Here is a 144,179-nt window from a genome sequence, read left to right as displayed (position 1 = left end):
CTCACAATGATAGTTTTCTTCTTCTCTATTTTCAGAACACTATGGAATATCATTTCTCCTTCGTGATGCATTTCCTCTTCATATACCATTTCTAGTACCTGATTTCTAGACATTCCTCTTATCACAAGATCTTCCCTTTATCATTTTCAGCTTTCTTAACGTCATTTTTAACTCTACTTTGCCTTATATAATTCAAAGATGCAACTTTTCTCAGATGTCAGCTAAGTTGACTAATTTAAATGTTATGCCTTTGACTGTTGAAGAACTGGGTTTCCTCTTTCAGAATGGTACTATAAAAAAACTTTAATCCTAACCCCTTTTTCCTCTATCACTGAGCCACTTCAAGGGTGAGGACTACTGAGAGTATCTGTGGACCGAATCAGAACAATTTCGTAGAAGGCAAGTGTCCTGCATAAAATACAGAAAATGATGCCAGTCACCAATAATTAGCATTCTTAAGAGGAAGTTCAGGAATGTCCACCATCTTTAGAAAATCAAGATTGATGTGTATTTCGGGAAGAGCGCAGTAAAACTTTAACTGGCATTTTTGTGAGGTATTTGTTATGTGACCTCTACGTACTTGATTCACATGTTCAGTAGAGATTCACCTATTGTGAAAAAATAACCGTTAATGTATTTTACTCCAAAAGAATCTATTCATTGTATTTCTCTTATATATTTATCCTCAGAAAATATTTTATATATATATATATATATATATATATAACACATATATTTGTGGGGAATGGTTGTAAAATCTATGGGTAACCACAAATTCTAGGTGAGCATATTTGACTTAGTGTTGGAACCTACAACTTTTTGACTAAAGCAAACTGCACCTGCTCAGCCTAGACAAGATTGAGAGGTGGTCTGACCCACATGTACAAATACCTGAGGGGTGAATGTAAGGAGGATGAGGCCAAACTCTTCTTGGCGGTGGCCAGTGACAGGACAAGGGGTAATGGGTAAGAGTTGAAACCCAGGAAGCTCCATCTCCATGTGAGGAAGAACTTCTTTCCTTTGAGGATGACAGAGCCCTGGAACAGGCTGCCCAGAGAGGTTGTGGAGTCTCCTTCTCTGGAGATCTTCAAAACCCGCCTGGATGCCACCCTGTGCCACGTGCTCTGGGTGTCCCTGCTGGAGCAGGGGGGTTGGATTGGATGATCTCCGGAGGTCCCTTTCAACCTCAACCATTCTGTGATTCTGTGTGATTAATTACAATGTTCTACATATATCTTACTTTATTGACACCTCCATTTAAGATAATTCATTCAAATAATACAGACATATTTTATTTCAGAATCTTGTGAGCTGCTCTTGCTGAAGTTAAGATCTTCCAGCAATGCATGTTTTCTGATTGAGTTAAAAAAACAAATCCTATCAAAGGCACCTTGGATTTCTTTTTTCAGTTACCAGAAAAATTTTACAATTCCAGTTCACAAGTTCAAATGCCCAAAAAACCACTGAAATAATTGCACAATACAGAGTTGTATAGTTAACTGTCATACTCAAATGGAATACTAATGGAGGCAAAATTTTCCTCCACCTCATAAAATCTTGGAAGGGATGTAGTAATAACAAAGTGCAGTTACTGTAGTGCAATAACAAATGAAATAGGGCAGTAATAATTAATCTAATTCAACTTCAATTCAGTGGGAATAAAATTCAATTATGCCTAGTTATTAAAAAAGAGAGCGACAGAGAGGGAGAAGCCCTTGAGCCCCCTAAGCACCAAGTATAGTGCTAAAAATGAGGTTATATCACTAAAATATGACACACAGTCTTGTTCATTTCAAGGTATATCATCATCCTTATCATCCTTATCATCATCCTATCATCCTGTCATCAACTGAAATAGACTACATGAAAGCACATACAAAAATACTTTATAAAAATTACACCAGTAATTATAGTCTCCCATTTTGTATCATTTACGTTCTTAAAGGTTGAGACTAGCAGTTACTGGTCACCTTGTAACATGCAGAGAGCTAGAAATTCCTGTGTATTTCTCTTAAAAGCCTTTTTAAGGAAGTCTTGACTATTCAGAAGTAACTCTATTATGAACTTCAACATTTTTAACTAGTTACAACTAGTTAAAAATCAAGTTGACATGTCATTTTAGATCACATATGGCTAACCCTAATTCTGTGATTTTACATCTGATGCAAACTTTCTAGTGTACTTGAGCTGAACATAAATATTTGTTCAGAAACTCAGAAAGTTGGTAAATATGTTTCAAGATTTTTTTTTTGCTTAAAGATATTCAGCTAACATTTTATAGGTAGCATCTAAGTGTTTCTGAAAGTAACAGTTAGAAATGAGTATTCATCTAAACATAAATGAAAATATTTTCTAATATTATAAAGAGAGAAACAGAAAAGGAAGACTGCATATGTTCATAGAAAATGGTAACAGAAGTTTTATCAAAAACTTTCTATACAATTTTGAAAATAGATGAACTTTGAGACATTTCATATTTCCTCTGACACCGCTTAACATTTATAATCAAACCTAACTCTTTCTTATGGTAGATTAATCAGATCACTAAATTGCTTGAACAACTCGATGTGTTTTGCTAGACTGGGTATTATCATGATAGTCTTCTAAAAGCAATTAAAGTCACTGAATATCTTATGAGTAAGCAATGAGTAATAATAAAAATCTTTATTAGTTGAGGTGTAATCCATACGATCTGAAACTGCAAGGAAGCTGTTTTAAGGAAATAATTGTGAGCGACTGTCAGCTTGAAACATTTTAAAATTATTTAGATGACAATTAGAAGTGTCAAATGGCAATTCGTACAGCAGGGATTATAGTATTTCGTGTCTTAGTTTTAAAGCAGGACAGTTAAGATTCTGTATGCCTCCTATAAGCAGATGTACAAAATACCATAAAGATACACAGACCAAATGAAGGGAAAAAAGTAAAATCCAAACTACTTTCAGTTAGGCAACACCAAAAAAAAAAAAAAAAACAACTTCTATAAAGTACTATTCTCTTGAAAGAAAGGAAGCCAACTAAAAACCAGTTACCTTTTCAAACTTACTCCAAAAGAATAGCAAAGCACAGACTCCCAGCAGCAGAAGACATGAGACACTGAAGGTCAGCAGCAAGAACATACAGTATTTCCAGAGACAGAAAAAAGTGAACACCATTAGATTAATGTGGCTATTAGAGTTTCAAAGCATTACTCTAGTCTTTCTTAATTAATTTGACAAACTGCATAAGAGTACACAGCCAAGACTTACAAACAAGGATTAATTTTAATTTTAATGATTGTTCAGTTTGTTTTTGTTTGTTTGGATTTTTTTAAGGTTACCTTGAAGATGAATCCAACTAGCAAAACTCTCTAGAGAGTTACATGCCGCTTTCATAACATCTGAATGCCTCACAACTCCATGCATTTGTCTTCCAGCAGCCTGTAAGAGATAAGTTAGTATGTGTATTTTATAGATGGGAGACAAAATTACAGAGATGAGCTCAAAGCAAAAAACAACCAATAAGAAACAATTACCTAAATAAATTAAGAAAGTCTAAATAGGAAAAAGAATGATTAAAACATATGCAGCATTGGGAAGATCCACGCAGTCAAAGCAATTGCTGCTCTCACCTGCCACCTTTGTAGCTACTCAGCCCCGTTATTGAGACGGAAGAATGGGTGAAAACCCCAAATTCAGAGCCCTCAGATGACATGGAAACTATGATACACATCAAGGAAGTGAGCCCTGCCAAATCCTAGCCTAATGCCTGAGTCATTGAATCTAGCAGAGACACTGTGGAAGACAGAAGGATACTTCCAAGGACTTCACATACAACCACTGCACCATACCATGGACAAGGCCATAACACCTTGCACCATGCTAAAGATCCATGGGATAGCCTGGGTGTCTACCACAAATAAAATCCTGCCTATCAAATTTTTCCAGGCTACTTGTTTATACATTTGTTAGACCCAAAATAAGTATTTTTGCACATTTTCCCCGCTTACAGAAAATGTGTGGCAAGACCCTGATCATAAACCAGCTTACTGACATGTGTAGTTTATGACATAAATCAGAATTAGGCAGACATTCAAGACTTTTCAATCTCTGAGGCAAAGAGTCATGGAGAAAGGAGAAAGAAAGAAGCATTTATGACTCTTGGCAAAACTTCTAGCCAGTGAAGTAAGGTGGAAACAGAAAACAGCTTTGAAAACAAATGAAGTGATTATCAAACTGTCAAAAAAAAATAAAAATACATTGAAGTCCTGAATAAATTCAGCTATGTATCTTGGAAAACGTAAACAACCTAAATATTAAGCTAAATGCTTAATTTGAAGGCCAAAGAAAAGAACAAGGATATGTAACACATAAATACCAAAATTTTATAATTATAACATGCTGCTGAAGATCTTAGAATTTGAGTTCTGAAAGGGAAAATTGTAAGAATTATGAAATCCACAAATATTGTTACAAAACAATAGTTTTCTAAATTGCCTTCTACAATCAGAACAACAAGGATTTCATCCTCTATGACTAAAAATTAAATGACTTAGTCAAATAGCAAATTTTAAGTTATGCTTTTGAACATCCATTTTGTTACAAAAGGGAGTATTTGAAAGAGTATTTTAAAAGGAATTCATTATCTTTCCAAACTGTCATTTATAAACCCTGGGTTATATAAAATACAAGTGATCATGCCTGAAACCAACTAGTTGAAGACTCAAGTTTATTTTCCACTGTCAACAGATCCTTCATGACTGCCCCACCTAAAACACTCCATAACTAAAGGTGGAAGTGGAAAGGTCTTAATGACATGAAATGGATCCACTTCATAGGAAACTGAGTTTTGTTACCAACTGTTTTGTTCACTAACTTTGCTTTTACAATGGAAGAGTTTGTGCTTTCTATTTTGTGAAGAAATGAGCTAAAAAGTGTTTGTTTCCTCAGTGTGTACAATAGCACCAAAATTTAAATGATGTTACTTATTTTCATGAAGGCATCTAGCAGACTGCCCAACTGTAAGTGAGGTATGGGATGGCCTTCCTATCCCAGCAGAGCTTCCCACTTCCATCAGATAAGAACTTCACTGTGATTGCATTTAATTAGCCCTTAGAATAGTTCCATGAGAGTGTCGTACAAATAGATAAAATGACTAGGTGATTGGTTTAGAAAATTAAATCAATATTGTGCACTGAATCTGGTAGAATAGATAGCTTTAATTTTAGTGTTTCTGCCTAAAGTAGCCCTATTTACAGCTGCAGTTTTGGTATTTTCAAGTAAGAATTTCTACAGTATTTCAATTTCCTTTTTATGCAAACTCTAGAATAAGTAAACTATCATCATATACTTTTAAAAAACCTAGATTTTAATCTTTACTACATATATAACTCTACTGTTAGTCCTGTAAACAAGCTCATAGAGGCATGTTGAAACCTCTAACTCATCTAAAATATAAACAATTTACTTACTCTTTTTGCTTATCAGACAGATAAGCTCTTTTCCTTATTCAATTTACAGAAGAAGATTCTAGTTACCAGAAAAAAATGAGCTTTAATGATATCAAAAACAAACAAACAAAACCTGAAAATTTGTAATACAAAAATGGTCTAACTGGTATCACCTAATGAAATGTAAAATCTATCACTATACACTGGATTTGTTATTTGCAATAACTGAAATGGATTGTTTGATGATTTTATAAAATAAATGGTCTAAAACAGGCCTAAGTAGGTATCAAGTAAATATAGCCTACTCTATTATTTTTATATATTAATCTATGATGTAGGAATAGATCTTCCTTTTGGATGACAGCTTTCAATACAATTTTCATTAAATATCTATTGTCTTTTATAACTATTGTTGTACCTTTAAGCAATTTGTCACATCTCAAAGGTTAGTATGATTGATGGATGAGAAGAAACAAGAGTCAGGTTTATTCCCACATTAATCTAAATTATAAAAAAACAAAATCCCCAAACTCAAAATTCTGCATTACTAAAAAAGAAAAAAAAAAAAGCATTAACATTTCACTCTTCATAACCTATCAAGTTTACTTCCAGTGGTCTAGCACAGAATTTATGTCTAGTCCTTTCTGTTTCTTTTCCTATAACCATTTTGAAACAAGTACTGTGTTTCACATGGTATTTAATCTGGTGCCATAACCGGGTAGTCCTGATCCATTCATTCCCGTAACTCTAGCCACTTATCTTGAATGAAGTGTAATGAACTGGTTTGACAAGATGATCCAATCTAGAACTGTCATATAAGCTCACACAACTGCTTTTCCTAAAGTCATGCAAGCCATTAAATATGACGCAAACAAGAGGGAAGAAACAAAAGCAACAGGTAACAGCAGAGAGGAAAGGAAGGAAAAGGACGGCCCCTTCTAGCAACAACTTGTAGTTCTAGTATGGCAGGCAAAACAGAAGGCCACTACTTCAGCATGCAGTTCTACAGTAGCCTGTGTCCATCTAAGTTGGGATTGCTTTGGTTCTGCCAAACTTGCAGTAATGCCCTTCCCTTCCATTGACCCGGGCACTGATGCAATTGCATGATTTTAGGGAGCTAAACAGGTTAAAGAAAAGCCTCCAAACAGCTACTGGTTTTCAAGTGGTTGCCCATGACGTTGCATGAGGGCTACTACAGGCACAAGAAAGTCTGAAAACACTAGAAACTACAACATAGACTGGTTTAAATTGCCATGGAGCTGAGATCACCTCCTTTAGCTTTTCCTTTAATTCGTAACCAAGAAACTAATCTCATGATTTAGTTCTGCCTTGCATATGAGGCCTACCACCTTGTGCATTAGCTCTTTTTGTGGTCATCTGTAACAGCTAGCTTTGAGTTAAAAACAGTGCTAGGTCCCTGTATTCTAGAATACTGAGATTTCTTTGGATTGAAGCTGAGAGCCATTGCAGTTAACAGAAAAGCACATGCAATCTAACATATTTGCTGGTGAAAGAAGTATTAGTTCTACTATAGTACGGGAAGTACCCAGAAAAATAGAAGGTGAAATACCTTTTAGCTTCACTTGAATCTCTCCACCTTGAAAAGTCTGCAAAAAAAGAAAGAATTAAACAGGAAAAAGAACAGACATTAGGAATAAAAATATAACAAACTTTAAGTTCTGTGTAACAGGGTGAGCTAACACATTACTGCTGAAATACGAAGGCCTCGCTCCTCCCTCTTCCTTTTGCACCTTCATCCCTGCTCCTGTCTGAATCTCCTCAGCCACTTCTCTTGTAGTGACGTTGATGTTCACGGGACAGGTCTGAGAGTAGAAAGAGAAGAAGTAGAAAAGAGTAGAAAGAAGAAACGAGACTCACCCTCTCAGCAGAACTGGGCTTGAGCACACAGAAAAATCTACTGTGCTATGACTTTAGAAGGCTCTATTCTCAAAAAAAAAGTTCAAATTTGTGAACAAATCTAGAAAAATACTTCAGTGTAAGCTGTCTTCCCACCTAGAAGCCACTTTCTATTCACTTTATATTTTCTTGAAGCAATTGAATCAAATCCCGTGGTCATCAAACGGAAAAATGTTCCTTAATGTCCTATACATATCTCAGGAAAATTAGCCATTTTGTAAGGAGGAAAAGAAAATAAAGGATTATTTGGAATAATAAAAAACCTGTCTTGTGTAGTATAAAGAAAACAGTTAAGTGCTACCTATATATAGCTCTTATAATCAGGTACTTCTGATGTAACAGAACTACGCAGGCATATACTTCATGAATACTTAAATGAACATCCAAGACAAATAATCTATATGCTAATTCTAGATATTGGAGGCTAAAGTAATGAAAAAACATCAACAAATTATCATCTGAGGACACTGACTTTATAAGCAAGTTTGCAAACAGCCAGTCCTTAAAAATAATGTAGTCTAATTACAGTAAATACAAATTTGTATTTTATTTTTGTTTTGTATTTGCATTTGATTTTATTAGAAATGTTCAGACACTTTCGCAACTGCAGTCTTGTATTTACTCTAAATCTTCCAAGTTTTCCCTTGCAAACATGAATGACAAGAGCCATGCGTCCAACAGGCTTTGACAGCGCACACAGCAGAGCTCATGGGTCTGCTCAGCTGACAACAGGCAGTCCTGAGATCTCTACTCTGCTAAATTCAAATTATGCTGGTGAGCAGTACAAAGTGGCCATAAATCACCAGCAGAGGAACTACTGCCCAAAGTCGTTCAGTAACTTATGTCTGCACAATTCCTATTTTCTAGAGCAGAACAAAGAAATGAGTCTTCCGTCCTGGCAACACGGAGTGGAGGTCCACTGTAGCCCATCCGCTGGTCTTGTGAATGAAGTACAGATATTTTGTCTTTAAATAATGTTGTAAAAGTTAAGCCTCCGTACTACCAAGTTGCTCACAGATGCAGATGTATAAATGAGCCAGAGGTCAGAAACCTACAGAAAATACGATTTTTCTAAATTGAAAAATGGTTGTATAAAATGTTTGTAATAAAGGAGTCTACAGAAAATAAAAGGATAGTGGACAGAAATACATTCAAAAGCATATAAATATAAATCACTATTCTCAGCTGCCACATTATTTCACATTTCTGGTATCACATTTTAGAACTATTCCTGAAAATAGATGTCTCGACTCTCAGAACACACATTTAACAAAAGCTATTCATGGAAATCCTCTCTCTGTCCTGAAACAAATGAGCATGTTTTAATTGTTTTAGATCCATGTGAAGACGAATGACAGACCAGCTGCTGTAATGGAATTTTTAGTGAAATGCACAGTTCTGGCTTACTGGGCCTGCCACTGCCATCTGTGAAATGAGAGAGATGAAAATTCCTTAAACCTTTCACGTGGAATAACCCTACTCTGTGCGGATATGTAAATGTTTGTTTTCAGAAAAAAATATATTACTAGAGCTGGATGTACTTTTGTTCAGAAACTCACCTTCTGCAAGATGGAGGTGCATTTCTATCTAAATTGATAGAAGATGTAGGAGCAGATAATAAGCCCTTAAAAATACACTTTCAGCTTAGGGTAGACTTTCTGATATCCTCTGGTATTTTATTCTGTATTTTACCCATTTCTATTAATTTAAATATCTTTACTGGCATCATGAATGAAGGCATCCCTAATGCAGTGTCCACATTAGAAAATCAAGGCCAGATCTTCGAAAGAAGTCCAGGTTTGACACCTAAATAAATGCAAGATTTTGAACAGTACTTAGAAATGAACACAGAAAAAGGTGAACTCTTTAAAACTTGGCTGCTGAAAACAGCACAGGAAACTTCTGCAAATTACAAATAACCTTTAGAGCTCATCTTGGCCTATATGTTTTTCAAATATTAAGACAGAAAAAGAAAACCTAAGTATTCAAAAGTGAATTGCTTCCTTTTCTAACATTTGGTTAAGTATTGATAAGAAGAGTACGCTCTTTAGAAGGTGATGGAGGTGGAGCAGGCCTGGAATATATCCTTCTGTCCTGAGTAATACGTATTTACCAAACTTAGTTGTATCAATAACCAGCAGTGTAACCACCGCAAACCACCTGGATCAGATCAAACGGATTCAAATACGAGAGCGCAAACTATTTTCTTGGTCTCCTTTTCTCTTTAAGAAGCAACAGTTTTTAAGAGCACAGTTAAAATCACAGAGTAGCAAAGTTCTTCAAATATTTCTTTTCATCTAAGTTATTTAGGCTTTTAAATCACAAAGCCTTTTAATTAAATGGTTATTTTTCCTTATTATTTAGATTTTTTTTTAACTGAAAAGACTTTGGTTTAGCATCTCAGCTGGTGTTAGTCATATACACCCATTCAGGTCACCAGAACCACCTCTTTTTACATCAGCTAAAAAACCCAATCATGCAAACAAATAATCATACGCCTGATTCCAAAACATGGGAGAGCTCCACTGAAGCCACTCACTCATTCAGCATCATAACTTGGACACATTTTCAATACAAGCACAAAAGAATAGCTGATTTTTCGCTTTGCATATTAATGATATAGCAGCTTGATTCCCAAAACAACAGATGTATATGGGTCTAGTCACATTCGTAATGTTTTTGCTAGTCAGTTCTGTAAAAACAAAGGCAAAATTTGCATTAATCAGACAGGATTTCCTCCACCATCTCATGAGTTCTGAAAGAAGTTGGCAGGTTGGCAACAACTGAATCAAAATGTGCCTGTTCTTTAGCCAACGCCACAGTGGCCTGGAGCTCGTCCACATCTGCTTCTGCACGCAACGCGTTTTGGCACAGACAGGGCACAAGCTGGGACAGCAACATCTGAACACGTGGTCAGTTTTACCTGAACTTTGGAGTCAGACCTCAGTAACACAAAACTACCACCCTTTCAGAATATGTACAACAGCACCTATTTAAATACATTAACTGTAGTGCACAGCTGGGCTAACTTCCACAGTTCCCTTCTAACACCTCTTCTGGAACTTACGCTTACACTGACTCTAGGTCTTATCACTGTCTTCAATAAAAATATTTGGGAAGCAAACAAAAAAATATTGGCTTTCTACAAAACAGTGAAAGGTAAAAGGCAGTTTCACATCCTTAAAATTGATAGTAGGGAAAAAAACTAAAATTCACAAGATTTGGGACCAAGTCTTTGCTTTCCTGATTAATAATTATCATTGGCAGTCTTGGAAAATACATCAGACTTATGAAACCCAGGTACCAAAAGCTAGTAAAAGGCTTAAGCCCCTCTTGAAGCCTATGCCATGTGAATAATCCCATTTTCTCACTTAATTTCTTCCTGCAAGAGACTATTAAGACCAAGTCTTGTGCAAGGCGTTAATGTCATGTCCAAGATACACGTAACAGTAACATTTGGTCCTACTTCTGCACACCTTAATATTATTTACATAAATATATGTGTGTATATACATATATATATATATATATATAAAAGAAATACCATACTGTACAATTTTAAAAAGCTAGAGACATCAGGTAGCCCTTGATAGCCAAAATGCACTTATCCCACTTTCATTTGCTGGCCTTTTAACACAAGCTTGTTTTTCTACACAAATCTCAAATTCATAGCCTGATTATTTGTGCATAAATGTCAAGAGTGCAATTTTCCTGTCACGTATGCCTTGAGCTCAGTCTTTACATTCAAGTGTCTGCTGCCCCAATGAGACATATGCTCATTTATAGCTTTCGTAACATTCCAGAAAAACAAAAATAAAGAGGACCCTGAGAGGGTTTTAGCTTACCTCTCTGCCTCAAGGCAGAATTAACTATATTTAAACCTTGCCTGCCAGATGCTTGTCAAAGCTGTTCTTGAAGATCACCCTTAATGCAGGTCGCAGCTCTTCCCAAGGCACTCTGTTCTAAGGCTTCAGTATTAGAAAGGCTAATACAAAGCCATTAGAAATGCTTTTCTAATGTAAATCTTCTCTGTTGTAATTTAAGCTCATTACTTTTTATACTCTTTATGGGAGATCTACAGAAAAAAAAAAGATTTTCTTCCTCCTTATAGCTATTTTCTTCACTTTTGAAGTTTTATCATAACAGACTTGTTTAGTCTTAATAAATGCAATCATTTCATCTAACAAACAGTGAACAATATTTTAGACAAGAAAACATAGCAAGACTAATAGACTTAGAAAGAAAAAAGAAGTAGATCCCATTTTGGACCTACCATTTTTATCTATGATTATACACAGTAAAACACTTCAACAATGATCATTTATCATGTTCCTCAAGAGAACCAATAAAATGCCATGAATACACATCCTCTGATGTTGCACAGATACAAAACATATAGTTTGTTTACAAACTAATATTACTGAATGTAAAAGAAAGCAACATTTTAAAAAAATATATTCATAAAGGTCCAAAGTTTACATTTCTAAAATATTAAATTCATGTTTTATTTACAGACCAGCTTTCAAACAATTATTGGCATTTTAATATAATTGCTTAACCTGATGAGTACATGAATAAAACAAAGCTGTAAAAAAAAAACAATAATCAGAGTAAAGTTTCATCTAACAGTTTTAGAAATGCTATTTTCAATTTCTATTCAGAAATGCAAGAGGTCACCTACCACATAGTAACTTATCATGAACTGGTCTAACACTTCCATATGCTATAGGTATCTCACGTGACCAACACACGCCAATCGTGTGCACAGGAGTGCGTTTTTGCCCATTCCAACGTTCAGTGAACTGTTGACAACTGTTGTAGTATTTACACATTTAAAATAAAGGTTTGATATCCCTCCGGACCACTTTATCACTCTTACTGCCTTCTCTTGTTGATAATGCATAGCAGAGTGCAATCCAAAGACTATGGATTTTGCTGATGCCGAGAGAACTGAATTAACAGCATCTACCCAAGGTTGTTGAAAAAAAAATTAAAATAGGCAACTCTAAGTAACAGACTGTTAAGAAACACTGATTCTGCATCAATGATGCCTGAAATCACTCCCCAAAATCTTCCTCTCAGTGAGAGGTAGTTTGTCAGAAGGCAGAAATTTTTAGACTTAACCAAGACCTACTGGCTGCTGTGACTACTCAAGATATAAAGTCCAGCCTGAAAATTGCTGGCAGGGATCTGTAGCCTGTGGCTTTACACGGAAACCTGGGAGGTCTGGCAGGGAATTCCACACACGTGATAATACAGCTAATTCTGCTGTGCTGCCAGAAACGCTCCTTTGCCTCTGTTTCTGTGGGGTTAAGTAAAGTGAAAACTTGAAAGCTGCATCATAGAAACGACAACTTCAGGCTGTATTAGCTTTAACTAATTTCAATAGCTTTAACTCATTTCAGCTGGCTCGGAGCAAGGAAATACATCCTTCCTTCCTTTTTTCCTATGTTGCTCTGTCCCATCTTCTGGGGACTGCATTAGATTTCTACAGCAAACATAGAAACAAACGGGGCAGATTTTATCCCCACAGAAGGGATTGGTGAAAGCCACGACCTTCTTGTTTTGCCAGCCTGGAGTCCTGTGAAGGGGAATAATGCAGATTTGCCAGCCTGGAGTCCTGTGAATGGGAATAATGCAGATTTTTTTTCAGGAAAGCAAATGTTTACCACTTCAGTAAACTCACTAGCTTGATTAAAACAAGACGATGTTTGATAAAGTGGAATAAGAAGCAATTTCATTTGATCACCTTCCCCATTAGCCTTCGCTGTATCGACATCTAACACCTACAGTAGGTGAAAAAAAAAAAAAAGGAAGTAAAGGAAATCCTAGGAAATCAATGGTTGAGTTTCGCAAATTGTAGATATGACACCTTCAAAATTATGAAAAATAAGTACGTCGTTCTCACATATGCAATTTTGAGATGTCAGCATTTTGAAACATAAATCACTGATTTTGATGTCTACAATGCATGTAATATTCCATACTGGATGAAATACAACATCAGCCAGTGATGATCCCTCTGTTTTACAGAGAACTTGATCATATTCTTAAATTAAATCATGTGTTAGTGCATTATAGCTCTAATGGCAACAAAACGATTTTATGCTCTAAGAATACACATCTCTGAATTACTTTAAAATATCTAACGAAGCAATGCTGTGTGTTCCTATGCAGCATTCAAATCCTCTAAAAATAAGTTTTCTTGAAAAGATAATTATCAGTCTAAACATATGCCAACAATAAATTCTGATCAGTTTAATTTCTTATATTATTTCTGTTAAAGCTGCTGCTTTTGTTTCTAACTACAAGCTATAGTTTCTAACTGCTGCTCTGCTTCAGCAGCCATAGCTGCTGCCTGTAATTGTTCTGTTTCACTCTGGATGGCATTGGCCGCAGGAACTTGTTTCCTTTCACTGTGCATATTGTTCTCGTGCCTTTTTAGATCCGAGGCCTTAGCAAAGGCTTTTGTGCAGGAAGTGCAGACAAAAGGCTTCTCTCCTCGATGTCTCCTCTCGTGGTCTTTGAGGTGGGACTTGTGCTTGAAAGCTTTGTCACACATATGGCATGCAAAGGGCCTCTCATTACTGTGAACTCTTTCGTGCTTTTTTAGATCCGGTGCACGAATAAAAGACTTTCCACACACCTCACAACTGTAAGGCTTGTAACCTGTGTGTATTTTCAGATGCTCTTTCAAGTGAGCTTGTGTGGTAAAGCCCTTTGTACACATCTCACAAACAAACGGCCTATCAGCAGTGTGTAGCTTTTCATGTTTCCTCAGTCGCGCCTCATCGGAAAACGTCTTGCCACAAGCCTGACAAACAATATGCTCCCTGTGACCATAAAGCAAATACTCAAACTTCATGTCCCCAGCTCCTGTTGTCCAGCCTGGTGTCTGTTCATCTTTCACCTCACTTATGCCATCATTAAATGTCAGTGCTTGAGGGGTTTGAGATCCTAAGTCTTTTGATTCAGTTGTTTCCATAGGCTCTACTTCCTGGCCATAACAGTTGACTTTTCGAACCTCTTCACTCCCCAGCTCTTTCAGAATTGCTTCTTGAACTCTCAGGGTAGTGGTAGGCGATTTTCCATCCTCCTGACTGGGGGGAGTTCCTTCCACTGTCACATCTGATGGGCTATCGTCGTGATCTCCAATTTCTTCCACCTCATCGTCCTGGGCATCGTTAGCTTCCCCGATAGGACGGTTTATTTTTAGACAGTACTTGCTCTTGGACTGTGTGTTTTCTTCAGGACTAGATACATCACGTTTCTGAGAGCAGAGTTTATCTAAAAAACGAATACCAAGAATCTGGCCTGAAGACATCATCAAATTTACATCCTCTTTCTTAACAGAAATCTTTGCAGTATACATGTAATTGAGAACTTCCTCAAAAATATCAGAACGAAGAAAATCTATTTCTATAACTGATGAACTATCAACTTCTAGTTTTTTGAAAAGCTTTTTGAAGTAGGTACTGCAGGCAGCAAGTACACACCGATGTGCTCGGAATTTAACATCCTCAACCACAATAGCTATGTCACAGAATTCTCCTTCCAAACGTTGTTCATTTAATGTTTTCAGAAACACAGTTTTGTGATCATCGTCATTATATTTAATGGTTTCAGACATACTGATGAAAAACTCCTGTAAAATAACAAGAGAAAGTTTTGTATGTTTTATAAAGTGGTCTAAGTAATGAAATCAAAACAGCCGATGCCATTTACAAATTCCAAGAACTCTCAAGTGAAAATTTTGGCTTAATTTGAGCGGAAAGTCCTTTCAGATTATAAAAGCACTATTTTTAAAAGTCTCTTGAAGTTGTAGGTAGAAAAAGGTCTTTCTTTAAATTAAATATCTCACAGGATACTCTGTGATTTAGAGATGAGTTTTTTTTTGTAATATGGCACTAATTTATTCAGATGTTTACTGATTCAGTCATTCTAAATTGAAAACTTTCTCTGTGAAGTTGTAATTTCCAATAAATGTATGATCCTATTGCAAGAGTAGTAATTCTTATAGCTAAAATATATAAAGTAAAAATATAGTAAAATCCTATAGCTAAATACTATACTATAGCAAGTGCTAAAAAACGTGTAAGAACTACATATCACTACAGCTTACTAACAAAAAACTAACATGCAACAACACAGCTCAAACTAAAAGTGAAACAGCAAATGTAAGTCTTACCATGAACAACGCGGGAAATTTTCTGAATAAAACAACTATGAAATAAGCGGCAGATGACTAACACTCACAACGGACCACCTTCAACCTGAAAGACAGAAAATAAAAAGCATTTAATAACAAAATCATTTTTTAAAAAACACAGTATTTTAAATTAATGCGTTAAAACACAGCATGTTGAATTATTTTAACTTATGTGATAAACACTGTTAAAACATCTGGTTAGAATGATTCTACGGATAGTCATCCAAGCCTAGAAGAAGGCCTGGCACATAAACTGATTTGTTGTCAAAATGCATGTATTTTCTTTCCTTTTTCTTTCCTGCTACTTACTATGCACTAGGTTTGGAACTTATAAAAACTTCTGTAGAAATACATACAATTGACCCAATAACCCATAAAAACCTGAGTAGTCTTCTGCTGGATTAGTGAGCTGAAGAAGCCTAGAGGAAGGCCTGACACATGGACAGAGGATGGACGATGGTGCTGGGGACAGATGGACACGTAGGGCCAGGGGAAGAAATGCTGTGGATTTGCAATGTGCTCCTTCATTTTTCAGAGTGGTGCACTGTTATGAATGATGGAGCCCATCTTTTGTATAATAAGGCTAGCATTAAAGCAACTGCTCATGAAAACAAGCAGAGTAGGGCTGGCTCCACTCCTGTTACTTAACTGCTAAACATAAGGATACACAGGCCTAAGTGTCTAGGACGACAGGTGAGAGAACATCCAGCTACAGTTAAACAAGGAAGGACAGCAAGGAACAGTAAATATATATATATATATATGCATATATATATATATATATACATAATTTAAATTATTCAAGCCCAGTCTAAGGCATCTAATTCTGAACTAGGGAGGAAGCATGTGGAAGTGAGGAGCGGATCCTGTTTGCTTCAGACACCTCCCTCCCTCACCTGGCACACAGCCACCTGCAATCCCCTTTCATTCCAGACTGGTTCCATACATTTTCCATACTTGTTCCATACATATTTTTCCTCAGCCATGTAAGACATAGAGGCCACCGACAGGTGTGTCAGCTTCCATGCCTAGAGTGGGATGTCTGACATGGTAGGGGCACACTCAGCACCCTACAGTGCTCTTTGGCAACGCAACATAGAGCGACACAGATTACAAAACAAAACAAACAAAAAAAAATCGAAATTCGTTTCTCATCCTGATATAATTAAACACTAAGGGGGTCAGTTAGCAAAAGAATGGGGAACATCTGGAGTATGTGCAAGAAGACTGAAAGGACGAACATTCTGTGTATTTTTCCGGGTTGCCAACCACCCCGGGAGGGGGTATTGGGCCCACGCTGAAAAGCGACCTGGACTAGGCAGAAATTTGTCGCAAGTCCCCGGGACGGGCTCGGGCACCGCGGCGCCGCCCCGCTCAGCCTCGCTCCCGCCGCCGGCAGGGCCGGCAGGAGGCGGTCACGGCGCGGCGCCATCCCCGGCTCCCGGCGCTCGCACCCGGCGGCGGGGGCGCGGCGCGGGCCGGGCCCTCCCCGGGCACCCGCGTCGCCACCGCGGGCGGGCGCCCGGGGCCCGCGCTCCCGGCCCGTCGTCGGGGGCGCCCGCGAGCGCAGCGGGGCCGCGCCGGGCGGCGGCGCCCTCCTCTTGTCGGCTCTGCTCTGTGTCTGCTCTTCCCCAACGGCTGCTGCGCGGCGGCGCGGGACGAGGCACCTCGCGCCAACGGCCGCAACGGCCGCGCGCCCCTTTGTGCGGCGGCGCGCGGGCCCGCGCGCCCGGACGCGTCCGCGTCCTCCTCCTCCTGCCCGTCTCCCCGCCCGCCGCGCGCGCGGGAGGGCGGGCGGGCGGGAGGAGGCGGCGCGCGGCGGCGCGGAGCGGCGGGCGCGCCCGCGGCGCCTCCGCCTCACCCGAGCGCGGCGCCGGGGCCGCCGCCGCCCGCAGCGGCGGCAACGAGCCGGGCGCGCGCGCGGCGCAGCCGTTGCGGGGGGGGAGGGTGCTCGCGCTTACCTGCCCGCGCGCGCGCGGTACCGCGCTCTCCCCGGGCGCGCGGGGGCCGCCGCTGCCGCCGCTGCCACCGCCGAGCGGGACGGGGGCCGGGGCCGGGGGGGGAGGGGGGGAGGAGGGGGGGGGAAATTGGGGAGGGGGGCGCAAGGGGGGGGGTCCGCGCGCGTCTCTCCGCCGTCACCGCCGCCTCCTGCACGAGCGCCCAGTGCGCGCGCGCGCGCCGGGGGCGGGCGGCGGGTGCGTGCATGCGCGGTGCGAGCAGGGCGCGCCCGCGCCGCCGCGCGGGGTGGGCGGGGGAGCGCGCCGGGCCCCGCTCCCTTTTCGGGGGTGCCCGCGCCGCCGCCGCTGAGGCGGGGGGAGGCGCGCGCGCACGCGCGTGGCAGCGGGGGCGCGCGTGGCGGGCCCGGGCCGCGCTGCGTGGCGCCGCGCCGCGGGCACCCGCCGCGCCTGCGCGTGCGCGCCCGGGCGAGCGAGCGCGGCGGCAGCGAGCGCGGCGCAGGCGCGGGCCCGGGGCGCGCGGAGGAGGGCGCGAGGCCGCCGCCTCCCCGCGGCCGTTGGCGCCGCGCGCTGCGGCGGGAAGCGGCGCTCGCGCCCGGCCGCGGCAACGGCCGCCTCGGCGCGCACATGGCGGCGGGGAAGGAAGGAAGCGGGCGGGAGCGTGTGTGGAGTAGCTGTGTGGGAAGAGGCGCCGCTGGCCTGCCCGGGGAATGTATACAAGTGCATATGAGTGTGTGTGTGTGTGTGTATATATGTGTTTATTTTTTTAATTCGTGAGTCTTTGCCGATAGGAAGTCGGCAATAAAGCTTTTTTAAGCGCTGCAAAATAACGAGCTAATAGTGCAAAACGTAGCAGTGTTCACGTAGCAGCGTTCTTAAGAGAAACTGCACCACAAACTCACACTAAGTGCTTTATGCTGAGAATTGCAGCAGTGGAAAGTACTGGATATAACGTGTTTGTGCTTGGGGAGCAGCAGAGTTACTTCATCCATTGGGTTCACAACTGCTCCCCCTCCTTGAGTTGACCCTGTGATGTTTTTGTGAAATTGCTCTCCAGCAATCTCTAGCACACACTAGAGAGTGAATTGCTCTCTAGCTGCATCACTCGTTTTTTTTTTTTTTTTAATTAAAAACATTTATATTGCTCTCCATTTTTAGGGGAGGAAGTTATTTGCCCTGGTTGGTGAAAGCTGCCCAGGCTTGTTTGGCCATGGCACAAGTGATATGCATTCAGAAAGGAATGCTAACAGCATTAAAACATTTTTTGAAATATTTCTCAACCTTGCGCAAGAATTCTCTCCAAGGTGGAAGGCGCTGGCCTTACCCAGCTCCGTGACATGGTGTTTTTCCCTTCAGCACTACCCCAAATGCTCCTGTTAATCGCTGGCTGTGTGCGGCTTGCACAGAATCACACCATGCCGATCAGCAAACGCCCTTCTGGTTTTGTTTTTGTTTCTGCTGTGTTCACCAGCTTCCTTGTATTTAAAGTGCATGCATTTTATGGCAGAAATTGCGCTTTGTGGGGCCTAGCATAGTGCGTCTAGGGCCACGAGAGCGAGCTAGGCCACAAAGCACCATTACCATAGGAAAGCCGTGAGTAACTGCTTTGGTTTTCGTTCCCTCTGCTTTCCTGTGTGCCGCAGTACTTCTGATTTCGCATCATTTTGGACTGTACCACTAGCAGCTCTCGCTGACTTACTGAAATACAGGAAATGACCCTTGTGGTATCATCATCGGTTTACTGAGTTGCGGGAAATGAAAAATAAAGCATCGCTAATACCCAGCCGTGTCATTTTGTTTGTTACGTGTAACACGCCAGGTATTCTGCGCGCAGTTTGGGCTTGGCGGTGCTGCTTGGTGAGCTTGCAGACAGATAAAGACTTCCTCGTTTTTATGTGGAAGTACTGGAACGCTGCCTCGTTTCAGACACTCTAGCTGATATAAAGCATGTACTGTGAGCTGTGGGACTGGGGGTATTCAAAATTAGCAGTACTGGCTCATTATAACAGCATTCCAGGTGCTAGCAGCTGTTAGTAAATAGCTTATTTAAACTGCTGCACATGAAACAATTATGTCTTGATGGAACTGAAGGAAAATGCACTTCTGCCTGTGCTCAGACTTTAAAGTAATGACTTAACAAATTGCAAATTAGTGACTCTCCGGCTGGGTGGTTGAGATAGACAAAAAGTAGAGACCAATGTCACACGGGAATCAAAGTTTCTGGTGAAACCTGTACGTCTAAAGTACTCCTGTGAGCGCATGTCCTGTACGTCTCAGGAACACGCTATGCTGAACGGTGTCAGAGGAGTCTGGGAATGGGCTCAAATACATGCAGGAAGCATGTGTACAACTGCCGCATGTATGGAATTTAAGCATGACAGCAGGGCCGAGCTGAGGCATATTGCGGCAAGCTTCAGAAACAACAACAGCAACAAACAAGGGTGAAGGTCACGGGAACTCCATTTTCACTGAAAAGGGATAGGATGGAAATTATGTAGTATTAGTAAAGGGGAAACATAGTAAGAAAACACAACTCCACTAACATGTTTGTGGATACAGGCAGTCATGGTGTTTTGACAAATTAGGTATTTTTCCAATATCCTGGAAAATACCCTTCTGTGGAAAAAGTGTAACGAGGAGGAAGAACAATCTATGCCTGAGTTATCCAACTAGTAATCTTCCTGTGAAAATATCATGTACTCAGGTAGCAAATATCAATATTTAGGGTTTGAAGTAGATTTGCTATTTTCCTGTGTGATGAACCAGGCTGCAGAACTAATAGGCTGTTTCCTTTTGATGTTTTGATTGCAGGGATGGCTGTAGGGGAAAAAAAGGAGATTTTTGTAGGATGTGCGTGCTTGTTGAGAAAATCGTGGAGCAGAAGTGAAGAACGACATGTCCCTGTTTACGCTCATATGTGAGGTATCAGAGAAGGCATGCTGTAAACGCTGAAGATTCATATCTGTTGAAAGGGGCAACCAGTTTTAAAATGCATGTTAAATATCAAGGGGCTCTCGTGTGTTGTGGTACTTACATTTATAAAGTATGCTTGAGTTATAAGCACAGATTATTTAATATTTATGGCCTGTTTTCATTTACTAAAATCATATCTCTGTGTTGCAGAAACATCCATCTCATGCCCAGGACCTAGATTTGTCCATATTCATTTTTCAGGGGATAGATTTTTCATGGTGCAGAGTATGCAAAACAAAATGAACGTACAAAATACCCCAAATTTGTCAGTAGCAGAGCCTGTATCTTCTTGGGTTTCAGCAGGGCCTGTGAATTCGAGGCTCTGCAGGCCGCAAGCGAGTGGGCTAGGACAGAGGAGCCCCGTCAGAGAGCAGATGCTCCTCGCAGTGTGTGTTTCCCATAGCAACCTGGCAAATTTCCCAGCAGAAATCTGCATGCGAGTTGGTCATGACTGTGCATCGTCTCCAGAGGTCTGTGGCTGCAGGCCTCCTCACAGAGCAAGACGAGGTAGGAGGAGCAGAGCATGGGCGACGAGGGGCGGCAGCACAGCCCCTGGCTCGGCTGTTGAGCAGAGAGACAGGGATGGTGAGTTTGGGGGACCACCCAAACCCTCAGATCATGCTAGGGTTTGCACTTAGACCAGAAGGGTCACAGTCCGTCTGATTAAAGGCCCTGATCACTAAAATCTTGTTAAGTTAGATTGTATTCAAATAGGAACAATTACATTCTTACCAGTGAATTCCCTGTCTACCTTGTGGCACATTTATCTATGATCGTTTACAGTAATACATGATGGCACGTTTATCAAAGATTGTAGATTTGAGATATGTGGTTGTATAATTAGAGCAGTTTACGCTGTCATGCATACACAAGGCATGTGTTGTTTTTATCCCTGTGCAGAATAGCCAGGTCTAGCCGTAAGCTTGTGTAATTTTGCAAACCTCATTACTTTCTCCCTCTTTTTCTCTCATTTTTCTATTTTTTCTTTTTTTTTTGTTTGCACTCCATTATTTTCCCATTTTCACTATTTCTTTCCTATATCCCCAGCATCCTCCCATTTTTCCTTCCCTTTCATTGTCAATTATCTTCTTCTAGGCCCAATTCTTGACTCTAACGTCCTTGCTGGATTCTGACTAATATGGAGAGCGAGCGTAGAAGAGTGTAGAAGGACTTGGGCTGCTTTTTGTTACCAAACATCGAGTGCCAGATACGCATCATGAAAACCTCACTTTTTCCGTGATTCTGTGGCCTCTCATCCCTCCCCACAGTGTGCCCTTTCTGGGTTTCCCCACTTCCTGTGTCATTATAACCTCTTTCTTCAGTTTTTTCTTCAGTAACCTCTTTCAGTTTTCTCTAGTGCTGAAGCTACGTAATGCTACACATAGAGATTTAAGGGAGCAACAATGTTTACAGGTGTCCACACAAACCCATGGAAAGGGTGCACAGAAGAGAAGTTATAAGTCCCAAAGGAGAAAGAATTGAGAGAAAAACTACATATTTCTGGATTCTTTGACGTAGGTAGAGATTGTATCAAATGAATGAATCCCGACGATTACACATTCAGTCTTAACTTGGATATTTATTCACTTTTGAGTGTATAGCAATGCATTACAGATGGAAGTTTGATGGTTAGTTTATATTTTAAATACTTGAAAATAGAGAACACTAAATGAAAGTTGTTTCTGTGCTTGATTCCTCTTTCTATGGCAGATTATGCTAAAGATGTTATGAGCACACACCTGTGAATCAACTGATACACAAGAGTAAAATATCTTCCTCATAACTGATCTATCAGAAAGAACAGATTTCTCATTCACAGGTCATATGTATTATTGATATAAATAGTGCATATACCATTTGCTCCCATGAGACTAGGATGGTGATTTTAGTTTCACCATCTTGGTCTTATGGGACCAAATGCTATAGGCATTTGGTCTGCTATTTGTGACATTTATCTGATGTCGAGTTTGTTATTTTAGTTAGGACAAATACATTTGTTTTTGGATGGACGATATGCAGGAGTGTGAATATGTGGAGTGGAGCCAATTTAGCTCTTCTTTGAGGTAGAGTGGTGATTGCCATGGATGATCTTGTCATAGCTATGTGAAAATTATGTTTTTATTCAAATATCACAGAATCACAGAAGGACTGAGGTTGGAAGGGACCTCTAGTCCAACCCCCCTGCTCCAGCAGGGTCACCTAGAGCACGTGGCACAGGGTGGCATCCAGATGGATTATGAAGATCTCCAGAGAAGGAGACTCCACAACCTCTCTGGGAAGCCTGTGCCAGGGCTCTGTCACCCTCACAGTAAATATGTATCTTTGGATATGGTATTTTCCCTCGTTTTCCGAAAGGAGCCGAGTTTACCCAAGTAAAAGCAAATATTTTTTCCTCTGACCTATTTTGTCTGAAAAAAACAAGCTTTTATCTTGTGCATGGATATTGCACACTGTTGCTCATAATTATGGATAGGCTGTATTTAAAAAAAAATCACTTCACTTTCACCTACCATCCTCAGTCCCACCTCACTCTCATTATCTGTTAGCATCATGTTTTGTTACACCTAGAAATCAGATGATTAATTAGTGCTTATGGAAAGAATAACGCATTAAGTTCTCCACTGTTGTTTTTTGATTTAGTACTCTATTAATAAATAAAAAGCAATATCTGATTCGATAGTTCCACTTCACTCAGCATTAGCTGCTATACAGTGCTCAACAGCAGCAGCAAATAGATGCTTGTCTATGCTATAGAGAATGCTTAAAATGTATAGTTTAATCAACCAGGATTCTTGCATTCATAAACCTCTCACAAAATTCAACTAGTTTAGAGGAATAAAGACCCCTCCCCAGTAGACAACTTTTGCATGCTTTTAGGTGATAACTGGTGCCAAACATGAGTTTCTTTCCTGAGGGTATGGGCAGGCAAGCACTTCGGTTAACAAAATGCAAAGGCAAACCTCTTAATATCAGCAGTTCCCCATACACAATATATAAGATCCCCATATACAAGAGAAAACAAAACCAAAATATTTTCTGTCCTCTGTCCTCCTGATGTCTTTGTCAGAATATGATTAATGTAAAATCAGCGTTTTACATTACATACATGGCAGAGCAGCGCTTGAATTTCAGAGAGTGCACAAGTTCTTTCTTGGGGATGTTATGTGGATGTTTTACAAGAAGTCAATGATTTTTGGCAATTGCGTGTTAGAGAGAGGTGGAGAGCTTCATACAACTGCCAGGTTTTGTGCAGTTCTGTGTGTAACATTTGATTTAAAGGTAATAAGCTAATCTGTGCATTTGCCAATAACCATGAACTACTACTTTTACAGAGGGGGAATTTTTTGAGTGGAAAGCAGTTCCACTGACTATTCTGTTCTGTATACTTCAGTCCTCACTTTGTAAGCACTTTCCCCCAAAGACATCAAAAAGATTTTAGTCTGTTAATACCCGCATTTATGCTCTCACTAGTGTATTCGAAAAATTGTAAAAAAACACGCAAACAGCTTATGAAAACAAAAGCAGAGTTCAGCATCTCATCTAGTAGCAAAGTTGTTAAACAGCGCTAGAAAAAGTAGCACCACCAGAAAAACATTTGCATTGAGCTGGATTTAAGCTAGAGGCAAAACAGCTCAGTGCGGTGAGAGAAGTGTTAAATATCATTTATTGCAACATGTTCAAAAATAAGGTACTTGTAGAAAATGGAAAGAACGGGAGAACTTCCTGATTCATCTAGTTGGAATAAATAGGCCTAGAAAGTCAAAAGAGTTATCATGACCTTGTACAGCAATAGGCAGTTAATGTGTGGCTTTTCAGCCTTCTCAGTCTCATGGCAAACACGCAACCTTCATAATCTGTCACTGAAAACAGAGAAAAAGAAGGAGCATCTCCTGGATCCACTTCTCTTTCCTGAACTGTCAATCTGCTAGTTGTATTAGAGACAGCAAAACTGTCTTTCTGGAGAAAGGAGAAAAAAAAATCGTTCTAATGGTCTTTAATGTTAGTCATTCAAATATTGTGATTGCTGGCATGTGTAAAAATAAGAGCAAACAGAAATAGGTTTTGAAGTACATACTCTGGCTTGCAGCCTCTCAGACAAGCTCTGAGATAGACAACTCTCTCATTTGGCCTTAAGGCAGCATTGAGAGGCAGCTACTTTGCACCAGCACGGAAGCTGTTCAAGATGCTTCTTTTATCTGACTTTTTGATGACATGGTTGTAGGAAAGCTGTAGAAGATGAAGGCTTTATCTGGCAAAGCCAGATGCTTCTCAAGCAGGAAAGAAACAGAGAAAAAAAGGGAGAAAACTTCAGATGCCAAAAAGAAAATAGCACATAAGCGAGGAGATGAAGGGAGGAGGGCAACTGTAACATGCTGAGCAGTGTAGAGGACTTGTCTGCCTGGTGGAGGCAGTGGGTCCCTCCCTGCCTGAGTCTGGTCAGGGCATTTCTCAGAATCAGCATCCCTGAAGCAGGGCCTAGAAGCAGTAGCAGGGCCTGCAGTGGAACTCCTTCCATACCAGCCTCTTGTGCTTGAGCTGCAGCTGTCAGTAGGCTTTGCTGTTGGATTAATTCAGGTTTCTGCCGTTAACCTTTTGCAGAAGGAAGTTTAACAAACCTCGTAAGACAGAATGGGTCTGCCTGTGTGATAGGACTGTTTCACAAAGAAGCTGGATAATTCACGTGTGCATGTGTGTGTGATTGACAACACTCTATGGCCCTGTTGAAATACAGTGCATGGCCATGTTCTAAAAAGAATGCAGAAAAATAAATAGAAAAGGGCTCCAAAAGTTATTTTGAAGGCTGCAGGAAGTGATTTACAGTGAGAGACTTCATAGCAAAATCTGTTTAGCTTCCCCAACAAGAATTAGGGTGATTTGATTACAGAGACTAAGGTACTTACTTAACTTAATGAGGAGAAAATACCAAGTGAATAAAGAGATCTGTAGTCAGGGACAGGCACCTGAACTGCCCACAGCTGGAAGCTGAAGCCTTGAGACCGTTCATAAGAGCAGTGAAGCACAAGGGTTTTTTAAACAGAGGGAGCGACTAATTGTAGTAAAAAACTGGTAAGAAAACTAATAGATTGCCTAACTTTGGAAAATCCTCAAATGAAAAGCGAATGACGATAATATTTAGCCACACACTGGTAGTTAGCTCAAAGTAAAAGCAGCAAGTGATACAGTGTTGTGTTTTGCAGGGGAGGTCAGATTAAATGGTTGTGACTGTTTTTGGCTTGACAGCCAGTCCATGAAATACTGCAACTGCCAAGGGCCTACATTAAAACAAAAATAATACTTTGGAGTTAAGCAGTCCAGGAGCAAAAAAGGAAGGATTAAGGTTTTTCCAGTGATTTTCACTATGACTTTCTGTGCATTTGCATTATGATGCACTCTCGACTGCACAGTCGCTCAGATCTTCATCTTTCCATGAGCCATTACCAAAGTTAGAGTCCTAAATCTTTATAATCACACTGTGGATTCTGTCATTGATATAAAGGAGCACTTGCTAGCTTTTATCTTTTATGGAGGTCAGTCCTTGGAAGGGGATGCAACAAATAGATAATTATACAGAGAACTGAAAGATGTCATTGCCAAGTTAATGAAATATGGGAACTCTGACCCGATCTTTAAGGATAGAGAATATGTCATTAGGGAATCAGATTTGTCCTGAAAGGCAACATGAGTAGGCAGATGGCACATTCTTGTCATATGAAACACAAATATTCTTTTCATAAACATAGATACAGGATACTGGTCACAGCTTCCTCCCCTCCAACCCCCCAAGATTATAATGCATGTTTGCAGGGAGGAGTTTCTCTTGCATTTATGCACGTTACTTGAGATGCAAGCAAAAATCATGAGGCTATGTAATGCTTGTTAGGAAAAGGTAGGATACTTAGAAATATTTGCCGTACAGCAGTTTGCATGGATGCTTTCTCCCCGCAGTCAGCAGGGAGTGTGGTCACTCATTGTAAGAGAAGCACATGTGAACCCTTTATTTACAACACACTGCAAAGAGAAAACTGGCTTATCCCCTGGCATATGGACCCTCACATCATATTCCAAAATAGATTCTATCAATTGAGAACAAGCATATAGCAATATACAATTATCTTTTGAAACTGTAAAGAACGCCTTTCTATGCTTTCATACACAATGTAAGGTATTTAGGCAACACATTTTAGTTTACTACATTAGAGTAAAATAGTGGCGTAAGCACGTTTTAGGGGAAAAGGAAAAGGGGATTTCAATTTACAGTTTTCTATATCTTCGTTTCTTAGCAATCACAACATTATGTTAAATAGCTATATTTAAGAGCAGGAAAGTGAGAAACCGAGACCTACATTTAGTTTAATATTACTCTGTGTCCCTACTTTTATAGACCCTTCCCAGATGTCGTAGTACTTGGAGAACTCATTCAAGTCACTGAAGTAAATGAGGTGGCTCCCACTGCCATTGATTTCAATGGCAGACAGTGACAAGATGTGTTAAGGATAGGGCTGAATGTTTCCTAGCTATCTTGAGATGTGGTTGACTTTTGTTGTGATAAATCCAAGGCTATTAGTGAAAGTAACACAGTATCATTACTTATAAAATGAAAATAAAGGAAAAAAAAGAATACATCTCAATTTGATTTCACAAGAGTATGGTAAAATTAAATCCCTAATAGCATTACTGCCCAATATAAGGACTAAGTCCCCACTTAGCATTACTGTGCTTTATAAGCATTATTACTGCCTCTTTGGTCTCTGCTTTCTCTGGACTGAATTTTGCAAAAACTGTATTCAATCGCATGAGAACTATTAAATTGAATTGTACTGAAGCTACTTGCATCCTTCTGTATTCTTTAATTTGAACAAAGGTTGTGGAATAATTCGATGACTGCTGAATTTCATTAGATTTACTCAATAAAACTAAGAGATTCCCCTGTTAATTGCTTGGTTCTCCTCAAACATTCATATGAGTACATTCACATGCTTTATCTCTGTATCATGTGGCTAATTGTCTTCCCCAAAGAAACAATGCATTAATCACTTGGTGGTTTTGGCGTCTTCTCTCTGTTTATTCTATTTACATGGCAAGTTTACTGACGGAGTTCCCAAATACTTTTTTCCCCGTTTTTTAGCCACTGTCATATCAGAATTTTATAGCTTATTTTTAAATGTGTAGGGTCATACAGGTGATACAAGTTTATATTTATTTTTTTTATACATAGACATAAAAAAATCCAAAACCTGCTAGCCTCTTTTATTAAAATATTAAAATACCAAGGCACTAAATAGCAACATAAAAAGTAAAACACATTATGGATCCACTGATGGATTGGGAATTTGTCTGGGAAGCATAAAACTAAATTCTATCCTTGATTTTTTCTCAAAAAGGCCTTGACTTTGGTCACTTTGCCTCTGTTTCCTTTTTCTCATAAGCTCTGCCTGTTTTGATGCTTGGGTTTTAAAGATCAGCAAAAGAGACACAGCTTCCAACTACACTGCCTTTTACATAAGAAAACAAAACAGCAGCAACAACAACAGCTGCGATTCATTTTAAGCTGCTTTGTGATCTTTCAGTGTGAGGAGACGTTAGTAGTTGATTGTGGGATTTACGTAGGGTACAGAAGAACCTTTCCTGAAGCACAAGCAGATATCATGCAGATAAGATGGATTTCCATCATCTCAGAAACACTTGAGAAAAAACTTTACTTAAGATCAGAAGTCAGTGTGACACTTAAGTGAAAACTATAATTAGGATAGTTAAGGAAAAATCATCATAGACCATTTATTTTGTATATACCAGCTGTGCCCTGGATACAAATGTTCTGGATAATATCCCAAATACCTTTGAATTGTTAATATTAACGTGTAATTCAAATGCATATTGAGAAGGCAAAGGACCATCTGATGAGGATAGGAAATTTTTACCGTGATCAATACCTCCTTCATGAAATCTTCAAATTGCTTGGCCCCCATTTCTTAAATTGTTACGTGATACAAAGATAATTATTTCAAAGAGATGATGGGCAGAAATTGCTCACTTAAGGTAGTACAACTTTTTTTTTTTTTCCTTTTTTTTTTTTTTGGCTGCTCAGCACTGCCCAGAATCTTCTCTAAGTGTGCTCAATGTTTAATAGAACATAACATAGTTGTAAGCACATCATATATACTGTTCAACGAAATACTTTTCTTCATTGTCTGTATGGAACATAGTGCCAGTGCTATGGGTAGGCACAAGTAATATCAAAGGAGCACATTTAAATTCTCCTCTTTTTGTAGAGAACTCTTTATGTCATCTTTATATGACCACAGTATTTGTGTCTGCTTACTCAAGGAATTACCAGATTCTCTATTCCCATCCCAGAGTAGAATATTCCAAGTAAAATGACCTGTTTTTGTTATATCTTTTCTCACCAGAGCTAGACCAACAGCGTATTCCACAATTTCCATTTTTCTAGCTCATTTCTTGCAAAATCCAATTCAAAGGATCCAATACTGCAACTTTTTGAACCTCAGCTCTGCCTGTGTTTTGCTGCTCACTCTGAGCACAGCACTCTCACCTAGTGCTGTGGTGCACCCCAGTAGCTGTAGGTTGGCTGTGGTAGCCCCTCAGAGAAACTTCAGAATATCCCCACACACTGGAGCTAGTAACGTTTAACCTATGACAAAGTCGCTCTAAAGCAACTTTCAGATGCCTGCCTCTGATTTATAAGAACCCATATTGAGAGAAATAACATAAATCTCAACATAAATCCTTGTGTACGCTCAAGCCAAAATGCAGTTACCTAACATATAAATGCAATGACTACAGCATAAGAAAAAAAAGGTGCAGTCCAACAGAAATACTCTTAGATATGGCAAAAAGGTTCAGTTTTTAATTGGTCTGCTACAGCAAGAAGTTAAAGTCTTGCTAAGTACATCCTGCTGAGGCAGGACAGCTGTGAATTTTGCAAATATGAATATTTACATAAAATGGTGAAACTGGAAAATAAAAAGAAATGGTAGTGGTGGTGTAGCTGCTGCACACTAGAATGGTACTAGACCATGGGCTGCCACTTCTTAGTGAAGGGTTAAATGACTGAACTTGCAAGTGAAACGGTGTTGGTTGTTCAGCTCCAGCATTACTGAACTTTAGGAAGAAATACCAAAACATATCTTTAGTAGCAGTTTTTAGCCCCAGTATATGGGATTACATATGCTCTATAGTTTTCAGACTTACATGTGATGTTTCAGGCATGTGGACTTAACATTCACAGTCAGATGGTGACCGTAAGTACTGCAAAAATGACTTGTAATATAGAAAGTATAACTTGCAATAAATTACAAGGTTATATAAATTATTAGTCCCATGAAAATAACTGAAAGTTACATTTGCTTGGTTTGAACAATTTCTGCTTTATGATCAGAGTTCACTGGAGTCTTTTCCATAAAATATATTTGAGTGTTTCCAGTAGCTGTGTCTGCCAGATTATGTGGAGCAAGTGAACATTGCTCAGTCTCTGTAGGTACAAGGAACCTGATAACGATTGTGCCTTATGGTCATCCCAAGCATTACTCATGTTCTGCTTTATCTAATGCATCCTTTGGCTGAAGAATCGGGGCATTTAAGCCCACAGCTATTTGTGATTTAAGTGTAGCCTGCAATGATAATATAACAAGTTTTTTTGTTGTTTTTGATATTTGCTGCAACTTCAACATAATGTAGGGTTGCATTAATCATTATATATGCATATATGCAGTATATCTGCAGTGTGATTTACAAAGCTACAGTCTGATTAGTTTCAGTATTTGCAACTAAAGAACTGATATGTGTTTTATTGTTGGATCTACTTTCTAGTTTCTGTAGTTTCCTTTCCTGTTTTATTTTGGTATGAATACAGAGAGATAGTCTCATAAATGTTGGAAGAGGGACATATGCTGAAAGAAAAGAACCCCTTTATGGAAAAGCCCTTGCGTTTCATAACCAAGATACCAGCATGTATATAAAAAAATAGCAGCTCCTCAGAGCTTCTGAAAGACCTTGCAAAGGCACAATGTACATGCACATGTCAAGAACCATTTTCACAGCACATCATAACATAAAAAACCTAAGTCAAAATCATAAGCGGCCAAGATAATAAGAGAGAACATCTTTTCATAGCATCAGTGTAATAGCGGTAGCTATTGCCTGTCAAATAGCCCTGTTTACACAAAGTAATGCTTCCCGTTTGAAACATCCTCAAGCAGTCAGTCTTATGTGAGTGAAGTCAATGGCAAGAGCAGCGAGTGCTTTCAGTGAAGCTCTATCTCTTCACAGGCAGAGCTTCTTGAAACAGGCATTTTTGTTTGAAGTATCGTCTCACTCCAAATGCAAAACCACTGCTGATGCTCATAGCGATTAGGTGGAGATCTGTGCAAATAATGCTTGTGTGTGGCGCTCTCCTATTGCATTCTAACTGTCGTGCTCTGAGGCTTATCATCGCCAAAACAGAATTTTCCACATGCTGGGACAGTGCTGCCCAAACTGGTAGCATTCACTGAAATGATAATGAGGGTTATATTTCTACTTACCCTTTTAGCTGGAGACATTTTTCTTTGAACTAACTACAGCAATTTCCATTTTTGCTCCCTTATCAACAAGGTATATGGTTAAGTAATGGAAGTAAACCATTTTTTTCACGTCAGCCTTATATGCATGTAATTATATACTGTCATAGCTGATAAAATGGAGAACAAGAAAATTTACATACATATTTAAGCAAATCAAAGTGCTAGGACAATGCTCATTTCAAATATATTAATCTGAGCAAATGTGGCAGTTATTTCTGCTGGACTATCTTGTTTTAACTTCTCCCAATGATATTTATGGGAATAATCCTGGCATGCTCTGGAAACAGCTTAGGCCACATGATGAGGCATCTTAACAACATAAGCCAAAATTTCAGATAAATTTCAGCAACAGAAATTTGGCAGATAAATTTCAGCAACAGAAATTTGGCAGAAGCAAGGGTGAAATGGTAGCAGCTATGGACAACAGTCAGTTAAGAAGCAGAAGACCCTACAAGTAGGTATTTGATGTCCACAAAGCATTTCAATAACTAATATTATTTCATTTTTTACCTTATGCAGTACCCCACATTCTGTCTTACCCGATTGGCATTTAGTGCTTGTATAGTGATATATTGTATACAACCCACGCTTAGCTGGGTTGCAACTCTCTATAAAGGCCAAGTTAGAGAAAAATGACTTTTTTAAAAATAATGTTCAATATGCATGAGCCAATATTTTCACTTACTAACATAATTAGCCTCATGTTTCAGGACAAAGTGAGAGGACAGTGTTTATCAGACCATTAGGTTTAAGAGTTCAGGTGCACCTAGATATTAAAGAAAAAAAAAACACGCATACAAACATAAAAATCCAAATACATTTATCAAGAACATAGAAGATAAGTCACAGTTTGGCATGGTAATGCTGCTCTTTCTGATTTGTTCTGTAATCAGTGACTTTATATTTACAATATTTAAGTATTTAATGTACCTGCTGGAGCATGCTATTAGTGTACTATGCAAAGTATCAGCATAATTAATATGTTTGCACAGTGCTGTAATAGTTACAAGAGCCTGACATATCACAAGCTACCTTGATTCAGTAGTATTCCCTCGCAGGCCTCTTAACATGCTCTGGGAAATTTTGCTTGCTTGTCTTGCAGGAACAATGCAAACCATGAGTTCTGCTCAGCCAGTTATTTCGCTTATTGGAAAGTATGCAATGTGCTGTGCACAGGAGCACCATTTAAATGAAAATGAAAAATAGTGTTGGATACTTGCCACCATACAACTTTATCTGATATAGACCCATGAAGGTGCATTTTCCCTCTTCTACACTTTCTGCTGCAGATCAGATCTGCCTGAAGATGGGACAGCTTTCCATTCTTGGTCTTGTTATTTTCCAGCATCCTTCGTATCCATAACAGACTTCCTCATCATTTGACCGCACCTGGTTCTTCTCTTATATTCTCCTGGGGACCTGGGCCCAGCTGGCCGCTGTCTCTGACTGTAACTTACAACTCTCTGTTCTTTGATCTTTGGCTCCATTCCACCTCAGTTAGGGTCACAAAGACTTCTGCACTGTTGCTACTGGCAGCATGTCCTGCTAGTCAGAATTTATGTCTTCTCATCATCTCTTAGCTGATCTGATTCTTAAATGGACACGACCCTTGACTTCTCCATTTTTAACTCTTTTTCCCCTTTTTTTTTCCTTTTTTTTTGTTTGCTTTTTTTTTTGTTTGTTTGTTTGTTTTTGCCTCCACTCTGAGACCTGCTTTGCCAAACTCTAGCAATGCTTAATCTTGCCTTCTGCTTCCTCTGCTCTTGCTCTGTCTCCACAGAACATCTTTGTGGAATGTCCTTCCACTCTAACTTCATGTTTGTTTTTCATGCTACCTTTCAGGCTAAACAAATCCCATGTTCTCAATCCCTTTAGTTTCTCCTTGGGTTTTACCATTTAGTCCTTGGGGAGACTATTTTGGGTTTATTCTGGGAATTCTCAATAAAACTGCACAAGGCTTCCTCAAGCTCTCCCCAGAAATTCCCTTTGCAAAAATCTTAGTCGTAGATACACCATGAGTGCCAAGATCCTTCACCAGGGCTATCCCCTTGTATTCACCTGTCTCTCCTTACCCACTTATCTCTTGTATCACAGTTTGACAGTACGCTGTGCGGTGAAAGGCTCCCCAGTTTTTGCTCTATGTTTGTGATATCTGTCTAGAAAGAGTCGACCCATGACTGGTGCTTCAAGACGGTAGGGTGAAATAAACTATGTATTGCAATGACGATGAACCTTCACTTCTTCAGATCTTCTTTCTGAACCATCATCCCTACCTGTTTAAGTTTAGGCCTCATGCATTGCTTTAAGGTGGGCAATAAATTAGAAAAATACTCTGTTGTATATATGCTGTGAACTTTGTAACAGCAACAAATGCTTCATCTAATTCTTCATTATATACTCTTTTTCACTGTGTTTCAATCTCCTATGAAATAACTCAGCAAGCATCATGCCTGATGTACACCATCTGCTTGATATATTTACTTGTATCTAATGTCATGTGATTTATGCAGATGCTGTATTTTCTTCTAGGCCCATCATTACTCTTCCCCTCTCCGACAATATGGAAAGAAGTATGTGTTCTTCTACAGCTGCCTTATAAATTCCCGTGTCTCAGGAGAACATTTCCCTGGCAGGCTCTCCCCTTGCATCTTTGAAGCTGTGCTTCCCGACTCACACTGCCATGTTTAATTCATAAACACTTGCAGTGGTACAAAGGACAGAATATGATACCAAATCAAAGTGACAGTGTTTTCCTACCCAGCTGGTATGTCCTTGTCACAGGATCCTTGTGGCTGCATATGATAAGACTGTGGACATGCTGTATGGTCTGTAAGGCAAATATATCCACACTCCTGTATTTACCCTTGTCAACCTCAGATAACTCTCTGTGACTGAAACATGTCTTTCTAGCGCTGTGTCCCCAGACTTTAGAACTTCCTCTGCCAACAACAAACTGCTGTAGCAGTTGAAGTTTGTGCAGGACAGTGGTACTTTAGTCACTTAAGTACAAATTTCATTAGCTAAGTTTTTGTTCTGTTTTGCTTGCATAAAAGCAAATGTGATGATGGCAATTAATCAATAAAATTGCCATCTAACTTTCACTGCTGAGCTTCTAATAGCATTGTATTATTAGCAGTCTTTCAGGTGCTGAGAAGCAATGAAGGCAGAGTAAGCCACCAAGAATGAGACGTAGAAAGAGGAATTACTTCAGCAGCAGTCTTCTGGAAGAGCTGGGAGCTGACAATTTCTTCTGAGGTTTATTTTAGGCCTAGAACAAGGCCATGGCAAGTCTGATCAGAGAGCAGTCAGGGAGTTCTTTTTAAAACATGACACACAGTAAAGAGATTCTAGGATTTGTAAGGACCTCCAGTTTGGCAAGCTGTGCTGTTGAACAACATAATGCACAACATTAATATGTAGAGGAATCTAATCTTCAGTTATAGCATCTAGCTGTCTTGAACAGGATGGGCAGCTTCTTGCAAGCGAGGCAAAAATATGTTTAGAGGTTCACAGTGTTATAACCAGCCTGTGAAGTTGATGTCTGTCTTACTGCTGAACAGTAAGTGTCATTTCTCATCGGTCCTGATGATAGGTTTTGGCCTTTTTGTAAGGTCCCTCTGGGGAAAGGTAACCATCTTCATTATCATTCATATCTGCAGTGTTTGGGCTGGGACTATTCTTTTTACTGTTAAGACTCCTTGTACATAAATTTAACAGACAGCTGGCTGATTCTGTACAGTGAATGACTGAGCTTAATCTAAAAGAAGTTCCTATTAAATATGTTAAAGGACATACTAAACTTGTTCTCCATCAGCTATGAAATCAATAATTTATAGCTTAATATTTGTAATGAGATATATTGAATTCAGGCTGACTTTCATTTTCCAGGTTACTATTACTGACAGCCAGAATCACACACACAATATTTATGAACTTCTGTCCATCCCCTGTAGCACCAGGGTATAAATAACTACAAATGATAGTAGGCATATGTAGGGAATAGTTGCTGCTAAGTGCAAAATGTTGCACCTATTTTGAAAAATAAAGAAAGAAAATTCTGGAGAAAGAAGGGGTTGCTGCAGAAGGGATTAGATTAGTTAAAGCATAACTGAGCAGGTAGCTGGTGAGGAGAATGCTATAGACGAAATGAAGATACCGACAGATCTAATGCCATGCATTTTGAGGGCAACAGCTTGCTCTGTCAGAGACAAAGCCTGCACAGGACTAGGACTTTTACCCAGCCATATCTTCCCAAAAGAATCAAGAAGGAAATTCTGCTGTTTTTTTTTTTTTTTTTCTCCTGGGAAGTCATGGGGAGGTGGGAGAAGGGGAGGATGCTGTAGGTATATTAGAAAGTCTTAACTGTTCACAAGAGAACACTATTTTTCTCTCTGGCTGCAAAACACTGCTGGATGCAGAAGGGCCATGGGTTAGTTTTAATTGTTGGTACCAAAAGAGCAGAAATAATTTTTGATAAATATGTGCTTTATTTAAAGGTATAGAATAAGTCTAGTTGCCAAGGGAGTTAAGCACATTAAAGTCTGCTTTGACCAAGCACAGATTTTGAGGCAGCCAGTTTACCAGGGATGTACAGCTGGACTCAGATGACTTTGGAGTATCAGCAATATTTGCTTTGCATAATTTCACAAAAGTAATTTAGTGTAAAAATACTTGAGTGAACAGACTACCGCATGGATCTAGACCCTACTCTTGGCTTTTGTTTATGCTTATAACAGAGTCATTAGCAGTAATTTTACACATGTATCAATGGGAGTTGTGCATAGCTACTCTATCCCCAAGTATCTGCCTATTATAATTATAAATTATAATTTCTATTAATATGAAAAAAATTTAAATAATATCTGTCGGTATCAAAATACATGGTTAGAAATATGATTCACTACTATATAGATTGAAAACGTGAATGGAAGTGATCAGCTTTACGAGGATGTCCTTTTTCACATAAGGGTAGAAGGTGCCCATTTCGTATGATAGCTGGATAGTCGGTCACAAATTTTAATCTTTTCGGATACAGTGACACTACTAACGCATAACTACAATGAACAGTGAAAGAACATCAGGCAATTACTCTAGAACAGATATTAGTAACTGCTATGCTGTATTGTGTGTTGTGTGAACATGTTTTATTACTTCTGCAGTGCCACATTCTGGCTAATTTAGTAGCCAGATATTTCTAATCTTGATTCTAATCTCACTTAGTCAAAAAGGTTTGTCTGTTGTCTATCCACAGAAGTCCTGAATTAGCACTACACCCCCTATACCACAGTCCCCCAATACCCAAGAGTTTTACAAATTCTGCCTAGCCAATGATTGTCCTGTACTGCTTTGGAATATCCAATACTGCAGCACAATCATTTTTGTCTTAAAAAAGCATGAAAAATAAGTAAGTACTCTGTAGACATGGTAGCATAGACTGTGACATTATAGTGGAGTTTATTTCTATAGAATCACTCATAAAAAGCAATTTACTTGGTCCCAAACTATTGCCACCTACTTCACCTTCCACTCACATCTTATTTTCCAGGTCCAAAAATAGCTCTTTTCTACAAACAATTCCCCTTACCTACCGAAGGAAGTACTTTTTATTAATTCTCTAAATCCATATGATCCAGAGCATCCTTATATTCTCAGGGCTTGGAGGGTCAGTCATCAATCCTTGCTGCACTTTTAACCTTCCTTTAGCAGCCTCCTCAGCTGAGGGAGGACACCAGCAGCAACTGCTCTTCCCACAACATGTGAATATTATGGCTGCTGCTAGGAGGGGTTTTGTTAATGCAACTGCTCATTTTTTTCCCTATCACCAGCATTTTTGTTTTGCCAAGTTTTGCTTCCTATAATAAAAAGCCCAGTCAAAACTCAATAGATCCATAGATTTTGTCCTGCCACAGTACAAGATTTTACAACGATTTTACTTTTATGACGCTGAAGAGTCACTTGTCAATAGCAGATTAATTTACTTCACACCAGAGAAACTGCTATCAGATCTTTATGACTTGTTTGTATTTCTAGCCAAACAAGGATATATAATTCTATAAAATCTGGGTAGGGAGCCAATGTTTGCAAGTGATGTCCCAACACTCATAAACTTTAATTGCTGGAATGATTGTTGTACTTGAAAACACAGATGGAATAGTCAGGGTGTCAGCCAGGGTTTCCATGGAATAGTCAGGGTGTCAGCCAGGGTTTCCATGCTCCACAAGATTATGGCAGGACTTGTGATCTGCCCGTTTCTTTTCTTCCTGTCTTTTCGCCCTCTGACGTGTTGGGAATGCATGAAGGAAGGAGAGCCTAATGGCATGTCTGCATAAATGATGCAGAAGTACCACTTCAATTAGTGAGTTGTGACCTGACTTGTAACAGCAGTCTGCATCACACCTATAATTCCAGTGCATCCCTAAGGTTTACACAAGGACTCTACAGCCCTGTGTGCAAGAATAGTAATAGGCCGTCCCATTCCTCAGTCCATATTCTAGCTCAAGTAGAAGCCACCTCCAGTTCAGCTGCTGTGTAACACTAGGCTTCAGTGAAGATGTTCTTTCAGTCATGGGGCTTAATGGTTGGGACTTGCTGTTTTAATTCAGAGGTGTCAACTTAATGATGTCTCCTTATTCTCATACACTAATAAATATCACCCATTCTGTGTGTGTTTCATTTGCCTTCACATGAAGGGCATAACATGGTAATGGGAGTGACTGACAGCTCTGTTTTAGCTGAATAGTCTTCCAGATGGTAGGTAAACACAAGTTAGTTAGAGACAGGTGGGAATATGGTTGAATCTATGTCTGTGCATAAGATCACAGCAAGGAAATGTAAAGGAAGACCCGAAGCATACCGTGAGTTCTGCAGACTGTTACATGGAACAAGAGTGGAAGGAAGGCCGTCTTTGGAAGGACATGCCAACAGAGTAGCTAGAAGTCAGAAGGGCTTAAAAGAGGTGCAGAGAGGATAGGACTCAAATAGAGATGTAGTATATGTGTCTAACATACATGACAGGCCACAGAGAATGGTCTGGTTCTGAGTTTGAGCCTGGTAAAAAGTAATCAGAGATGTTGCAAGAGCTGTTTCGGGGAAGCGGGCTGCCTGGAGAGCGGGGAGAGCAGCTCTAAACAGTGCAAACAGCAGGGCTGTAGACATAAAAGGGAGAGAGAAATTGGGTGATGAAAGACCTATTGTTTTTAAATATTTTCTCTGTGGAAGATATGGGCAGGATCTCATGCAGAGAGAAGTAGAGGCAAGAAGGCAGCAGCTGTATCGGCTGCTTGTGGGGCTTCAGTTAAATTGACGAGTGTTGCTTATCACCGTTCGTGGGAAAAGAAACTATTGCAATGGAAGCCAACTCTGTGCAGGATTTCCACCACACATGCTTCTCAGTGACAGGTGAGAAAGAGGGACAGGAAAAAATCTGGGAATGGGTTTGAAAGGTCTAAAAGCAGATGATAAGTCATCAAAGCTAATGGAGCAGAAAGCATGAAAGGGTCAAGCGGCTGTGAGAGAGAATGAGCTGATTCTGAATGAGAGGAGATGATGGTTTGAGAGGAAGTGGCTATTAAAAAGCAAAAATCAAAGAAAGTATTGCTTGATAAAAGCAGTCAGGGGAAAGGCAGTAATGATGAGAAGTATGAGCCAACTCTGAAATTTGAACAGAGGTATGAGAGCAAAGAAATGTGCACTTAAGGGTTGGTTGGATGTATTATTATAGGAGTTGAAATTGCTAAGGAAGAGTGGGGATGGCTGTAGAAGGACACCAAGAATATTGATACTTCAAATTTAAAAACGGTTAATGGGGAGGACAGGATGTAACTGCAGAAGGAAGGGGAAGAGAAGCAGCAGAATAGATGCAGCCTGCTCAAAAGAGAAAGATCACGAGAAGTTGGAGAGTAAAAGCAGAAGAGAGGATTGATCAAATGAAGTTGAGTTGAAATACAGAATATGAAGTAAAGCAAAAAAAATATAAGTAGTCGTGAAGTGGTAGGATGATACAGTGGTACAAGTTGTCTCCTGGGAGTTTGCACAGCTTCCTTTTCAGGTCACAAAACCACCTCATACAGATACTCAAGACAGGCCGCTATTTCTGTGAAGACAGGCGACATGCTGCAGTGTTCTTATGCAACAAATTCACTTTTATAGATCAATATGATGAAAAGTTTCCTTATTGTCATATTGTTATATGTCAAAAAGAAGAAAAAAAAAAAAAGGTCTTGTGACACATCAATCACCAGCTGGCATTTTGAAGAGAAGAACAGAAACAAAATCCATTGTCTGGTGCACATGCAAGGATGATTTCACACAAGTATTGTCAGAACAAGTAATGGTCTGTGTGCATATATTGTGCAGTAGCTTGGGATCTAGGAGCTCTAACGATGAATGGGGAGAATTCCTGGGACTCTATAACAATATTCACATTCATCTGAGTTGTATATGGACTGGAGATTACATCAAAGGAATATACATGGCTTTAGAGGCCATCATACACCAAATACGTCAACTGAATTTGGTCAGAAAACCAATATACCTAAACAACAACCTTTCAAATACATAAAGGGAAGCTACCTGTCTTGTAGCAATCTTGATTTAAGTAAGGAAAGAGTAACGTATTAGCTGCACTCTTCCTTCTAGAAGACAAAGAGGCTTCGAAGATTTTTTAGATTTGCTTTTGTACTTTCAGAAATATAGATTTTTTTATTTTCTCTTTGCTTGGTTGTATGTTTTATGACAGGCTTTTCCTGGGATGTTTAACACGTTTTGCCTAATCTCTATCTTAACCCCTGCAAAACAGGCTTATGCACCAAAGAACACATGCCAAACATGTTTAAAAGCAACATGTGCAGCCACTGATTCCAATGTAAGGCCATATTTATGTGGAAACATAGAGTGCTAGCTTGTAATTCAGGCAGTACCAAAGCCAGGTTCCAGAATTTGAGTTTTGCGATTCAGCTTAGTTGCCATCACTAAACGAGTTTTGGTTGTGTGAAGAAGTTCAGAACTGTGACACAGCTACGATATTTCTGGAAAATACGACAAAAAATCCGAGTAAACTTTGGACAAAAAGTAAAAATTATAGCATTTTTTAAAGCTCTTTGCTGAAACAAACAAGCAAAACCCAGAGCTGGTAGACTGTATCACAGATAAAACTAAGAAACATGTTTAAAAATGACAACTACTTCTAGTGACAGTACTCTTTTTTTCCTCCCTTTGCGTATTTGCTGGGTCATTATAGTCCCTCTTGAAGATAGGCCATTAATCCTACTTACAGTGAGTGATGGTCATTTTAGCTGTAAGATTTATGGAGGTTATAGCTGCATTTGGGAACATGAGATGAAACAAGAGCTGACTGAGGTTTTTGCATAATGTGAGCACATCAGTCTTTCTTTGAATTAGGATTTTTGAAAGGCTGGTGCTAACAGTGGCCATTAGTTCCAGCCGAGAAGGAGGACTGAAGCTGAAGAGGAGACACAAGAAACGGTGGGGGAATAAATGTCATAAAACAGAGTAATTTAGAGAATAAACAAGGGCTAACATTACTTCAAAGATGATACACAATTTTTATCTAACGAATGCAGGAACTTGTGGAAAATAGATAATTAAAGAGCAATATGACTTCATTGTTTATTTCAACTTAAATCTCAGAGCTCTAACAGAACTAAAGGATGTCTAACTAATAATGGTCTTATTAACTGCATGACCATGTGTTTATTGGGAAGACTGGCATTTTGTGTTGCCCTGAGGGAATCCACCCCAAGCACAGACAGCATATTTTCTTATATAGCCTTGTACTGACCTTAAAAGACACAGTTAATCATCATTTGCAGTACAAGCCTGATTTCATATTATAGATTTAACAATTCATTTTCTCTTTCTCAAAAAAATTCCACCAAAATGGCATGATATTTATTCCTGTATCTCAAATAGTCACAATTGCTGTTACTTCTTGTTGTACCGTTATGTCACTCTTGCCTGATACGCTAAGCTCGGTCTAGTCATCAGGATCCTGCTTTTCCAGTGACGCAGAACAGTCAGTTCTCACAGTGCTCCGGTTATGACTCCAGTTGTAACATGCGAGGCTGTCTCCTGTATTGGTGTCTGTGTTAGTAACGGTGCTTTCAAACAGCACATCTTTTGACAGTCTGTTTTGTCACCAAGAAGCTGGACAAAGATCAACAACAAATGAGAAGAGACTGAGACAAAAGATAGTTGGTAGAAACAGGCAGGTGTTCTTTATTTCATGTGGCACAGCATTAGGCAGACAACCCAAGAAACAGTTCGTAACAAACACCAAAGCTATCACTCCTAGGAACCATCCCCAAAACAAGGGTCTACCACCAACAGTGGCACTGAGATGTCGTTGCCTGTCCACTCTAATCTTCTTTTATTTTGCATATGCTCAGGCAATTTCTTAGCTGTGAGCATCCTTTCCAAGGAGACTAACTCCTTAGGAGACAGTATCTTTAGACAGCACACATACTGTGCAGTATCACCAAAGTGCAACCTCCTCAAGCCATGCTAAAATATAATGCTAGCTCTGGAGAGAAGGCAATATAACAGCCTCACATCTCTCTGAGGTAATATAATGCTGTTTCTTAGCTGACAACATATGGGACACCTGAGGGAAGATCATTATGGCTTCAGAGTCTAGTTTTAAACTCCTGACGCAGGAATCTGCAACATGGTCTGCTGAGAAATAGGGTGAGCACCTCTTCCAACTATGACTGCCAGGGGCCCAACTGCAGGAGAACCTGATTCTACCTTCACTGCGAAGGCACAGAATGTAATTCTGTTCTTTTACAAATTGAAGGGCTAGGAAGAGGAGAGGTAAATCAAAGATTACAAAAGACTGTAGTCTTTGCATTATTTATTAGGCAGGAGGTAAGCAGTGACTGTGGTATAGGAAAGTTATAAAGTTAGCATTCTGGAATAAAGGCATGAAGAATGGCTGGCTGAAGGAAGACATTTTAGCGCCTAAGAGCAAAGCTTTAAAAGTCTTGGGATATTACTCTTAATTATTATTATCTACAAGTTATTTTGTCTATATATACTTTTTTTTCTTTCTAAATTAAGAAAATAAACATTTATAACAAGTCACTGGGTCAAATCTTGCTCTCCACTGAAGCCGAATCCATTGACTTCAATGGGAGGGAATCCTGTGTAAACAATGAAGGGCAAATTTGGCCCTTTATGTCCTGAAAAATTTGCTTGTATCCATTTCTTGCAATCCTGCAAGGCAATACCGGTTGACTGGTCATAATTCTTATGAAATTCTCTTGAATTAACAGGGGAGTATCAACAAAATGCAGTATGGGAGAAAAAGAAAAGGAACAGAAACGTAAGAACTGCTTTGAAGAGAGAATTTTATCTATGTTTCAGAGCAAAATCACAAAAAGAGAATGGATAAGGATCAAATGTCACTGGCCCTTTACTTTCTAGGCAACCACCAAACCATAGTCTCAGTGAAACGCAGTAGACGACTACAGAAAATAGAAGTAACCAAATATTCCTTCTCCTTTGCAAACACTGGTGAACATCCCTTTGGGTCCTCAGCTAACTCCAGCTGTCTGCACAGTGTAGTGTCAGCCACTGAAAACACAAAACGTGTCTACGGTGCAGATGAATAAAACCTGTGGCATCTTACAAATGTAGCTTAATGTTTCGAATGCAAAAACACTACGTTCTTTTAGACACAGAACAATACAATTTTGGATGCATTTACCACTTTTATTTCACTATGCAGAAACATACATTCACCATGTGTTGTGATGCAGCTGACAGTGTAATGGACTCTATTCCTTCAGTGTGTATTATAGCTGAACACAAATGAGTTTTCAGTGGATGCTCTGTACAGGTTAAGGCTTGATTCTCAACTAGATAGTAAATGCTGACCAGATTCTCCAACATATTTTTTTCTCCTCTGAGAACAAAAGGGAAATCAATAGAAAACCATCATGGTTATTTCAGATTAATAATTTTCTAATGCTGCAAACTAAGTAAAATACAGATTTTCTCCAAAATAACTACATATAATTTACAAGGTTAGGATCTGTGAAGGGTGACTGGAAGCTGACTCTGAACAATGCTGACAAAAATTGTTAAAGTTAATATACTAAAATCATTACTACCTCATAAGGTATTCAGTCAGGTATACAAAGCACACTTTGTAAGCCTTTAAATATTTTGATAGGAGTAAAGATTCATCATTGTTTATCGGACAGTAATAAAACCAGATGAAACAAATATAGGATTCAAGTTGTTTACTGAATAAACTGTGTTATTGGCACATCTAATGTGTGGTAAAACATTATACACAGTAGCTATACAGCTTCTAGCATTTTGGGGTAATTTTCATTTACAGTATCTGTAAACATAAGGCTTGCCACCTAACAAATTTTAATTTGTTTAGACTTTCATAAACTGTGAAAGGCATGAATTGTTTATGTGTTATATGAAATCACTGTTTATATTGTTTATGAACGTGCAGGTATAGCTGAAAACTTAGACATTTTAAGAAAATTAAAAATGCTGCTTTTTTGTAATTTTATTGTTGCTTCATGCAATATTGTTTAACTGATGCTGATTCAGATTGCTCTCTATGGGAAGATATCTCTGCCAGTTTCTTTATTAACGGTCAAAATCAATTCTTCTGTACTGAAATTTTCCACAGACAGATACAAGTCAGTCAGGTTGGAACTGAGACTCCATACAGGCTCTCGTATTCCTACTGGTGTGCATGTCTGGATTCATATGCAATCTAAATTATTCCTGCAGGAAAGAGAATTGAGTTAATCATTTGACACAACTACTTCCTGGCAAAAGAGATCAAATAGTCCGTGCAACAAAAAGTATTTAGTAACTGCCATATTCCAGTGTAAGTAACTGTTGGCTTAAGCCCAAAGTCCACTGAAGCCAATGGAAAGTATTAGTGACATCAACAGACTTTAAACCAAGCCACATTACATTGTCTCTGAAATAATTAGCAGAATACCAGAAGAATCATAGCTACTCACTCCTCAGTGATTGGTTCCATCTTCCAAAATAAATAAGAGATACTGAAATTCAGTTTTCTTTAGGTCTCTATATCCAAAAGCAGGAGAGTAAAATAGTTTCAAAAGGTGTGGTGCATCATACTCTCTTACTTACACCAAATGCTAGGGAATACATATTATTTTAAGAATAAAATGCTGCTATAGATTCAAACAAATTAGACAAGCAGCTTTTTTTCTTCCTTCTGCATACAGCATTCAAAGCAATCTGTGCAACGGTGCTGGCATTAACAGCTTTTGCATAGCAGGTTAGTATGCATGACATGTTTCTGCACATGGAATACCATAATATTAAGATGTCTGTTTAGCCAACCACAGTTGGAAAGCATGCCTTTACTGGAAAAAAACTCAACACAAGAAAGCTCGACACAAGCTGCATTATCATCTCATCCTGATAAACAATGCTGCTTTACAACATAAAATGTCCTTTCAAACACAAGAAAGCCAAGACACCCAAATACTAACATATCAATTCACTTGCTTTAAAACAAAAGTCAAAAGCAAATTGGACCACATCTCTGCAAGTTGGGAATTAAAGCTTAGCTTGTAACATATCTGCACTGAACAATTAAAAAGCAACTATAGGTATTTCCTTTGGCATTTTAAAACAAAATGCACACCTTTAAGAACAAAGTACTTTTGTTCTTAAATGACATATAAGCAGACAAGAGATTTTTTTTTGACTTTGGGACTAGAAATTAGACTGTAACAAAGCATGGACAATGAGGAATTTCCAGAGAGCCAACAAAAGCGGATGAGCAGTTTCCGTTTCTCCAACTGGCATCATTAAATAACAGGACTCATACCCAGCAGAAATGTAAGCTGGAAATGCCAGTGAGAGAAAGCAAAGAGTTAGAGGTGAGTTATGGTAGGAAAATGACCTTTGCAACATGCCAGCTCAGTAAATGCCTAAGAAAATCATCTAGTCCTCTTACCTGTGGTCAATCCTCCCCATCTTCTGGTGTGATTTCTGTTTCTTTATGTACCACTACTTTGGTCACTGACATGTCAGGGTGCTGCTCTTTGGCTTCTTTAATTGCCTGAGCCAGCGCCTATCCCAAGGAAACCACAAAAGGGCAAAAACAAAAAGGAGGTGGAACATGCATGATCAGTAGCAAGGTGGAAAGATTCATGAGATATTACACAATTTACAAATGAGGAAAATGATTAAAATATAAAATATACCATCACTGACTTAAATACCAATCCAATTTAACTAAAGGCATGCCAGTATGAAGAGTATTGCTTAAGGCAACGTTTAGAAATGTTCTCTTTGGAAAAGTCTTCAGGGTAGCCTTTAGCAGCTTGCAGATTTTACCTGATCATGATCAATATCTGCATCTCCTGTGATGACTATCCGTTTTTCAATTCTTGTCTCTGAGATGCCTCCTTTCACAGTCTAAATGGGAAGGACAAACACATGTCAATAACTTACTTCAAAACGTGCCACTGCCCATGCAGAGAGTGGTCAGCTCAGGAACTCAAACCTATGGAGAAGACAATCTCCATCGCAGCCATCTCAAACGGAGCGCACAGGAGCAGCAACCGCAAGCACCCACCACAGGCAGCTCTGAAGGTGGCTTGTTGTGAACAGGAATTGGACTACAGGTTCTTTCTGACCTAGATTATTTTATGATTCTCATAAACCTGCACATGTATCAGAAGAGATGCTTGTATATGATGGGTAAAAATTGACAGGCATTAATGGTAAATTCATCCTATAAGGAAAAGGATGGACAAACGTCCACACAGATGGCTCCTATTAAGACCCAGTTAAGTCCTACCACAGGCTTCAGAAGGACATGGAGTGCCGTGGGGGCTTTACATAGAACATCTATCAATGGCAAATTTCATTCCAGATGATCCTCAGTGAATACTGGCAGGACAACTGTCACTATACTAAAAGGATTTGTGCTTAGGGAGGAAGGGAAAAACTGTTATTTAGATGCTATCCTGGAATTCGAAAGACCCCAAACCACTTGTCTCTTCTGCCGTAAGCTTTTCATCTGACTGTGGACAAGTTGCCTAGGGTAGAGCAACACAGCAATGCAACAGCAGTATCTGAGCTAACTGAACATCCTGTTATGACTATGTCACACCCATTTAGTTTATAATTTCAACATTCTGCAGAGGTAATACCTGAGGAGCCAAAAGCAGGGTAGTACAGCCACTATGCCTTCACACTCAGGCATATTACTCCTTCCCAAGTGCCACCTGATGACAATGTGATTAACTCAAGTGCAATATTTTGTGCCTGTGTAGATCCTAAGGATTTATGGCTTTCAGCACTATTGTCAAGTCCTTGCATACCATGTTAATGAAGATGGTATACCCAAAGACAGGTGAACGAAGACAGGCAGCCAAAATGGACTGGATGTTGTCCAGAGAATATAAGCATTCTCATGTTTTAAAATAAATAATACAATTAAAGTTCTGAAAGCATACATCCTCGTTAAAGAAATGGTGCCTATTTTCTGAGGACTCACTTTGGTGATATGTGTAGTGGTTGTAGTGCTGGTAGTTTCAGATGTGATAGTTTGTGCACTCATCAATACACCTGGTTCTGAGTCAGCACCACTGTCCACCTAGAGAACCAAAACAGAAAAACATTAACCATAAACAAGCTCCTGAGCACTGGGAGACAATAACTGGATTGGCTGAATTCTATTTGTACAATTTTTCATAAAGGGAATACATAATGATAAGAAAATAATTGCTTTTAGGGTAATCATGTGTAAGCAAGACTCCATTCTGAACAGACAGGAAGTTTAGACTTTTGAAACATGTATTTACAACAATGTTCTCGAAAGGCCCTACACGAGGATGATACCTTCAGATAAGCAATACTTAGATACATCTCCTCTTCATGCTTATATTTAATGCTTGAACCCCGTAGAACAGTTTACACTAAAGTACACACCTAAGCATGGGTTAAGAAATATGGGTTTCTTAACATCATGTTAAATTAGACCTTGAGCTTTACAGAATTTCTTACCTGTGATGACTCATACGTAATGGTTTTTGTTTCTGTATGGACTACTGGCACTTCCTTGGTTGAAATTTCAAGGTTTTCCCCACCACTAGAAACACTGCTAAAACTGATAGTCTCAGTCTTCACAACTGGTGACTGTGTGAATGAAACAAACAAGCAAACAAACAAAACCAAACATTTAGCAAGGCTTTTCAATTTCTTAGAGATTTTTTTTTTTTGCAAGCAGAAGGGGTACAAATAAAGAGTTCACGGCATTTTAGGAAAAAAAAATCTCTTCATTGTAATGGCACATACATGTGTATATACATTGCTGGCAGTATTTTTAAACTATCTTGTATTCCACAAAAACAAACTTTAGAAAATATCTAAACACATTTTCTTAAAATGAGAAGAGAAGGAATTCCCCTTTAGGCTTACTCTCTCTTGCATTCAGTGCTCAAAAAAGGAAGCAAGGACACTCTCAATCTTTTAACCTCTGTGCAAAATAATTCTTGCAGTTCTGCTAGTGGTGCTTAAAAGAAGAACCCTGGATTGTTTAAAACAGTAAAAATATTTCCAATTTTATCAGGTTTCGAAGAAAAAGACATTTTCTGAACTTGACAACCACAAAATTTTGCAAATCTTGATGAACTTTTGGAAAGAAAATGCCAGATGAATTCATGTTATCTGTCACATAAAATGCCTCCAAACAAGGTGTGGCATAAAAAGATCTTTTAATGCAAAATGTACATGGCATATTGCCAATAATGGAAACCAGCAGAAATCCCTGAAGGTGCCATGCAAGAAGGAAGGAAGAGGAGGAACAAATTGCCTCCTGTAAAGACACATTCATGCAACTTTTGCACCCTTTATTTGACTTTCCAAGAGAGGAGCAAATTTAGTCCACTATTGTTTGCGTTTACAGTGCGGTACAGAAATAATTGATATGTTAACAAATTACCTCAAAATGGGACTTTTTTTCCACCGTCTCTGAAACGTGGACTGTTGTACGACGCTCCTCGTCCTGCTCGCGAGAAGCCACGGCAGCGACACCCTCCTGCTTGGCCGGGGCCTTCGCGGCCTCCTCCCTCCGCTCCTCCTTAGCCCCGTCGGGCACAGCCGAGCCCTCCTTTCCCTTCCCGACGGGAGCTGCAGCTGCAGCATCCGGCGCCAGCCCGGCCGCTTTGGCGGGATCCCCGCTCAGCCCGTGCCTCTGCTCCACCACGACAGTCTCCTGAACCACCTTCTTCACCGCCTCCTGCTGTGGCTGAGCTGCTGCTTTCATGTCACTGGAGCTGATCTCCTGAGATGTCTTGGTCTCTGTTCTCTGGGGAGAGATAGAGAAAAAAACCCCTCAATTTCAGGAGTGCACATCCCTGCTGACCCCAGTTCCGCATCTTAACGTACTGCAAATGAAATTAAAAATAGGGTATTAAACTTTGCCAATTTATTTCTCTCATGCTGTATGGATTTCCATTGGAAGAACATTATCGCAATAGTAGAAAGGAAAAATAAAGCAAGCATTATAATTTTTAGATGTAAAGAGAAATGCCACACTGGTTTTCTCATTGGTATTACTGTGCTAGTTTTCTGCGGGCAAAATACAACACCCTGAATAATGACCAAAATAAAATGAAATGAAAAAAACTTGTTTTTTTTCCTCTTAGTGAAGGATCTATTGCAACAAAAGAAAAGGTACACAAAGTATATATGTGTCATGTTAGTTATGCAGGTCCAAAGTTATGCATAAAGACAGGAAACAAAAATAAAAGTTATCAGTGTGCAATGATAACATTCATGGATGGAAGCAAACAGCCACCTGAGCCCAGCTATGTGAAGAAGTAGTAACCCCTCCTATGAACTCAGTTGGTTTCCTGGCGGACTCTATTAAACTGAAGATATCTGACCCATCCAAGGTTTTCTCACCGCTGGACTGCTTAGTCTAAATAGACAAAGAAATGTAGAGTCATACAGAGAGGAAAGGCAGAGCTGCAAGCACAGTTATATTAATTGACAAATCTGGAGGCAGGGACAGAGGAAAGGGAGAGAAGGTTGCAGGGGCACAGAGAAGTTGAAAACAGGAAAAGAATGGGAAAATAAATTAGAAAAAATTCATAACAGCTACAATAAGCAGTAATTACATAGCATAGTTGTTAGCACTGGCATTTTGCTGCTTCAAGCAAACCTTTTTTTTCCCCCTGTTATTATCAAGCCATAGCGCAATACTACATTTCAGTAACATGGGTCTTTAAATAAATCGGAAAGGCTGAAAGCCTCATGTCTGCTTTAGACTGTGGTACGGATTTAAATTATGAAGAACAAAAATAAGCTGGGTTGGCTGCTGTCAGGATAAAGCCAGGCAGCGAGAGAACTGAAAGGCAGGGTGGCGTGAGGGTATTGCCTAAAATAAGTCATGCTTTAATCTTTAAACCGTGGCATGAAGTCAAAGCCACTCGTTACCACTACTTTAGATGCAGACGATTCAGTAATATAGTGAGCAGTAGCAATGGTATATGGCCGTTCTCTGGAATATCTCCACTCAGACAGGCTCTTATCTCTCCGGACAACTGCCCCTGTTTTTAGAGCTTCACTCTCAAGGCGTCCTTCTGCTTTGCCAAACTGCAAACTTCCCAGTGTACCGTGGAGCTGCAGATCCTGCTCCATCTTCAGGGCCTTTTTCCAACTCTCGTCTTCGGGACTTTGCAGCTGCGATACTGCTTCCTTTATAGGCGTTAAGGAGTCGGACGGCTTCCTCTGGGTCATCTGCACGTCCGCTCCCCTCTTGGCTCTCTCATCAGCGACCGGTTCGAGGATCTCATACTCAGCCACTACAGGAATGACTTTCACAGATTCTTGCACTTCCCTTTCCATCTTCTCCAGAGCTTCTGGTGAAGGCTGTACTGGTTTCTCTCCCTCTTTAACTTTACTTGTCATGGTTACAATTTTCCCGGAAACGGTATCATAGGATTTTCCTAGGGTGTACATTTTCTGCTTATTCTCCTCTTTGGATTGAGTATCACTCTCCAAGTCCTCAAAGCTTTGCATCAGAAGGGTACTGGATTGCAATATCTCAGGCAGAAGGCCAGCTTTACTGCTCACAGTCACTACTTTGTATGCCACTTTTTTTTGCGATTCACCATCAACTACCTCAGAGGGTACTTTGTCTATAACAACCCAATCCTCAGTGCCCTATATTTGAGATATAAAAGCTAAATTAGAATAGCTGAAGATTTAGCTACATTTCAGGAACACTAAAATATGAAGTCTTTCAAGAAATCAATGCTGCCTCCTTTGAAAGCATGTAATAACTTTTACCACTCTACCTTTTAGAGCAGCCATCAAGCAAACAGCCTCGCCTCAGGCAAAGTCTTATCTCTCTGTAGATCCCCTTCCCTTTGAGGCCCATATAATGGGGACACAAAACCAAAAAAACTCTTTTGTCATACTATTTCTGTAGCAATTTGTAGCACAGTAGCACTTTTAATGTATATTTAAATAATTGTTGGAATCATCCTGAGGTTTAAAATCTTCTATTGTAGCAGGGTTGATAATTGAAAATGAATTAAAGATTTAAAAAATAGGCCAAATAAACCCATTCAATTGTTTCTCAGATGTCACAAATATGCTTTTATTTTTAGGTTTTAGAACAGTGGGCATTTGCATGTACCAGTCGTCTGTGCTGAATTTCCTTGCAACTCCCTTCAGCGTTATTTAATAGTACAACACAGTAAATGCAGACTATTAAGACATTGTCTGATAATGTGATGTCTTTCTTTCTCCATATGCAAATATGCTACGTGATTTGCTTTGAATATGCAATCACCATCCAGTATATTTGACCATAAGACCATAACTTCTGTATTTAACTAAGCAAATGTGGCAGTATAATATCAAATGAATTAAAAACAACCTCTACGGATGATGGTATAGTTTTCTGGATAATGATTTGATGAGAAGTAACCAAAGTGCCAGCAGATTCTCCTTCCTGCAGCTTCTTCTCTATCACACTTGGCTAATAGAAAGACCAATAAAAACACAAGTTCACCATCATTCAGCAAAACCTGAAATCACTTGACAGTATAAGGGAAACTCATTCTAATAACAGAAGTGCCCCGTTCATCGCAACATTCTCAGTGAGACTTGTGCTAGAAATGCATGCACAACTGCAAACAGCACCCCCAAACAGTCCTGTGCAAGTGGATTTGTAACTTGTAGAGAAATCAGTCAATACTAGGTAGCCATAAGATCTGGTGGGTACTCGGTCCTCAGAGTTCTGCCCCCAGATTACACCTGCCTTTGGAACTTACAAAATAAAATAAATGTGTATTGGAAAGGAACAAAAGCATAAAAAAAATCCTTGGTAGCCTATCTGACTGTGTTTCAAGAAAGTATCATTTGTTTTTACCTGCAATTCAAGGAATGTAGTACCTCCCTTCTGCAAAAATATGAGTTTTTCTGATTTTTCACTTTCTTCTTTGGTCTAATGAATAAGAAAGTATCAGGGGAATAAATGGTTTTAGTACATGAAGGGCATATAGTACGCTATACAAAAGCCTCATCAATATATCTCTTCTCTACAAACTATTAGTAGCATGGTCAATTAGGAAACAGAATTAAACAGAATAATTTTACAGCAAAGAGGTTTCCAAGAAAATCAGTGCATCTCTGTTCAGGCCATTCATATGAATGCAAAGCAATTGTGAGCATAAAATTTGGGCAGTAGGAAAATTAGTGAACTTAATAACATTTGGGTGTGAATGTAACATGCCGATTTCATCTCAGATTATTCATTTAACTATCTCCAGCACCAACTTTTATGTCTTCCATCAATAGCCTAAAGCAGCTCACACAGCCTTACCCAGGATTTAGCTTTCTGAGGCTTTGCAACCTTCTGTGGTGAAGTGGACAGAAGATGCACTCTGAAAAGCCTTCGGGACCCCTTTCTCCTTACGGGTGCAAGGTTTATCATTGAAAACCCAGGTCTCAGAGTCTTTTTCACATGCAACAAGCTAAGTATTGCTGTATTATCCTCTCTAACAAGACACTGAAATCCTACTCATCTTTATCCTGTTTGTACCTCCATTATGTTTTAGGAAAAGCGAGAATATCTCTCTGTGACTTGGCCAAGTGGGAAAGTTAAAATATTGGTAGAGAGGATTTAAGACAATCCCCTCAGATTTGCCTGTTGATAGTGATACTGTAGGTATTTGTCAGGCATAGATATTGTTCGCTGCTCTCCCAGCTTCTGAGCTGGCAATGGCTATTGCTATGTAAGGACTACAGCTAGCACAATAAAGTGCCCTAAATACCCCATTTAAATAGGGTGGTATTTAAAACACATATACTCCATATATTCAAGGAAAAATGTACACATTTGAAGAGCATACAGAACATCTAAAAACTAGACAGCGAAATCCTGAAATGACCTCATCTAACGGACTGCAGTGAGATAAGCATATGTATATATGCTCATTTTTATATATATTTATGTATATATATATATGTATAAATAAAGTGGGTGGTTTAATCAATCCAGATCAGAGTAAACAATATTAATGAGTCTGTTAATATGCTGACTTTTATGTTCTGCACCTATCTGGCCAGCTTTTTAAGAAATTGTCAGATATTTAAAACAATATTTTGCATAAGTAAATAAAAACAAATTATTTCTCCAGGGTTAAGGTCAAGCTGACTAAACACAAACAAATATCAAATGCTGAAAGTAAACAGTTTGAAAAGGTGTTATTTTTCTCCTCTGTTTGAAAAGGTTTATTTTTCTCCTCTGGTCTTGTTTCATTATATTGAAGATCCATGTGTAACAGCACTGAATCCTTTTCCTAAAGGTGGAATTCTAAATTAAGTTTGTATTTTTTTAGTTGATTAAGCTATTGCATAATCTAGTTCTCAGTGGTGCCTATGCTGGCTGCTTCTGAATTTCTCAGCAGATGTTGATTTTGACCTATGCACAGCTTAAGCTTTTCCTGATAAACCTTCTCACTCCAACAGCAACCATCCTGCTCTGCTGAGACAAAAAGGATATTGGATGCCACCTATAGTGAAGGTCCCTTAAGGCCAGAGCTAGGCTCATTAACCTCAGGGTTAGGCAATGATAGTTCATATCTACTCACATTTTTCATTGAAACACCTTTATCTGGGTGAGATTTTGTGCGACAGCCCAAGTTTACTGGGACTCATATAAGATTGAGTAACTGGACATTGCTTTGTACCTGTTCCTTTCTTCCAAAAAGACAAGATACCAGGTAAGGGTCTCTCTTGTCCCTGCCACTGCTCCAGGTTAGAGCCTACATAACTCTATGCAATGCTTTGCTACTACTTGTGCATTTTAATAAAATAACAAATGTTATTACATTTGTACAGTGATAAAGAAAGGAAATGAACTCAGGAGACTTATCAAGGTGCTTCACTTGCACGCCTGGTTCAATCTCAGCCAGTGAGTCCTTTTTAACAGTTATTTCCATCTTTAACCGTTAAATCCATCCTGTTTGTTATGTTTAGAATTTTACTCTTGAGAAAGAAGATTCATAATTTCAGCCAAATTAACATGGTTGTAGGATTCATTGTGATTTGTGAACAAGACACCAGGAGCCACGTTAGTGCTCCTTAGCCCTCTCTCCAAAAAGTAGGCTTGGGGCACTGAGCTTGCTTTTTAGCTATTTTAATACAACCTGATGGCCATTCTAATGAATGCCAGATGCCAGTATCTGCCTGCCACCAGGGATTCTCCTTCCCCAGAGAGCTAAGGGTCTTCAAAGCCTTGGTGGAAAAGCTGACCTCTCATTTTAATTTTCATCCAATTGTTGCTGTATTCTTCACAATATTACATTACCATGAGGATGACAGAACTAACTATTTTGACTACTTATTGGTCTGTAATGCCAAAACCGAGTGGCAACCATAAACATGGTTCCTGCGAGGAAAAAACCACATCAGAACAAAACAATTCAATTTCATGCAGAGCACATGCAGCAGATTTTAACCTACTGGATTTTAACCAAGAGATGTTCCACTTTTTCCAAACATCTATCCATAGTAAGACAACATTAATGTTACAGTCCTAGATCTGTATCTCATTACTTTCTCACAAACTAAGTAAGAAAAAGCATTTTGATTGAGAGATTTTCATTTGCAAGTACATGGGGAGAAAGACTTCTTTTTCAGGCATACACTCTGCATAAAATTGCACACACTTAATATTGACCAGTGCTGGGTCTTCAATGAAAATTTATCTAGCAAACTATAGAAACTGTTATTCCCCTACAGAATTAGCCAAGTAACTCTATCATCATAATTTCTTCACCATCTTCAAAACCCTGCACAATTCTACCCTTTGCTCTGTATTTTCCTGTCAAGCTTGGCACTGTGCCCCCATCTGCCCTGCTGTGCCACTGCTCCCAACCACAGTCACCATCATTTAGATTTCCCCTCAATCACCTTCACGTTTTCCTTCACGTGTGGCCGAATTTCCCCAAGCTCACCGAAGCCCTCTGCGATGGGACCCTTGCACCCTTCAGAGACCCAGTTCTGCCAGGCTGCTGCCAGCGAAGCCTGGGCTACAACTAAAACAACTGCTCTTCCCTGAGCACACTGTTTGCTGTAAACTGCCTGCAGAAGTCTGAGTCCCGAGAAATGGGAATACCTGCTCCCCCTGATGGGAATACAGGAAGGCCTCGAGCACCTACCGAGAGTTACTATAAGTCAAAATGAACACACAAATAAAAACTCTTTGGATCGTACTGACCTCTTCAGGCACTAGCGGTTCGATCATAGGAGCATCCTCTTGCCTTGCTGCAAGCCGAACCGGAGATGTGGAAAGCCTCTTCTCCCACTCATTGGACACAGACGTTTCTGTGGAGGTTTCCAAGAAGGTTCGTTTCAGCTCACTTATATTGGTCTGATGTTTCATCAAATCTTCTTGGGTTTTGTCTAGGTCCTAGATAATTACAAAGGAAAAATACAGCAATTTGTTAAACATTTTAAGCCATGCAAATTTTAGAGGCAGAACACGTAAGTTAGGAAGGAAGGAAGAAAATAACATCTTAAGGAACCAGGGAGCACAACACTAACACAACACTCTGTGAAAATGTGATATTTTGAAAGATAACAGCACAGCATATCTCATACAAGTGAGTATAAAAATACTCTTAAGAGTTTATCCGTATCACTAAAATTTACAGCAGATAAAGAGGCTTCAAACAAACACACATATGCGCGTGGATGCACACACACATACGTGCACGCATATAGCTATATATATTTAAAGAACGAGGTAGAGGAGTCACCGTAGTCTGCGAAAAAATATCTACTTAATTTATTAGCAGGTGGGAATACACAGTTCATGCATCATAGTGCAGATTCACAGGTTTACCACTAAAACTAACACACAGGTACGCACATGCACTGGTATATACCAATACCAACCTCTAACATAAGATTACTATGTTTGACATACACATTTTCACCCTGTATTCGTTTAATCAGACTATTCTGAAAGAAGTGAAAAAGAAAGGGAAAGGTAAGGGACACAATATTTAAAGGATAAAAAAATGCTGTTTCTACACATTTCTTCACAGAGAAATGACAGTAACATGCTGAGAAATATGAACACCTCCAACATAGCCTGTTTAGTAACATCTGGACTCTCTTTTCTGTACCTGTGCCTTTAGGTCTCCATCTTCCTCTTGATCCGACTGCCAGCATAGGAAAGATTTGGGAAAGAAAAACGCCTTACTCATTCATATTACGGAAGGCTTACAAAAATTGGTCAATGAAACACCCTACGTTTAGAACAAACGTTTTCTATATTTAGGGAGTAGGGGAATGAGTTGACACATTAATTGGCTTTGCACAGTTTTCCTAATTCAAAACAAGCCTCCTCTTTGCTGTTTTAAAATTTCAAACCAAGTAGTATTAAACATTTTCCTTCTATATAAACCACTAGTGCATCCAGCTTTCATAGATCCTTCACCTATTTGACAAGCAGCCCTTGTATCCCTTTTGCTCAAATTACTACTGGTTTCAGACCGAACGACAAGAGCAAATTTTTTAGACATCCACGAGCCCAAAGTTCTAACATATGAAATCTGCTGGGCCCACAGGCAGTCATGTATATATGCAGCAAGTATAAACAATGTACAACTCTTGCTACAGAACAACACATATTTTATTTGCTTAAAATGATCTTTCCCTAACCTCTGTCCCTCCCTTTCTGCACTTATATAAATGAACTTCATATTTAGTCTGCCTAGAAGGATCTATCTGCAGGGGTGGCCTTCTGAAATTGGATACAGCACATTCGCTTGAGCTCAGATTTTCAACAGCAATGCTAAGTGGCCCATTTTGTGGCAGTTTAATTTTCAGGTGGCAAGTGTGCCATGCTTTACGAAAATCAGGGCTCCGGAAGAGGAAACAAGGTTCCCACAACCTTCTTTCCTAAAATAAAGATGGCAGATATGCATTTTTGCTTAATAAGCTGACCATTTTAAATGTCACCGTTTTAGGATAACATACTACTTTACCTATACCTCAAAGCCTGAAGTAACGGAGTGCAAGAGGAATCTCAAAGCATTTTGTACTCCAGGCTACTCTCAACTGACATGGTGCTGTTGCTCCCTTTGGCTTCTGTGCATGCTCGTGCTGCTATTTCATTGTTGATTTTTCATATCGTCTTAATTAATCAAATATTCCATGGGCAGTGCTGACTGTTTTACAACTTGGTTCAAGCCCAGTCTGCTTACAGCTTAGCACGAACAGTTCCAGCATAGCACACAGAGGATTCCCCTTTAATAATATTTTTACCTATTTGAAGCATTAATGAGATGATTCTGAAAGACTATGGTAGCGTTTGTAGTAAGACCGTGTCTTCTACCACATGTTGGACCAGATTTGGCTCATGTTTCCAGCTGAAACCATGTTATTTATGAAAACATTATATATTTATCTGCTTCGCTCAAGTCGCACAGGGTTGGATTTGCTCATCTAGCCTACAGACCATGTCGCAGTTTTGGTGCAAAGGAAATCACAGTTCTTTTATGTTCCTCCTCTGAAGACAGTACCCAGCTACTGTTGGACAACACATGCATTTATGAAGGTAACAGGTGAAATTATGTTCAAAGCAAAAACACAGCTGCCTATACTCTGGAAATACTTCTCCACAGAGTATTTGTTTGGGGACCAGAGCTCCCATCCTCCTCCCTACGAGCTTAGCAGACGCCCAGGAAGGACGCAAGCAACGTGGCTCCAAGGTGCCCGTCCGGAACGCAGCTCATCCCGGCGAGCGCCGACGCGCGCCCCCACGCGCGCACATGCACGTGGAGCGGGATCCCCGCCCGCAGGCGGCGGGTTGGACGCATGCAGCTCTAGCACGGAGGCAGAGGGCCACGAGGAGGCAGGGCGGAACGCGCGAGCCGCCGACGAGGCCGGGCGGGCTCCTGTACCAACCTCGGTGGCAGTGGTCTCACCGTCGGCGGCGGTGTCCGTCTGCTCACTGTCAGTCTAGTTTGCGACCCACGCGAGCAGGTCCCGGCGGGCAGGCAGGAATAAAGAATAAACCCGTCTCGTCAGTACACGCGGGCCACGGCGGCGGCTGCTAAGGCTACGGCCCTGCGAGCGGCCTTAGCTCTGCTTTTCAAACCACGCAGGAGTTAAAGCAGCAGAACGAAAATGCCGTGTTAGTAAACAGAACAGACTCAGAGGAAGACTCAAGGCGTACTGCACACAGTACGTGGCTTCACTGCAACAGCTTCAGCAGCCAAACAAAACACTACTGGGAAAGTGTTATTTGACCAGGAGTTTTCCTTTTTTTTTTTTTTTTTTTAAGAAAGACAGGTGGCTTCCAAAACAATGTAGAAAAACCCTGCTTTTTTTTTTCTAATAAACTTTTCTTCCTTTTTTTTTAATAAAGAATTTTATTTATCCTTTTTATTTGTTCTGGCCAATAGAGATTAATGTGGTGTTTGATTTTTTTTTTTCTGGAGAGGGGAAAAGATGATCATTAAAAAAAAAGGCTACTTTAACAGTCACCTGACTTTCAGCCCCTCATTTGTACAAAAGTTGTTTTGTCTCCCCATTTGCACACTATGAGACTGTCTGCATTACCAAGGAGTTCAAACAACCATACATACACCCAGCCACCTAGGTTCTGTCTACAGAGAAATGGCAAGGCTCAGACCCCACTTGGTTCCAAAGAGAGCAGCTGATATTGCTGCTGATATTTAAATGAAGCAAAACTGTCATTGCAAGAATCAAAATACTTCTCATTCCAATCATAAATATGGATAAAAGCAGAAGAAAAACAAGGGAACTCCCTCCCCCTCACAACACTTACTAGGTACAAGTAATAGAAATGAAACAAAGCACAGCATTTCACAGACTAAGCTATCTCTACTTTGCTCTGGTAGATCCATCTACATCATTAAGAATATTTTTAATGCAGAACACAAGAGTTAAGCTTGAATAGAATCAAGCATAGGTTACTATAGGGCTAGAAGACGGCTCAAATTGTTATTTTTGATGTTATGCAAGCTTATTAAAATCTATTAAGTGAAGAAAACACACTGTAGTGCCCCAGATTTGCACATACAGCTTCTTTTAACATCAGTGAAAGCTTTTTTTGGTAAGTGATTTTCTGCAGTCCTTAGATAATCTAGAGTAACACAGGCAGGTAATTTAAAGCTAGGACAATACATCTCATCCTCAAATCACATCAATACAAAGCAAGAGAAAAAGGCAACATACTGCAAGGCATGGATGGAGTATCAGTCTTAACTTTGAATTTCCTATCTTCTGTCATTTTCTGACAACTGCAATGTTTCATAAAAAGGTTTTTTGGTATCTTTTCATTGCTTTCTTCTCTATCATTCTTCCTTTAATAACACACATTACTTGTATGACAGACTTAAGAATAAGCAGGCATTTTGAACTATTGTGTAAGAGCATGAATGCAAGGTATATACAATTTTCCATGCAATAACCACTGACTGGACAGACCACTTTTATTTTTGTATGAAGCTGTACTTCTAAAACAGCCTACAGGCAAGTCAGACTGCTTTCATTACAGTGTCACAAAATCCTTCTCTGAAAATTGTTTATTAGCAAAGAACCTCATATCTTCATGGCATTGTAAGAATAGTAATTTATAGAGGTATGGCAATATTAGGAAAAAAAATGTATTTTCTCTGTCTTACCAAAGAAAAGAGGAATTAATGAATCTAGGTGTTTAAAAAGAATTAAAAAGATAGTTAAGGCACTGTTAACACTTGAGCTTGGAGCAGACCATTCTTTTAAGAAGCGGAAGTTGGGAACTAGTAAAAAGACCATAGAAATGTTAGCTAGTAAAGTACAAACAAAGCAGCTAACGAAATATAAAGGGACACATTCTGGCTTTGCACAGCCTGCCTCCAGACACCCTCTTTAAGGGAGAACGGATCTCACCACGAGGTATGAGACTGGTTGGGGACACCAGCTGCTGCTCTTACATGTGTCCTCTGCGTCACACTGTGTGCCCGCATCTGTGAGCTGGAAGCACACTTGGAGGGGAAGGAAAGAAAAAAAGGAGGCTCTGTTTCTTTCCCCATGCCAGCAATGAGCTCGTAAATGAGGTATAAAACTCAGTTTATCATAATGATGTACATGTCTGCCAGCAAGCTGGCCATCAGCCAGGGAGTACAAGTCGGTGCTACCGAGCTACTCGTCAAATGAAGATCTGCGGTTCCTGCAGAGCAGGCCATGGAGACCTCGGAGGCTCAGCCAGGCGGTGTCCTAAGGAGTGGAGGGCAGGAAAGGCGGCTCGAGTGGGAGACGGGCCCAGCCATGGGCGCTCACGGGCACGCGAGGGTCTCGCCCTCCTCCGAGGGAGCAGCTTTGGCTGCGCGTCCCCTAACTTGAGGTCCTAACTGCTGTGATTTGTTTTGCCAGCGTAATGCAGACATGCCCAAGTCCAAAACATATTAACTTTTTTTTTTTTTTTCATGCAATATTTTGGACAAAAAATACCCCCCGGATTAGGCACAAGTCTGTGTTGTCTGCCAGGAGGCACTTGTCTTAGTAATCACTACTGCGAAAGCTACACTAAAAAAGCCTGTTTTATGTATTTTCATGCTCAATACTTGTTAACTTTACTACAAAAAGCAGCGCTCGCTTCTGAGAGGAGACCAGACAAATGCATTACATAAATACTGTCTCTCTATTGCCTCTGGAGCTGGCACTGTATTAATACTGTTACTGCGGTTAGATTAAGCCAAATGCAGAGCTAATGTAAATTGAGACGTAAATGCTATCTCGAAATGAGGACATGAAAAGGGACAGCAAAATTTTTGATGCCTTTTAGCAGAAATCATCTTAAATATTATTTATTTATTAAGCATTAAAGATCCAAAAGCATCTGAAGGCAATGTTCTTACAAGATTAAAACTGATGCAATCCTGGCATTCCATAAAAACAAAATGAAATCCAGCACCAAATCTCATAAAAACTGCAGGGGCAGATTTCACAGTTTAGGTGCACAAGATATTTACTGAAGACAACTACTGGAACAGCATGGACAAATGGCCAATATAACTTATTACAAATGGCCATCAAGTCTGTAATTACCTGGTATTTTTATATACCAAGCAGTATCTATGCATTTGAAAATGAAGAAAAAAGGAAAAAAACGATGGACTCACTATTTTATTCTGTCAACAAGGTGTAGCCAGACATGAGCAAAACAGAGATACCATTTACTTTGTTACTTAATGTCCTTTCTTCTTCTAGATATTTTATTATATCCATAGTTCTTATAAGCACTATGGACTCTTTCTGCCTCTGCAGTTGGTTTATCTATCCAGATTAACGTTAGTGACTCGAGGCATTAGCTTTGGTAGCGCTAGCGAAACACTGCAAACGGCAGTGAGGCCACACGTGCTCCTGCAACAGCTGCAAAACAGCTGTCCCAATCTACACTCTCACTGCTACGGCAGATTTGAATACGGAAAACCAATTTAATCTGCAGGAGGGCTGGGATCAAGGCATAAAACCCAGATGCAGGCTTGCTGATTCAGAAAGCCTTGTGTGGGCCTGTGCTACAATTATTGACTCCTTGCAAAATGCTGACCCTACCTGAATTTGGGACATCCTGAAGTTGGTAAAAGTGTCCTTTATAATTGCCCAGATATATGTAAAAATATAATCCATATATACATATATATATATACACACACACATATGCATGGATATATAACTGTGAGCGAATTGCACTTAATTCCCTCTACTGAGAGAACTGTTCTAAGAAACCCTGGTATAAATTGACAGAAAAAAGGACAGATTTTGGTGGGGTTAGATGCAACAGTTGCAAACTGCTGTGTGGCCATTTGCTTAGCCAACACAGTTTGAAACCAAGCCACTCATACACAGTGTTGTGCCTAACCCTGGGCCCCGAGCTGCACTCCCAACACGAGAGGGGGAAAAAAAAAAAAAACGGAAAAAAAATAAATAAAGCCCCCCTCCCAAAATCCCATCTAACAAATCAGCACAGACAGAAATGAGGCTCTGAAAGTAGGAGCACTATTGCAGCATTCTAACACTGGTTAGGACTGAAGCACTGAACACGAAAAAGAGTGTGTTCGATGCCGAGGTACACACCTCTTCCTCTGAACTGTCACTCAGGTCATTGGCAAGTGAGGCACTCAAGGAGGCCGCCTTGGGCTCCAGGTAGCAGAGGCACATAGCCAGAGGGAAGGAGAGAGTGAGGGCATATGGCACTGAGAAAGAGGCAGAGAGCAGAAAGAAAAAGATGAAGAGGAAGCAAGGCACGAGGGACGGGGAGCGGATGGGAAGGTAATGCTGCACGCTGGCAGGCAGGAGGTTGGTTTCGGAGAGGTTAGGGAGAGACAGGTAGCCATCGTCATCCAGGAGAGAAGGGAATGACTCTGGAAGTTGCAAGGAGAAGGAAAACAACGTTCCGCCTTTGCCGGCCTTCTGCTTATAGCCAAAGGCCACGTCTTGTTCAGCAGAGCACCCTCTCCCTTTTCGGTCAGAGTCCAGGTCTGGCTCACCGTGCCTTTGAGCACTCTCTTTAGGTGAGTCACGACCTACGGATTTCCGAGCGCTCTCCTTGCATCTCCGGCGCAGCTTGGCTGAAGATGCATGGGGACCACCACACTGAGAGGACGGGGAGGACGGGAATGAGTCAGTGCCAAGCAAAGATGGCTGGTGACAGAGGAAGAGCAGCAAACAAGGCGCGGAAGCAAAAGGACAAAAAGAAAACTGTAATTAGTTAATTTTCTTCCGTGATGATAAAAATATATAAAGTCATAAGCATTATTTTTACACCATAGTTTTTTGCCGAGTTAAACATTGCACGCTCCCATGCTGCACACCGCAGGTACTGGTGAACAACGGCTACAGCTTACAAAAGGCAACTTCTTTGTTCCACATTTGTCTAGTCATCTGCAGTGCATGGACTGAATAAAAGTCTTCATGGTCCTGGATGGAGATTCAGATGCTGCCAAATTGCCACGTTTCGTAAAGCTTGTTGCACATCATGAGGTGCTTTCCAACATGAAGTGCATGGACAACATGAAGGAAACAAGGGGACATAGTCCTCATGCCCACACTTGACACATATCAAGGAGAAGTTTTTTGGAGAGAGAGCAAGTAGCAGATACCACCTAGGCTTTGGAAAGCCTTAGCTGGAACAATGAAAACCCCAAGGATTTTAAACCGGGGGGACCCTAATTCCTCTGTTACATTATTTATCAGAACACACTATGCCGTAAAACTCATCGAATTAATTGTACCCACCTACTCTACCATTCCCCTTCATTAACCAACCAGCTGTACTCCCTGCTCCTATCCCTACGCATGGCACGAGCCGACCTGTCCCTGGAAAACCCCGGCGGGGTCGGTGCCATTCGGCAATGCGTTGGGGAACAGGGGCTGAGCTTTTGTGGCTAAGCAGATCATCTGCTCTCGCTGTGGATGGGGAAGGGGCCTGACGACCAGGCTGGCAGAATTGGCCCTGGTGCCATAAGCTGCCAAGTTCCTCAGATACTGTCTTTGCAAAATGACTTCTTTGCCATAATTTAGAGGCAAAAATGCAATCGGAAATGAATCCATAATGAAGAGGTGAAAAGGAAATCCCAAACTTTCTCCTGGAAGTTTTGCCACAGTGCAAAGAGGATCAACTACCAACAAATAGGATTTGCTTTATGTAGCGTCAGTAGGGCTTCAACAGGTCTTTAAGATTATGCATGAGAAAAAAGGCACAAACAGGAAGATGGGGCCCTCACCACTAATTTACTGTACATCTGATGTGCTTCTAGTAGGCAGCACTAAGTTCTAGAACAATAACAATTGCTTCCAGCCTACTCCAGGACACCAGACCTGTCACAACATACACCCACGTTGGGCATTTTGGCCAAAGTCAACTTAGGCTGGCGTGGCTAAAGTGACACACTGGCTCCATGAGCAACCACAACCTGCACGGCTCCTCCACCACTCGTCTTCCTGATGAAAGTATCAAACCCATTTCCCCTGCCCTCCTGCTTGGAGCTGGCAAGAACAGAATCCAGGCAACAAGTGGCCTCTGTATTGGATACAGCTGCACAACTGCTACTTCCCAAGTCTAACCTTTCCCAGGTATATTAACGGTACAAGTGAGATTTATGCCAAATGTTTACAGAGAAGAGCTCCTTCTCCTCCCCTTATTATTTTGCTTCTCTCTCTTTTCTAAGCATAGTACTTTAAAGAAAATGCCAAGATTCAGGCAATCTGTATTGCACAGTTTAACAACAAAACCAAACCTAAGTCAAACTTCCTATAAAGGACTTTTCTCTGGGCTTAATAGAGGTTGAAATTTAATGCTAATGACATATCAGCACTGTGTGTCAACAGACAAAACTTTTCTTTATATTGTAAAAGCCAAAAAACCCACAAAGTACCTTTCTTCTTTGCTAATATAGACTATTCACTCATTTGACATTTTTGCAGCATTCCTTTTTAAAATAACTTCTGCTGTTTAAATACATATTGATAAATTAAATGAAAAATGTCCGAGTGAAAAAGCTGAAAACATATGTATAAAGTTTGTACGGCCCATAAGAAGAATTTGATTTCAAAATTGCTCTGTGTTTCTCTAGATCCTATTCTCTTTATTATAAACGACAAGACAACTAGCAGGCCCAGTGGAAGCAGAGCTAAGATCTTTACATGCTCACAGAACTGAAGCTGTTGCTAACAGGTGATTTAAACAGAATCCTCCTTTTAGGAGGGGACACTTGTTCATCTCTGCTCTTCAAGTATCATCACAATATTCTAAAAATATCTTTGACTACTTCTAGCCAAATCTAAGGAACATAGGATCTCTGCAATACAGCTAAACCTTTCCACTGCCCTGAATCAATAAACCTTTGGAACAGAATTAGTTTCTAATGGATATTTTCTGCAGATTTATTTTTTGTCAATATTCTTCCATGCACAAACTACTGCTCTCCTTTCAAGAAGATTCCAGATAAATTTTAGATTTTTTTAAAATGGTACAACTATAGTCCATTACTATAAAAAAAAACAAACAAAATCTTTCTTCAGTGCAATCTTCAGTAATTCGGATTTATTTTTTTAATTTCTGTACTTCAGTTTTTATTTCAGGATTTGTACCTTTAACTTCTTAATTATGGCACTAATTAGAAGTTCTAAGATATGCACCCATAATCAGTTTTGTCGATTTAAAAGTAAATATCAAGTTTTTTCTCATAAATTGAGAGGGTAAACCTTATCACTTTTTGAATGATATCCTAGACTCGGCATTTCATAGTCTTTTTTTTTCTTATCCTTCTCAATGTAAAAGAAACAGGCCATTTTACACCCAGTCATTTCGGATTCTATCTTCACCATCAATTTCTCTGTTCCTCTACTTGATTTGTCCCATCTCAGTGACACGGCAGATATAATTCACAGCAGACTATGGATTTGTGTGTGTGCAGGTGTGATGGGGCAGGGATTGGAAGCAGCGACTGACAAATCAAATTGAACAACTGAATAGAGAGCCAGCGATAAAAACAGTTTTCTTCAATGTGAAGCTTCAAAAGAAGGAAGCAAATACTTTTGTAAGGCAGAAGTAAAGGCATATAATAATATATTAAACCCAAAAGTTAATAGGAAAAAGTGCTCATTGAATATATGCAGGGAAATACAATGCTATTAGAAGCAAATGAGAAAAATACAATAGTTTAAAGCACACAGCTACATAGTAAGAAAAAGAAATATTTTGTTGCCCTGCCAAAAAATACAAAACAGGAAGCCCGCATACTAAAGCCAAAATACATCTAAAGACCCAAAGAGCAAAATGTGCGCTTCCAGGCTGCTTTTGGGTATTTCCCCAAGAGCTTCGAAAAAAACAAGAAGAAAGAAACACCCACTGCACTGACTCTTAAATGTAATTGCTTTTCAACAAGCAGTCCAAGGCAGGAAGTGATTTTTACAGTGTCGAACGACATGAAAAGTAACTACAAAAAAACTGACTAAAGGCACATGCAGAGACGTATACGCTCCTTTGTGTTTACTGAGCTTGGCATCTTCTCCCTGCTCGCCAGCCCGGCACTGCTCTGAGCACCCTGCAGGCAGCTCAGGTTAATATCCCCCCCCGCAAAGCTCTACCTTTGTGTCGTGGCGTGTGGCGGAGACCGGGGTGACCTCCTCTGCCCTCTTCCTCTTGCCCTCCTCATCGTCCTTCTCCTCTTCCGCCTTCTTCTCTGGCGTCACCGTGGTGATCAAGTTGGTCTGCGAGATGCCCTTTGTGGTGGCGTACTGGCCCGTGCCAACCTCTGCAGCGGACACAGAATCCTTCATGTACATTTCATGGTTCTCATTCACGGACGCTAAAAGCAAACATTTAAAGAGATAAAGTCCCAAAGAGCCTGGGCGGAGAAGCTGCGTCAAGCTAAAAGGCAAGGGTTAGTGTGACCTGCAGCCCTTTGGCTGTGGACACGGCCAGGCCGTGTTTTGGTGAGGCAGAAATCCATGCACACATTTGACTAAAGGGTGCTGGTATCTGTATGCATAGACACACACGCACCAGGTGTGTGCATGCACACCTGACTGCACCAAGTGGGGTGCATCACGTTTGTTAAATGCCAGCAAGCCATGAGGAAGGTTACTGTAGGAAAATACCAGGAAAAAAAAATAAAGCATTGCCATATTATAAGTCAGGAAAAATAAGGAAAACAGCTATGAATCAGCCACGGGGACAAAGAGATTTTTCTGAGATGTGTCAGAATATAACAATACGGATCAAATGCATGGTGAGTAATGCACTGCATTAGGGGAAATGACAATATTGATCATAACATAAAGTCTGAGAACGAGTAAGTGGATTTTTTCTGTTATCTGGGGTTAAGTCGGCCAGTGCAGTGCCTGAAAAATTCTGGAAGGAGATGACATTCAATTCAGTGGACTAGAACAGGAGATTTTAGGTTTTAACATTCAATAATTCATCAAACTTAAATTCACATATATGATTTGAAAATAAACAGTATATTTACAAATAGAATGATAATATATGCCTAGATTCTATTCTTGAACTTTGAGTAACTTATTACCCCTTCCATAGGACTATTCACATATAGAATGTTACTTGCATGTGTAAAAAATTGCAGGACCATGATGACAGTATAATCATCCATGATAGTGATTGTTACCTCCATATTTGGACCGCAATAACAGCATCCGTAAACAAATCATAAATATTGAATAAAAAAATCTCTTCTCCCCATTTGCACTTATGGCAAATTAACATTATAAAAACCTTGCAGAGCCTAACAAATGAGTGGGAAAAGCTTTCAGATACATCATCTCTTGGTAATGAGCTTACGATGCAGGATAAAGCAAAATGAGTAGAGGAAGACATCTTGTTTAGATATTATAAACAAAACAATGCAGGGGGATAATTTGTGCTTTGAGACACATGCACAGCAATTGGGTCACCAGTTGCTTGGTAACGTGCAAGAAGCACTTCAGAATTAGAAGATTTCAAAATTATTAAGGATGAGCAGCACCATTAGGGGTAGAAAGGAAGGCTCGTCACTAGTACTTTTAAGTGAAAGTTTCCACCCTTCGCCACCACCAGCTCCCCTCACTGTAATTCACTTGTATATTCTGTAAGAAAACTCTTTTTTAAAAAACTGTAGTATTTCTAAATTTATTAATATGTTCCTTCACAAAAAATAAAATACAAGGAATATTTATTTGTGAGATTACATTAACAACAATTGATCAAGTACTTAGATCACATGTTGCTTTAGTCTAAAAAAGCAGCTGAACCTTGACTTCCCTGAACTACAGAAAGAATGAAAGAGGAAGGATGCCCTTTTACTCCCCAGCTCACATCTTCAAAAATAATATGTGTAAAAAGCACTGGTCACTCTAAGATACTAGGTAATTAGAAGCGCTGCTGCTTGATTAGAAGAGATAATTCATTTTTGAATTTGTGTTGTATACTTAAATTAAAATTTGCACACACAAAAAAGGAAAAGTAAAGAAAACCCAAACAGTTAATCATACAGAATCCTGTAGAAAATACTGAAGCCTGATTTGCTGCCTAGGGCAGGGCTGTGCTGGCAGACTTCTCCAAAGCCCAGAAGTGCTTTGCAAGTGTGGGTGTACAGCAGAGCCCATGAAGAGCAGATCCTCAAGGATATCCTCCCAGCAGATGCTTTGCAACTACTGCAGCAGTAAATTTAGTCCACCCCAGAATTTCCCTGTTAAATACTCCTGGCGATGCACATGTAACTACCCTGTGCTCCTGCTTGTGCCAGCCTGAAGGTCACCTCCCGTCCCACCACGGAGCCGTCTCACTCTTTGCCCCTTGCCCTGTCCTGTGTGCCCAGGGAGCACCACTGCCTTCCCTTGTCTTTGAAAGTAGGGCATCTGGTTCTCTAAAGAAACAGAGCACATGAAGTAAAGGATATTTTCTGCTTCCTGGAGAAACATGGAAGGAGCGGGAAGATAGTCCCATGCCAGGACAGTCAGAAGAGGCCCGGACCCATGGTGTGGGCACCATCCCTCATAACCCAAATCAAAAGTAGCCAATAGATGCCATGAAGCAAAGATCTGTTTATTGATTCTTCTTCCCAGTGACTGCTGCATGCTCCAAATGCAATAGCAATCAGTGGGGAGGTCACAGGAGAGCCACCAGTGACAGCTCCTCCAAAGATGCAACAGGCTTGTTGGTTTCCTGTGCTGGAAGTGACTCCTGAAGAATGACTTAGCAGGAATTTCTAAAAAGGCTTAATGAAAAAGCAAAAAAGTCCCTTTGAAAGTTTACAAAGGCTTGTAGGGCCATCTGATGCCTCCTTGCTTACTTTACCTGGGAGACATGTACTGCTCGGTGTACTCTGTTGTCCTGCTTACACTGCATAACATGCCTCATGAACGTTGTTTTCTAAGCCCAGCTACACAGACAACTGTAAATACTGCTTCTCTTCCCACATAAGCCTTGTGCTGCAGACTGCACTGACTATCAAAAGCAGAAGGGCCAGCTGTATCGATACAACACCTTTTTATGTTAAATAATGATCATGCACATACTTACAGTTTCCACTCAGCAGAGGCTCAAGGGATAGGAGATTACAAGAAGTTTATATCGAATCTAAATTAAAGACCACAGTGACTATAACTTCAGAAAAAGCCCACAGAAGGCAAATAAGGGGATCTTACCACCGTCTAAGCTCCGAGACATAGTATAACGTTTACTAGAGGAGCGCTCAAAATAAGGTGCAGGGCGGTCTATTAGCGCACTGGCTCTTCTAGTCTGCGCCTGAGTTCGACCGCTGTAGCGAAATTTGGAGCCCAGCGTGAGGAATTTCTTTGGAGGTGCTTCTGGCAGCAGGAGCCTAAAACACATCAAGTAGTGTATGTTATTCCACTTATTCCACAAACAAGTCCATTATTTCTGTAGAGGAGACAGAACAGTGTTGTGCAGCATTATCCATTGTAACCTCTGTCTCACGAGTCCACGTCTAGAAAGGAAGTAGCTATTGCCCCACACTACAAAATCACTCAGATAATGGATTAGAAAAGCTGAATTCTTCTTAGTGGGCAGGAATAATGCTCATCACACAATCAAACTTTCCTGACTGAAAATCAGATTTATTCTTTTCTAATTACCAAGACTGAAACTGAAATGCCTCTTGTATCAGGGACTAGATATGGGCTACGACAGTGATATATTTGTTACATTTGAAATTTATGACAATGCTGCTATATCAAAGACAACACCAGAACAGATTTCCACGAATGCAAGCCATAGTCATTCACAGGGTCCAAACATTTTTCAGGTTAGAGCCTTTCCACCATCTGTATTTAGACTATGGGAGTTTGCTGATGAATCTATTCTATTGCTATGGAGTCTACACTTTAAAAGGTGATTAAAGTATCAAAAACCACCAAAGAAATGGACAGTCATTTACTTCGTAGCCTTGTGACACTTCACAAGCAACCAGTGAAGTCATATAAGCCTGAATCCACACATACCTTGAACCATAATTTTAAGAAAGAAAAGAAATTCCTGTGTTGTCCCAAACATGTAAAGAAGGATTTGTAAGAACTGGTTGTCCTTTCGAACCATTGAAAATGTCACCCTTTTGGATCCTCATTGCTAAATATTTAATTGCTGATTGTCTTAAACACAAATGAGGCACTACATGTATTCCACTGTCTCAAACTTTACTCAGGCCTTCTTAGATGCCAAAAACATAACATTTTGTATAGCTGCAAAATTCCTCAATTGCATAGTAAACTATGGATATTCCAAGAAACAAACCACTACATTTTTGTATTTAATTAGATCAATAAAAGTTTTTTTTTTTTTTTTACTTTTACTCCCAGTAATTTTCCATATATGTTGTTCTTTCTAGACAAGTTGTATGTGCAGCAGTGTTACATACTCCTTTGTCTCTTTCATTATAGTGGCTGATAATATCACATACAGATAAAGCAAAAACACAAAGTTAACTATTTGAATGTTATGACGATTTAAAGCATTCAATATCTACTTGAAAGAACATGAACAATTTTTGTGAAAAATCTCCGATTTTTAAGACACAGTAACCTTCCTGTGTCTGCTCAGAGGCATTCTTAATCACAAAAACAATTTAATTTGAAGACATTTGTCTCTACTGGCATAGTTGTTATTTTTTGGTCATCTTTTATGCTATACCTCTAGGAAAAGAAATCCACATACCTGAAAAATGTATGGTGTTCAACACACACTTTCCATAAGCGCTTTGCAGCACGATGATTTGGCAACTTAAACCCAATAGTGCTTTCAAACTGCTCAAACTAGGTAGGAAAGAAGAAAATCAAAGCATGTTTCTGATGCTGTGCATCTGCATTTAGAGAGTGTGCACATGTATACAGGTTCATTTCCTCTGTTTATATCATTCCAAATGTGAACATATGTGCCAATGTATATAACCACATATACGTATATTCTGTAGATATCTGTGAATTGCAATCAAAGGCAAACTTTGAGGATTGGTTTTGGGGAGAAATCTAAAGGATAGGCAAGAGGTTTTTGCTGGTGACATTGATGATTTATGCACTGTAGTAAGGAAGGGATCAGTTAAAACTTGTGAAATATCAGAGGAAAAAAAACAGTTAAGCATTTTGCCCTGTTATTTTAACAACATGTAACAACTGCACCAGTTTAAAGAATAGTGGGAAGCCTGATAATAGCCTGGAGGGGAGCAATAGCTCACCAGGATGAATTTAGTCTCACACAGCCTTAGATTAAGGAGATTTATAGTAAAAAAGCTGGAGTCAGTAAATCACTATGTTTTAGCTAGTTTATCTCCTGGGGGCGGGCAACTGAAAGAGTTGGCTGCAGCTACCAAGACACCTTTCTGGGTTGTGCTACAGATCTATATTCCAGATGCAAAAGCTGTGGCAGCTACAGCAGCTGTAACAGAGGGATGGCTACAGGCGGATAGCTGAGTAGGTGAAATAGTGTTGCTGGGATCAAGGGAAGGCAGGCAGAAGGGCAGTTGCAAGAAATCTGCTCCTGGATCTCTGCAGGAACTGAGATAGACAGACAAGGCAGGAAAAATGATATAAGCGGCACATGGGATGGTGAATCACATTATCATCAAATGTGATTTGGAAAGAGACTGCTTTGATTATTTTGCATAAGTAGCTATGACCTGGTTATGAGAAGCTACGTATCCAGATGAGCAGAGCTCATTAGAACTTCAGTGGTGAAGAGAGTGAGCTCAGGCAGTGGGAACATCAGGGGCTATTCTGCTGTTTTAAATCAAACTCAAGACTTGAAAGTTGGTTATTGAGACTGTGCCCATTGGGAGGCAGAGAGTGTCATGTTTGTGGATTCTGGCATAGGATTCTGTAAAAATGTTCAGGCACCCAGTTATACTGAGAGGGCCCCAGCAGATTTCCTGGATCACTTGCAGAGCCAGTACAGGAGACATTAGGCTCAGAGTCCTCAACTGACTTATCGCACTAAGGGAGAAATGCCATTCCTAAAAATCAGATAGGTGTTTTCTGTCTTGCCATGCAGTTCCCACCCTCTAAAATGACTGTGATTATTTCATCTATCTCAGACTGATCACTGTATCAGCAGCTGAAACAGAGCCCATCCTTTCCCCACAGTGATGTTGAACGATTCCTGGGATTTTTGCTAGGATATATCATTTTACTTCCATGTTAGTGCATGCCTGAAGCATGAGGTAATGAAAGGCACCATCATCGAGAGCGGATTTGCCATGCATCCAACTAAGCCACGAGAGGGCACTCATTGAACGAGCTTTCCCATCACCTTCCTCAATGTCAGCACATGAGCTCCTATGGGGCTGGAAGGGCTAATGCATGTAGCTACCAATAATGCTGATGAATTGATGCTTGACTCCATTTTTATCCATCTCTAGATTGCTGCTCAGACTTCAAATTTACTAGCCTGATGCGCTCATAAAAATTGGTATGGCCTATCTTCATCCTTCAGTGGGAAAGATAGATATACACTAATTCAATATGCAACACGATGGTGGATGATGAGCATCCCATGAATAAGAAGAGTTCTACAACTGCAGCAATAGGATACTTAAATCCCCAAAGTATTCATAAAATGAATGAGCTTTTTGCTTTTTTCACGCAGATGACTAAATTTATTCTTTACAGTAGTTCATGGATGTAAACAGAAAAATACCAAAGAAGGCTTTTACCTGTATTTTAAATATTTACCTATTTTTTTCCAAGAAAATCAGCACAGTTTAAAAAATATAAATGAAGAGGAATGTTGAGGGCTTGTAGGACTTGACAAATTACAAATCAGTAATGACAACACGCTTTTTTTTAGAAAGGCTCCACTCACAAGGGAGGGCTGGGAAACTCTTACCTCCCCTGGTCGGATTTTGATGTAGAAATTGTTCCTTTTGTATGAAATTTTCAGAACCTTTGGCCAGGCAAATCTATTTATTCTCAGTCTGTCTCGATATATCAAGAGACCACTTGCACAAACACCTAACATGATTTCCACTCCTTCAGAATCCTGCAAAAGGAAGCAGTGTTTATTGAGTACTTCTCACTTTACATCCCAAAGTTTTACAGATTCTTATATATATATATTTATGAGCCACACATTTTTAATACATCTGGTGCAGTGACCTCACTTCTAAAAGCTCGCCTACTTATTCTACTTATTATCTGCACTTATGAAAGTAATAGTAAAGTTACGCAGGGTGAGAGAGCCTAAGTGTTGCTGAATATTACTTTATCTTTTAGAAAGACTCTAAAAGGAGTGGAGGAAAATGTAGCAAGCTATTAAAATAATAAGATTATCCACACAGAAAAATGTTATTACTTTCCAAATGTCATTAGCATAAATGCAAGATTGAAAGTAAGTGGGACTACATACCATTTACTTGTCCTTGAATCACTCATCTCCATGACTAAGCCCTGTGAAACCTGCTTTTTTTTCCTGCAGTTTGCTTGTTTTGACTTTAGTTGGTTTGCTAGTTTCTTTAATGCTGTTGCGCCTATGCCCAGTATTTTCACATTCTCACTTTTCTGCAGTAATATGTGAAATGACCAGTAGGCAGAAAATTAGGAACATAGACCAGAAAGATTCTTTTAAAACTCTGTGGCAACACCTGTGTTATAAATCATTTTGAGAGAGAAAGTGTCATTCAGACATCTTAATCTTATAAAAGATTTGGCCATAATCCTATCAAAATACACCCATAAGAAGAAAGAACTTCTCTTTCCTTCACAAGATTTCAGATAGTCATAAGCTATCGCCCTAACCTGTCAAGGATATAATTCTAGAGGGTTTTTTGTGTGTTTTAAGATAGCTTACATTTACAAAATTCTGAAAACAGAAGCTATGGAGAGGTCAATCTATGTCAAACTTTTCAAGCTATGACAATCATGACCTTATTTCATCATTTTCCTTTAGCTTTCCCAACAAATCACATTTAAGAATATAGAGAAAAATCTGATTACATTTTAAGATGAACACAAATACACACATAGTCAATCTGGATGAAAAGGTTACAGTAGAGTTTGAAATGTAAAAAATTGCTTAAAGTCCAGAGATGCGATGTATATACAATTAGGGCCAAAAGGTCACCCCACTGTTAAAAAACAGACCAATAAATGATACATGTTCCCACAATTATGACTTTGCCCCTTAAAGGTGGATTATTTCCCAATCAAAATTCTGATACAGTTTCAATGTGAGGTATTGCGGAGGATATAATTTTGTCAGTGGACTTCAGTTTTACAGCTCCCTAAGCAGTGAGTAAATCTTTAAACATAATGAACATATTAAAGAAAAAAAAAAAAAAGGTCTCGTTGCCTGAAATCATACTGCCTGGCTGATGCCATGAAATGCACATAGCTGCATAGAAAAGGGGTTAATTCTTCTGAAATATTTTCTCAAAAACTTGTTGAGAAAAGCTTTCTTTCCTCAAGCCCACCTGTGCAGCAGATGAAAGTGTATTCAAGGCTTCTTCTACTAATTGGTGTCAATGATTGCTTTTAAATGTGATACTCCTGGAGTCAAACCTGAATAAGAGGAGAATTTGGCTTTTTTTTTTTCCAGGAGTGATGCCTTTCCATGGCACAGAAAGCTCTTTTCCATAATGCCCAACACACGAGAAACAGAGTTGCCAACACTTGTAGTTCTGCAGGTAAGTGGGAGATTTACTGGAGTTGTGAACGCTCGGAGGACAAATCTATCCATTTGAATGCCTTTTTTAACTGCAGTTTTGTGTTTTGTAATTGAGCACTACTTTTACCAGCCCAGTGAGTCCGGCCTGTGTTGAATACCTTTTGAACCTGCACAGCCTTAAGCCGTTGACTTTTGACATCAATTAACACTGAGAGATCTGCCACTGTCCAGCTGAAAAGTGCCCCACTGAGGCATCTGGCCCACCTGATGGTCTGGATACTGTCAGAACTCACTGGCAGATCTAATTTAACCTAAAATATTGCTTTTCACACAGATTTAGCTCCGTTTCCAAGATTCCGGATGGGTGTTTCTTTAATCTACAGACAAACCAAGCTTGGCTACAAATGCAGCTTTTTTATAATAAAAAAGAGAGTTAAGAGAGCGATCAGCTTGCCTACCATCTTCTCTTGCTCTATATCTTTCCATAAGAAAAACAGAACAGTAAAAACATATGCTGATACTTTTCTGGGGGGAGAAAAGTTATCTTGGGATAGCTTACCTTAGATTTCAAAGCCTTTCTCCTACGTTCCCCAACTCTGAAGAAACCAATTTGGCCTGAATGGCACAGTATGTTGAATTTTAAGTAATGAAGCATGCTGCACATTTAGAACAGAAACTCTTTTTTTTTTTTTTTTTTTGTTGTTGTTGTTATTTTACAGAATTTTTTGTGTCAGACAAGACTGTTAAAAAAGCTCCAGAGTGACATTTGCCAATCCATTTCTAGTCTTGCTGCGAATGTGCCTCAAGACCGTGTGCCTATCTGCAAGCGACAGGAAAAGCTGCAGCCTGCCTCCCGGTCGAAAGCTGTCCACTGAGCCATTCTCAGATTTTTCATTTCCAGGGAAAGCAATTAATAGAATACAAAAGATTGCTTTGAATTCTGTAACACGCATGCCCAGTTCCTATGAAATGCCCCAGGGATGTGGTTGCAGGCCCTTTCAAGATCCAAGCTGCAAACTTGTCTCAGCGCTTGAAAGGGTCCGTTGCAGGATAAAAACTGCCTCACAGTAAAGTGACCTTTAACAGAAAATGCACGGCTCTCCAGAGCCCAGGATTCTTTGTTCAGCATTCATTTGCTAAGCACACTTACTAACCTCAAAGATGTTGAAATCCATTAGTCTTACTTTGAAGAGTGAAGGACTAATAACAATTATTTATTAGGGAAAAAAAAGGAGGTTTGGGGAAACAAACACCACAAGGTTGTTAGGTGGCTCTCTCAGACCACAGTAAGAATGACTATTTTTGACCAACCCTTAAATTGCTGGTGATTAGAGAAACTACTTCATCTCGGCAGAATGTTTTCAAAAGAAGTACTGCCCCTCCAGTTAACTGCAAAGACTGCACTTGGGAAGAGAAACAGACCTCCATCTCCTTATTACTATCAAATTGATTAGGTTTCCAGCAAAGCTAATTAAGAGTTTAAAGGTTCTTTGCAGTATTGGAAATGACCTATTTATTTAGATGAGACCATAGTTGGCTTTACAAAAATGGCAATCGCAGTTGAATGAAATGAAAACTGATTGCTCTCTGGACAACCTCTACTATTCTTGCTCACTTCTCTGTCCATTCACTATTTCTCCCAAAGGAGCTTTTTTTTTTTTTTTTTTAAATCAACATGCAATTTAAAACACATCCACCAATGGCTGACAAGCAACATCTTAGAATCTATAGGCTAAAATATGTTATGGTTGAAAATAAATCCATGCCTATTCTAAGAACCACTTTTCCTCATATTGACTAATGATCTACTCCACAAATTGCCTTTTTTGAAAGAAGAAGAAATCAGGGAAAATATTAAAGTCAGGGAGTAATATATCACGTGCAAAAGATGACCACTGCAGGCTCCAGTTTAAACAACTATAGTCCATACCTTGGCATGATGGAGATCTACTCCATACATCGATAATTTTTTGGCATTCTCCAGGAAATGCATCTCAGCCTCTGCCGGTGTCATTCCCCTGAGGAAAAGCAACTGATGTTAAGGAAACACAGACTGAAAGAAAATTCAGCACTTGGAAAACATTTTCATTCTGCCTGAGCTAAAGCTGCACCCATCAGACAGCTTGGTATCTTTCAACCAGAGCTAAAGTTCTGCTTCAAGTCTCTAACCAAAGAAATAGAGAGGTATTTTTTCCTAAAAACCTCCTCACTAAGTGCTATCATTTCCAGCCAGACATGGCAGCAAATTGTAACATTTCATGACGGAACTGAGTGCAGGAGATAAATCTTCCCTCATATTCTCTGCCCACCTGTGGCTCTTGTGCAACTCAATGACCTTGTCTTCCAGTTCTTTAGTGTGGTTTGGTGCAAAGCGGAATTCACTGACATAGTCACTGCCGTATTCATCGGGGTCGTAGTCGCCGAGCTCTGACTGCACCGTGTAGGAGCCCAGGAGAGCGAGCGTCACGAAGGAGCAGGGCAGCCGGCCCGAGACGATGTCGTCTCGCAGCTGCAAGCAGAGGTAGTACCTGCAACAGAGCGTGGAGACAGCTTAGAAAGTCCCCCCCAGCTCTCAGAAAAGGAGAGCTGGAGCCTCCAAAGAGGCTCCAAGAACATCTCAAGCCTTCTGTTGCTTCTAACTTGCTGAAAACGCCCAAGCATTACATTTTTCAGGTGTTAACGAGGATAAAAAAATAAAAGCGTTGCCTAAACTATGGGCACCAAGCCGTAATTTACTAGTCTTTATAAAGCAGCACAGAGATTTCGTAATAAAATAGCTTGCCATTTTGTTAAATGCTAGATGAAGAAATTCCCAGTAAATACTCTAGGGTATCTTTACACAGCTACTCTGGGCAATTTTCTTCTTTTGATTTATAAAGCAAGAATTTCCTATAATAAATAGATAAAACTTAGATATATAGTTAACTTATATATATATATATATAATTTGAGGAGAAAAAGGAAATGCTTGTTAAAGGGTAGGTGAACTAGAAAGTAAAAAGAAGAACTCTCTTTAAAAAGTTATGGCGCTTTCTCAAAATGCATTTAAACAGTAAATGCTCTTAAAAAACATTATGATGAACAGTGCAAGGAAGCACCAGATAAAAGGAACGAGAAAATCTCAGAAATAATATCTGCTGGCTTTGTGGATGAGGCAGAGAGGTCTTGGGGGAGTTGTAAGGGCAAGAGAGGCATCTCAATCACCACCAGTCTTACTGTGCACCCGGTGCACGTGCGCCCTGGCTCTGAGCTGGGGGTGATTCTTGGTTTCATTTCCAGGTCCTACTCCAGTGTGAAGCTGACAGAGGAGCAGGATGTGCGCCCAAAGCCAGGACTTAGGAAATATTCCTAAATCCTATACTGCAGAGATTTCCTCTATGTGTTCAATCCAATTATATGGGAGAGAGAAAGAATCCTTCCTTTCTCCCAGACTCTGTTGAACTGTGAACTTTTGGTACAGTATCTCATTATAGCTTATTATATTCAATATATCCAACTGTTCTATATATATTATATTCTAGTCTAGTGCAGGGGAGCTCTGTTCTATGCTGAAGGCTTTATCTAAATGCTGCCTTAGTTGACAAAGCAACAAATGTCTAAAAAATACTAAGAGGTTACAAAATGCTAGAATGGGCTAGGGAACAACATAAACCCCTTCATGGTTTAGAAGGCTTTTCGCTCTTACACCAAGGAGAAACCCAAACAAGTGTTTTTTGTTCACGCTTAAAGTATCACTAGTAAAAGCGGCAGCCAAGGAGCAGACTGCATCTACTCACTACCCCGTGTGCATCAACTGCACCCTGAGCTAGAGGTCATATAAAAACTACAAACATGCTTATTTTTATCTCCACTCTCTCTTTTCACAGTTGTGATTTTACTGACAAGAAGAAATTGCGGTACACAAGTTACAGTGGTAACTGGCAAGACTGGACAGTGTGCATGCCTGTGAATATTTAAAGTAGGATCAAATCTCAAGAATATCTACATTGGAAATGCTTGATTTTAGAGTCAAGTTATGAAAAAAAATCAAAAGTTTTCTTAGCTCAGAGTACTCAAAACTGTTCACAGCCTCTTTTCTGCCAAAGCATCACATATTTTCCATCAGCTCCTAGCACTTAGGAAGCCAACTGCAAAGCAAAACATTCCTCATCTCAGATAATTAAAGTGTAAGCACTATCCAAAACAGCTTTTAAGCCCCTTCTAGAACGGTATTTAATGTTTTAAACACCTGGTAATATCTTCAGATAGCTGGGCAGGGTCTGGAGGGTAGAATTTCACATTAAATGCAAACTGCCAAGCACCACCTGGAAAAGAGTAGAGCATTACTGAAAGTACACAGCAACTGCAAATGGAGATGTTCATGCTGTTATATTACCAGAAGCCTTAAAAATACTACTGTCAAGCAAGTCATAAAAAAAGGCTATAGTAGCTTTTTTTTTCCCCATACACTGCTCTGAAAATAATACTTTTCCCCTCATAACTACAGAATTAGACTAGACCTTACAGATCTTTTCTTATTTAGTAAGATTTTCACTGAAGCAGAGACTCAAAGGGAGCAGCAATTCATTACTACCTCAACACTGCGATTAACCATCTGCAAAGGCAGTCTCTATGAGCTTCAAAAACAAGAAACCCAAAATGCAGCAGCACTGGAAGCACTGCAAATTAGTGTTTAAATGAGCTTCCAAAATGTAAGGGGTCACGTGAGCCAGGCTGAACCCTCTCTGCCCATAAGGGCTTATCAGCACCGGAGCCGAGCGCTGCCTCAGCACATAGCTCCTGGCCCAGCCGACATGAACCGCTGTGGGGACAAAACTGCAAGGACAACCGCAGGGCCATTGCTGCATAAAGGCCTTTGGAACTGGAGAAATCTTCTTTTGGAATTTCAGGAGGTCTAAGTGCCTCGTGGGATGCAGGTTTGCACTACACCAAGTATTTTGTAGAATTTTTCTTTTCTGGGAGGTTAGCTTTAAACGTGGTAAGAGTATTAAGATTAAAGCTAAGAAAGAATTAAACAACAACATGACCACAAAAGCTGTTCTGAAGAGGGTGACAGGTTATGCTAGCACATGTCTCAAATATAAGTAAAAAGCACCAACAAAACCCCAAACTGGAATGTTCTAGCAAGCAACACGGTGGCATTTTAGTGCAAGAGCTGCTCTCTAGGCCTTGTTTGTGGGATACACTTTCTATGTATTTCTGTCATTTAAATCACAGCATTTCTGCCATCAAGAAACCAAAATCACAGTAGCTTGTCACTTTTCTAAAATGTGTTCACATCAAATTACAGTCTAACTAAAAAAATATATATATATTTATCCTCCTTCTGAAAAGACCCATATGGGTCTTTTTAAGGAGAAAGTGCTATGGAATGGGAAAGTGCTTATGGACTGTGAGAAACAGGATGCTTCCACACGACCCTTACGAGAGTTTTTTTCACGATCCTCAGTTCTCTGCCCCCTTGCACCTTCTGATGAACTCAGGTCTGGAGGGCCAATCTGATACATGTTATGGTACAGAGATTATAAACTAGACAGAGCAAAAGTACGCTGACAGCTTTTCTAAACAGTTTTACGGCTGACTGCCTGAAAATTCAGCAAGGGTTTTCCAAATGAGGTGTCCGGGAGCTTTTATTTAGTCATTTCTGTCTCCTCCAAAGGATCACTTACTTTGCCCAGCACACATCCCCCAGCACACATCCACAGAAAACAGGCTGAAGATGCTAAAAGATTGATGTGTTTATCTTTAGGATTTCAGCTCCTGATGAAAGTTTGGGGTTCCTTCGTCTGAGGATTTTTTTTTTTTGTCTATGGGATGAAGAGCTGCCCCACAGAGAGGCTGGGATATGTCCCACATGGGAATAGGCGTCGAGTTGAGAGCCAGCCCAGTGACTAGACATACGCTGGAGGGCAGGGGGCTTGGACACCCTGTTGGTTAATCTGCGCATGGCCCCTGGCACACACCAAATAAATCAAGGCTAACATGTATCCCTTGGGAACTCCTCTCCTCACTCACATACCTCTGTTCGGGGTATTGAGGGGTTAAACACAACATACATCTGCTGAAGCCATCAGTTAAAACTAATGGGGTGTGATCTGGAGGCCTTATACACAGTGACAGCTTAATTTTGCAAACACCGTAATGAAAAAGATAGGTTGTTTACCAGGGAATCGGGCATCTCTGAGTCTCCTACCACTCAACCAACATTTAGCAGGATTGGAATTTCTTTTTTATTATTTGCCATTCATGAAAATTGCCATATGTAAGAGTCCTACTTTTTCAAAGTTCTCCTGTTCCAAAGTTGGAAGGTGAATTCTATAAAGCAAGCAAATTATCACTGTCATCTTCTACAAATACAACTGTCCCCTGCGTCAAGTCCAGGACTAGACTTTTCTGCCCTGGTTAATCTCTTGCTGTCACAACCTTTCATCGTCTAACTCACAGCTCGGGCACATTTAAAATGCATTTCAAAGCAGGAGTTTGAGGTTGAGCCATTTTGCTTGCATTGACAATCAACATAATTTGACTCATTAAGGTTTGCAGCACTTTTAGGAGAAAAAGAAGGGATACAATGAAACATATACTTTGATTATTTTTCATTGCAGATCATTTACATGAAAGTAATACTGGTGGAAAAGCGCAGTTAGTGCTCTTAGTGCTTGAAGTGTTCTTAGTGATTGTGGAAGTTTTCCACTCAGTGTAAATTAACTCTTCAAACCTTGGAGGGAGAAGTGACTTTTGCTAGACCTGAGCCAACAATTTTAAACTATGAGGTGCATTTGTTTGTGAAAGCACAGTTCTAGAAGTCATTATTCTCAAAACGTGTAGACACAAAACTACCGAGTTTTTCCTGCCCACACAAACACACACATTTCATCTCTTTTAAAAAGAGAAGAGAAAAAAGGTAGGTCACGTTTTGAGACTGGCAGCCTTGACACAATTTTCCTTTGAGACATTTTTGAATTTGTAATGCAGCAGACAGCTAAATTTAACAACTGAGCTTTTTAAAATATTCACGTGAAGCAGAAAATTGGCTGGTTCTCTGTGAACTGAATGGTCATTTTTGGAGCAAAGTTCAAGCTTTTGAAAAGAACGACATTTTAGATCGAGTGCTATTTACTATGCAATGCTAAGTGTTCCTGGAGATGATCTAAACTACAGTAATGCAAAGAAATAATTTATATCTGTGGCCTAATCCCCTAAGGTTACTTTGCTTAATGTCAAATTTTAGGCTTTTTGCATCTCTGCAAATGTCAAGTTGTTTTTAGTAATGTCACTTCATGTTTTATGATCCTGAGAAACTGTCTGATCTTTCTACAGGATAAAATATCTAAAACGCTCAGGTAATTCAGAGGTCCAGGATGAGATGCAGCAGAAGGACGTGAAATTTAGGCTGTGAGACAGGCTACAGTGGCCAAACCCAACTTCCCTGCACACTCTGCCCCTTCCCTGCAGCAATCCTGATGCTCTGAGGCTGGGGAAAAGGGCCCAGCGCTCCCTCCAGCCCTTCCTGTGAACCTCCTGGCATCTCCCATGGGAAGCAGGGAGCCATGAGCCAGGGTGAAAAGTGCTCCCACTGCAGAGGCATCCGGCTGGGCAGCCTCCCTCTACACGGTGCAGCCAAGTGGCATCACCCACTTAGACCACGTGCATTATTTATAGCTCACAGAGAGTTTGTCCTTCGCCCTTATCCTGTTTTGAGCCTCAAGGGCTTATACAGCAGGTTGCCACTGCGGTCTGGGAGGAATGACCTAATCCTGCCTGTCTTAGTGCCTGAGCACACATTTGGTTGGTTTTCTGACCTCAGGACTAAGATTCGCAGCTAAGCAGTGAATGTAATAACACAATTAATGTGACAGCTCCGAAAGCAGTGCTGCTGCTACTTGCCAAATTGTATGGCAACATATTTCAACAGTGAAATCCCCTCACAGGGGGCTTTACCAAATTTCTCTCTTCACCACGACTGAGAATCAGAGCAGATGTGGAAAAGGCTATTGAGCCCACCCACAAAGTCTGCATGAAATGACTCTTCACTGTTTAAGAGCCCATGTTGACTGAGAAACTAAGGCTCTGTCTAGTGTCAGCAGTGGGTAAGTGCTCCCAGTCAACAACGACCATGAGCTGCTGAGCCTCAGGGGCTACGAGATGATCACCTAGACCCAGCAGTTCTGAATTACTCCAGCTATTTAGCAATAAGCCTATATAACCATAACAGATGATCAGTGAAACTGGGTGTTTGGTGTGCAAAGAGTCTCACTTAGGATGACAGGGAATCACCTCTCCGTCTCTGTCCCCAGTCTGGCTCAACAGTAGCCTGATAGCTTTGCAAATATAGATCATAGACCTTGATTTCTGGATAAATCAGCATGAAAGTTCTCCGGATCCCTCAAAATAAACACACAAATGATAACAAACTTACTTCGGATCTGCTTTTTGATTTCCTTGGCAGGGTCCAACCAATTCTGCAAAGAAAATGTTTCCTTTTTCAATTTGAATTAGAAAATACAATAAACACTTTTTTTTTTTTTAAAAAAAAATAACAGTACTATGAGACAGTCCTAGAAAACTCAAAGGCCCGCCCTTTACTCTTTGTTACAGCAGTAGGCAGAAATAGCATTTAGTTTTAACCTGTGGCCCTGGATAAGAATCAGGATTTTACTAAGTATCCCAGAAGTCTAAGAGCTGAATGGCTTAAAATTAAAAACCAAAACAATCTGTAGAAACTCTTTTCCAAAGTATCTCCTGGGAAAACGCCAATCACACTTCGACGAGCTTGTCACGGAGTTGTTCTGATTCAATCCTTGAAGGGTTGAGCCTGCTGAAAAGCCTTGCTATGCTGTTGGCACGCGTGGCACGGGACGCGTCCGCATCTGCAACCCGGCGTGAGCGCGAGGGGTTAGCACAGGGCACGGGCACTGCCATGAGCGTGAGGGGTAGCACAGGGCACGGGCACTGCCGTGAGCGCGAGGGGTCACCACAGGGCACGGGCACTGCCGCTGAGGCGCCGCGCGCAGCGCGCTGGCCGTGTGAGAAGACCCTGCTGAGGAGATGGGGAATTATCACAGCGACGTGTTACTACCCCAGGCTGCCGCGGAGCGCTGCTGGCCCCGACACGAACCCTCCGCACGGCAGCTCGCTGCCTCTTGATGCTTCAGCTCCGGCCAAGGGTTAAAATGTCTGAAGCGTCCTGTGGTTTGTACCTGCTCTCAGATATTGGGAGGCAAAGCCCTCACGCTCCTGCACTGTCTTCTAGGGGAGTTAAATCAATATTTAAAATGTGCCACGGGGCCCAGAACAAAAAGTTCGCTTTCCCTAGGAAAGTTCCACTTTCTCCGTGGAAAGACAAACAAATGCATCAGAGCAAAAATACTGAAGAAATAGCAAACAAGCAGAACACTGCAAAACACTCCCATCCAAAACAACCAGCTCACAGCTGTCCAAACCCCAAAGTAGTGCTAATCAAGAGGGGCTAATCAAGAGTTCCAACTATTCCTGAGCATAAAAGTGCATTATGCACCAAAAAAATAAAGAAACATCAGGATTTCTATTTTCAAAAATGACCTGTGATGTGGGTGCAGATATTGTCTAGCTGGAAGATATTTGGCAGAGGATAGAGCTGAATTGGTAAGTACTCTAACATCAAGAATATGTACATTATTGATCAATAAATATGGTGTCAGTCAATTACTCTTTTAGCTATTTATCTCTTTAGAGTAACTGGTAATCTATAAATGTTTAGCACTTCTAAGCCACCTGTTAATAATGAATGAATTTTTTTTTCCCAATAAGGCAAGTATACCTATTGGGAAATGCACTTACACATTTGCCTAACTTTAACTACAACTCAAAATTAAGCATAAGTGTTATCTTGAATTGGCATGGGCTGTCTGCTTAAGTCATTTTCTGTCTCAAGGACAAAATCCTCATAATTAGAAGTCTGTAAAGAGAGGGGTAGAGAATAAAAACAAAGCAAAACAGAACTCTCTCTCACACACACAGAAGACCAGACTGATTTCTTTTATATCATATACAACTGAAACAATGGGAAGCCTAGAAAATATAAATGTTCTCATAGGACACAAGCAGCTAAAAAAGTAGCAATAGGTCCAGCTACCTAAGGGCAGACCTTTGAGGCCATGCCAAGTACAGAACACCTCCAACTGGCAAGTTCTGCTGGGCTATGGCACAGCTTACTAAGGAGTTCTGATACTGGATTTTTAAAAAATATTTACCTCAGAACATCTAAATATACACAGTATATTTTAAAATTAACCTTTCCTATTCCCTAAGACAGAATAAGTCAAAACTTAAAGCCATGCTTTATCTTAGTAGCTAGCAGCATGTAGAGTGAATCAACTCCTGCCTATCTTTATCCCAACATAGCATTAAATAAGCCACATTTGAGTATTATATGTTTAGTAATAGATCTAAGAATGTAAATCTCATTTTCATCTATGGTGTTAATGAAATAAAGCCTACTAGAAAGAGAACAAGCTAGATGATTAACAACTTTGATGGCATGAACAACCAACACAGGGGGAAGCCACAGAAATGCAGGGTATGTTCTCAAGAAGCGCCAAAAAATAATAACTCTTAAGTACATGAATGCTGATTGGAAAGAAAAATACAGATTTCTAGACTGTTTGTGACTGCTTAGGGGGAGTGTCTAAGGGGAAATCTGAAGTCCACATGCCAAAAGTCCGACCAAAGTTTGTGTGTTACCTTTTGGTTTTCTGTGTCTCTGTACGTTAGCCCGAAGTAGTCCTTTTCCAAAAGGTTCAGGTGCTCACACACTTTGTCAAACAGCACTTGACCTCTGGAACGTTTCTGAGAAATGAAAAGAAAAAAACACAAAATGTGTTACTTTAATGGATATATCACTAAGGAAATCATTTTGCCCAAATGATTTTCTTTTTTTTTTAAATTCCCAAATCAATAACCCCAAATTGACCTATTTAAACTGACCTATCTTTCAAATCCATTGATCTGGAGCTTCATAAGAACCTGCTGAATGGCATAAACCTGTTTTTCATAAAGATTCAGGTCCTGTTGCAGACTCAGAAATAAATCAGTGGCCATCATGTTTCAATTGGAAGACTTCTTCTGCCTCCCAGAAATTGCTACTTCAAGGTTGTGTCTTGCCAAGGTTGTGTCTCAGCAAAAATAACCCTCAGAGCTTTCTTTGTATGCAACAGCAGCAACGAACAATAGTACAAACATTCCCAGGAATGTAGTATTAAAGCTGTGACTTTGGGGCAATCCGCTGGAGGAAAAGGTGAGTGTGGAGATGCTCCTTGCTTTACTAGCACTGTGGACCAATTCCAGGATCTTTTTTTTTTTTTTTCGTATGACATATGGGTAAATGCAATACATCATCTTCTGAAGAAGAGCATAGTATGCCACTGGAATGCAGCTGGCTAGGAAAGTAGTTTTACAATGTTCCACTATCCTTCTTTATTATTAATCTTTATTGCTAACAAGTTGTATGAAAAGATATTTCAGTATCAACAGCAAAAGCCCTTACCAGAACCAGAACCTTCAAGTCAGCCTCAATCTCAGTATTAAATAAGAAAAAAGGAAAAAAGGAAAAAAAAGGAAAAAGGAAAAAAGAAAAAAGGAAGAAAAGTCCTTTTTATGAGCTTCCTTTGCAAACTTCAACAGGCATTAGCTATGATGAAGAATTCAAAAGTATTTGTGCCATGCTTCACCAGATACCGTGTGCCTCCCTGAGTGCATCTCAGTTGAAGGAAAAAGAAAACATTCTCTCCACTTTATTTCAAACACATGCACATGCATACGCATATATAAATATTTCAGCTTAAACGTGATGCCAGTGAGACAGCTTCTTTAGCTGTTACGCATAACTTTAAGCAGAATGGAAATACGCGTATTACTTCAAGCACAACACTGAAGCCTACGACAAAAGACGACAGAGTACTTCTTTAGAATTTATCTTCATTAAAATAATGAGGGCAAATCCAGGACATTGCAGAGATTATTGTTTTCTGTGTTATGCAGAGACTATTTGTGGTCGAGTTACACTGAGGATATTCATTGCAGCCTGCCATTCCTAAAAGGTCAGCCATCTGGATCCACATCTCCTCTACCCTACAGCACCCCGGCCACCAGAGCTATTTTACCAGGGCCCCTTGGTGGGCATGCAGCATCAGGCTTCCTGCCTAACTGTATCCCTTCCTCCCTCAACTGTATACATGGAGTGGAGAAAAACACTCTCTGTCAGTTAAGCTGCACCTAGACTGTGTTGCCAGCGCAGCAGCGTTGGCTGGAGCGCGCGAATATTTCACAATCCAAAGTGACACAGTTATGCCAACTGAACAGGAGAGCCCAGAGCTGACCTCAAACTATTTCAGAAGTGATGAGCAAGCCAATAAAAATAAAAATAACAAAAAATTGAGGGTTGCTGTCTAACACCTGGCAAAAACATTACGAAAAAATAACAGTAAGCTGCACTGCATAACGTAACATGTTTAATTCTGTATTTTTATTGAAGATGTGATAGTACATTAGACAACAAGAAGGAAAATAGATTTTAGAGTTTTATTGATGGTAAAACTGAGAAATGAGGCTGATAAAATCTAACAAGTGTTCTTCAGCTGAGAGGAAAACACGCCACAGAAGTGTATGGCAAATGGTGTATATTGCCTGAACTTCACTTACTGTGTCTTCTCATATCACTTGAGTAAGCAGCTCTAGGGCCTTTTTCTCCTTTTCACTTTTCTCTTCCTATATTAGGAAGCACAGCTATAGCCTCAGTTGCACTACGATTTCAAACAAATCTTCAGTTAATTCTCCAAGCCACAAACTTGGAAGTATGTAACAGAGGCTGGCAGCTTTATACTTTAAACTCCATGGAGATGAGCAAACAGACAAAAAAGGAAGTTCCACTAGTGCACAGAGAGGAACAAAGTCTTAACTTGCAAGCCAAAACAATCACATTTCTGCTGGAAACAAGCTATGCTGTATTTTGCTGAATTTCTTGCTTTTCTACTTGATAGAAAACTATGCAGTTATTCTGAATAGAGAGAACTGGGTAGTTGAAATATATGATAAATCTCTATAATACTCACTTTAGGAAACAACCTGTCTGGATCATTTACATGAATTTGAATTGCAACACTTCAATGCCCTGTCTTAAGAGTCATACAAGGTCAAAACAGGAGTTGTTTCATCTTGCTGATCCAAGCAGTTGCACAGATGTCAGCTTTGAGAAATAGTAGCTAGCAGCTGCCTGCTACAATGTTTTAGTAGAGAATTGTAGGAAGCAGTTGTGTGGGGCTGTGCTGCATCAAAAAGGAAAGAAATTCCCTCAGGATCATTGGTGTATCTATGTACATACAGCACCAATGCACACAGTACAAGTACAGGCACTCATGCAATATTACCATCCATATTCTCCTTTTAAAATAACCTTGGGCAGAAATAGAGTGAGGAGGGACTACTGCATAAGCCCATAAAAACTTAAGCGCTTTAGTTAGGCAAAAACAATGAAAACAAATGAACAGACTTTCCATGATCCTATTAATTGCTTTTATGTCACCATATGCCTAAATAAGCAAGATAGATAAGGTATGGGTATCATTCCTTTACCAATCAGTCAGAGAGCAAACAGGGAGAAATAAAAGTCCAATTACTAACTCACAGATCGCAAGTCCATTCTAAACCTTTGTTTTCTACCATTTTGGAGTGACAAATCCAAGGGAATGAAAGACTGATAGTCTGTTGGTTGGTATGAATGACAGCTTAATTCCAAAAAAGAAATAAAGAAAAAAAAATCAAGCCATTCACAGCAATCCAAAATGTGTTCTTAATTGTAGTGTTTTGAGTGGATTGAAAAATACATTTTTTAAGTGAAGAAGAATACATGAAGAATACATGAAGAATAGTTCCATAAGGTAAATATGGCAAGAGTCTCCCCCCTGAAATTATATAAAACGCATGATTCTCACTCCAAGTGGGAATTGGAAAAAAACAGCCTCCTGGTCAAGCTCCCAGTGAAAAGGGCCAACAGCAGCGAACTTGGCAAGTCTGCACCCGCCAGCAATTCCCACATGCAAGGGAGAGCAGAAACTGTGTCTTTCTCTGCCAACTTCTCTTCTCTTTTGGCCCCGAGCCTCTTCCTCCTCGGGAGGCGGAAGGCTACAAAAGGCTCTCTCGCTCCCCTAATTGGCTTCCCCAGAATCAGTCCACGTTCAGAGTCCTCCAAGGCAGCTTCTCACACGGCTTCTGCTCTGCCTCCACCTACTCCAGCCCCCAACTCTCAGCAACCCAGCACAGCTGACCTTATCCGACATCTCCCCTTCCAGTTCGCATTTCCTGCATGGTCGTCTTCTGGCCCTGCACTCTGCCCGGTGCACACCCACACCATGCCCTAATCCATCCTCTCCCTTTTTTGTATCTAGGCTATTAATGACTGTCTCTCAGCAGCACTGAAAATGAGAAGTAACATAGTTAACACTATTAAAAACATTGGATTATGAAAAATTACATATTTCAGCCAACGGCCTAAGGACCCGGACGATGGAACAAACATGTGCTTCCCTCGTATTTGTCCGCAACATCTCGGTCTCAGGGATCTTGGATCCCGGAACATCTGCTCTATGAGGAAAGACAGAGAGAGTTGGGCCTGTTTAGCCTAGAGAAGAGAAGGCTGAGGGGAGACCTGTTCAGTGTCTATAAGTATCTCAAGAGAAGCAGTGAGGAGGATGGTGCTGGCCTCTTTTCAGTGGTGTCCACTGATAGAACTAGAGGAAACGGCCACAAACTGAAGCATCAAAAGTTTCACAGGAACTTAAGGAAACATTTCTTACCAGTGAGGGTGACAGAGCACTGGAACAGGCTGCCCAGAGAGGTTGTGGAATCTCCTTCTCTGGAAATCTTCAAAACCTACTTGGATGCCACCCTGTGCCACGTGCTCTAGGTGACCCTGTGTGTGCAGGGCGGGTTGGACTAGATGATCTCTAGAGGTCCCTTCCAACCTTGAGCATTCTGTGATTTTATGATCTTCTCCTGGCATTATCCCTCCAGTATACTCCTATCCTGCATACTGTAACAAAACCACCAGACCAAGACAACTTGGCAACGCAAATGAGGAGCTTGACAATGAAGCACTTCATCTTAGCACTGCATGTATAACAGGATTACTGTAAAGTCAATTATTCTTCACTGGTGAACTTTTGGATACAATGTATAGTATTTCTTTGTGCAGAAAAATAATGAGGAAGTTCTTCTTCATAATGGTTAAACCCATAAGCCACCATGTACTTAAGATGAATGGATATTATTAAAAAGAAAAAAAGCAAGCTTTAGTTAATAGATAAACAGGCATTTCAGCCACCAAGTACTGTGCATAGATATAATCACATAATTACAGACTATGTGAGGGCAGTCTCCTTGCTCAAGCAGAGTCAGCTAGAGCAGGTTGCTCAGATCTTTGTCCAGTTGGGTTTTGAATCTCTCCAAGGATGGAACCTCTATAACCTCCGTGGGCAACATGTTCTAAGGTTCAAGAACCCTCGCAGTGAAGAAGTCTTTTCTAATGTTGAAGTGGATTTTCCTATGTTTCAGCTTGTGCCCTCTGCCTCTCATCCCACTACTAGGCACTTGTGAAGAATCTGGCTCCGTAATCTTTACAGCACCTCCCAATCATATATTTATACACACTGATAAGATCTCCCTTGAGCCTTCTCTCCTCCCGGCTAAAGAGTCCTAACTCTTCCAGTCTCTCTTCATTTGCCAGATGAATCAAGAAACTCCCTTAATCATCTTCATGGCCCTTTGCTGGACTCACTCCAAGTAGGTCCATGTCTTGGACACAGGACTCCATGTGTGGCCTACAAGCACACACTGATGACTCGAGGCCAGCTTGTTGTTCATAGGGACCCCAAATAATACCCTGTACCATATCAGTCAAGCTGTCAAAACCATATGTTACTGTGATAAGTCCTTAAGAAAGCTATTTGGAAAATCAATAACAAAACAGCTTTCTTGTCTTGCAGGCACTATTAAGATCACAGGAACCATCTTTGCTATTTAGTGTCACCACTCTTGAGCTGGGTCAGTGCACAAGCCATTCACAGCATAGTGTATTTCAGTACGTGCCTTTCCCTTCTGCACCAGGGAGAAGGTCCTCGCATATGGTGATGCCCAAAAGGAACAGCAGCTGCTTGTGGAGGTTTTACATCAGCAGCAAGCTCTCCTGCATGCCGGTGGCGAAACTTTGCTGATGCTTTCTGATGCCCTCTCTCCCACAGCAAGGCACTTGCACGGCAACCACATCATAGTGAACTGGCCATCTCTTCCAGCTTTAGTCCAGCCAGAAGGTATCTGCGCTGCAAGATATTTCACACTGGCCTGTTCTAGGCAGAACGCAACTCAGCACTTACAAATTTCTCACCAGAGGAGCTGTGCAGCATCAGTAACAGATCCTTACTGAGGCTGAGGAACCGCCACCCTTCGAGCTGAGCGGACCTAGTGTTGACCATCGCCCTGTTCAAACGAGTGGATGGACCAGCCGCCCTCCCCAAGCTCCCTCCACCAACACGGCTCTGATCTCTGTGCATCTCTCTGCGAGCACTGCAGGAGGGAGGGTCTTCCCCTCCGTACACCTGACTGAAACGCAGGGTGCCCATCTACTCCCCTGCTCTATTTTTACTCACCAGCAGATCACCCTCCTTACCCATAGGGAAATAGGATGAGCTGTTGAAGAGCAGAAAACAGCCCTCTCAGCTTCCTAGAAATTAAAGCCATTGCAACCTCCAAAGTGACGCATTTCAGAGCGGTGCTATTTCTGCATACAGTGCTGCAGTCTCATGTGAATACAAAATGCTGAGCAAGGGCTGGGGGAGGAAGCCGTCTGCAGCGAGCAGGTACAGGCTGCTATTTGAAAGCAATTGAAGAGATCACATTCGGGGGGTTTAATAGGCAAGGAAAAACCCAAAGATAGAAAGAGTGCCCCACAGCCAAACAGCTATAAAAGGATTCATTTCCGCCACCAAAAGCCATCATCTCCACTGTATAGTGACTACAAGGTCAGGGCACCCGAATGAACTGAAAATTACCCTCCCTTTCTGATCAGTCAAGGAGCACAGAAACAGCCATCACGGCCATGGGCCTGGATTTTAAATGGAGAGTGTCTGTGTATTTCTTTCTGCACGAATACATACGCAAACACCACACAGCTACTTCCTTTGGAAAAGCTGTCAAGCAGCCAGTGCACAATGCAACACTAGCACTAGCCTGGCATGAAATTCAGCACAATTACTATAATAACTCTAGTGGGCACGATCGCTGGAACAAGGACAAACAGATTAGTTTCATGAAATCCCAATAGAAATAATTGGACTTTAAATGACGTTGAGGTTAGCTGGTTCACATTCCTAATTAGCATTTGCACTTTCCAATGGATCTTAACAATATACTGTATAAATGTGTGTGCTTGCTCTAGTCTTGCATGGCATAATGTATTTAGGCATGTGACTGCCAACCTCTTCCTTTTCCCTCATTCTTTTTCATGGGGAAATTAGCTATCTTTTTCATTTATAATGTGTACAATGAAAAATATTCCAACAGTGTCCAAACCACTACATTAATTTCATTTTACTCTTCCAGTTTGGAGTTATCCTGCATTTTGCAAGTATATTGCACTGTACAAATCATTTTTGTAGCTATTTCAGTTTTACGCTGCCTACACGGTGGTCTCTTCGGCACACAGTGTGCAAATGGAAATCACACATAAAGAATTAAAATGTGTATCACAGCAAATAAGCAACATACACAAGGTGGAAGTTTCATCTTTCCCATGTTGCAGCTTCTGCAATTGTTCTTGTAACACAAACAAGTGTAAATGATTAGCTGGTTGTCAGAAACACTTCGTATTTGCTGCAGTGATTGTTCTCTTCCCACAAATTCCCCCAGCTGAGACATGTACAGTCTCTGAATTGCTGAATACCAGTCTCCTGTCAACACATCCATTCTCATTTTTTCCTCAGGAATTATACATCTTGCACATTATTTTGCCCAATCTTGGAAAAACAATATTTTTGCAAGTAGTTATTACTTACGAGTTAAAGTGGTCAAGCGTATGCAAGTTGCCAAGAGCACTTTTTTATTGAAAACTCTTACCTCTGTAGGGCATACTTTAATGATACACATATTTCATAATTTAAAATTACACTAACAACTTTTTTTTTTCTGTCACAGAGTAATTACATGCACACATGTGTGCATATGCAAAAACATACAAACATGCGAATAAATAAATGTCTAGTGTATTTCCAAATGCAGAGGAGCAGGGGAACATTTTCTTGTCACAGAAATTCTCCAATAATTCTCAAAATAATTTTAAAAAAGTAATTTCAAAGAAGTTTAGTTTCACTTCTACATATTTCTATTTTGCATTTTCAGAGGATGTCCTCTCCCATCACTAACTTTCCTCCATAGCTTCTCTACCCCAGGAAAAGAAGAGAAAGGTGGCACAGGAGAAAAACACCCCCATTTTTCTTCAAATCTATCTCTGAAGTCAGTCCCCAGGAAACTAAGCGGGTAAAATTCAAGAAGAACAGGAATGAGAATCTGTCCTGAAGCACTGATTGCAAAAAATCAGCAAGTTTTCCTCAGGTTTAATAAAAGTGTATCTTACAGACAATATGCATAACTTGCAAATGAGACCTCACATTATTAAAGCAAAGCAAGGTTTAGCTGATCCAATTTAGGTCCCTAAGTCCCCTGCTCTGTTTGTTGAAAACTATGCTACAAGTCCAAAAACCCAAAATTTAGTTCACCTGAAATTTCAGTAACTAGAGATTGATGTTCCACTCATTATATAGAATGAGTGTTCCACTCGTTATATAGACATAGAGTGAGAATAGTCCACATTTTATGAGGACTCACATCTGCAAACAAAAAACAAAAACTTTGCTGAAGTAGCTTGCACAATAGATACAATAAAGACATCAGTAAAATTCACAAAAGGACCATACGAAACAGAAGGCAAATGCAATCAGCAGATACCCGACCACCACCTCCCTACTACCACCTTCTGTACAGACAAACAGATAAAAGCTTATAAGCTTTTATAAGACCAAAAGCAAATAACTCATTTTATGTTTTACTTCAACTTCTTTTAAAATGTTTTATAGAGAAAAAAACGGCTTTTGGAAGATGTAGACTATTCTAAATGAACTTTTACGAGACACGTGTGTCTCTTGGATGGTCATAATACTCTCAGCTCAGTTTGCAAGCAGTTAGACTGCACATGTGGAAAATACTTAATAAGATCTTTCTGCCAGCCTTTCAGGAGGCAAAGAAAGTGAAGGCAATGAAAATACAAAGTTTGGAGCAAAACACATTAATTTTATGGTTCTCAAAAGCACATACTGATTAATCTTCCAGGCATTTAACTATAGCCACTAACTAAGCTTCACTGGTAGACACCATTTGGAAATGTCCCAGGTCACAATTTCAAATACAATCTATTGAATAAACAATTTAGCCAGTGGGAGTACTAAAAACTAGGCAATACTAAAAACTAGCAATACTAAAAACTAGGGAATTCAGAAGGATTTAGTTGAATAAAAGTTGTGTTAAAAAGACCTTTTTATAATGTGAAAATATTTCATATAAAGAAGTGCTTTCCCTAAAAGCAAATACAAGCTCCCCAAAACATTGTTTCTTTAACAGCATTTTTATGTGTGAACCTGCCTATACAGCCTGGTAAGTGACTAGCATACTCAAATAGCTTGAAATAAAAAACTGCAATATAATTATGTCTATCTCTATTTACTAATTTAGCACTCTATTCCATATTGTTTTTGCTCTGCACAGATAAAAGCCACATAAAAATATAGTAGATTAGGAAGTATTTTTACATACTCTGAAGACTGATCTGTTTTTTTTCCCCATCATAGTGATACTATAATTTGTCAGCTCATTGCTATCTGTTGCATACAGCACCTTGAAATGTATTGCCATTCCTGAAAATATTCAATTTTGACACCCACGTCTTAGGTAATAATTCAAATCTTCAGATGAATACATAGCACTATGTATACTATATTTACACATCTGTACCAAGAGCCAATGACATTGTATAACATGACACAGTTTCTATTAGGGGCAACCTTCTTTAATGCTGTTTGAGCTCACAATCCTAAAGAGCCAGCACTAATCTAAAAAAACTCTGGGGCCCATTAAATCCCAGTAAGAAGATTGGTGACCTCATCGCGATTCTGGAATCGGACCAAATTAGGGTCTTTGACTTCGACAGCAGCAGCAGAGATCACACTAACCCCAGCAGCAGATGAGCTTTGAGCAGACTGACATGTTTGCATGTTTATGAATAAAACTTGCACTTGGGAAACCTCTGCATGGGAATGCAAAGCGGCAAAGTAATAAATATTCTTGGGCACATTTATATACATGGAAAGGTAACAGCGAAGGTTGCATGTGCACAACCTGTCGGATATAATGATTATCAAATGCCTGGAATCCTAAATGTAATGTAATTCATTTTATAAAAAGTTGCTCTGCAATAAAGGAGACTATTTCCCAAGAGCAGTTCAGTTGTTAGTACTTCTATTAGCCTCACACATTTGCTAAATATCGACATAAAAACAGTAAATTGTATTCCAGGCTACAGGGAGTATTACCCTTGCTCAGTATTCCTGAGAATACAGACATGGATTTTTGACTACACACATAACTGATGTATTTCTTAATGCCTTCTGACTGGAGTACATGCTCCCGCAAGAAAGTCGGTAGTGACTCAAGTTGGTCTGTTGGGATTCAGGACAGCACTTGAACTTTTCCAATGGGAGCTATAAACACAAATATTTTCCTTATTTTATCTATTCTTGGATGAGCTCAACAAACACTCTTCTCTCCCATGCAACTGCTCCTTATGCACAAAAGCATATCACCAACGCAGGTGCAACCAACCATCGTCTGAACCACAAAGAGTTACTGGCATGTATCAGCAAAAAATTAACCATAAACATTTTTATTTTCCACTGCAGAAAAAAAAAGCTCTACTAGCAACATAGTCCGATTTACAGCATAATCTTGCCATATGAATTGAAAAGCCACAGAGCTCTCCCTGACCTACATTGCCGGGCCAGAGAAAAAAAAAAATCACCCAGAAAACACAGCACAGTGGAGAGCCACTCCTGAAATAGCAGGGGCAGCACAACGATAAGGCTTTCAGGGCTGCAGCACCTCAGACAGAATCACACCATCAATGCTGGGGTTGTCAAGAAAAATAACTCAGCCTATTTTCTGTGGTTGCAAGCTGCATCCAAGCTTCATCCACTTCAGATCAAAACCACTCCTGCTTGAGCAAGATAAATCCTGAGAGACATGCTTCACCCCCTATCAAAGCTTGGCTTTGCAAGCAGGTATTTCCTCAGCATCCAGCCTGATATTTTGTTCCCTCTATCAACAGACAGGGATACTGAAATACAAAAGGAGCCGAGCAAACGCTGCATTGGGCTTAAGTGAAAACATTGCCTGGAGAAGATCCTAGGTTTTCATATATATGACAGGTAGCATTTTCAGAGGGTGCTATTTATTTACTGGCTTGGAAACAGCAGCTCTGAGTGTTAACATGGGACAACACCTATAAAATAGAAATGATGAGCAAGAGAGCTGGAGATGAAAGGAATACACTATTTGTGGCTATTTTGGTCGCCACTCAAAGGCGGGGTAGAAAATCATGGTGTTCTCCCTTCTTGTAAAAAGCTTAACTAGCAACCGGCCTGTGTTATCGGAGTTTGAGTGTGCATGACAAAAGAACATTAGCCAGATGGAAAACTTGCTCCTGACGCCTGGCTCGTTTCCAACTGGTTCACTGAGTGGAGGCAACATTTCACAAGGAAGTTTTCAGCTAATCATTTATTCTCTAGAAAACGTAGTTTCAGAGCAGCTGAACATGTTAGGTGAATGTAGGTCAGTCTCTCTCACATCAGTTCTTACCATTACGAAAAATGGCTAAAGCTTCCGAGGAATGAAAATGAAGAGTTTTTGTCACCTAAACCCATTATCTGCATCAACCATTTTCAGGCACTATTAATGAAAGGCAAGGGCTGAGAGGCCAAGAAACAAAAAATGAATGCAGAGAGCATTTGTCATTTTTTTGTTGTTGTTATTTTAAGATTTTGGCATTTACTCTAGTTGTAACCATGTCCTCCCCTCTGCCTAAGGCAGAAGTTAAAGCCCAGCCTATTTACTTGGTTTGACATCTGATGGAGTGAATTGGTTTTAATTCTTAACTCTACTCTGTCTATATAAAATACTCGCATATTAACTGCAGAAAATACAAAACGCCACAGCTTTCTTACCTTTCAGGCGAGGTTTCCTACTAAGTTCAACATAATACTTTACTATGAATACACATTATCCACTAAGTATAATAAATCTCCCCTTGAATACCACACAGCCCAGATGTTCTCCAGCTGTGACCCTCTCCTCCAGATGAAATTGGACCTTCTGTTTCTATCTCTAAGGGTCCAGGGTTGTATCTCCAGCCCTAGAAGTGTTACACCAGCATCGCTCATCTTGCCATATTTCGAAAACACTTAGTTCAATCTGGAGAGTTTTCTTATTTTAGATTTTGCTGTAGCGAAAAACCTTAAAAAAATAAAAGAAGGAGCACAAACATTTTTATTTTTATTTCAGGTATCAAACAGAAGCGTAAATTCTCTCTGCTCAGTCTCACAGTTCATTATCATGGGCTGGTCAACATAGGTATTGATTTCTAGAGTGTTACGCTTCCTGAATTGACAAGTATTTTAACTCAAAGCAAGTCGCAAGGAGCATTTCAAAACAGCAAGCCAGAAGACTTGTATATTAACTCTGTTCATTTGGAACATATTCAAGTAATACTCAGACTCCCACTGACGTGTGTCAGGTAAAATAGATCTTAACTGAATCCCCTGGCTAATCTAAGTCATCCCTAATTAGTGGGTTTGAGGAAAGAAAACATCCTGGGCGATGATGACGGCGCATCTCAATCCACTCGCATTTACTGACGCATGCTGGGGAAGGGACAAAAAAATTTACACAAAGCTCTTCGTATTAAATTAACTGAACTGTAAGCAACGAGTAGGTCAAAAGGAAAAGCCTTGGTAGGAAACAACCCCTCTTGTTTCCAGTAATAAGTTTCACATGCAGTACCATTTGCAAGAGACTGCTTGGAATTCATCAAACAATTAGAACATGCAGGGGGTAACTGAAACGCTATCCTTTAGAAAGCAGAGGGCATGTTATTACAGCGGTTTCTTTCCTGATCCTAAGGTATACCTCAGGACGGACGAGAAATTCAATGTAATTAAAGTGTCCAGGCAAAAGCAGAGCACGTGTCCATGGCTCCCAGGAAGGGCCTGCCCATGGGAAGGGGGGACAGCGGGGCAGTCGCTCCCACACAGAGGATTTTTTTCCTCCAGAAAGTGGCATTACAAGCTAGATACAGAAAACCAGGAAAAGAAACACATGTAACATTTCTGGCTATGGTGGCAGAGCAAAAATAAGCTCACCAGCCTGTCCCAGGACAGTCTTTAATAGTTAACACTTTACGGAGGCATCCGCATACTCTCACTTTTCTGTAGGAAAAGGATAGGCTTATGTGAAACCGAGTGCTCCATGATATATGAGGCTCCATACACTTCATGCAGTTTTGTCTCCAGAAAGGATTTTCAGCATTTCTGGAAGGTAGAAAGTAGCCTCTCTATTTCAGCTTATTCCATCCATTTTACAATGCTACTATGAAATGAATGGAAATAAAGACATCTCAGTTCCATTTCAGCTTCAGTCTAATAATCTGAAGCCACCTGAGGATGCAGAGACACCACCATTCAGAAAACAGTCTCTCAGCTGCCTATTTCAAAAGCAGAAGCTTGTCTGAGAAAATGGGATTAAATAGAAAAATAATAACAACAACGACAAAAATTAAACAATTCCCTCCAACTGCCCTTCACCCACCAAAAGGAGGGGACACTGCTAGTGCTTTCTGAGACACCGGACTTCTAAATGTTGTGCAGAGTAGCTGAATTATATAGTAACTCAATCTGTTTGATTTAGGGTTGTAGAGATAACACAAAAAGGTTCCCATGGAAACATTTGTTTTCATTTACTGCTGTCCTGTGCGATAAGAAAGTCTGAGGGGAAGGGAAGGAAGAAAACGTATAAATTACCAATGGGCCTAGATAGCTGAGCCTTTGAAAATTAAATCTAATTATTTTACCATCTATCTAGGCACAGTATCTGCAGTTTTCTGATCTCACTCTGTGATTAATAACATGTATATGCTTGGAGCACAAACTCTAAAGGCACATTCCAACCACCTTAGGAAGGCACTTCAACTTAGACAACATGCAAGGGAGAGGATGACAGCTGGATACACTTGAAGCTTTTAATTAAAATGCAGTGGTCTAGATTAAAACGAAAATGGGGCAGAGAGGGAAGAGGAGGGAAAATAAATCCTAGAAATAGCATGAAACTGTACTACAGCTCTTGAAAACACCTAATTTAAAGTGCAAGGAACTCAGAAATAAATGATTTCTGCTTATTTACTCCTGTCTTAAGAAAGACTGATCGCTGATTCCATATTGTTGCCCTTTTCTTTCTCTCTCTCTTTTTATTTTTAAGTTATATGAAATTAATCTGGATCTTTCTTTTTTTTTTCTTTTAAATGTCAAATGTAAAGTATAGGTCTAGCTTGCTTAATGCAGAAGTTTATCTAGCAATCTGCAGGTACCTCTTTGCCAGAGCAATTTTGACCTTCACTGCTGACTTGGCTGCCTCCAAGAAAGAACATTTCTGACTCTGGTGCTTGTGGACAGAGCCCCAAGAAACTGTTATGGGAGAACTGCTTCCTGCACGGGTGGAAACACAGAGAAAAATCACTGCTAAGCATCGATCTGAGCAGGCCATGTTGAAGTCTATGATTTGTAATCAGCATTAAGGAGCTCAAATTTCTTAATGACCTGGAAGAAACTTAGAGCGACTCCGAGATCGTTCTTCTTCGGCGCATTATATGTGACAATGTTGGCATCTCAATGTTGGCTGGCAGTGCCAGCCACTGTCCTGAGACAGGTCAAACATCATTACACAGATGTCTCTTCTCTAAAAGGAGATGTTTCTCATAAATAAGCCTTTTGCTACCCTCAGTAGATTCATGGCCAAGCACTGTGATGGAGATCTGGATGGTAACACTCCTGTCTTATGTTCCAGTAGGAGAATAGAGGAATGGCTGTGGTACCTTTTCGAACTGTTTGTGAACTGTAAAGTCTTGCTGCATAAAGTCTTACTTTCTGGGCAGGAATACATACAGCATACAGGCAATAATACTGTGGGTTCTCAGGAGAAAGTTTTTAACCTGGTATTTGGTTAACATCCTTTCCTTGAAAGGATATCAGATTAAATAAACCTCTGTTAACCTCAACGTTACCACCAATGCATTTTGCTCTGCAAGTCTATCTGATACAGTATGGAAAAGCTTCTCCTGTCACAGATCTGAAGTATGGGACACAAGAAAGACAGAAAGCAAGAGCAAAAGGAGGCGAAGACTCCTCAGCATTAAATATGGAATGAGAAGGGGCGAAGGGTTATGAAATGAAGCACAGCAAGAGGATAATGCATTAACGCAACCCATCTAAGATGCATCTGAATCTGTGAGTATGTGCAATTTCAGCTGTCAGGTCATTAACTGGATGAACACATAATTGATAAGCTGCACGTTGTGCTCTACTTGAGAGCAATATGCTCCTTTATACAGTATTAATATTTAACATATATAAAAGCATTTGTAATTTGCAAAGCACTGTATAGAGCTCCTGATCCTGGTCCCTCTGGATATTCACTGCTTTTTAGCCCTCTGTGGGGGAAGGCATGACATACAGAGCTGGAAGGCTGGAGCCAACCATATGAAATAACTTCCTTGTGCTGGGTCAATGTTCCCTTTAAAAGATGCAGCTAAGAGGGTAAAACACACACAAAAAATACTTTGATTTACCTTTGATTGCCATACGCCTTCCTTCCCTTTTTTAAGGAATTCATTTGTGGGAATTTACTGGGCTCCATAAAGGGTTAGGATTTTGAATACACAAATGTTATTTTTTCAGTATAAAGGGATATAATAAGATCGTTTGCATGGATCCTTAAAATACTGATAGCATTTTTTGATATGTGACAAATTATTTCTCATATTGCAGGCACAGAGTGTCTTCGAAACAGCCACAGAACATTCTTACTATCTGGAATTATTGTAAAGGACATCTCCTTCAACCTCTTACATGATTTCCCAAGAGGTCTCCCAAGAAAAGATCCCCAGTCTTCACAGCCTACGACCTCTTTTTATATACTCCTCTCCCAGGAGAAGTGGAAGACACATCATTTCTCTTGGCTGGACACAACATCCTCTTGCTGTAGATGAATATCATGCACAAGGAAAGTGGATTTCTAAGGGCATCTCCTGAGTATTCCCACAGGCCAAAGAGCAGGCTGCGCATGCAGTTGTATCTTCAATATACACACTATGCTGACAATACCACCTAGGAAGGATGCAAGGTCTGCACTGTCCATTTAAGGTGTGTTTAATTAAATGAATACATCATTTCTAGCTGCATTTGCTGCATGAATTATTTTTGCCTTTTCACTACTGGCTTCTGCTTCAACACACCCAATGATCTGCTCATCATCATAATCTTACAGTTTTGTCATTCCAACATCCATCCTTTTGGGAGCACTATTTTCAACGGTATTAAACTCTGCCAAGGATGTCTGATCTCCGTAGGTGCAAGTAAAGTGATTACTGACAACAGTCAATACAATTTCAAGAAATTTCAGCATAATAAGTAGAAAAAAAATCATACACAGATTTATACTGGACATCTTATCAAAGATCTATTTAGAACTTCCAAAGCAGAAAAAAAATCTGACAATAAAACCAGATGGCTTCTATATGTTTGCATTTTGACATTTCAACAGAGTACAATTTCAGGGAAAAGGCTAAGTGAAATCTGAGTAATGACCACCTTTTGTTCCCAGTCAGGAAATTTTTATCCTCAGAGATGAGGTGCTCAGTTTTGCCTTTGTCAGTATTTGTGTTTTCCAGCATCTTCCTCTTTCACTCCTTCCTCCATCACCTTTCCCCAAGCTGAACTCTCTTCATATTTCTACAGGTTGCTCACTTCAGTCTATGGAATAGGCCATTTATTCCACTTTTTATCCTCTGGCTCTACAGGCCCTGTAACACGCACCCTACCCTTTCTGCTAGCTGCCACTCTGGCTGCAGCTCCAGTTTGTCCCTGAGGAGAAGCAGCCTTAGAGCAGACTGTGCATCTGCCCAAAGTGACATCTCAGTGACATGGCTGGAACAGCCAAATGGAGAAATGGGCCCACTGCAAGATGCTAAATTTGTTCACACTCGGCTTCCCAACAGCCTCATCTCCTCTGCAGTTCAAGCACAGTCATCGCCTTAGCGTGGATCTGACAGCAGCCAGGGACTTGTCCTTCCAAAACCAGTTGCCTGGGAGAGTCCCAGGATGGAAGGTAAATCTCTTTAAAATCTCTTTAAAGACTGCTAGCAACTTTCTGCCAGTAATATTTAGACACAGTTATGATTCACAGACATAGGGGAGAAGCACATAAAGCTCCCCACTCTTACTGCTATTTGCTTTTGACACCTACCCCTATATCTGCTGGCATCTCTTACACCCCTGCTCTTGTGCTGGTCAAAAAATACTGTTTAGACAATGACTCAGTGAGAGTCCCTACACAGTACTAAGCAAAAGCGGATGGCCTAAGGGATCAAAATCCTGCTTTATTTTATGGCTTTCACTGTCCATAGCTATTTTCTGAATTCTGTTGTGGCATTTGCTGACATGAACTTAACCAGAAGTTGTTCCAGAATGTGCTCAGATATTCCTCTCTGGAGTTCAAATCTGTGCAGCATTTTCAACCTCCAGACAAAATAGCTGAAGCATCTCTTTTGTGTTGGCATCTGTGAAATATCAGGCCATTTGCCTATATACAACATGAGAAATCCAGTTTTCATCTCCTATTTTTTGAAGTCCTAGCCTACAAGTGCAGTATTTTCCACCAAAGCGGATGACAAAATAAAAATAGGAAAAAAAGGGAAATAGCAATTTACCTCAACTTCACATGCATATTCAGATCCATCCAGGAGCATGACCTTGCACTGCATATTTTTCGGTTTCTTCACAATCTTTAGAGGAGACTTGGAAAGCTTGCTAGATGATGATTTTTGAGAGAGCTTGTCGTCCTCCAACTGCTGGTATTCCAGCTGTCTTGCACTTGCAGCAGCTAGCTCCTGCTCTTTGTCTGTGGCCTACAAAGAGAAACACGAGTTTTGAAGTGAACTAAATCATGCAGCAATACATTATACACCCTGATTGTAACATAGCAAGCATGTGAGTGAGGCTGGTGTGGGACTTGAATGGCATGCAGCCATGATGCATGATAGATATACTTTTTCCTATTGAAAAGGCTTAGTTTTATCTCCACCCATAGCCCACCACTCCCTTCTCACTCCGAAAGGGACACAGAACCCAGGGAGGGGAAATATGCATGAAAATATTGTAAATATTGTAGACTGCCACTCCTTCCATAGCCATACTATCTCTCTCAGACTTCTTTCATCTGATCCCACGATGCTGGACAATGAGTAAGCACTGCGACCTACAGAAATTCTCAGAGATTGCTAGCATTAGTTTTAAGTTCTTTACCTATTAAATAGGGAAAGACCAACAGGTTTGCATTCATTTTGTTATCCTCAAGAAAAAAAAATTCTTGCAAATAAGGGAACTGATCAGCTTGTAACATTGTGAGCTTGGAGGAGCGGGTGCAGATGTGCTCACAGGAGCGAAGGGTTCCCCAAACGCCGAAGAGAGGGGTTAAGCAAACAGGATGCATCTAAGGGGCCGAACTGCTCTAACGCGCAGCCGTCTGGCTAAGGGAGGATAACCACAAGATGAGAGGCTGAATTTTAGTCTGCCTGATAAGTTTTTCAAGCTGGTGAGAAGTAGGTGCTGTTTGAAAGACAAACACACTTCAGGGGAAAGGAGAGAGAAGGAACAATTCCAGTTCCTTGTGCTTGGGTTTATCTAAGGGTCAGGCCATTTGAAGAGCAGCTGTGATGCAGCAGAGTTGGTGCTCCTTTCACGGGAAGAGATGAAAGCCAGAGAAGCTCTACTGAAAGTCCACCCTTCCTAGCAACAGCACTATGCTGCAATCCTTACCTTTCTAATCAGTTTAGCCTCAACAGACTCCAAACAAAACATCTGCAAAAGTACAGGCCTATAGACTAAAGCTTAAAAAAAATCTTGTAGTTACCTCATTACTGTGAAAAAATAACCGCTTTGTCTCTGAATGATTTCAATGCAGTGAGCATCACTGGAAATTTATTATAAATTAATCTTCCAAGCCTGCTTCCATTCACTGTAATAAGCCAGCATGAGAATGGAGCAAATCTGCCCAAAGGCTTTAATCGGCTTTGAGACCAAAACAACCTTGCATCATATAACTACCAACAACAACATACCACAAAATCACAGGGTACTTCCCCTGAGAGATATCATAAAAGCAAACCTATAAGCTTCCCTTTGGCATTTGGGTGAATGGGGTAAACAGAAATGTAGTAAAGCCAGTAGTGTTATCTGGCAACACCAGCTCACGCTCGAGTCCCAACTCTTTGATCCTCCACGTTGCTAAGATGTTGTCTTGAAGTCTTCCGAGGAAGAAGAGGTTCATGCAGAGCTACCTTTCCAGGCAATATGAATATGAATGCCTCAAATTTTTGCTTCAGAAAATTGAAGTCTGTGCTTAGGCAGTCTACTGACAGCAGAAGCAATGCAGACACCACCATAAATGCCCAAGGGTCTGCAGCTGCAAATGCAGGGCATACTGATAGTTCTACCACATAGCTCCCCAAATCTGAGCAGAAGAGCCCAGTGCTTCCCATGGGCAGGTTGGGATCAGACTGGTCCCAATTCTGTCCCCACCCAAACAAGAACTATTCCTGCCTCAGCCAAATTTGCCACTTCATTTGCACCTGATGCATTTTGGGCTGAAGAAGCAAAGCTCCAGCCAACTCTTCCCTGGTCGCGTGGAGGCCCTGCTGCTCACAGCACACAGGCAACTACAGCGATGCTAGGCAAGACTCTATGCATCCTGCTTTCCTATAAGAGAGATGGCAACAAAGGTCATCTGGGCTTCCCCTGGAGGAGAAGAGGATGACAGGGAGACTTGGAATGCAGAAGCTACTTTCAAAATCCACCTCGTCCTCTTAACAGCAGATGTGGCTTCCCAGAGCCACAGCCCTGGCTGTCACAGCCTGCTTTGCCCATCACCAAGCTCCGGCACTTGAGGACTTTCCCCTCCAGCACTCCAGGTCCTCAAGCACCTTAAGGCTGGTGGAGGATGGGGTACAGGACCCAGGGACAGCTGAGCAATTACTGCTCACTGGGGCTGTGATAAAAGCAGAGTCCTCCTAAGCTCAGGATAAGCCTGGAGGCCAGCCACAATAACCAGGGCTAGCTGGAAAACAGTCTGACCTACAGAATGAGAAAAAAATCCTTAAGATGGAAAACTCTTCATTCTATGGCCTCTGTGAACAGCTGTCCTGAACTGAAGGGCTGAGGGACTCTCTTGACTAATGATTTTTTTTAAAGTTTTGTTAAAGAAATCTACCATGGAAGGAATGTATGCACATGTGTAAGTGAAAAAGTCATTCCTGGGTTACAAGAAATATACTGTCATGGCAGTTAGATTATTTCCTTCACTCTTGTAACTCAAGGTTACAGAACATACTAACTTACTTATAATAATAACAGCAACTGAGGTTATTTTGTTCATAAAGTTCTTGTCTAAATTAAGATGAATGAAATCTGTCTAGGTTAAAACCATACAAAGAATTTTTTTTTTTTCGGATTTGTCTGGAGAACAAAACATGCCAAGAACTATTAGAGAAGATTCTCTAAACAGGCTGTCATGTTCAGGCATCGAGGTATTTTCAGAGTGAATTAAGCCGTTTTTCCCTAAAGAAACTTGACATCCTGTTGGTGCAGGTGTCTAGGAAAAAAAAAAAAGTGACCAGAGAAAACCCGTGCTAGATTCATACTAGATTATTCTGTACTCCACCTGCACAGCTGCATTCTTTTTCAATCTCCTTTTTTCCCCTCAGCCCTCTCTGTGCTATATTTTTACAGTTATTTTCAGCATCATGGACTGAATTCTAGCACAGCACAAGTTGCTTTAGGGTTTCAGTGTTTTTGAACATGTGTTTTCTGATCCCTACCTATATGAATATATCCTACTATGACAGAGTATGTTCAAGCCTTTCGGAAGCAGGAATCTTGAGGCAGTCACAGGATTTCAGAAATGATCTTTGATACTTTGTAGTTTCTGTCTCGGGCATGCAGTGATATTAGCAAGCCTGTACAACATATGAATCCCATATATTTGTGGGAGTTGCTGAGAAATGTTAGTGCCTAGCCTGTGCAATGCATTCTTGCACTTTTTTCAACCAGACAAGAAGGCAAGAAGATGGCAAGATTTCATCACTTATTTGGTAGAAAGAATTCATTTCTGTAGTAACTGCTAATCTCAGTATGAGAAAAAAAATCTTTTGTGTCTTCATTAAAGTGTTCTTTTTCATGTGCACAGAATGACAATAAAAAGACACTGGAATGGAACAGAAGCTTAAATCTTCCCAAGATTCCCTCATATGAGTGATACTAAAAAACATCAACTTCCTCACTTTGATTACACATTTATCACAAAATGGAGGAAAAGATGACAGCAAGAAAGAGAATGATATCCATTATTTGCTCAATTTTTAGCTGAATTTAATTTAATGGTACCACTGCCAATAATTCTGATGCTTAATGATGCTTTTAAAGGATTCTTTCTTGTGAAGCAGACACTTAAGTCACCATGAAAATACACCAGGCAGAACATTTCAGCAAGATTTGGCAGCCACCTTGCAATCGTGACCTTTAGATTCAAATCGGTTATCTCAATGTGAAAGGTCTGATATTCCTGCACTAATGCAGCTCTTCTATCGAAGCTACTAGAAAGCCCTGTGAATAGGTAGAGCTCTTTGGGAAAGGGAAGGGATCATGCAGCGCATGAGAACACCTCCAGGTCTTCAGTTTCTGTTGGAGAGAAAACACAGAAGAAAATAAAAATACAAAAAGAACAGAACAGAAAAGTTAAAAAAAAAAGGAAAAAGAAAAAAAAAAGAAAATAAAAATAGAAAAAGAAACTGGGTAGGAAAAATTAATGAGAATGCCCAGAAGAACAGAATTAATAAAATCTATACCTAGGCTTGACACAATTCAATTTGAGATTAATTATCTGTTTGCTTTCTGCCTTTCTGGCTTGGGCTGGAGCCTTGACTCTTCCTCAAGCTACATGCTTGCAATTTCTGATCACTTTTGAAACTTAAATTGCAAGAGCACAATAACCAGTGAATTTGGGAACAAGAGCTGACAGGTGCTTGGTGGAGGTGGATTGAAGCTGCAACTGATCAGGATTTAATCAATGGTGGTAAAGGTTAGCAACAATACAGTACAGTTATTTCAGTAATTGGTCTTTAATAACAATTAAGCAGGAGAAATCCTGCCACGTCTACTTCTAGGAATATAGGAATGTAGGACACCTCTTTTAATTTGGTCCTAGAAACATTTGCTGTCCCAAACACTTACGTAGCATACCCCCAAACCAGGCAGATACAGAAAAGGCTGTTGCTTGAATTTGCTTATACCCACCATTTTTCACCATTACAGGTTTAGTCTCTAATTCTGTGGACCAAAATCTTAAAAACCCAAAATACAGCCAGCCCTGAATAGCTTCAATGGGAGCAGTCACATTCATTTCCAGCAACACCTTATATCTGCTCACTTCAGCAGCACCATCTCTTGAGCATAAGTAGTTTCCCTGAGGGAAAAATAACATGGCTTCACCTCAGAGCAGCTGAACTCTACAAAGGATGCAGGAGAGGAGGAGTTAAACTTATTTCCACACTTCAAAGGTGAATGAGATTTGCCTGGGATCATAACCTCAGGGAAGTAAAGGATGCGATGTTTTCAGGTACCCCATATTGATGGTCTATGAAGAATAATATCAATGGGCTATGAAGAATAAGAATAATATTATCTACGAAGAATAATATCTGCAATTCTAACTGTTAATGAGGGAGGAAAAGCAGCTTCTCTACATTTAATAAATGCAACAATGAGCCCAATGGAAAAAAAAAGTCACGCAATAACTCTTCTGAAAGCTATTACAAGGAAATTTAAAGTGATTATAATGCAGTCATTCCAGAACTACAAGGACCTTAAGAGACCACAAATTTTTCATGGCTTGCACATCAGAAGAGCAAGCATGAAATCAGTTTTCAGCAGGTGCCAAAGTAGAAATGAACTCTAAAAACATATCCAGACGTTTAGAAATTAGCGGTTTGCTATTTAATGCAGATCAAAAATCTGCATTTAAAATGTTTCCCATCTTAGTTACTAGGGCTGGCTTTAAGTTTAAGCACTATAAAGACAGGTATTTGAATCTCCAAAGACCAACCACTCAAAATCTCTAACCTCACTTGAAACAGCCTTCCAGCCATATCTGACCACATATTTCTAATCTCCACCAAACCGCCCCGCCATTTTCCAGCAACAACGATGGACCGTGTGAGCTCCCCGCACGCAGCAGGGGTGCCTCTCTCACCTCCTCCCTTCTCACAGGCGTGCTGTGCGCCGCCACCGCCGAGAACTGCTCGAGGGCGTTTTGATGCTCCTCACTCAGCTGCTGCTGCTGCTGCTGCTGCTGCTGCTGCTCTGGAGGCTGCGGCTCTGCCGGGCCCTGCTGCGCCGGGGCCTCCTGCTGATCCTGCTCCTTATCCTTGGACTCCGAATCTGATCCTGATTCCGTAGTCATGGTTGGTTATTCTGGAAAACAAGGTAGTCAAGCCTCCTGAGTATGGTTTTGTCGCTAGCGGTTTCTTAAAATGCACTTTCAAACTAGAGAAACCATATTTACAGAGTTTTAGCCTTATTACACCTGGCCTTTAAAACTAAAGTGCGTATTAAATGGGATTAATGGAAAAGCTTCCCTGATACAAAAAGAACAGGTCTAAACACATCCATATCTAAAGAAGACTGCATAAATATAGAATTTTACTCTACATTATAAAAATATACAGAACAAAAAAGCTCTAAATAGTTTTGTAATCATTGAAAGAGAGCAATATATTGAAAAAGCTTGTGTAGCTTAAGGTCTAAAATCCACTACACTTCATTATGACTAAGGTTTCTAAACCATCAGCAAGCAAAAGCTTTTGAAAATGTTAAGTCTTTCGTTCTTTACATTTAGGTCTTTAGGTCAATAGGGCTTGAACTACTCAATACTTCAACTACTTGAAAAAGGACTGAAGTACTTTTGATGTCTGCAGCCAGTATAGCTACTAGAAACATTTGAAGTGGGCCCACCAAGATCAATGCAAATGCGTAATTCTCCCTAGGTGCAGTCCTGCCCCTCCTGATTCAATTCCCAGGTCTGTCATTTCTCTCAAAGTGCTGGAATTGCCAAAAGAAAAGTACTTCCACCATATAATTCTAAGACATTAAAAAACAACATTAATTCAAAACCTTAGCACAACCGTTTTGAAAATAGAAATTCCCATTAAAAATGTGTAGTTGCTATCACAGCTCAAAACTACATAGAAACAAACTCCAACTTTAAGACGAACCATTGTGTTTCCACTCAAACAAAGATTTGAAAAAAGCAAACTGTGCCAGGTCAGCAAATCAACTGTTCTGTACTTTTATTACTTGCGCCTTCTCGGTCATCATGGTCTTCTTCTGAAGCATTTTGATTTTAAACAATTCTAAACCAAATCAGACTGTGGTAATCTATTTCTACTCATCATCAAGCCATAAGTTCCTTAACCTGGTAACCATAGCTACTATGCAATTACAAGCAACTCCAATGTACATAAAAGTGGTAATTCAGCTGGCAGAAAGCCACTATCAATTCATAACATATGTCATCATGTTTACTAGTAGAAACAGATTCCTTAAAAGGTTTATATATACATATACATATATATATAACATTAAAGAATGTGATATATATTTTAACCAAAAAAGTACACTTTCTTATTTGATAGAAAATGTTTTTGATAGATCAATTAATGTTTTTATACTGATTCACGTATTCTTTAGTTAAAGGCTAAATTCTCCAGTGAATATATTTCTCTGTGCAGTCAGGTACAGCAAGCACTTTAACTCTTTTACCTTTTAACAGCATTCAGTTTGCATTCAGTTTTTGCATGATACGTGTACATGTGGGTATACTTTCCCAGGTTTTGTATAACAAAACAGTGTGAGATAGTGGGAACATGTCACTAGAAGGCCTATGTTTGAGCCCAGATTTTCAAGGTATGAACGTATGACACACTTCATTTTTCTACACAAAAATTAGCAGCTATATGAAAAATACCCTTTAAACAACTTGTATTCACACAACTACAACATCTACAAAAGTAAACAGTTATCCAATGACTTAAAATGTTACAGTCAGCAAGGCACTTCTCTAACAAAACTTCAGACCCTTATATCTGAGATGGTCACTTTAAACTCATGACATGCTCAGTGGAAAAACAGACATTTCAGAGTGACTCATCTGACCTATTTTGCGTGTCTGCTTTAAGCTAAGATAAAGCACATCCTCATGCTATTTCTTTCTATCCCCTACGACAGAAGCCTAAAAGAGTTTCCCCAATATCAGTAGGCCATTCTCCACGTTGGGTTCCCCCGCAGTGAACCTCGACGTTCAATTATATCGTCACCTTTTTCTGTATGCTTTAAAATGAAACTGCAGTATAATGTTACAATCTCATCGCTTTTCTTTGCCCATCTGCCACAAAACATGTAATATCTATTCTTCATCTCATGCTATTTTGGCTGCCTTGCTTTAAAGGCACCCAAGGTGCACAAGCTTTACAAGTTTCTTCCTCCACTCCCAAACCATGTTCTGTTCAACCATATGGAATATCAAATGCAAACTCATCAAGTATTCACTCAATAATAACAATCTGTGACATTATTTTTTCGGCAGTAAATACAGGTTAGTAAGTTACAAACGAGTGAGTTAAAGTTACAAAACTATCAATAGAACAATTCCAAATGGCATAGTTGATCAATACAAGTTATAACACACTGAGGTTCTAACTGTTTTTTGTAGTTGCTGGGTTTTTTTTAAGATTATTTAAGGAGGTGTGAATAGAAAACAACTGTCACACTTGCTGTTTTGAAACACAGTAAGTATGAGAATCTTGAGACATTCATCTACACAGGATAAGACTGCCAGATGATATGGATCACAAGTCTTTCTTACTTCAGATTTTATACCAGTGTTTCTGGAATGGATATTGTTAAATATCTTATATAGTTTATTTTCTAATGAACACTTGTAGCCTAGATTTTACATGGATATACTCACTAAATGAATCCCATAAAAGTCAATTTATGATTTTTCATCTCAAAGAACAAAAACCCAGTTCTTAAGCTATTTTGGGAAATTTCGACATGACAGAGCACTTTATGATTTCCTAAGTTACTGTTTGAGACTGGACTTCACTTTAGTTACATATGAGGTTTTGCCCACTCTAAGAGCATTTTATTAGAAAACTTCTTGTGAATTATCAACGTTTTTTGCTTAAGTGATTCTCTGGATACAGTATTCCTGTCATTAGTCAGACACCAGATGGATTTAATTAACCGAAGGTTATCCATTTCCAAATGTCTCCTTTATTTCCCTACGCATACTGGTATGTTTAATAACAAATACTGAGGACAAAATGCTATTGATTTCATGTCATTATTTTAGAGATGTAAATAGAAGCAAAGCAAACAGATTTTAAATCCAAATTCTTATAAACTTCTCAGATGACTGTACTGTTAAAATGTATCACATTCCATCTAATGCAGGTCTAAACTATCCAAATTACAAGATGGAATAACAATATTTCTTGCTCAGAGCATACAAATAGGTCATTTTGCTTTCTCTGGCAAGTAAATACTTTTTCAAAAAAAAACTTTTCAAAAGTTTCATTTATTATAAATGACATAGCATCTTCCCAGGAAAATGCAGTTATTTATTAATTGATTGGGAGTAACAGTGATCTAGAATGGATATCTAAATGGATATTCTAGAAAAAAATCTAGCAACATAAATATTATTTGACTTCTGTTTGCATGCAGAAATCTTCTGCAGAAACTATTAGTTATCTCTGTCATTTGTACAATGTATTCAATTAGATGAGAACTATTACTTACATTTTATTAGTTTATTTGCTACTTCTAGTTAAACTCTTTGTACCGAAAGACATTACTGAAGTTCCTTAAGCTTTCTATGATGGAGAAATCCCTATAATCAAATTCCGCCTTTTTCCAGTAAAGAAACATACTAAGAAACTAAGAACACTAGAGAACACTCTACATTAAATAAATGGGGAAATACTGTGCAACACAGATGTGTATTTGGATATCAAAGTTTTGGCTTACTTTCTGCCATCAAAGATGCCAAAAGGCCGGTTTAGTCTAAACTTTATACAGATGCTGTTAATATTGGATAGTCTCAGTCAAAAGTCAACATGGTTATAGAATTCAATCTGTTTGAAAATCAAGAGTTTATTATTTAAAGAGAAATATGCCAAAATCTTGTTCATTTTAATCAGTGACAACTATTTGAAAAACACACTAAAAGTGGATGTACATTCAGCAGTTTTTAAAATAACTGAGATCACAGACAAAGAACAAACTAGGGACAAAAAAACATATTAACATACCATCAAGGTATAAAAAAATCTGCAAAAAAAACTACATGATATATTTTAAAATTACTTTGATTAGATCAATTTACAAATAAGAAATCTTTTCTCATATATTTTTATACTGTACAATGTAAAAACATTTCATATGAATTAGATAACCTGCAAACCTGCTTGTGCAAAACTTAGATCCTAAAACTTACCGCTCCATCTGGTCATTATTACCTAGAGCTTCCACTGTCTTGTGACTTGAGATACTACTGTTTCCATTACCATTCATGTAAGGACTGAAAGCAACACATAACTTGCTTTTTCCCATATGAGAACCAAAAACCCTATTGTCCTCTGTTAGTAGTTCTCTTATGAGGCAAAGGCCAGGCCCAGGCTATGTTGTCTGCTTTCCCTCCAGCAAGTGATAATCACAATTTAGTGTATATATTCTACAAGTTATTTGGCACTTTGTGTCCCGTTGTTAGAGCACAGCCTTCTCGTGTCCCCCATCTAATGGGCAACAGACGTCAGAGTCTACTGAGAACAGCATCTAAGGGTTAATCTATGCAGCAGTCATTAATAAGCCTTTATTTATTTTTCACTAGCACATATTGATATATATTTGATATATTAAGTAAGCTGAAATCACATTACGGAAGAAATTGTAAATTAATTTCCAAATAAATTGCAATGACTCAACAAAATGGAGCCAAGCATAATTAAATGAACTATCTATAGTTGCTAACTATTTCCTGTAATGCGAAGATTAATGATTTATATGTATAAACATCTTTGATCTAATTAATTCTCTTTGTGGAAAGTTCTCCTATAATTGCAACAATTTCTGAAGATTAGCATAAATCACTGCAAAGATCCAACTTTGAAAGTTTCATAATAGAATAACGATTCCATACTTTAAAATCAATGTTCCACATAACGAGAACCATATTTATGCAGTAATGTTCCATGATGAGAACAGCATTGAACCAAGAGCGGTAACAGAAACGTCAATATATGATTCCAGAAAAGAGAACACAGTACCTCTCTAAGCTTGAAATATAAACTGCTCTCATGCAACTGCTCTACATCTCAGCTCCTTTTATTCCAATTAGTTCCTCATTGGGAAAAGGATTTCTTTTTAATCAGCTTTAATTTGCATGAAACTGGGGTTCATGCCCATAAGGGCCTAAGGCACAAAGGCCTGGAAGGGAGCCTGCTGGAACAGAGGCAATGGCCTTAGGAAAGGTGAAAGGAAGGACTCCTGGTACAGCTGGCACACGGAGCTTGACGATGCACTAAACATCCTTCTCTACTCATTATCATCCTCTGTCAAAGCCTCAGGTGACTGGAGAAAAGAGAAGAAGGAAAGACCAAGAGTTTCTCCGAAGGTTACGGAGTCGGACACACAGCTTTTGAGCTGTATTATGGCTTCCTGAGTGGACAAGATGGTGAACCTGGAGCCTGGACTCACTACCTAGCTCCTACACTTTGCTTACAACTTTGCTCAGCAACATACTGGTCATACATAGAATTTCAGACCAGGTATCAGACTTAAACCAGTAAAAGATAACATAGCATAAACATGCAGGAAATCAGCCTGTGGAAAAACACACACAATCAAAAGAAAGTCAAAAAAGTGACATGAGAAATAGAAAAAATGACACAAGGGAGAAACTTGTTGAATACAGGGCACCATTCGGCAGGAGTACCACTCTGGTGCCACAACAGAATGGGGTGCAAGGTACCACAGCTCTGGTGGAGTAAGTTTTGGGCCCAAAACAAAAAAAAGAGACCCTTCATCAGACACATCCTTCAGACGGGCAGAAAGGAAAGGTGATGATAGACTTCAGCCACCGAAACCTCCCCACCACCATCTCTCTGGCAAGCAAGTCCTACAAGGAGCCCAGCTAAAAGAAAACACAGCTGGCTCTTTCCAAAGAGATGATATTCTGCCTATAAAAGTGGAACTGCACAGCATTGGCAAGTTTTTAAATGAGAGGAGAAAAATAAAAACAAGGACACATAACTTGAGGAGGAATATAAAAGACCTGCATAAACATAAAGGACAAATGGAGACTAAGATGCAAAGTGACTTACAATCAGTGTACAATGCTGCAACAAGAAAAGATTCTATAAATACATCAGTAGGAAAAACAAAACAGTTCCATTACTTAACACAAAACATCACACAAGAAAGGCTGAATTATTCAATTCACCGTTGCACAATGGTTAGCTGTGACCACCAGCAAGCCTTTCACCTAACGTGTAGGATGTGCAGATGCAAGCTGGAATAAGGATAAAATAAATACAATAGTAAGTTAGATGTGCACAAGTCAGCAAGAATCATTGGAAATTACTACCGTACCTAGGGAACTGCTCATGACCATCTCTAAAGCATTAACCATTAGCATGCAGAAAACAGAAGAGGTCAGGCAGGCCGATTAAAAAAAGACGAAACACAGCACCTGATTTTACAAAGGGAGAATGAAAACCCAGAAATCATATCCTACTTTTAATACCATGGAATTTTTTGGAAGATATTGCTAGACTATTTCTAATCCTGTAAAAATAATGAGATTAGAGAAACAAACAGTCAAAATGAATTTATCAAGAAGTGATGTCAAACTAATGTCTGTCTGTCTGGCTTTCACAGAGCATCTGTCCTAGCTGATAAAAGAAAAGTGGTACGCATGTCAGAGCCTATCTTTAGCTTTAGCAAGGCTTTAAGAACAGTTCCACATGACTTTTTCATGAGCAAACCACAGAAACAGTTTAAATAATTTAGAAAAGGGATTTAAAAAATATATATCCTAAGAATAAGATTCTATTCTTAGATCAGGAATACTTATCAGTAGCGCGTTGGCAACCTATGAGAACGTGTAAGCTGAGGCACCGCAGCCTGTCCTGGGTCTAGGGCAGCAATGAGTAGACAACAGACCAGCGAGGACACAGTCACATGGGAGGAGACTGGGGCAAAAGCATGTATCTGCTGAATCAGACTACATTCCAAAGGATAACTGCAACAACAATGGAAAATCAAAGCTAAAAAATATGGGAAATTGCTGGTTAGGCAGCAGTAACGAAGCAGATTAAGGATCTGAAGTTGCACAGTAAATGAGAAAAATTTCATCTGGGACACACCAGCAGGACTGTCATACGTGAAACATGAACTTGACCCGTTTTGCCTTCTTCAGCAAAAGGGAGATATATACAGTGTTCCATTGTGGGATGCATATTTCTTGAAAAATATGTGGTAGAGAATGTCAAGAAGAGAGTAGCAAGAATGATAATAGGTTAGGAAAACACGACTGGTGAGGAAATGTTTAAGGATCTAGATTTGTTTAGTCTGGGAAAGTGAAGGGAGGGAGAAAGTGGCAAGGGCCTTGCAATACATACAAGTTTCTTGCAGGCAGAAACTAATTACGCATTCCCCGACTGCAGGACGGGAAGAGCTCGACTGGCATCAAGTATGATTTAGAAGAGATGACATCCCATCTACAAGGACAGTCAAGAGAAGCTCTCCACAGCCATTGTGGAAGCATCACTGGAAATGTTTATGTACATATAAACAGCAGCATCAGAATTCACCGGCTGCAGCTCTACCAAGCACGAGCCATTAAAGCTTGTTGGTTCTGTTCCCCACTTCCACTTGGCACAGTAATTATGAATTTACAAAGTCCATCAACTTGATTCGGGATGAACTGGGCAATATTTTTAATTCTTCTTTACCTTTATTTCTTACCTTTATCATTTCAGTGATTCAGTGAGTATTACCCAGTTCTGTTCTGTTTTATTTTGTGGATGGGCAGCTTCTCACAGCAATAAAACCAGAATCGCTGCAATTTATTCTGCCCCTCCTGCACACATGGTTTAGCAAGAGGATGACCTCCGCATAGCTCCCTGAAGACACTGGATAACCCTTTGGAGGTTGCATCAGTTAGGACACCCCAAGGCTATCTGAACTTCTGAAGAGGATTAGTGAAAAATCAGGACATAATAACCTGTTCTGGAGGTGTTTTCCCATCCTGCTGTTCCGTCTCCATGGATTTAACGGACATGGAAGCAAATCCCATTTTCCTCTTAAACTATCACCTAATGCCTTCTACGTGTTGCCAACTTCCCGTGCAGCTGCAGCCTTCCCTGAGCCCAACCTGGAGGCTGGCTCTGCCTCAGGTCCCCACTCCTAGAGCCCCAGCTTAAGGATGCACTCCAAAAATGCTCAAAAAACACAATCATGGCTACAGCCAGTCACACTTCCTGCAATTTTTACCCAAAGCTCACATAAACAGCATACGTTAAGTTGGCAATCATACAAATTCCTGGGAGTTCTGTAGGTAACTGTAGAAGAGCTGGAGGTAACTATAGAAGAACACAGTGATTAAACCCAACACTGCTGTTTTTTTTTTTTTTTGGACTGAAAGAAAAGGAAAGTCTTGAGAAACATGAGAAACTGCTTATAATAAGCTTCAACAAACTGCTGTCCCTCACTGAAAAACTTTTATTGACACAAGCATTGTGATTGCATTAAGATACGATGGGGAGAAATAATACACAAATAATTGAATAAATAAGCCTGCCAGGGAACAATGGGGAATTAAAGGCAGGAGGAGGAGAAAACAGATGTGAGGAGGAAGAAAAGGAAATGAAGGAACCAATAATCCAAACTAGCCTCCCACAGACGCTGATGAAGAGATGATTAGGCATAAACACCACCAACTTTTCCCTTTTCTCATTTCAGTTTTTTTTAAAAAAAGAAATGAAATCCAAACAAAGGAAAATGCAGCAAAACTGCATGTAGTGATATGCTGTGATTACAATCGATTAATAAATATTTAATTCAGCAACTAAAACATCAAGAAAGAGCCCTCAACGGCACGCCATGATTCTCTGCAAACAAGAAATTGATTATTTTAGTTTACATTTACTTCAGTTTCTGACCTTTCTGAATTGCTCTGCAGCCAAATATTCATGTGGGATTGATCATGCACCGATCACTATTTAAGTCTTATTTAATGCTGTAGAGACTGAATGTGCTTCAGGCACCATACCTTTAGAGTTCATATTTTCTTGCGCTGTGTAGAAAATAGAATCAATTTTAAATTAAAAAAACAAATGCTGCACTAGTTGCTGACATATGACAGGTGTAGTAGATTACCACACTACCCTCAGGCCAAAATACTGTATCAAACTGTTACAAATGTGTTATCCTAACACCTGTGAGCAGTATTTTCTCTCTCATACTCTATACAAACAGACTGTGCCACAGCCCTCGCAAGCTGGTGACCTGTCTAACTTCACATAAACAAGGGGCTAAGAAACACAAGGTACCAATTACAGCATCATGGAAAAGCCTCCTGCTCCATCCCAACAGAGGTTTATCTTACCAGCTCCAATGACGTAAAAGCCTACAAAGCAAAGAAAATATCAGAGAATAAAATTTAAAATATCAACACAACTTCTGTCATTTCCTCGACATCTTATTAACCAGGCTTTGGTGAAGAATCCCGTGGCTTCTGCGTCATTTTACGTAGTGAGACTTTAGCAATTCACAAAGAATCAGCCACCACTGTATCACTTGCAAGACTGATGTAATATTATATTTTCTGGTTTTGCAGTCACTGGATACATTTCCACATTACTATTTGTTTTTTTTTTTTTTAATCTTTTTTCCTACTCTCCAAAATTAAGCCTTTTTAAAAATTTCTTAGGGGCTCATCAATCATTTAGTTTCCAAGGAAGATGGCTGACAGTAAGGCACGTCTGGAAGGCAAGCTGGCAAGGGACGTTAAAAATAACAAAAAAAAATTCTTCAAATACATTAACAGCAAAAGGAAGATCAGGGAAAACGTGGGTCCGCTGGAGGACGGGATGGGCACCTTGGTTACAAATAACACAGAAAAAGCAGAGTTGCTCAATGCCTTCTTTGCTTCGGTGTTTACCAAGGGCAGCCCTTTAGAGCCCCAGGCCCTAGAGGCAAGAGAAGAAGCTGGTGGAGAGGAAGACTTGCCCTGGGTAGAGGAAGATTGGGTCAGAGAGCACCTAAGGAACCTCGATACCCACAAATCCATGGGCCCTGATGGGATGCACCCCAGAGTGCTGCGGGAGCTGGCAGATGCCATAGCTAAGCCGCTCTCCATCATCTTTGAAAGATCCTGGAGAACGGGGGAGGTGCCGGAAGACTGGAAGAAGGCCGATGTCACGCCAGTCTTCAAAAAAGGCAAGAAGGAGGACCCAGGCAACTACAGGCCAGTCAGCCTCACCTCCGTCCCCGGAAAAGTGATGGAACGGCTCATACTGGCCGTTGTCTCCAGGCACATGGAGGACAAGAAGGTGCTCAAGAGTAGTCAGCATGGATTCACCAAGGGAAAATCTTGCCTGACTAACCTGATAGCCTTCTATGATGAAATGACCGGCTGGATAGACGAGGGGAGAGCGGTGGATGTCGTCTATCTCGACTTCACCAAGGCTTGTGACACCGTCCCTCACAACATCCTCCTGGGCAAGCTCCGGAAGTGTGGGATAGATGAGTGGACAGTGAGATGGATTAGGAACTGGCTGGATGGCAGGGCCCAGAGAGTGGTGATCAGCGGTGCAGAGTCTAGTTGGAGGCCTGTGGCTAGTGGGGTCCCCCAGGGGTCAGTCCTTGGTCCAGTCCTGTTCAATTTATTCATCAATGACCTGGATGAAGGCACAGAGTGCTCCCTCAGCAAGTTTGCTGATGATACCAAACTGGGAGGAGTAGCCGATACCCCAGAGGGCTGTGCTGCCATCCAGAGGGACCTGGACAGACTGGACAACTGGGCGGTGAAAAACCTCATGCAATTCAACAAGGCCAAGTGCAAGGTCCTGCACCTGGGGAGGAATAACCCCAGACACCAGTACAGGCTGGGAACCGAGCTTGTGGAGAGCAGCTCTGCGGAGAAAGACCTGGGTGTCATGGTGGACGACAAGTTGACCATGAGGCAGCAGTGTGCCCTCGGGGCCAAGAAGGCCAATGGGATCCTGGGCTGCATTAAGAAGAGCATCTCTAGCAGGTCGAGGGAGGTGATCCTGCCCCTCTACTCAGCCCTGGTGAGGCCGCATCTGGAGTACTGTGTCCAGTTCTGGGCTCCACAGTACAAGAGGGATGTGGAGCTGCTGGAGAGAGTCCAGCGCAGGGCTACAAGGATGATCAGGGGCCTGGAACATCTGCCCTATGAGGAGAGGCTGAGGGAGCTGGGCCTGTTCAGCCTGGAGAAGAGAAGACTGAGAGGGGATCTAATCAGTGTATATAAATACCTCAAGGGAGGGAGTGCAGAGGACGGGGATGGTCTCTTTTCAGTGGTGGCCACTGATAGGACTAGAGGAAATGGCCGGAAACTGAAACATCAAAAATTCCATAGGAACTTAAGGAAAAATTTCTTAACAGTGAGGGTGACAGAGCACTGGAACAGGCTGCCCAGAGAGGTTGTGGAGTCTCCTTCTCTGGAGATCTTCAAAACCCGCTTGGATGCAGTCCTGTGCCACGTGCTCTAGGTGTCCCTGCGTATGCAGGGGGGTTGGACTAGATGATCTCTAGAGGTCCCTTCCAACCCTAAGCATTCTATGATTCTATGATTCTATGACAGCAACTGTGCAACACCAGGAGTCAGTGTAACTACTTTCCTTGTGTTACACCAGGTGAGAACTCGCTCTCTAGACGCTGGGGAATTGCAGGCTGTTTGCAAGAACACTACGTGACTTTTTTTGAATGCTGGATTAAAATAATTGGAAAAAAAAACTACCAGACTCAGGTAGGCAGGAAAGAAAAAAAGAAAAAAAAGAAAGAAAAAAAAGAAAAGAAAGAGGAAGAAGTTACAACATTAAGTAGCAAAAAAAACTAGATGAACCAACCCTGAATCCATAGCATGTCCTATTAAACAGAGTTTGCATGAGGCAACAGATCATGCTGGAGCTAAAGTGCCTCTACTTCATTTTACTCTTTTTTTTTACCCCCCCTAAATATCATACTTATTTTATACTCCATTTTTCAGCTCTCTAAGGCATTAAATGTCTCTGTCACCGTCAGGCTATATTATGATGCTTCACAGTGTGTTTTCCAGTAATAACTTTGTTTTTCTCAAACAGATTACTCACTTCATAGCTAGATTTTAATCTCTTGGGCATTCACGCCAGATTTTGCCTTAAAATACATCCTGCAATATCAAGTAATAGACTTCCCAATTTGGAGCATTGCATCAGGAAATCACAGGCTCCCCAAAGAAATTAAAATCTTGCAAGCCTAAACAACCCAAACTGGGCCATCAGACAGACAGATATTTATGTCTAATCTCTTCTGGGACCCTCATATGCCTCTCAGTTCAATTACCTGCTATAGTTTACAAAAATAACTGTTCAATTGGCACAAGCAGCTGGGCCACAAAACCCAGGTCCAAGTTACATTGTCATGAGAAAAACATTCTTTATCTCCAACCAGATAACAAGGTACCAGATGATCAAACTGGGAGAAGGCTCCAGCTGCAAAAGCACAATTCAGCTTTCCCACCAAAATTCAAGTGCATGTACTAGAAGCCCACCCTGATGCCGACATACTGTCAGAAAGACAACTCCACCCGTTCAGCTTCTCAAACGGACCAGCTGTTAAACCATTTGTTGGACTCAAACCAAGATCTGCAGATGGTGCAGGAGCACAGATTTCGAGGAACGAATCAGTCATACTGGAGACACGCTATTGACAAGAATATTTACGGTGGACCCGTGCATCTGTTTAGCAGAGTGGTATAATTTAAAATCACTGTGTAAATAGGATTCTCTCCCAGCTTTGCCAGATAGGTCCCCTAAGTGCATGTTTCCAAAGCATTGGAAGTTTACACACATTTTTACAGGGCACAGTAGGTACCTTGAGGCACACTTACATGATAAACTCCACAATTAATTAGGTACAAGCACCCTGTATCTTCACTTACATCTCAGTAAATCTAAAATCTTTCACCACCCGTGTAGCTATCTGGAAGTGTGGAGACCCACACCCAGCAGAGCTTTACAATGAAAATAGTTATAATTAAAGTAGGTTTTTAGCTCTTTCACCTGACAAACCCTCGAAGGCATGCCTAGAAATTACATTATGAACATTATGTATGACCCAATGTTCCAGTGGATTCTGCTGTCTCTGAGGAGACAAGTGACCAGAACCCGCATCTCCTCTTAGACGTGTATGACTGCCCTGGGTGCAGGTATATAGAAGTGACAGCATCTAAAACAGCAGTTTGGGCAATGGTGGCAGCCTGATGAGTTTCAAAGCTGCCTCCTGTGCTGGCCAGGAAAGTGCACGGTAGTGTTTGCCATCCTTCCCCTGAAGCTGGGCAGGAACAAAGACCAGGCACAAGACCTGCCGCATAGTTCTCACTGTTTTATGCCAAACCAGTCCTTCCAGTACCCTTTAGATCACAGCACAATATGTAAAATCCAGCTTCTTGATACTCAACACTGCATACGAGTATGGGAGAAAATGTAACTATTATGTAAAGGAAAGACTTGGCCAATAAGGCATTTAGAATGTCAGAGTTTAACTCACTTAATGTACAATGCACAATTCAGTCTTACCAGAGGTTTTATTAAAAACACAGAGACTACAAAGAATGACAAAGAATGACTCCTTACTACATTTATATCACTGTGCTTCAACAACTGAAAAATTATTCCAGTATGTACAGTTGACGCTAGTTAAACGACTGAGATGAAGACAATGCATTTCACTCCTTATCCTGTCCGGATCACCTTACAATCTGTTATTATCGTTTTTTTTCTTGTAGCGTCAGAAATCCTGAAGCCAATACCCATATGGTTATTACATCTGAACTAAAAAATGGATGAAGTAATCCGCCCACTGCCTAGGAGTCACAGATGCCCCAAGGGAGAGCGGAGTCCTGCAGCTGGGGCTCAGTTGGTTCGGCAGCCGTAGCTGTATGCGTGCGCTTCGCCTGACCTGGAGCCACAGAAACCATCTCATAAAAATCACTTCATTTATAAAAACTCTCTTTTAAAAGGCCCACGAGGAAATCAAGTAGCCTTTCTCCCAGCTGCCATTTCAAAGCAGCTCACGCATGGACATCGGTACATGTGCTTCATGGTCCCATTCAGAGCCCTTGTCTGAACGGCACCTGGTATACATACATGTCACCTGCATGATGGTGAAGTTTCTACACACACACACACCAAGCAATTGCTCAACTTCCCCAGCCTTACTGTTCAGGAAAGCCTTCCTTCATGTCCGATTCCGTTTTTTCTACTTGAAATGTAAGCTCAGCCCTGTGTGTCCTCACTGCTGGGAATGTGCAGCCATCCCTGCGGCTTGTGTGTTGCTGCCTCCATCTAGCCTCCCCTTGACCTGTTCCTGTGAGTCTTATTTTTAGACTTCTTTTAGACTCCATTCTCTATTCCCTGCCCAGTTGTGCTGCCTCCTTCAAGAGCTGTAGTATCCAACGCCTCCTTTAAGCTGAGAATCAGTTCAGCTTACAGGTGCTCAAGAGATCGCAAAGATTACTTCGAATTTTAAAACAACCCTCTTATATATCTGGGAATTAAGTTCATCTGTTTCACAATATTATGACACCATCAACTTCGCTTTTGACTTGGGGATCCATTCATAATCCTACATTGTTTTCTACAAACTGCTGCCTAAAAATCTTTTCTGATTGGAAGAATCATAGAATGCTTAGGGTTGGAAGGGACCTCTAGAGATCATCTAGTCCAACCCCCCTGCACACGCAGGGTCACGCAGAGCACGTGGCACAGGGTGGCATCCAAGCGGGTTTTGAAGATCTCCAGAGAAGGAGACTCCACAACCTCTCTGGGCAGCCTGTTCCAGTGCTCTGTCACCCTCACTGTTAAGAAATTTTTCCTTAAGTTCCTGTGGAACTTTTGGTGCTTCAGTTTGTGGCCATTACCTCTAGCCCTATCAGTGGCCACCACTGAAAAGAGACCAGCACCATCCTCTGCACTGCCTCCCTTGAGGTACTTACAGACACTGTAGATCCCCTATCAGCCTTCTCTTCTCCAGGCTGAACAGGCCCAGCTCCCTCAGCCTCTCCTCATAGGACAGATGTTCCAGGCCCCTGATCATCCTTGTAGCCCTGCGCTGGACCCTTTCCAGCAGCTCCACATCCCTCTTGTACTGTGGGGCCCAGAACTGGACACAATATTCCAGATGTGGCCTCACCAGGGCTGAGTAGAGGGGCAGGATCACCTCCCTCGACCTGCTGGAGACGCTCTTCTTAATGCACCCCAGGATCCCATTGGCCTTCTTGGCCACGAGGGCACACTGCTGCCTCATGGTCAACTTGTCGTCCACCATGACACCCAGGTCTTTCTCCGCAGAGCTGCTCTCCACAAGGTCGGTCCCCAGCCTGTACTGGTGTCTGGGGTTATTCCTCCCCAGGTGCAGGACCTTGCACTTGGCCTTGTTGAATTGCATGAGGTTTTTCACCGCCCAGTTGTCCAGTCTGTCCAGGTCCCTCTGGATGGCAGTGCAGCCCTCTGGGGTATCGGCTACTCCTCCCAGTTTGGTATCATCAGCAAACTTGCTGAGGGAGCACTCTGTGCCTTCATCCAGGTCATTGATGAATAAATTGAACAAGACTGGACCAAGGACTGACCCCTGGGGGACCCCGCTAGCTACAGGCCTCCAACTAGACTCTGCACTACTCATCACCACTCTCTGGGCCCTGCCATCCAGACAGTTCCTAATCCACCTCACTGTCCACTCATCTATCTTATTATCTTATATATATTATTTCGGTATAAAATAAACAAGAAAAAAAACTACTATTTTGACAGTCATAGTTTAGATTTGATATTTGATATATAAAAAAAGTTCCTTTTTCTGTGCTGCGAGTCATTCAAATAAGCAAGTGAAATACTACAAATGTACAAGACCTAGTTTCAGTGACAGAGCATACACAACCTGTGTTATAACTGTGGCGCCCAGCATCTGAAGAACATCCAAGGCACGGTACTTTTATTTACTAAATTAAAACATTTATTAAAATAAAATACAATTTGGGAGTATGTCCAGTCTCACTTACAGCTTCGATCCGCTGCTGAAACGGCCACTCCACAAATACCCATTCCTCCCATCTAACACCGCCAGGCAATAGAGGCATTAGCAATTTTTTGGCCAGTGTGACACCTCAGCACATTTTTTGCAGCAGCTGATAATATCTTCTCCCCCACTCCTAAAGAACTTCACTTCTTATCTGATTTCAAGAGCCGCGAGGGACATTAAGGTGACCTGAGTGGCAGAGCTGGGAGTGCCATAACTTATTAATAAATCAGGAGTAAGCTCACATCTGCTAGCAAAGCAGGGGAAAGTCTATCCCATTTTATGGTCTCGAGCCCATTAAAATATGTATTACTTGGGTCTACCTGTCACTTCTTGTAATATGCTTAGGTGAACATATGGCTGCAAGCCAGAACTCAGAAACCTTCCAACACAAGTAGTGCTTTGGGGGAAAACTTACTTGCAATAGAAGTGTCAGTTTTCTTTCGGTACACTGGCAAATGTTTGCATCAACCTCTAGTGAACCAAAAGTTAAATGGTGAGTAAAGAGTTTTATTTCATGTTTATCTGGGTACCTTAGCATTTGATCACAGGTGAGTCTTTTAACTCATATTTTAAGACAGTTTTGATCTTGATTCCTTAATGACACGGTAGAAAGTACACGGCACTGAAAATTAAATAATCACATCATTCTGTTAACAGTCTGGCAATACTAAAGGAGAAAAGGTTTTTGTGGAAGACGCAACTGATCTGATTTCATTACTTGCAAAGCAAACGAAGAGGCATTTAAGAGGCCACATGGTAGGCTGAGATGCAGCTACCCAGCCCATTCAGTGCCACCTCCTCTACAGAGGCTGGCACAGATAAGGCCAGGAGGGAACCAAAATGAGCTGAAGTTGTATCACTAACCGGAGTGCCTATTCTTGCCATCACTGTTATCTACACTAAACGTGCCATGGGGATAAGACGTTGAGGAACTAGCCGATAAGAAATAGGAGATACCCTTTAGTTACATTGGCAGACCAGTGGCTGGACCACAGCTTACATTCAGCGGACTGAAAACCTGCAGAAAAGCTAGTCCAAGTTGGCTTAAATAGCCACCAGTGTGGACTTGGTTATTTAGGAGTTCTTAAGAAGAAAAGCAGCTTGCAGTATTTTAGGGTGGGGTGCTGAGGTTTTTGTCTAATCCATTAGTAAGACCAGAAACATGGCAGAATCCTTTGTGCCCAGAATTGTATCCTAACCCCGGAATGACAGATGTAATTAATGGATTTTCTGAGCAGAGGAGGGGGAAAAGGATCAGCTGGGGAAAAAAATATATCGGCAGCCTGCAGAATGGGCAAGTTAAGGGTCTCCTTTTTTTCCTCCCTCACACAGGACAAAGCTCCCCAAATATATGTCCATGGCTCTCCCTCTTTTACCCCCTTTTAATCTTTCTTAGCCTCATAAAAGTGCCCAGTATTCAGAAAGGCAAGGGTTCTCTTCATTTACAATTCAGTGCATTGCTTGACCTATGCTGACATAAAAAACTCATAATGTTGTATTTAAGCAAAGCAGTTTAAAGGGTGCAAGTTTTCACCATCCCCAAAGTGAACCCAATTTTATGAGTTTTTTTTTTTTCTCTTCCACTTCAGAGGACAGGAAACGGCTGCCTGCTGTGAATTCTTGCCCAGCGTTTTAAATACCACATGAAGTGCTTTCTTTCCACAGCCACGGAGTGTCCAAGGAACGTAGGTGCTTCAAGAAAGAGAGGTGTAAATACCTCTGTCCTTTTCTGGCAAGTGGAAAGCAGTTGCGCTAGACGCAGAGCCAGCAGTCGCTCAGGACCACAGCACACGTTGAATTTTGGCTGCTGCCCTGAGCCTACGATCCACATTCACGTGAGGGGCTCCAGAGCAGAGCAAGCACAGAGCCGATCTGCAGGATAACGAGCCATCCCACCACGCCAGCTACCAGGGAGACAGGCAAGCCAATGCAAAGCTACAAATGCTGGTGTTAAAACCGTACGGCTATTTTTCAAGAAGAAGGAGTGCTACATTATATACTGCAGCCATTATTATCAGTCATATTTCTTTATGATCAGTCCCAGTAAATTATGTAGGGAAGGGCTGAATTATTACCTTCTTTGCAACAGCCCAAGTGTCTTAACATTCAGAAACTTCATATGAGAGCCTTTCGTAGCTCGTTACACTAGATGCACATTTTTGTGTTCCATATCCTTTTAATTTTCAAAGTAGAACATGTAAAACCATTAATCTATTAAATGTATTATAAATAAGGCTATATGTTTGAATTAGTTTGATTTTGCAGGGAAGGAGTTTCCTGAATTTATTCCTTTAATTTTCAGTGTACCAGGAGGCTACAATAGTGCTGCAAGGCAGACACAGTTCTTTCGCTGCAAGTGCATAAACAACAATCTTAAAATGCACATCCAATAGGGAAAAACAAAACAAAACAAAAAACAGAACTTCTACATATGTTATTAATCATCTATACAAGAAGAATAGCAATTCCAATGCAATGTCAATATTTCACACGTGTTTAAACTACTCTTCGAAATTAATACACCTATACACACTTTTTTTTTCCCAAAAGTTGGATTATGTTATCTTCTTTGTCCTCTCAAAGGAGCATCGATGGTGCATTAAAAAATAGATTCATTAAGACATGTATGCACCTAACAAGCCCAAGTCTACTACACATCCCTTCCAACTCTTCTTCGAACTACATAATTTATGTAAGGAAAGGCCCATGTCACCTAAGAAAATGATGGCGGTTTCAGCCCAGACCAAAGTACTTCCATGAAAATGTCTAACTCCAATCCTGCAAAAAGAGACAGAAAGGAAATACCGGTCAAGCCTCACCACTGCATTGACTCTAACTGCCCCAGGAATTTGTAGCATTGCTAACCTCACCCCCAGTGCCTGATCTACAAAGCAATCCTCACAGGCTACTTAAGCAGGTGCAGAAGAATTTCCTAATCTGGTGCTTCTAAAGGCAAAAGAAGTTGGGATTTTCCTTTCTGATGCAGGTTCTCAACACAAATTCTGGTGTGCTTACAAATCACGTCTCCCCAGTTACACTGACACAGGGTTTCTACAACGTTGTTTTAATTTGCAAACAAATTGCACACACGACTTTATCTGTGGAAGCCATACAATTTGATGCATGGAGGTTTGCATGTCAAGGAATAAATGACCTGTGTTTGTTTTTTCAACATTCAAAGCCAGCATATGTTTGGCTCTACACTTTATTTATGTTCTATATGTACTTTGCCTCTTCGAAGCCTACGGCAAACAGCTGTCATTAACATTCACTCCTTCTGCTAACACTTTCCCTAATCCCTAACTGGCTTTCCAGCCTATAATTAAACTCTCCAGCTGCCACACTTGGAGATGGCACCAATATGCAATGTTTTTTTTCAAAGTATTCTGTCAAAAACTCTACAGTTTCTAAGAGCATAGGCTGGCACCTCTTATGAAGAAGTGGAGGTCTTAGGCCAAAAGCCATTTATTTACTTACAAGTCACCTTTTCTTTAAGTAGGGAAACCAAATGACCACAAAATACCATCTTATTAATTGTACCAATACAGTTCGTTACTACCACTAGAGGGAAAAGTGCCTGAAAACTAATGGATAAAAGCTGTACATGTTTCCAGATTTTGCATGCCAAACACACTGAAAAGAATCACAAATCCACCATGACTAACAAAACTACTCAATCTAAGCCCAAAGTTTAAATACCAGCTCTGCAATGAAAGAATTTAGATTAAGGCATTCTGAACAAATGTAATGAAAGATCAAACATCTTACATTAGCTTGCCGTATTAGATTTGGGTTAGCATTTACAATTCACAAATCTGTTTTTCATTAAAAATAAAGGGAAATAAATGTAAATTATTAGTTTTCTAAGTGGAGAAAGCTGACAACTTCTTTCTCAGACACTGTTGTCAGTGTTCAAGAGGATGTTATATTTTAGAAAATCACTGGTTTTATAGCTGAATAAAAGAGAGAAGATGTCTGAAATAATCACCATACTTTTTTGCAACACTGCATATCCTCCCTGTGACAACTTAACTGGCTAGATTAGGAAGAACATAGTATCTGCAGGCCCATACACATCAGGCTTAGGAGAAGGATGATCCATAAACCTTGCAGATTTGGGGAAAACATCCCCACCAAATATACTCAAACTCGTACCATTTTGCGAGCCCAAAGTGGAAAACAAACCAAAACAACAGCATTTGAGATGTGCAGGGCCTTTGCATCCAGAAAGCTCACCCAACAACATGCACAGCACCTCCAAATCCCGGAGCTCTGTACTCCAGGCATGGCAAAACGGAATTCGGCATCTCCAAATATTATCTGTTCCAGAGGAGGGTGACATTTGCTCAGCTGCTGCAGCGCTATCATTACGCACAGCAAGTGAACTTCATTCACAACACAACTGGCAAGCGTCCATCCCCAATCCCAGTAATGCGTTATTATCCCGAAGCGATTGTTTGGCCTGTTGATGAAATGTTCTGGGTCAGCTCCCCCGCTGCCTCCTCTTTGAGCGCTCAGGAGTCACAGCGTGCTTTGGCTTCGCGTGTCGTCTCACGTGTCAGAGAGAAACCCAGTGCTCAGCTCCTGCTTTCGTGTTTCACCCACTACAGAACGGTTTCACAGGAGACGAAGGCTGCGCCCTCGCTGGAAGTTTGCAGCTCTTTAAACAAAGTGGGGGTACCATCATGGGAAAGGAATGCATTAATTTTAAATTTTAACCACTGTTGGAAGGTTGTTGACTTTCTGTCAACTGCTGTAAGACGGCAGTGTTGTAAAATATTTCAGCAGTTGCACAGAATGTACCAGCTACTATACGGATATTTTGGTAGACACAACAGAAGATTAATCATTCTGGTTTTGTCTAAAGCACTACGCCACAGTGAGGAAAACAGGTGCAAAAATGCAAAAGCCTAACAGCTATTGCATATTCCTAGCAGTGAGGCAAGAAAGGTCAATATTTTAGGTGGAAATTAAAGCACTTTGAGCTCTCTCTAAGCTATGGGTAAAACTTGTTCCTTATCTTAAACAGATCCTTTTAAAGATTAATTTTGAACACTGTTTAAGCTTCTAATATAAATTCCTTGAAAGGTTAAGAGCACATGAAAACAGCGTGTTTCACTGAAAACTGTTTGTCAGTTTTAATCACAGAATAACTCTACAAAGAGGTGTGACTGATGCAATCTAAATATGCACATGACAAATGGGACTGTTAATCCTTGGGGCTTCTTCTACAGAGGATCAAGCAGAGCAGGCAGCCAGTTATCAAACCAAGGAGCTAGCATAACACTTCCTAGAGCTGGGGATGAAAGATTTGCAACGCTCACAGGTCAAATGTGTATTCCCACCCTCGTGGGAGCCTACTTTTGGCTTATTTACCACGGAATAGGGCAGAGGGAGCACCCCAAAGCCAAGTGCCTTGCTGCACCTAACGACTGGGCTGCTCCACAATAATGTACCAGGAGAATCTTCCTTACCTACACGAAGCAGGACAGCAACAGAGAAACAGAGTTTAGTGCTTTACCTGTGCCTTGAAAGAATGGTTCATCCTGCAGTAGTAGCTTGGATAGGACCGACTAGGGGCCTTTCGGATAAGCCCTGCGTGAATGAAAGCCTTGCCTATTACTGAAAGCTCTTTCATCTTCCCATGGGAGGCTACAAATATTCCAGCCTCCTGCTAACTTTTCAAATTGTCGCCTTTTCCTTATGACAGGGAATGATGTAATGGGTTGCAAGTTAATTCCATTACTCACAAACAGCAATGACCCAAGTGAATTCTTCAGGAGTAACAGAAAACACTTGTCATGCCTCACCATCCAACTTTCTGTAGATACTAAGTATTTTGCAGAAATGGTATGTTAGGCAATGTTAAGGATTATTCTTAAATACTCATTTTGTAAGTCTCTGACAGTAGAGACATTATTACGACTCTAACTTCAAATCTCAGAAAGGGATAAAACTTCCACATAGTAACTCAGAATGGGTTTTCCAACTAAGACTATTTCAGAACATTAGTTTAGAGCAGAGGAGATTATTCAAGGTCTTAAACAAAGGCCAAACACTGGAACACTAGAACAGAGTATTTCTTGCTAAAGAATCTCAAGATACTGTACTTAAACATAACACTTGTCAAGGGGTGCCTTCTACCCAGCCAACAGCTCAAACGGATATATTTTTGAATAAAAATAATTCTGTTTATCATTCAAATACTTATTTAGACTCTTGTTAATGTTGGTATTCTCCCTTTTGAATATCTGGATAGCTCCTTTCAAGTTTAGCGGCCAAAATTTAATTAAGAAACATGTAACTGCTAGTATTTTTAAACAATGCCATGCAAACATTAATAATTGCTTATCAAATCCATGTTACAAAATCAAAATACAGCCAGTGGAAAATAGATACAGAGAGACTCGCATTCAGCAGAACTGGTTTTGTTTGGAAAATTAACAGACAATGCATTGCCTTGGCCGAGACCTTGGTTTGTTTGCCAAGTTCCATCCTGCAGCGATTTCTCTTCTTACAACAACATTGCGGACACGGAAGACACTATCATGGAAACAGACTTTCGAGTCTACGGGTTGTGAACAATGACAGCCCTGGAATTCCTGGGAAGAAAGCAGGAAAGCATTTTTAACAAATTAAATAGATGTATTTTATCCCTTTATAACCTCTTTGAAACTAGGGAATGACGGATATCTTCTTACTTAAATTTATATCTTTGACATGCGCATACCAGGGTGCTGCTTTAACATCTATTGCCTAAGAGTATTCTTTACTTAAAAGAAAAATCATAGCGGAATTTCTTACACATCTAAGGAGATAATACATATTTGTATTGACTTCTGCAAATGGGTTAGAAGACTGAAGCAAAATTGCGTTGATTGTATCCTGCAAAGCAACATCACAGGATCAGAAGGTCAGAGGGGGCATCTTCTTTCACAGCAGCTATCTTGGTTTTTGACAGCAGAAACACCAGCAAGAGTAAGAAAATGCTGGTTTTGAGGCTGGAAAATAAAGGATGGGGCAAACAGCAAAATAAAGCATGACAACCTGACTGTGACTGCAATGAGTCGAGGTGACACAGAACAATAAAGGGCTGTGGCAAACGCCACGACCGCATCTCCGCAGGGGATGGGTATAATCCGAGCAGGAGCTTGACAGGGAGTAAGTGCAAACCCAGGCCAGAGTCCACCTCAACACCAGGACTCCCATTATAGGAGGTGCTCCTGTACCTCTGGCCAGGGCAATGGGGAAGTCTGGACTGCAGAGGAAACCTCAAAATACAGTTGCTAGATACCAAGGAAAGATTTCCAAAACAATGGAAAGATGGTAAGAATTTAAGAAGAAGGAACTCTTTTTTTTCCAGTTCATCCATCATCCTTAATTCAATCACTGTCCCCTCAGGCTGCCTAAAGGAGTGGCTTTACTACTCTGCATCACCATGTGAGCAGAAAAGCTGCAAAATACAAAATAAAATATTCATGCACTCTATGCGATACGAGTCTGTGAAAAAGAGCTGTAGGTGCACACAACACAAAACAAGGAGAAATCTGTGTCACACCACTGGCAAATAAGGCTAAGCCGTCCTTCCTTGAGGTTTAATGTTGGGAAACTCTGGCTGGCGTAGTTTGCTTTCACAAGAACTACAGTCAGTGGCTTGAGATCACGAATAATGCCCTCAAGGCCAACACTTCGGAGAGAAAGATAGACTTTCTAATTTTGAAATATAGATACATTGATTTAACATTACTATATATTATAATTCTTATATATACAAACATTATATAGCTAGTGGCACTGCAGGGCATGACTGGAGCCAAACGCAAGGCAGCATCAACAGCAGCTCCGCGATCCAACAGAGGCCTCCTCTGTTATCTCCGCTTGCCGCAGCGGCGCATTATCCACATTTCGCACACTACTGCCACAAGTAAGTGATCAAACCCTGACAGCGGGCTGGCACAATATTAAAGGCCCTTTCTAATTGCCGGGCTTCAAATCCCGTCTCTCGGCCTGCTAACAGAAAGCCTGAAAAACTCTTTAATAAATCATAGAAATCAGGAGATGGAAATTAGGTCACCCTTGCGCGCGCCGTACTGCCGAGTGCTCTGTCTGGTTGTCTCCTGAATGATTCAAGCGCTGAGGTTTCTCCTGATCCCCTGGGCAGGTTGCTACTCGGGCCATCTCCCCACCTCGCTCCGGGCCCCAGCCCGGTCCTCCCCATCCAAGCCCATCGTATCCTGCTTCGTGTCCTCCGCGGCCTCCTCCAAAACCCACTCGCGACGCTTCCTCAAGTACCATCGAGCCAATTGTTGCTCAGGAAACGCTCCTGTGCCTCTCCAGCGATCCCGCTGTAGCGTACGGCTATTTTTAGGAGGAAAAGGAGGTGGTGAGGCGATGAAAAGCTGCCAGCTCCAGCTGTACCAGAATAATGCTCCTCTACATGGAAACTACATTACAGTGTTTGCCTTCCAGCACATATAATTAACCCAAACTTTCACTATTCTGGAACGATCCAAAGAGAAAGAGAAATGGAAAATACAGTTCCCAGCACAAAATCAACAATCTTGTTTTCCCTTTAAATCTCCTAGTCAGGCCTGTTTTTCCTCATGACTTTACACCAGCTCATGTCTTATGAGACCAATGGCTAAACAGCAATACCTGGGAGTAATAAAATAATCGGCTGAGCCTGCTAGAGAAAACTGCTAACCCAGAGCCACCTCTGCCTGGTGCCACAGCCCCGAAAGGGGGAGCAAAACCTGCCTTTTCTGCCCGGCTTGGACCAACATGACATGTGGACCTCAGATGGACCTTCATCCACCCTGTCCCTCAGAGCAGCCTGGGCTCCATCGGGGCCAAATTCCTCCTAAAAACCTAATAAATTATTAAAGCATGTTTTTCTTCTCTCTCTTTTTTTTTTTAAATATACCTAACCCACCCACCTCCTTTGAGAAATTACAGCCTCTTGACCTTAGTTACAAATTTGTCGGGGCAGATTTGGGTGCGTTCATCTAAACTGAATGGAGTCAGGCTTCACAGGCAGACTGACTCATTTTTGTGGGAAAACGTGCAGATAAAGACACTACTCTATGCAAGGCAGGGTGCAAGAACAGGTCTCTCAGTTAGCATAAACATATGTTGCCTAGGTCTGGAACAGTATTTTGATTTTTTTTTTTCCTCTCCCGCCCCCCCCCCCACCCTTTTCTTCACAGCTTGCTTGTGTTTGCTGGCTTATTAAACAAGATCTTATTTGCAATCAGCAGATCCTAGAAAGCGTGGAGGTGTTGGACATAATTGCCCTGAGATCCGTATGGAGTAAACAACACATCTTCCACTGGGGACTCCTGCTCCATGGCCACTGCCGACACGATGCAACACAGCAAGGCTCTGCATTGCCTTCTGCCACGAGGGATGTAGAGCCCTGCGAGCAGGACCTCAAACACTAATTCTGACTTCTGACTTTCACCATGCCCTGGCCCATCAGTTTTTATCTTGGCCTGAAAACAGAGACATCATCTATTCTCCATGCCACACAGGAGCTTTCTAACTCCCATTTCCAATCCAATTAAGACAACGCTATGACTTACCAGTTCTACCTCATTTATCACATAACACATTTTATACTAATATGTGTACTGAATATAATATATAGGTATACAGAACAGTATCTCACAGGCTTTATTTTTTTTCTTCTCTTCATATTTTCTCCAAAGTTCTCTTCATGCTCACATATGCTTTCAATTTGTTCTAGCCCTTTATCCCTACTCCCAGATCCTCCATCTCCACATTCTTCTTTAACCCACTGAACTAAAACCTGTTCTCAGTGGGATCGAACATCTGGTGGGTGATCCTCACACAAGTTTCAGTGCTTCTTTTGTTTCTCTTGCAAACATATCAGCTTTTATAGGTAGTAAAGCTATTGAAAGGGATTCTCTGTCTGTGGAACACAAAATGCTTCCAAGGAAAAGGTAAAGATGGTCTTTGTAAAAAGGTTTTTTTCTCCTTCTTTGTAAAACTTTATTTTTATTAATGCCCTCCTGGATACTGTATCCCACAGGGTGCAAATACGGTCATAAGCAATTTAATAATAACAGTGTATTTTCTTTTTAGCTTTTATCTACTTTGTTTAAAAACAACCAGCTCTACTGATTTGGTCGCAAAGCAGGTGAAAAGCGAGCACTTCCATTTCATTTATCTTCAAAGGCAAAATCTGACAATTAGTCAAACTGCATGATATCAATTATTCAGGAAGGGTGTGGAAGACACTGTTTGCTGTTTCCGCAGCAAAGGATCTTCACGCAAACTCAGCCGTCCCAAATACTGACCCATTTCTTCTTTTCTAGAGATATTTAGTTCTCGGCCATCCTCCCAAAATTCCTCTGCACTGGTGCTGATGGGGACAACCAATGGCCATGGCCAAAGCAGGTGCAAAGGGCCTGCAAGATGTCTCTTAGCGAGCACTGCTGTTTGTGCAGTTCATTTTCTCACACAGCACATCTGGAAAACAATCTTTTCCTTTTACATATCTACAAGCACTCTTACTACAAAACCCAAGTATTAAGGCTAACTCTAGTAGAAATAAATCTAACTCCAGATCGTAATCGTACTTGACAACTCCTGTGCAAGTGAAAACCATCCATCATGATCATTTGGAATAAACGTGTCTTCTGCTTAATTTTCAGTTTAGTCTACAACAATCCTATTTTTCTGTTATATGCAATCATCTATTTTCACTTAAAATAAATAAATAAACCCGGAGAGAAACAATCTCTGAAAAAAGTACTTAAATATTCAACCTCTGCAATTGTAATATTCACGTCCACCTTAAAACATGATATAGAGCTGGTAAAACACCATATTGTAAGACTCTATTACACGCAGAGATAAAGCACAACCCTACGAACTCACAAGGCATACGCCCCACATGGATTCAAAACCCAACATGCACTGAATGCTCATGTACATGGATTTTCCCCCAACTACGCATTTCAAAGTGAAAAAAGGCAGTTATAAATACTTTCAGGATGAGAACGCTGTGGCTCAAGAGATAAAGCTGATGCTTCATCTCATGAGAAAGAAGCATTCTTCTACAACCACTTATAAATGGTTTGATGTTTTCTGTGAGACAACAAGCTGCCATTTACCACTTCATGAGATTTCCATGAAACAAGTTTGAATGTCACCCACTGTGAATAACACATTTCAAGAATGTGAAAGAAAACACATTTTTATTAACTGGAGATCATGGCTGAAATACAAAGAAATGATGCTTTGCAATTTTAAAATAAATAGCCATGAATATTCCCCAAGGATTTCATAGCAAGTGCACCGAACAACACACCTAACAAACATAGATGTCACTGCCGCAAACCTACCATCACTACTCACGTTATCCTTAAAAATCTCAGCCTTCAAATAAAAATCAGTAGAGAGTAATTCTTTTTCAAAGAGTGAGTACTCAGCAGGTTTCCACCCTGGACCAAGACGACCCCACAAAAATATTTAGCAGGTTTCCAGCCTCGATAAGAAAGACCCCTCCCTGTTTAAACCAATAAGTGCCCAAGTTGCAGATTCACCTTCACTCGCTCAGGAGAGCTCTGCGGTTGTGCGGCAGCTCCCTCAGGAAGCAGGGCCGGGTGCTGCTTTGCTGGGTGGCTGTGAGACCAGACGGCGGAGCCGGGATGCGGGTGCCCCACCCTGCCGGCCCAGCAGCGCCAGGAGGTGCCTCCTCCTCTTCCTCCTCCTCCTCCTCCTCCTCGCCAAGGCAGAGCCTGCCCTCCAGCCCGGCAGCTCAAGACAGGCTCCCGTCGGGCGCTCCTGCGCCGCAGCCGCGCGCTCCCCTCTTAGGAGGGAAGGCCATCAACTGCATCATTAATGAGGCGGTGCGGCTGCAGGAACGAGCTCGGGGAGCCTTGGCACGCGCTGCCTCAGTCCGATTAAATAAAAATAATGTATCTCTAATGCTTCCCAGTGCGTTCTGATTATTCATCGCTGCAGTGAGCAGGTCTGTAGCACCTTAAAAGCTCAAGGAGCCTTCCTCTGCCAGCAGCACCATAAGGAATAAACTTAAAGTTGCTCTTTACTCCAATGCGGCGTTCCTGATCTCTTTTCCCCATTATTGATATGCAGGTTTCATCCGCACATTAGAGCTGAAAGTTTCCAACCCAAGGACACCAGCATGACAGCATGCGTATATGTGTATCTTATTACAAATGCACACTCACAGATGCAGTAAAACCAGAGAATTTCACTAGAAAATTCATACACCAAGATGATGTCTACCTTTTAATGCTCCATGAAAAGACTATTATACATTAGACCAAGATTTACGAGACAGGAACTAACGTTTATTGCTTATGTTCTCTACAGATAAAACTTAAAATTTTACTTGCTTGCTTTTCTAAAACATATTTCCCTGCTTACCACTGATAAAGGAGAAGGTGAGCAATATTAACTGTAAAAGGAAAAGAGTAATTTATATTGACCCTACAGACAGACAGACACATGTGAGACACACCTAACCAAGGGATCATCTTTGACAAGATGACCTCTGACTCGCAACCATCTTAACCAAGAAGACTTCAAAGAGACGGATGCACTTTTCCTTCCACTTACAAGGGATGGGCATGCAGAGTCCTGACGCATGTTCACTCTGCCTCGAACACAAGCATGCCCTGGAAACGTCCAGTTCAGGCAAAAAATACTCTTTCAAAATGCTTTCCTCTACGGCTCAAAAAGAGTTACAGGAGAAAGGCCAGAGATCTGGTATACCTTACTACTCCTAAAGATCATGGAAAAGTGGAGTTTTGAGTTTACCATATATGTGACAAAGTTTCCAGCCTTTGAATAAAAATAAATAAATAAATAAGAACCAAAAATCAGCCAGCCCTTGTCCCCCACCCCAAATAAAACCAAGCTGTGGCAGAGCATTTACTAGAAAGTGATTAGCAAAAGATGACAGCCACACCCTTTTTATTATTATTATTATTATTATTATTTTATCTCCTTTTCCTCCTCCTCTCCCCCCCGCCCCCTCCTTTTAGGGGCAGCCCACGCACAACTTTCCCCCCCCGCGGCCCGCGCGCCGCCCCCCGCGCACCTGCCCCCCGCGCACCCCGCCGGGCCACGCGTGGGGGCAGCGCCGCGTCCCGCCGCCGCGGAGCCCCCGGGCCGCCGCGGAGCCCCCGGGCCGCCGCTGGCCACACCCGCCGCATTGCAGAAGCCACGGCCGGGGAGGGGGGGCGGGAAACAGCCCCCCCGGCACCGCCGGGCTCGGCGCAAGGCCAAGGCCAGGGGGAAACGCGGCGGGTTGGGGGCCGCTCCGTGCCCCCTGCCCCATGGCGGGCTGCGCCCCCCGCCCAGGTGAGCGCGGCGACGGGGCCGGCGCCCCTCGCGCCGCATGCGTGAGTTCCCGATAGAAACGTGTATTTATTACATAATAATAACAATAATAACGCTAGGCGCAGAGCCGCCGCTCGCGCACGGATGCCGCGCGTCCTCCCTCCCCCCGCGGCGCGCCGGGAAGCGCCCTCCGCGCCCGCGGAGCCCGCGCGCAGCCCCACGGCGGCCGCGCGGCCCCCCCTGCCTGGGGCGCCCGGGCATCCCGGCCTCGTCCCCCCGCCCCTCCTCCTCCCCCCCGGGAGCTGACTTAAAAAGCAGTTCCTGAAATACATACGTATATAAAAACGTGTATAATTTATATATATAAAAGTGTACGTATGGCACTCTGCTAGCGGACCCCCAGCCCCAGGGCACTATCCCCGCTGCCCGCAGGGAGGACACGGCGCCCGCAGGGCCGTAGCGGCCGGAGGGTACCTGGGGGGCGAGCAGCGGAGCGGAGCGGGGGCAGCGCGGAGCGGAGCGCGGAGCGGCGCGGGGGGAGCGCGGGCAGCTCCCGGCGGCGGCGGCCACGCGTCAGCAGCGGCAGCGCAGCGCGGCTCTGCCCAGAGCGAGCAAATCAGGCTGCGGAGGGAGGCAGGGAAAGAGGGAGAGGAAGAGGAGGGAGGGGAAATAGAAGGGAGGGAAAGAAAAAAAAAAAAAAAAAAAAAAAAAGTGTGTGTGTGGGGTGGGGGAGGAGAAAGAAAAAAAAAAAGGAAGCCCTGCACCGAGGAAAGCACCAAAAGCTGGAGGGTTTCTGGAGAGAGGCTCCCCGGCTGAGCGGGGATGCTCCCCTCCCGCCGCGCTCTGCTGGGATCTGCACCTGTGTCCCGAGGGATCGCAGCCGCTTTGGGCTCTGCTAAACGAGCCCCGCCGCTGGGGCGGGTGAGCAGAGCTGCTGCAGCAGCAGCAAGGAAGCCCGGCTGCAGGGGGGCTGCCTGGGAACTTAAATCCAGCAGCTGGGCACGCTCTGGCTTTGATTGTCCTGCGGGATTTTTGTGGTGGGGAATACCAGCCTTTCAGATTTCAATTTCCAACCACAGAGCGCATGCTCTAAAAAATCCAGAGGTCCTCTCGCTTGACACGATCACCAAAACAAATATGAGTCCTGCCCTCCTGTGAGCTACAGATCTAAGAATGATAACATAAAACTGAAAACAGCTTTGAGGTATTGCTAGGCCATCTCGAACAGAATAAACCTCAACGTGTCCCCTTCTCAGGAAGCAGCAAAAAAGGGCAACCCGGCACTGATGGACTTTGGTGCTGCTGCAACACAGTGGGTAAAGTGGGCTTATTCCTTCTTTAGACAGCTTATTTTGAGAGCTCCCCAAAATAATAGGATCCAAATTTTACTCAGGCCTTTGGTATGAATCATGACAGGGAAAAAAATACTCCCTTTAATTAGCAGCATCTCTGGGAGATGTAAGAAGGAAGAGTGGTCCTGACAGCAGAGCGAGGACATACGCAGAACTGCCAAACTGTGCAGCTCCAGCCTTAACACAGAAATATAACGAGTCTCCCCCTGCCTTTCACCTGATAGGCAGAGCTGCCGTTTAGCAGGTCTGGCGCAGCTACATGCGTAACGGAGAGGCTTCCCAAGGAAAACATGTGCCACCTACTGAGACGGCACACCTAGCCACGCAGTTTAAATAAGCCCACCTGTATACTATTCTCTACTAGGAACTCTGGAAGTCATCATGGATCACAAGGAAATGCACTTGACAGCTAAGACATAGATTAGAGCTAACAAGGGTTTTTTTTTTTTTTTTTCTCTCCACAAGGACTGAGTTGGTTTGAATCGAATTGAAGCATCATTATTTACAAGCAATGCAAAACATAGTAGTTCAACCTTTTGCAGCTCTCATACTTTTTATCATAAAAGGTGTTGGCAGAGCTTTTGAGCAGAGATACACCATGGAGCATCAGTGCATCCCAGCAACATATGTTGTCCTTGGGCAGTACCACAAGGGGGTTTGCCCCACAGTTACAACACGCGCTGCGATCCCTTTGGTGGATGCATATACTGCATATATAATAGCATCTTTCATCTGAGGATCCAGAAGGCTTTAAGGCACATTAACTTCAAAACATCAAGTGATATTAATAGGCTGTTCCTATGAGCAGGAAATCTTTGCAACAGATATGAGGTAGCTGTACCTTTGGGTAGGTAGGGCCTGCGTTTCAGAGCACTGAGACACAGCATCACTGTCAGGATTTAGTTCTGAAAAGGGTTAGTTCATCAGCTTAATCAGCATTTTAAAATTATTACTATTAAAAATTTGATCTTCCAGTAATTTTTACCAGGCCGTACTCCATATTGTTCGCATAAGGCTGGGAATTATTCATAATTCCCCTAAACTTCACTGGAGTTACACCACTGTTCAGAAAGGAAACTCAGACCACCACAAGTACTAAAAAAAGACTTTGCTCTCTGGCCTTGCCATATGCCAATAGTTTTATTTTTGCTATTTTGTTGCATTTCCAGAGGTTTGAATATCAGGAGCGAAGTGAGTTAACGCGTCTGGTGAGGAGAGGTCCTGGGACTGACAAGCATTGGTGAGAGATGTGAAGGTTGGGGGTTGCAGTGACCATGAGATGAAGTTCAGGATCCTGCATGGAGGAAGCAGGGCAATGAGTAAGAGCACCAGCCTGGACTTCAGGAGAGCAAAGGGTGGTCTCCAAGAACCTGCTTGGAGGAATCCCATGGGGTAAAAGCATGAAAGCAAGGGGGCTGCCAGAGAGCTGGTTAATGATCAAGCATCACTTCCTCCAAGCTCTAGATCTGTACATCCCTGAGTAACAAGTCAAGCAAAAAGTCTAGGTGGAAGTCTGCCGCTAGCAGTGTCCCCCAGGGATCAATACTGGGTGCAGTCTTGAACAACTTACTCATCAGTGACCCGGATGAAGGCACAGAGTGCTCCCTCAGCAACTTTGCTGATGATCTAAAACTGGGAGGAGTGGCTGATACCCCACAGGGCTGTGCTGCCATTCAGAGGGACCTGGACAGACTGGAGAGATGGACAAAGATAAACCTTATGAAGTTCAAAGGGAAGTGCAAAGTCCTTCACCTAGGGAGGAATAACCCCATGCACCAGGACAGATTGACCTCCTAGAGATCAGCTCTGCAGAGAAGGGAATCCTGGTGGACAAGAAGTTAACCATGACCCAGCGATGTGCTCCTGAAGCCAAAAAGGCTAGTGGTGTCCTGGGCTCCATCAGGAAGAGCATTGCCAACCGGTTGAGGGAGGGCAAAGCCCAGCAAAGGTCTATGAAGGTTACTAGGACAGTGCATGAGGAGAGGCTGAGAGATCTGGGCCTGTTTAGCCTGGAAAAGAGTAGATCAAGAGCACTCTCTTAAGTGAAGGTGTCAAGAGGATGGGGCCAGACTATTTTGAGTGGTGTGCAGGACCAGGTACAATAGGCACAAACTGAAATACAGGAAGGTTCAGCTGGATATGAGGAAAACCTTGACTGTGAGGGTGACAGAGCACTGGAGCAGGTTGCCCAGAGAGGTTGTGGAGTCTCCTTTGCTGAAGACTTTCAAAACCCACATGGACACAATTCTGTGCAATGTGCTCTAAGTGACCCTGCTTGAGCAGAGGGATTGGTCTAGATGCTCTTCAGAGGTCATTTCCAACCTCTATGATTCTGTGAATTTTCCCAGTTTCTCCCATCAGCAAATGCAAATACAACTTTCTTGGGAAAGTCCTACAAGGGGAAGGAGGAAAGAGTTCCTTGCAGGTCTCTGACATGATGCAGACAAGTTACACAGGGAAAAGAAAAGGGGCACGCACACCTCTTCAATGGGGCCATCAGTCAGGGGAGGGCGGCTGCAAGGAGAACAGGTCCGCACGCAGCCTTTGACTGGATTGAGAGCTTGTTTTTGTGGGAGAAGGGAATAGGGAGATGCACAATCTCTGCCAGGGCAGAATGAATAGGCAACCCTGGTAGAGAAGGGACAAGGATTATTGACCTGCCCTGGGAACTGCTGCCTAAAACATTCTTGTGATTCTCCTAATTGATTGGACATGGCATTCAAAATAGCATATTACAGAGAAACAAAACTCAAAAAAAAAATGCTATCAAGCTCGGCAAAAGGCCTTCTAAAGCTCAGCCAAGAATGAATTAGTTGGGTAAAGCACTTCGAAAAATGGAAGGACACTTCGAAAAATGGAAGGACTGTGAAAGTAGTAGTATTATTAGAGCAGTATTCGGAAGATATTTCTCAGCAGACACTAGTTTGGCACTGTATGTCTAGACGGTTAGATGGTTTTGGAGTCACACCATTTTTTTTTTTTTTTTTTTTATTACCGTATCCACTTCAATTTATTAAAAGCAAACTGATCTGTCCATGACTCATGCAGCTTAGCTTTCTGCATGGCAATGAAACAAAATTCTCTTAATTAAGAGTAATCACTGTGAGACAGCATATGAAGGTAAGATTTAGATAAATCAGACTAACTCCTTCTCTCTCTTCCTTCACTGCAAACGTAATGTCCACAGACCTCTAATTGGCCAATACCAACATAAATAAAGGTTAGGGATGACTCTTAGTGCAACTACAGCAACACAGTAGTTCACGTTTATTTTCAACATGGGGATTTATTTTGAGAGTTCAGAGATTTGTCTGTTGTTTGAAATGTCTTGTTCAGACATTTCAGAGCCAGTCCAGTCAGAGCCAAGCCAACCACAGAGACAAAAAACAGTAAACTTAACCCCAGCCAAATTGAAACTGCAACTGAGACTTGAAATATAGAAGATTTACTGCAATTTGAAATTCAGCATTATGCTTTGCCACTCTTATACCCACAGCTTCTCTGAGAATATTAAGTAGATTACTAAGTGATTATTCACTGCTGCGTCTTTTCAGCCCCTCTCACAAATCAAAGGTAACCAAAATCTTAAGGTCCTTTAGGATTTACCTAAGACTGCATCCAACACACATATAAATCAGCTTTCAGACAAAATAAGAAACAACATCAATAACATTTTCACTTTGTCTATGCATAACCACTAATACAATTTAGACGTACTCTGATTTTGTGTACTCTGGGTAGAAAAAATTGAAAATATAAAAGATATGCAATATTCAGTAAACACAAGCTTATTTTAAGTAGAAAGTCCTGAACTGCCTGAAAATTGAGGTGTTTTCTATTAGCCTCAGTCTATGACTGAGAGCTTCCTTGACTGTGGTCACCTCCAGAGAGGTCAGCACAAGCCATTTGCCCATAGTGGGGTAGTGTCTATTGAGTCCACCCTTTCAGTCAATGAAATTCTGCCTTTTTGTCTTCATTCCCAAAGTGCTTCATGTTTTCTTCTACTTGTCTGTTTTCCTGTTTAAAACCATCATACCTTCCTTCTCTCCATTAAACTCGGTCTTGCATGGTAGTTACAAAACTGCCTATAGTCCTTCTATATGGCTTCTTCTTGGGAAGCATCTGTCTCAGAGGAGGATTTAAGCGGTTTACCTTGAGCACAAACTAACGTTTTACTGACTCAAATGGGAGTTAACATACATGAGCACACTTGAGCATACATTAAGTATAGTGTACATTAGGTAACATCAGAAAGAGAAATGCTATCCTGAATCATAGTTGCTCTCTACAAGTCTCTTAAGATACCTCTTCATCATGACATCTATAATAAAATGACTCTCAGTGGCTAGGTTAATAGACACAGCCCCTGACTACTTTTATATCACTTGTCTTCTTAAGCTACAAGATTTACCAGATAGGGAATACACTTTAATGAGTGTTTGCATAGTACCTATTCCAGTTAACCTCTCATGTTATGAAGGTTAATAGTAATTATGGGAGGTGCTAGTAGGTTCTTATTAAGTACAATGAATAACTATGCTTATGCTTACTGTAATGTTAAAGTGGTCTTAATAAAAGGGAAAAAAAATCAGCTCAAGAATGTGCACATTTATCCTATGCCTGTATAATTAGGGTAGGCTTAGGTATAAGGCACAGTTTAGGTAGACTAGGATGCACTGTTTTTTTTCCCCCTTGAGGGTTAAGATTAGATTAGTTCCATGTATGCCCCTACAATTAAACCACTTCAGAGCAGACATGTCTAAAAAACAAAAAACAACAACAGAAGAAAACAGTTTAAATGTTTCACAGCAAGTATACTTTACTGATAGAAAGAAGAAGTGTTGGTGCTTTAAAATCACAAAACACGTTTAGTAAGAAAATAAAAATATTGTTCAATTTCTCTCTCTCTAGTTGTAGAGCATTTGTTTTTAGCTGCTACCTTGCACAACATGAACAGCAGAAGGAGCTTCTCTCAACAACCCGAGGACACGTGTCCCTGGCTGGGGACACCAAACCTGGTGAAGCCCATGTAGAGCCTCCCAAGCAGCCTCCATCCTCTAGCCTGTTTGAAGGTCCACACTGCTGGCAAGAGGAAAGCTCCCAGCTTTGTCCCCCTCCCTGGCTGCTCCTTCCCTTGTCCGTTCTGCCCCTGCCTTAAGCCAGGGCGAACATTTGCAATGGCTCAAAATTACATCCCAATCTCTAGGCACCCAGCAGCCTCCCAGGAGCCAGGCTGGCTCCAGCTGAGACAGCTACTGAGCACAGCAAGAGCTCCAAGTGCCTTCTCCTTGCTATATTTAT

At 40.9% G+C, this 144,179-nt stretch overlaps 2 protein-coding genes across 22 annotated transcripts; both read right to left on the bottom strand.

Moving 5' to 3' along the window:
* Positions 1-13,113: 13,113 nt before the first annotated feature.
* Positions 13,114-17,555, bottom strand: ZBTB14 (zinc finger and BTB domain containing 14). The gene is made up of 3 exons (XM_088524081.1): positions 17,516-17,555; positions 15,534-15,618; positions 13,114-14,990 (listed from the first exon to the last, which is right to left on the bottom strand). The coding sequence occupies exons 2-3, from the start codon at positions 15,534-15,536 to the stop codon at positions 13,647-13,649; spliced, it is 1,347 nt and encodes a 448-aa protein (XP_088380207.1). The 5' UTR covers positions 15,537-15,618; positions 17,516-17,555; the 3' UTR covers positions 13,114-13,646.
* A 25,216-nt stretch (positions 17,556-42,771) lies between these two features.
* On the bottom strand, positions 42,772-108,232 carry EPB41L3 (erythrocyte membrane protein band 4.1 like 3). 21 transcript variants are annotated; one of them, XM_088524109.1, is made up of 26 exons: positions 108,014-108,232; positions 102,420-102,617; positions 84,980-85,084; positions 82,677-82,719; positions 78,486-78,561; positions 76,567-76,785; positions 76,188-76,275; positions 72,482-72,634; positions 70,319-70,416; positions 68,794-68,969; positions 65,737-65,957; positions 61,723-62,289; positions 57,544-57,597; positions 55,758-55,793; positions 55,525-55,590; positions 54,845-55,036; positions 51,491-51,565; positions 50,996-51,097; positions 49,546-50,274; positions 48,905-49,027; positions 48,047-48,412; positions 47,110-47,241; positions 46,601-46,699; positions 45,433-45,513; positions 45,050-45,166; positions 42,772-43,833 (listed from the first exon to the last, which is right to left on the bottom strand). In XM_088524109.1, the coding sequence occupies exons 1-25, from the start codon at positions 108,221-108,223 to the stop codon at positions 45,056-45,058; spliced, it is 4,320 nt and encodes a 1,439-aa protein (XP_088380235.1). In that variant the 5' UTR covers positions 108,224-108,232; the 3' UTR covers positions 42,772-43,833; positions 45,050-45,055. The 21 variants fall into 21 exon arrangements, with proteins under 21 accessions (XP_088380235.1, XP_088380214.1, XP_088380216.1 ...); XM_088524088.1 differs by lacking the exon at positions 49,546-50,274; XM_088524090.1 differs by lacking the exon at positions 49,546-50,274 and having other exon boundaries at positions 65,737-65,903.
* Positions 108,233-144,179: the final 35,947 nt, after the last annotated feature.

The sequence above is a fragment of the Tinamus guttatus genome, unplaced genomic scaffold, assembly GCF_059628265.1.
Source record: "Tinamus guttatus ecotype Peru unplaced genomic scaffold, ASM5962826v1 Tinamus_guttatus_pri_ptg000203l, whole genome shotgun sequence".
Taxonomy (NCBI): Eukaryota; Metazoa; Chordata; class Aves; order Tinamiformes; family Tinamidae; genus Tinamus; species Tinamus guttatus.
This window is presented reverse-complemented; position numbering and strand designations above follow the sequence as displayed.

Coding starts and splice junctions, on each gene's coding strand:
- EPB41L3 (XM_088524109.1), bottom strand. CDS start 108,223: ATGACTACGGAATCAGGATCAGATTCGGAGTCCAAGGATAAGGAGCAG. Junction 70,417..72,481: donor TCAAAATCCGACCAGGGGAG/GTAAGAGTTTCC, acceptor TTTCCTACCTAG/TTTGAGCAGTTTGAAAGCAC. Junction 47,242..48,046: donor AAAAAAAGTCCCATTTTGAG/GTAATTTGTTAA, acceptor TCATTCACACAG/TCACCAGTTGTGAAGACTGA.